The sequence below is a fragment of the Ruditapes philippinarum genome, unplaced genomic scaffold (assembly GCF_026571515.1).
Source record: "Ruditapes philippinarum isolate M1 unplaced genomic scaffold, ASM2657151v2 ctg26_1_1_1_1, whole genome shotgun sequence".
In the NCBI taxonomy this organism is placed as follows: Eukaryota; Metazoa; Mollusca; class Bivalvia; order Venerida; family Veneridae; genus Ruditapes; species Ruditapes philippinarum.
In genome coordinates, this window is record NW_026865626.1 from 136,230 (window position 1) to 280,408 (window position 144,179).

At 32.9% G+C, this 144,179-nt stretch overlaps 7 protein-coding genes and 1 pseudogene across 13 annotated transcripts in view; 2 read left to right on the forward strand and 6 right to left on the reverse strand.

The window, feature by feature from the left end:
• Positions 1-15,167: 15,167 nt before the first annotated feature.
• Positions 15,168-41,180, reverse strand: LOC132729808 (solute carrier organic anion transporter family member 2A1-like). The gene is made up of 13 exons (XM_060715632.1): positions 40,948-41,180; positions 26,162-26,611; positions 24,388-24,571; positions 23,938-24,106; positions 23,176-23,262; positions 22,502-22,714; positions 21,848-22,012; positions 20,362-20,554; positions 19,892-20,006; positions 19,324-19,493; positions 18,249-18,313; positions 15,960-16,067; positions 15,168-15,470 (listed from the first exon to the last, which is right to left on the reverse strand). Exons 1-13 carry the CDS (start codon positions 40,959-40,961, stop codon positions 15,295-15,297), a joined length of 2,109 nt encoding a protein of 702 aa, XP_060571615.1. The 5' UTR covers positions 40,962-41,180; the 3' UTR covers positions 15,168-15,294.
• Positions 41,181-43,983: 2,803 nt separating this feature from the next.
• Positions 43,984-71,565, reverse strand: LOC132729796 (WD repeat-containing protein 48-like; annotated as a pseudogene).
• A 4,589-nt stretch (positions 71,566-76,154) lies between these two features.
• LOC132729800 (quinone reductase-like) lies at positions 76,155-84,770 on the forward strand. Of its 3 annotated transcripts, none has more exons than XM_060715621.1 (6): positions 76,155-76,211; positions 79,466-79,629; positions 80,432-80,517; positions 80,939-81,089; positions 81,452-81,601; positions 82,253-84,770. In XM_060715621.1, the coding sequence occupies exons 2-6, from the start codon at positions 79,488-79,490 to the stop codon at positions 82,333-82,335; spliced, it is 612 nt and encodes a 203-aa protein (XP_060571604.1). In that variant the 5' UTR covers positions 76,155-76,211; positions 79,466-79,487; the 3' UTR covers positions 82,336-84,770. The 3 variants fall into 3 exon arrangements, with proteins under 3 accessions (XP_060571604.1, XP_060571605.1, XP_060571603.1); XM_060715622.1 differs by lacking the exon at positions 76,155-76,211 and adding an exon at positions 76,279-76,300; XM_060715620.1 differs by lacking the exon at positions 76,155-76,211 and adding an exon at positions 77,479-77,601.
• Positions 84,771-85,894: 1,124 nt separating this feature from the next.
• Positions 85,895-102,375, reverse strand: LOC132729804 (uncharacterized). Of its 2 annotated transcripts, none has more exons than XM_060715626.1 (13): positions 102,316-102,375; positions 98,598-98,720; positions 98,043-98,193; positions 95,516-95,584; positions 95,025-95,101; positions 94,521-94,571; positions 93,960-94,033; positions 92,897-93,016; positions 92,418-92,498; positions 90,837-90,978; positions 89,470-89,552; positions 88,661-88,757; positions 85,895-87,503 (listed from the first exon to the last, which is right to left on the reverse strand). In XM_060715626.1, the coding sequence occupies exons 2-13, from the start codon at positions 98,703-98,705 to the stop codon at positions 87,315-87,317; spliced, it is 1,242 nt and encodes a 413-aa protein (XP_060571609.1). In that variant the 5' UTR covers positions 98,706-98,720; positions 102,316-102,375; the 3' UTR covers positions 85,895-87,314. The 2 variants fall into 2 exon arrangements, with proteins under 2 accessions (XP_060571609.1, XP_060571610.1); XM_060715627.1 differs by lacking the exon at positions 102,316-102,375 and adding an exon at positions 100,726-100,750.
• Positions 102,376-105,537: 3,162 nt separating this feature from the next.
• LOC132729816 (uncharacterized) lies at positions 105,538-115,279 on the reverse strand. The gene is made up of 10 exons (XM_060715644.1): positions 114,985-115,279; positions 112,143-114,632; positions 111,112-111,226; positions 110,490-110,594; positions 109,318-109,377; positions 108,547-108,633; positions 107,796-107,954; positions 106,956-107,087; positions 106,055-106,138; positions 105,538-105,671 (listed from the first exon to the last, which is right to left on the reverse strand). Exons 1-10 carry the CDS (start codon positions 115,277-115,279, stop codon positions 105,620-105,622), a joined length of 3,579 nt encoding a protein of 1,192 aa, XP_060571627.1. The 3' UTR covers positions 105,538-105,619.
• LOC132729801 (uncharacterized) lies at positions 115,277-116,494 on the reverse strand. Its single transcript, XM_060715623.1, has 2 exons — positions 116,135-116,494; positions 115,277-115,731 (listed from the first exon to the last, which is right to left on the reverse strand). Exons 1-2 carry the CDS (start codon positions 116,460-116,462, stop codon positions 115,445-115,447), a joined length of 615 nt encoding a protein of 204 aa, XP_060571606.1. The 5' UTR covers positions 116,463-116,494; the 3' UTR covers positions 115,277-115,444.
• Positions 116,495-118,294: 1,800 nt separating this feature from the next.
• LOC132729803 (heat shock 70 kDa protein 12B-like) lies at positions 118,295-126,764 on the forward strand. 2 transcript variants are annotated; one of them, XM_060715625.1, is made up of 5 exons: positions 118,295-118,433; positions 120,154-120,454; positions 120,974-121,195; positions 123,988-124,126; positions 125,439-126,764. In XM_060715625.1, the coding sequence occupies exons 2-5, from the start codon at positions 120,158-120,160 to the stop codon at positions 126,107-126,109; spliced, it is 1,329 nt and encodes a 442-aa protein (XP_060571608.1). In that variant the 5' UTR covers positions 118,295-118,433; positions 120,154-120,157; the 3' UTR covers positions 126,110-126,764. The 2 variants fall into 2 exon arrangements, with proteins under 2 accessions (XP_060571608.1, XP_060571607.1); XM_060715624.1 differs by having other exon boundaries at positions 118,303-118,437.
• A 4,673-nt stretch (positions 126,765-131,437) lies between these two features.
• LOC132729807 (uncharacterized) overlaps positions 131,438-144,179 on the reverse strand; it is a 16,478-nt gene continuing 3,736 nt past the window's right edge. For 2 of the 3 annotated variants that reach the window (XM_060715630.1, XM_060715631.1), the window contains exons 4-6: positions 142,724-142,842; positions 138,112-138,279; positions 131,438-135,553 (exon numbers count right to left, since the gene is read on the reverse strand). In XM_060715630.1, coding sequence (XP_060571613.1) covers positions 135,272-135,553; positions 138,112-138,279; positions 142,724-142,842 — 569 coding nt within the window. In that variant the 3' untranslated portion in view covers positions 131,438-135,271. The remainder of the gene's footprint in view (positions 135,554-138,111; positions 138,280-142,723; positions 142,843-144,179) is intronic. The other variant, XR_009625673.1, reaches the window with a different exon arrangement.

A 144,179-nucleotide genomic window follows, 5' to 3' on the forward strand; every position in this document is an offset into this window, starting at 1 on the left:
TTTCACAATATTATACATTTAAATACATTTTAAATATTTTCATGAAAATTAGCGTGAATCTGGAGGCGTGCTGCTTTGAAAACGTGTCGGCGTGGCTGAGTGGTTAACGCGTCGGACTAGTAATCTAAGGATTGCTGACCGCGTGGGTTCAAACGCTGTCAGGGGCAAGCTGTTGTTTCCTTTAGCAAGAAACTTTAAATACATTTATTGCTTAGTACTGGTTGGTTGCAGGAACGGATTCGAGAGTGTTTCAATAAGCTTATAGCTTCCAACACAATCGAACTAAATAAATTTGTATAAACCAAAACGTGTCCAATATCATTGGTAGACACACAAGTCAATAATTATATATATACAGAATGCATTACAAAATGAGGGGTATTATATATAGCAAGAAACGTAAATTCACCTGTAGAATTTTCACGATTTACGATTTTGAAATCCGGTATAGAACCGTCTGACATCACATTAATGATGGGTACAACAGTTACATTTAGAACAGACTCTGTAAAATACTCTGTAAACAAACTTTTTAAACATCATCATATATCATACATTACAACGACAAATAGCTAAAGCTTATTAAATATAGGCATAAAAAATGCGTAACTCTGTGATAATTGCCTTTATTGGTATATTATCCAATTTACGAAAAGACACTTATCGAAAAGACATTTTATGTATTCTACTTACAAATTTCTGACAAGTTTAACAACAGATAATTTTGTGATTTTGCATAATATTATGCAATGAATTTAAAATGCTATTGCATATATCAATAGGAAATAATCCAATGAAAGGAATAAACATTTAAAATATTCATGATGATCTGAAATATTATCAATTTCCTTATTTACAGGCAAAAAATGTGGACTCACCTCCCGGGCATCTGTTTCTCTTACCAAACACGGAAAAAATATAGTTTGGCCAAACGTCGAAACTTCCAACCGGCCAAGCAGACTTATAACAAAAGTTCATCCTGTACATATATGGTCCAAACATACCAGAAACTTTTGATTCTATTTTCGATTTATAAAAGAAAGCTGTTTCATCTTCTGAGATGTTTGCAGTGAATTGAAAATACCCGATTTCCCATCCGTATTCTGGGGGCTCCGGGCAACCGTTCACCGACATCAGCAACCAGTAAGGTCCATGTGGCCATTGGCTTTGTTTCATTTCTGATAAATAGGAAAATAAAAAAGTACAAAAAGTACTTTTTTAAGACATTATTCATAATTACTTCATTTTAGATAGACAATGGAGCTATCGTTTTAAGGTGTTTTATCTTAAATATTGACCTTTGCCGAGCAAAACTTCACTTATCGAGTGGCAGATACTCGATAAGAAGGAGGGTGACCCCGTATTTAAAACAAGAAGTATCGTTAAGAAAGATACACGGCCGAAGTAAAACTGGTTAACTTTCATATGTTAGTTTTCACTAACTCACTTGAATACTGTTGAATCACCCTTAGGATATGTGGCCTGCTTTTTAAATTTGTCTTTTGACGTCTTATCTGTGATATGCAGGCTTCATAACCTCTGATCCCCTTTCAAAACTCCATTTTATTTAGTTCCGCCCATTGTTTTCTCGTTTAGGGCACACGCATTTTTTTACTTTCAAAATTCAAAATTGTACCGATTCATGTTAAATGTTAAATTCTGCTTAAGCCGGTGCTAGGGGGCGTGGACGGTAGTTTGCACTTGACAGTACCGTCCATGAACAGGCTCAATCAAACCGAGCCTGCAACATTTTCAATTTTGTCGTGTTGGGCTTTCATGAGGGATTCTTATTTACTCTATATTATTTCAGTTATCAATCCGAAGTCGTAAAGAAATGTAAGCATAGCTTACATAACAATGACATAATAAGTTCTTGTAAGGTTATTAATCTTGAAAAACTATATATCGTCAGTTGGCTTATTTATATTTTAACAAAGCGCTGAAACTTATAAAATTACAAAATATCGTTGAAGCATACGAGTTATTTAAAAGTCAAAAATTCTCTTTCATTAGGTCTAAGCAACTTTACATTCATTATGGTCTAATCCATGCAATTTATAAATAGCTTAAGAGCAATTTTTGAAAGAATGATTGATAAAAAGAAAGAAAATGATATTAAATTTAACATTTCTGAAAAAATTTATACTCATTTGTTAACACTGATATCTTTATTTTTGGTTCATTACTTCAAATACATGTGTAATCTTTTAACAATGAAAAAAGGCATAAAAGTAATTATTCGTACCATTTTCCTTGCTAAAATGTAATTACCTTGTTCACAAAACAATCCAGTGAAACCATATGGACAGATACACACACATAAGTTGTTTTCAATGCTTATGGATCCATGATGGTTGCACGTTATCCCAGGACATGCATCTTAAATGGTTAACAAATAACAAAGGAGCATTTACTCTGTAAAATACACTGGTAACAAAAGTAAAATGTTCTAATTACTTTCACGAAATGTCAAACTGTATTTTACACAAAAATTAAATTGAACGCCAAACAGTTCGGAAAAACCATTACACGAACACTGGACATAAGTGATAAACTGTAAATAATATGGATTCTATTTCACTTTTTCTTTGGTTAACAACATTCTTGCCAAATTGTAAAAATACTCTTTAATAATGGCCCAATTTTACAATCTCTAAAAGGATGTGCTTTCCGTTTGTTATCCTGAAAGGCTTCCAAGTTTAAAATCTGACTTGAAAATTCTCAGTTTGTGGACAAATAAATACAAGAGAAAATGCATGATACAATTTACCACGGATATGAAATCATCCCATTAAAGTAAAATCTGTTTTCTTGTTGTTTTAAAATCATTTCCTTGAATAAAGTTCGTTAATCTAACAGTGTTTTTTTTTCAAGAACTGACACATAGTTATTTTGTTGCTAAAACAAACATTATAGTAATAAAACGATAAATATATTATATAAATAACAATGTAAATTTATAGATCATATAAATAAACAAAGTAAATATAACATAAAGATGTAAACTGTTTACTTACTTTCTCCAAGCACCTTAATAACAAGCAAGTCTATCAAGAAAATACCGAGCTTCGCAAATAACATTTTGCTGGTGAACATCACAGAGGCAAAGTATCAGAGGTATTATATATGCAGGCGTTGTTAAATTGCCTTCCGATATTCTATCCAATAGAAAGCGATTAAAGAGTGGCGTTTGAAATGCAAAATAAATTTTGCTTCTTTGAAACCTTAAGATAAAAAAAGTTCATGAATACCTGTTTTAGGAAATTGTCAGGGTGTGGTCATACAATACGCATAATATCTAATATTTATTAAAGGTTAATGTTTAACGATGAAGGCATTGGAAATATTAAGAGGTTATAATACATTAATGAGCACACCAATGAATTCTATTGGACGAGAAAACAGCTGTTAAATCTATATTGGACGAGACGCTAGAGTTATTCCAACAGGATCAGTATTGTTCTAAACACTATATAATGACATCTTTATTCCATAATTATGTACATAATGGCCTCTTTATTCAACAATTATGAACTATATAATGACCTTTTTATTTTACATTTTGACATAATTCTTAAGTACTATAATGAACTGATATTTATGATTTTCACAATGCAAATGAAAATGAGGCTTATTGCAATACCATAGTCATAAATATATATATTTCAGACTTATATTGGTACGATAAACTTGATATGGATTTGTTTGGACTCTGGAAAGGTAAACGAGGATACATCGATAAGATTTGATGCGATTATGCATTTGTATTGGAACATCACGTGGTTCAAACGCTGAAAGTGCCTCTGATATATTTTATAAGATGTGAAATAAGTGAGATTATTATACTATGTTGTGTGTAAACTTGAATTCTATTAGATGACTACACAGCTATCAAACTTGTTTTAGACGAAACCCTACAATAATAACAAGATCACATGGTGCAAACACTTGAAGTCCATTTGTTACATGTTATGAAGTGGTAAATAGATTAAAATAATACGCATTTATCACTTGTTAGATGTTATACACAATTATAAATACCGTAGAAAAATACATGCATGTATATGATTATTTACTACATTAGAAATTTTTGAAAAGGAATTATACCTAAACATATCCCAAATGCATTGTTTGATCTATGAAAATACAATACTTGCAAGACAATATTTTGACCATATAACCGCCGATATTCTTCACTGACTGGAAAGCCATCATACATTTTATACGGATATTAAAGAGTATTAAAGAATTTTAAAACAAAAGGTCTGTCAAGATAATAATTTGGTATAATGACCACAAAGTTTGATTTCACAATGTGAAATAATACCGCCATTGAGACTTAATAATGACTTGTATGTATTTACTGATAAAGAAAAGGCAAATGCGCTCAATGATTATTTTGTCGCTGTATCTTCTATTGATGATTCTAATACTTCTTTACCCATTTTCAATCTTAAAACAAACGAATCTTTGTGTGACATAATAATTAACGAAGAAGAAGTTAAAGACATTCTTTCATGCTTAATAATAAAAAAGGCTAGTGGACCAGATGGGATAAGTCACCGTATGCTTAAAGAAACATCTTCTAGCATTTGTAAACCTCTATGTATACTTTTTAATCGTTCCCTTCAAGAAAATACATATCCCACATGTTGGAAAAACGCAAGTGTTATGCCATTATTTAAAAAAGGGGAGCACGATCTTTGTTCTAATTACAGACCAATTTCTTTAATAAGTTGCATAGGAAAAGTTATGGAAAGAATTATATTCAAATATATTTACAACCATTTACATATGAACAATCTTATTTACAAATATCAATCCGGGTTTATTCCAGGGCATTCTACTGTATATCAATTAATTGACATTTATCATCAAATATGTAAAGCTTTTGATGAAAAGAAATCAACTTGTATAGTGTTCTGTGATATCTCTAAAGCATTTGACCGTGTTTGGCATAAAGGTCTACTGTTTAAACTGCATCAGTACGGCATTACAAATAATTTGAATACTTGGATTGCTAGCTATCTTAAGTCGAGGAACCAAAGCGTTTTTGTTGGTTCTTCTTTTTCTGACACAAAATTCATAAATGCTGGTGTCCCTCAAGGATCTGTGCTTGGTCCTCTTCTTTTTTTGATTTATGTTAATGACATTGCTGAAAACTTACTTAGTTTGACTCGTCTTTTTGCAGATGATAGTTCTTTATCAGTAACAAGCGATGATTCTAAATATATAGAACAGACTCTAAATATTGATCTTAAAACTATTACTGAATGGGCAGACCAATGGCTTGTAACCTTTAATCCTTATAAGACAGAAGTATTAGTTTGTTCTCTTATTAGAAATGAAAGACCTTTTTTGTACTTTAACAATGTTCAAGTTAATTACACTCAACACCACAGGCATTTTGGGTTAACCTTAAGTGATGATGGAACCTGTCATGAACATATTAATAATAAAACTAACTCGGCGTCCAAAATATTAGGTTCTATGCGTTTATTAAAGTTCAAATGAAATAGAACAACATTAAATCAAATTTATATTTCCTATATGAGGCCTTTATTAGAATATGCTAGTGTTATTTGGGATAGTTGTACCTTATATGAAAAAGAAAAAATGAAAAAATGCAATACAAAGCTGCGCGCTTAGTAACTGGTTTGACTCGCTCAGTGTCTATTGAAAGACTTCTGCATGAAATAGGTTTGGTCTCTTTAGCAGATCGTCGTTTAATGCAAAAATTATCAATAATGTATAAAGCTAAAAATGGGGAGCTTCCAAGTTATCTGGACACTTAATTTGTTCCCAAATTTTGTATCAGAAAGCAGCCAATATATTCTTAGAAATAACGATAATTACGTAACAATAGCACGACGAACAGAAATATTTTCTAGATCATTTATACCCTCAGCAATTTCGGCATGGAATAGTCTTGATAAAGAGATACGTGACTCGACTTCTTTAAATGTGTTCAAAACTAAACTCAAGGATAAATTCAAACCCACACTTGTCCCTAAATATTATTTAATTGGAGAAAGGTTAACATCTGTTTACCATGCACGTTTAAGAAATAGATGTAGTAATTTGAATGATGATCTGTATAGAAATCACTTAGCAAACTCCCCTGTTTGTGAGTTTTGCCTTATCGAGGAGGATGCTGAACATTTCTTTTTTAACTGTAAACTTTTTGGCGTTCAAAGACTCCAACTTTTCACTTCCACTCGCCCTTTTCATCCATTAAGTACAAGTACTCTCCTTTATGGAAAAGAAAATTTATCAGTCGATGAAAACTCTTTTTTATTTCATGAGGTTCAAAAATATATAAAAAATACACATAGATTTAAATAATAAGAAATAAATACATGTAAAAATAACAATCGTTGTTCCAATATTAATTCTTCTAATTCCCCTTATAAATGACATATTTTGACAGCCATACAAACCATCACATACTGCAAGTGCAGGAAAATTACTATTATTTTTTTATTTAAAAATTGATAAGCAAATGTTTTTTTGTTGTTGTTTTTTTTTCTCTTAAATTTGATGTCGAATTCTATTCGCTACTTTGTTTTTGTTTCCGCCTTAATATTTGTAATTGCTCATGTGTATAGTGTTTAAACATGTTTTCGTTTCTATATCTTATAATGCTTAAGGGAAGGACAGTTACTAATGTTGCTAGAACTTGTTGTTCAACCCTTTTGCCCTTTGTTAAAAAATGTTGTTTTGTGGAAATAATGTTATAAATTGTATTCAAAGAGCAATAAAATATTATTAAACTAAACAAAGTTTGATATTTTTATCTTAAAAGATGTTGGCCTGATAGTTTCTTTATTGTAATACAACACAGGATACTGTTGGCATTTAAAAAGCAAACGTTGAAAATATCATCTGCAAAATGTTTTCTAAAACCCATTCATATTAATGCTTTTATATAAATAAATCCTGTTCTCTGGATAGGAGAGATCTTTTGAATTATATAATATCGATAATTAGAAATTATTCTGCAAGAATTGTTAAAAGCCAAAGCTCTCAATTTTTATAATCGACCGGCAATAACTTCAGAACTTGACAAAACAAGTTTTGACATGTTACCAATTGTATTTGTAGCTACAATCTACATTTATACTAAGTGTTATGAGAAAGAAATCCAATCAGTCTAGTGAATCCGACACGGTATAAAATTAATAATAGTTTGGATTTAACCTAACAATTATTTTTTAAAAACAATACAATAGCTATATTAGTAATTAACCATATGCAGTATCAGTTGGCCATTGTTAGAAATGTCTTTTGTTCGTTTTAAAATAATATTTTTGACGGTGATGAAGCATTTCAATTGACAATAAGAGTGAAAAATGATTAATGATGAGAGACTTGTTTAATGTAATACTTTAATTCTACAAGAGTAATTAACACGAAACAAGATACGACCAGCTTTACTTGACTCTTAATAAGAAATCGCAAAATTTAGTACATAGTTTAATACATAGTTTGAAGGTTTTTTTTTAATTAACTAAGACATATTCAATTAGAATTTTAATGTATACAATAAAAATATTTTACTTAAAGTTGAGCACAGTATATCTATTAGAACATTCTCCACTACCATAGAATGCACAAGACACTAAGTCAAGAAACGTGGCCGCCAGATTAGTGTTTAAGCCAACTTGTTTGTGCAATCGACATGTTTTCGTAAAGTTAAAAACAGTATTAATTTACAATGTCTCTGCCTTGCCTAATTTTTGAATTATTGCCCTTTGTTTATTTTTACCGTTTGAACTTTGTCCGGGACATAACTCTAAAACTATGAGGGGTATCAACATTAAACTTTGTAGGTAAATAGATCCCATTGAGTAGGTGCGCAGTGCACAAGAACTGTAACTCTGTCTGCCTAATTTTTTTAATTATTGCCCTTTGTTTATTTTTACAATTTGAACTTTGTCTGGAATATAACTCTAAAACTATAAGAGGTATCAACATGACACTTTGTAGGTAGATATATCTCATTGAGTATGTGTGCAATGCACAAGAAGTGTAACTATGTCCTGCCATTTTTTTTTAATTATTGCCCTTTGTTTATTTTTACAGTTTGAACTTTGTCCGGGACATAACTCTAAAACAATAAGAGGTATCAACATGAAAGTTTGTAGGTAGATAGATCTCATTGAGTAGGTGTGCAGTACACAAAAACCGTAACTCTGTCGTGCATAATTTTTGAATAATTGCCCTTTGTTTATTTTTACACTTTGAACTTTGTCCGGGCCATAACTCTAAAAGTATACGAGATTTCAACATGAAACTTTGTAGGTAGATAGATCTTATTGAGTAGAAGTACATTGTTAAAAACCATAACTCTGTCGTGCCTAATGTTGGAGTTATTGCCCTTTGTTCATTTTGGCACTTTGAACTTTGTCCGGGTTATTACTCTAAAATCATAAGAGATATCAACATGACACTTTGTAGGGAGATGGGTCTCATTTGGTAAAAGTGTTGTGCTAAAAAAACCATAACTCTGCATTGCCTTATGTTGAAGTTATTGCCCTTTGTTTACTTTTTGACCTAGTCCGGGGCATACCTCTATAACTATTGGAGATATCAACATGAAACTTTGTAGGTAGATAGATCTCATTCGATAGAACTGCAGTGCTAAAGAACCTAAACACAGCCTTGTCTAATTTTGGAGTTATTGCCCTTTGTTCATTTTTACACTTTCAATTTTACCCGGTCATAACTCTTAAAATATAAGAGATATCATCACGAAACTTTTTAGATAGATAAATCTCATTGAATCGAAGTGCATTGCAAAAAAAAACATTACTCTGCTTTGCCTAATTTTGGAGTTTTTTGTCCTTTGTTCATTTTATTTTATACTTTCCTGTGTCCAAAACCTTCTCGGGGAGCATCACCCGGTTTCAACCGGTTCTTGTAATTTAATGATTTTCTGCACCTAAACAATGAATAATGCACGTTTCCAAACGAAATTTCTGTAAATATTCGTTAGAATTAATCTGTATCTTTCTGTCTATGAATAGAGGGGGGCAGTCTTTGACAGATTTAAGTTTTATTTTAAACATTTCACTATCAACTGTTGGTCAACACAATTTTATATGTCAATCTTTTGAAATATAAAGACAATTCAGCTCAACTTGACTGTAAAGATATGAGCTTAATGTCACTCTTACACCTTAAAAAAAGAAAGCTAAACATTAGACTACAATAACTATTCTAAAGGACCGTGTCAGCGCTGAGTGCATTCTGTGGAATATTGTATTCCACAGGTACTATTCAATGACTGTACAAACAAAACTATTTATAGATGGCATTTGATGAAAGTAAAATATGATTAGCTTGGTTGTTGCTTGTTGTATTGCTGCTGGCTCATAAATGCAGTTGACTTACTTTTTGGTGAAGCTGAGGAGCTTTCTTCTATGACTAGCTTTTATTGTTACTAAATTTGTATGTTCCGAGCAAGAGACATCTGTCGTGATTTCAATTCATAGACAAGTAGCTTTGTTGACAGTCTAAAAAGATTGATTGTGCAAGTTATATTGGTTTAAAAATGTTTCTTAGACGCGTTGTATAGCCAAAACGGACAATGGCTGTTATAAACGCATTGCTAAGACGTAGTTCGTTCCAGCAACGGGCACCCTTAATTCGTTCCATTCTTAATAGAAGAGACAGATACCACAAAACATGATTGTTTCGAAGGCAGGGGGAATAGTGGGGCGGGAAATTGAGAAAATAGAGCAAAACACAAACTTTTAAGCAATATAAACAACGATGCCGCACTTTCAATTCCTCTCATATATTACCAGTACCACTCTGTATAGTTACAATTCAGTCTAAATAACCAATACATTTTATTTATAAGATTCTTTTTTATTTCGACTCTAAAATTATGTCAAAAAAGGCGTTTCTTGAATGACAGCACAAAATATTTAGATGAATGGAAAACGTACCCAATATTTTTTTACATAATCATTATTATCTATATCTGACAAAGTTGTATAAACAATATACATTGATGTGTTTTGAAATATATATCGTTATACATGTTGTGTTGAAATATCAAAACAAATGTTTAAGATAGACTAAGTTTTACGAGAGTTGTTCAATATGAAATGTGTACTGTACGGTATCTCAAAAGCATTCGACAGTCTTCATGGTCTTAATGTATTAAATACGTCAAGGTACAATGATTTAAGTAGACCTCTGAGGCTCTGGGTGATGGCTTAGCCAAAGGTCGTGACTTGTTTTGAAGATCAGATAAGAACTTTTTAAGTTTGTGAGAAGAGAAAAACGTCGCATATATATACTCAAAAACGAAAATTGTTTTTTTTTGAAAATACAGTAGTATGTGACCTCGTGTTAACAAATGACATTTAGTGTATACATGTATAACTCATATCAGATATTAACTACTGAGTATCATTTGTCAAACTCATGAAAAATGTTTGTTGAAAATAAATGTTTTAATATCGAGCAAATGAAGACTCGTATCAGCCATATGCCGTCGTGTAGCGACGAAATACCATGGCCTGGGGGCGACATCGAGGGGTTTTCGCTACAGAAAATGATCGCCGCCCCAGGCCATGATATTTTCACATAACAGTCGCGATCGATATACTTTCACTGTTTATCGCATAATTAACATAAATATATTTTTTGATTAGACATAAAATTAAATATATCCTAGCTAGCTTCCCTTAAAATATTTAATTCCCCACACAGACATTCGGTTACTTATTATGGAATATGTTAATGACTTTTTTTTTCTTATTGTAAACCCCATAACCTAAGAGCCAATCAGAAGTAAAGTGGATGTTCCCGATATGTTTGATGACCATAGACAAGAACATTTCTTGACGCTCCAGTATTACGCTATCCGCCATTTGATAATAACAATTTTAAAACTATCTCAATGAAAACGATTATTGTTGTGTTTTTTTCGGGAACTTGATATTGAAAATATTGCAAACATATCTAATCATGAAAATGTTTATATAGGCAAAAACCTCCTTGCACCAACGAGTGGCGTAGCCACGAGTGAAAATAGAATAGCTGGTGTTCACGAATTAAATATATTTCAATCTTATTTTTAAAAAAAAAATCTTTTTTATTTCATGCCTTTTAAGTGATTTTAAATATTTTTTACTGATTTTGCCGCGTAATGTCGCGCATTCCCCTTGGTGACGTCACCACATCATGATATCACATCATCAATTTTGAAATATAAATAAACATATTTAACGTGATGTATAATGACATCAACTTTCTTTTCCTAAAGAAGCAACATTTACGTACGACGGCATTTATTTCTGCCTGTTATTCCATTTATTTATGGTTTTGTTTTCATCCGCATTCAAATATAGTCCAGCTACAGTGAAAATTATATTTTATAAATTTCACTTGTGGTTTATCAGAATGTAATCATCTGATATATTCCAGTGAAACACTGGAAAGCATGAAATAAAGGGTTAATAAACAAGTACACCAGACAAAACTTTTTTCTAAACATGCCCACAGTACCCCATTATCTTTCCCAATAAGAATATATTCGTTGTTTTTCCAGCCTACATTTCAGTACCGTCCAGTGACCCGTGTGTATTTGTCTACGGTCACGCTAAAGTGTACTTAGGTAACTGTGCTTTATTTGAAATAACGCACACGTTTTACTTAGGTAACTGTGCTTTATTTGAAGTAACGCACACGTTTTTCTAAAGAAGTATGCTTTATTTGAGATATCTACGGAATACCATTAGGTCCATCATGGTTATACGTTAAAATACAGAAGGCAGCAATGCGATAGTGTTACAGTGCGATGACGACAATACGATAGAGCGGTTACGAGAATGAGACAGTGTGATGGCGACAATGCGAGAACGCGATAGTACGATGACGACAGGGCGATAGTGTTTCAATATTACAGTTAGTATTATCACTTCTGTTACAGTCGCCGTATAGTAGTGTTTGCAATGTTACAGTACAGTAGTTTGATAAGATGTTCTCTAATTCCATTATAAAGTGGGCAAATGAAAAAGAAATGGTGTGTAGTTTCAGTAAGACCACAGCTATACATAGTTCTGACTGAGAAATGTTTTTTTTTTTTCTGAAAAGTTGGTGATAAAGTGAACTACATCCGGTGCGAAGCCGTGTGTAGTTTTTTATTCCCAATGTAAAAATAATTTGGACATTTTAGATTATGTTTCAATTTGTATTTGAACGAAGAATTTCGAATTTCAGAGGAAAGTTTATTCCAGTCCCGTATTACGGACGGCAAGAAGGAATTTTCATAAAGCGTTGTTCTTGTGCGTACGGTTTGGATGTCCTCGGCATTACGTAAGTTATATTTGAAGTATTGCCTACGGATGGTGGGACTAGAGGGGAAAGATAATTTTGTGTAAGATCGTGAGTCATTTTGTAAAAAAAAAGGGTTAGCTTGTGATTTTTTCTCCGAGAGTTTCCAAGGGTACTTCCTTTTGAAGTTCATAGAGAGAAACAAGTTTTGTAGCCCAGGAAACGATTCGAACTGCTTCGTTTTGGATTTGGTCTAGTTCTGTTTTTTTTTTTTCATATTGCACGGTGCATATCCATGTCGGTACCCTCTTTGCGAAATCTGCTCAAACGGTACCCTCTTTCCACATGCACAGGTCATTCTCTGTTAAAAACAAACCAGCGATGGATAACAAGCCAGTAAAATTTCATTATAATAAGGAAAGGAGGTATGACACGTGGAAAAGATGTATACCACGGAACACTAGAATATTCTATTTATGTGCTGATTTGTCATGTGCCCGTTTTTCATGTGCAGCAACTCCACAATAAGCTACAAAAAATCGACATGTCTTGCCACGCCCATCACCTCGAAATACTTTTCGGGCTGAAATGAACCTGTGGCTTGATTATATATGCATCATACATATTTAATATGTTCATGTACATATCATCTTCGGACAAATGGCAGTATATTGTCAAAAATAAATGTAAAATTCATAAAAACACCCTACTTTCGGTTTTGCAGCGGCACGGACTACCTCTCTTCATTTGAATTTTTATATCACAGGTACCCTCTCATTTTTTAACACATAGGTACCCTCAATGCACGACATATGCTTTTATTTGCGTTAATCGTTAAGTATGTAATATTTACATAAAAGTAAGAAATATTACATACCTAACGATTAACGCAAATAAAAGCATATGTTGTGCCTTTAGCGAGCTCAAGTAGTTTATTGGAAAACGAACATGCGTAGTTATTGATGTTATTATCTTTAAATTGGTCCCAGTTAAACAGTTTGATTTTATCTCTTAGTAAATTTAAATCTCCTTGGTCATATAGCCATATTTCTCGCTTAAACGCCTTAGCAGATGGTGGAGAAAAATTAAACAATGCATAAATTGGACAATGATAGCACTGGTTCTGATCAAACACCGGTTCTCCTACACCGGAAATGACAACATTATGGCTGCAGGTAACTAAGAAAAGATCAAGAATCGAAGAAGAGTGTTCTGTAAAATGAGTAGGATTGAGGATTTGAATCATTAAAGTTAAAGTCACCCGTCACTATAATATCGGCTATACCCGAATCAAGAGCCAAACTAAGAGAGTCCTCGATTAAATTGGTGTTGTAAACACTAGCGTTTAAATTGCTAAAATAATTCGCTTTGAAGGTGGTCATAAGTTCAATCCATCTGCACTCTAGACCTGGGGGTTCTTAATCAAGTCTTTTACATCAAGAATAACCCCGCCATACGAGTTGGCATTAGAAAGATGCAAACTAATAAAATTAATGGTTTATTACTCATATAACAAAAAGACAAACAAATTATATTCATAGATACGGACTCCTATTAGGGACCTCGCGTCCTCGCCCCGCGCCTTTTTGAAACACCGTAGAAAAAATGCAACGAATTATATTCATAGATACGGAATCGTATTAGGGACCTCGCGTTCTTGTCCCACGCCTTTTTGAAACACCGTAGAAAAAAAAGCAAGACATGTTATACAATACATTATAACGGTATCGTTAAACTTCGGCGATATCCGTGAATTATTGCCCACATTGCCGACATCGATTTTCATCGGAGACATATTTGTGTGGAAAAGTGTGTTTTGTACGTTTTAGAATAAATAACTATTACTTTTTATATAAGTAAAAAATGTTTAGTCTTTTTTGTTGATGTACCTCCGGGAATTCAATATGGTGGTATTTTGGCTACTTTTACCCAGGATGCATCAAATCTCGCAAAATCTCGCAACATATGATAACTTACAGAAACACAAGTCTGCCAATTAGCTCCATGCAAATACTGATAGAACTTGAAGTCAAAAGTTGTGAATCTGAACATCAAAATATCCCTTTATTCAAATTACAGTCTAACTTGCCCATGCGACCACGTGTATTAAGCGACTTTTGTCTTAAACAACCACATTAAATCCCCCCGATCATTTTCTCTCTATATCTTTAATGTATTAAGCGACTTTTGCTCAACGCGACCAGCGACCGCTAATTAGTCACATAATTGAGATCAGTCTTTTCATTAAACAACCGCTTTTACCTGTCATTAGTAATTGTGTTTTTAGAGAACGCCGCCTCGTAATGTCACAAGTGTCAACAGTCAAAACACAACAAATAAATGTGTGAAAAACTCTATTTCCCAAACTGTTTTAGCGTATGCAAAAGAAGTTAAGTATACTCGTGACGTGTATTATCCAATAAAATCGGATAAACAATGCAATGCTCCCCCCTACTGAGATATGGTGTATGCGCTTCGCTTGTTGACATTTAGACTGCATGAAATTGACCTTGAACTTGATCAGCAATTAAATTAATCGTAACAATTAGATATAGTTTGTTTATTTCAAATGAAAAAATGCACTACAGAAAACATTTTCACTAATAGGGTTTTCGTGTTGGAGACAAGGAAAAACAACCAAGAAGTAAAAAAAAATTCTGGAAAAATGTCAAACATGTACGTAATGGATCAAAACTGTTTTGTCAATAAATATCAGAAAGTTATTTTTTACCTAAGTATCCATTTAGATTATCGGAGCATACTAATTATTCAACATTTATATAAATGAAGTTGAAAAAAAACAATCCCACCGCAAAAGAAAAATGTCATTTATAAATTTTGACTTTTATATCATGCTTTGTCTTAAGAGACCATTTCATTAAGCGACCGTTTTGGGTGTTTCCCTTGCGCGGTCGCTTTATACAAGTTTGACTGTATATAACATTTCACTTTTGAATAATCAATATCAACGTTGTTAACGACACATCTATAATAATAAAGTTATTTTGATAGTGAAGGTCTTGGCTGCGGCACTGGGGGCTTCACTTCAACAGATTTCTCCAGACGTCTTTTCTCGTCTGCTTCTTTCTTTCTAGCGAACCCGCACGTGACACACGTGAGAACGAGACCAGCAGCAATAAGACCTACGTTGATGGCGACAAATTTTAATCGCATATCTGAAAAAAAAATCATTTACAAAATGTTTATATTTAAGAATTATGCATTGTTGCAATGTATTCCTCAGTCTTTTTTCATTTGGTTTCCTTAAATTAAAAAAAATCCTCAAATTTGATTTCAATTAAAATAGGTTTATCAAGTTTGAACATTATTACATAACAGACGGATACATGATATGAGCGGATTCCCTAGCTTTGGCGACAGTCGATGTATAAACCCGCAGAATAATCTAGGGAAGTGAAATCACGTAATAATATTGATAATAATGATGGTGATGATGATGATGATGATGATGATGATGATGATGATGATGATAAAGGTAATCACGTTTAACAATATTCAAACGATAATCGACCTCAAACAAAGTTAAACAATATTTTACAGAAATATAAAAATGTGACAACAAACAACGATTGATATTCAAACGTTTCCCTGACATTAACAAGTACAATTCAAAAATATTTAAAAAAAATGAAAGACTGAATTACCTGTAACATCATATAAGAGACACGCCCCATCTCCTGAACAAGTTGATTTCCACAGAAGACACAAAGAGTCAAATACCCCACCATACACTATCGGTGCCGGAAGGAAAACTATAGTTTCGGGAAAAGAAAATGGTTCGATTAATTCATTCTAAAAGATTTTTATTTTTACTATCTAATTAACAGTTATTGTCGTGCATGCAAAAAGGTGGGTTACCATCATTATTTAGTATAAAATCGGCAGACTTTGTCATAATCCATAAATTGTACAATATTTACTGAAGAAACAGCGAGTTGCCAAGCAATTATTGCTGACATTGGTCGCGACATTGTTTTTTATGTTTATGTTTACAGAATGATGAAACAAATGCCGAATTTTCAAGACATAACGATAGGGTTAATTCATAAGCTTGTCAGACATATTGAAACTAAATTGAATAGAAACACAAATTATGTACATGTATAGAGTAATTTATAATTATCAAGGGACAGGACGTGAAGTGGTTGCACACTTGGTTCAAACGAGCGAATTGGTTGCAAACTTGACAAAATGGCGAACACGGCGTGATTTTTTGAAACGGATGAACGAATTTTTGCTAAGCAAGTGGGTTTCTTTGTTATTTTGAAGTTCATTTGTATGTCTATTCCATAATGCATTATATATGCCACACTCGGTTAAAGGTTTCAGCATCCTAGATTCTGTTTTGACGAAGTTATTGAATATATAAACTGATCATGTAGATATTTTGAAATTTGACATGTGACTGTTCTGGTCGGTTTTTCTCCTAATTTATTCGAATTTGTAAGTTTGGAACTGCATTTAACAATAACAAAATATGTTTCTGTAAATGCTGTACAAATGGTTTAGTTGGCAAGTCCGAAGATAACGTTCAATACACAAAAATATCTTGTTCAAGCACATTTTGGTTGCAGACTTATACTTCAAGCATTTTTGGTTGCAAACTTTTGTGTCAATAATGTGGCATACATATTTTTAGCGAGGAATAACTTTTCATTTCTTTAAATAATTAGCAATATTAAGGCAATTATACCCGTTCATCTAATAAGAAATATATATATACAAATTGTGCATGCGTGCAGATATATACTAACACAGGATCTTTCAAATAGCTATATATAATTAAATATATATATTAAATTGAAGTTCAGTTGTGTTTATCTTCATCATTTTTTCTCCTCAATATACTTCTATTCTTTTTACAAAGTCTTAGGACTTTTTTATATCTTGGTATGACTAACTGTAAAGGAAAAGAAGAAAAAAATAGCAGCAAATAGCTTTCATCATTGTTCTTCTTTGTGATTTAAAATAAATTTGATTATATAGTAGATAAAAACTAAACTATTAACCTTGACCCAAGGGCATTACATGTTTCTTTAAATTGTTCCTTATTATTGACCAAGCAAAACATCTTCCAAATTCCCTAACTCGAACAATGACTTTAAATAGTTTTGTCACGTATCAGTCAATGTAAATAACCAATCGTATATCAGTTATATTATGATCTAATAATCAAAATCACCTTTAGAATACCAATTGACAAGTGATGTACATCAAATCCGAAATATTGTAAACAAGCATGACTGTCATTTTAACTTTTGGTTTGTAAAAATATTTTAAGTACATTTATATACATGTACTTTATGTCTAAAGCAACTGCTGATCTTTACATACGAAACAAACAAATTAACATTTCTTGTGGTTTTGATAAACTTTGGAAATTTTGCCGAGTACATCGTATGTGTGCACATGTCCTTATGTTTATGATGAAAATAATTCTCTTAAATACAACAGTACTCTCACATACGTTTGTTTTGTATGTAGTTTTCATTGCATTTTACATATGATGACATTTATTAGAATTGAAATATTAATAAATATTTTTCTATATGCTATCATTTTGTTTGCACGCTTCTACTAATGATTAAAGTATTGAACTGAGAACCATGTAATTTGAAACATAAATTTTGTTATTGTTAAATGCAGTTCAAAACTTACAAATTCGAATAAATTAGGAGAAAAACCGACCAGAATGTCACATGTCAATTTTCAAAATATCTACATGATCAGTTTATATCTTCAATAACTTCGTCAAAACAGAATCTAGGATCTAGGACAAATATTCGTTCACCCGTTTCAAAAAATCACGTCGTGTTCGCCATTTTGTCAAGTTTGCAACCAATTCGCTCGCTTGAACCAAGTGTGCAACCACTTCACGTCCTGCCCCTTGATTATGCTTCTACAAATTCTATTCGAAACTAATAATTGGTTACCTAGTAACGCCAAAAGAAATGATTGTAACCCAACAGCCATCGCTCTGTCTTTCTCAGAAACAGCCCTGTTAATTGTGATATAAAATATAAATGGTATTTTGCCACATGTTTTAATTATTTATAATACATAAAGTTATGTCTTAATAATTTTTCTGAATATCGTGCTAGAGTATAATTTTACCAAATTTATCAGGCAAGATTAATTCATTGGCACACAATATGTCCCTGTAAATCTAATAATAAACAAGGGAGGTGCATTTAACTAACGCAAACACTGTATTATTTTGCTCTTTATAGTAGACACAACAAAGCAATAATTTTATGTGGATAACGTGTATTAGAGATATACTCGTCAAATGCGGCATGAACAATATTTGGGACACACATCTTTTTCCAAATCAAAAATGGTTGACATGGGATAGAACTTAATATGAGAAAATGTACATAATGTAATTCCTCAGTTGGAGATGAATTTCACTACCTTCTAGAATGTAAATAGTTTGATCATCAAATAAAAAAATACTTACGACCCAATTATCATATTAGACGAAACATTTATTCTTTTGATAAACTTATGAATATTATCAACCATAGTAATTTTGAATATAAGAAAATATGTATGTTTATTAAGGATATAGTTGAAAAAATTATATAATGAAAATAAATGCATATAACACGTGTAAATTTTTATACATGCAAATATTTTAGTATGTTAAAAATACCTAAGGTACTCTCCCTTAACATGTATTTTAATTATATGCTTTATGTTTTTTTTGTATGTGTTCTATTGAGCCTCGAAACTTTGTTAATATTTATTTACCTCATGTTGTCAATGTCTTGACCTGAGAGAAATAAAGATATTTGTATTTATATTTATTTGTTACTACTGCAGTTCAACATTTTAAAAGGAGTTGATTTAATTATGCGTACAACAATTCAAACCAGGCGATTAATATTAAATAACACACTTTGTATAATAAGCCGTGAAACCTTAGTTTGTACATAAACAGGAAACACAATATAATCAATTATCTAATCTAAGTCAACAACTAAATCGTAATAATGGTGACTTTACCTTAACATAGTGACGTATGACGGCGAAAGTGTCATTGTTCCAATCAAGGAGCTGCAGGCATTCAATATGATAAAGGGAAGTAAATACGAACATTCACCGCCACAGAAACCTTGAGTTACTGTCCCTGATATAGAATCTTCACTGTAAGCCGCCGTGCAATTTGAATATACCTAATAATATACACATGTTATATCATTTTATAATTTAAATCGCTGACTATTTTATTATTCTAAGACATTTATATGTATTATGAAATGAATTTAGAGGTACAATAGAAACATCCTATTACAAGACGAAAAACATCAAGAAACATATATTACACAGATTCAGTATCATGTTAGGAATGTTGTCCTAATTTCATATTGCATACTTCACAGCCTAGGAACCGCGTGTTCAATCCCTGCAGACTTCATAACTGGCTACAATTCCCTTTAAGTCGGTCTAGTGTTAAGAATATAAAAAAAATTCGTTTAATTGGGCAAAAGCAGAGTTCAAACAAAAAGTTAATGTGTTAATTGTGGTCTTCATGAATTTCTTAAAGTAAAACAAATATACATGTGTATATTACCCCTTGAAGTTCTGTAGTACAACCAGCGTGACATGGTGAAAAATATGACTGCCCATTCGCACACACCGGAAAATACGGGACCATCGTACAAACACAAGCTGGACTTTCTATCCGGCTGAAATATTAAAATTCAATGAAGTCTTTTGACACACAAGACGAATTGCTATTTTATTTATATTTATAAGTGTTTTGTGTAATGCAATCAGCTCAAATTCCCCTTAAAGTGTAGTATTTGTTTCTTTATGGTATTAATACATGTATATACATTTAAACATATACTATATGTGCGGTTCACTGCGAAGCTTACCTATTAAATCTTATAAGGTGCCTATCCTTCGTAAAATTATGTGATCTTTAATCCGAGCAAGAATACAAATACAAAAGCCAATGTCCCAAATATTCCCTGAGCATGTGGGAACAGAAGAGGGGGTGGGGTGGGGGGTAAGTTTACAAAAGTGTCATCTACTGACCTATTTTCTGTGTCAAATCCAATGATTGGCGGGTTATCACACCCTAGAACAAAGTTGGCTATCTGGCAAACAAATGAGAAAGAGCGACACATCAGCAACATTTTAACACACCCATACAATCCAAGGCGGAGCCTCCTTGTAATAACTCCGCCCAGAAACGTTCCAAGAACCGTTGTAACCAGCTTCTCTGCACCTGTAAATACATCCGGGTAAGTAAATGCGTTTATTATAAAACATATACATGTATCGTGTATCGTGGAAACGTTTGGTTGATTATTTACCATGTTTTAACATGAACTAAAGGAAAACAATTTTACATTAAATGCTGTAAAACTATAAAGAACGATATACAGTCAGGACTCAATACATCGGAATCCATTATACTGACAAATTCAAAGAACGACAGTGATTTGGTGGGAACCAAATTTTTTCAACGTTATTATAATCCTTTATAACGGAAAATTCGTATTCCGACTCCGACACTATAAAATTGGAAACCAAACGTGTTATTTTCTATACAATAAGTACCCGTTAAACTGACACTTGGTCAGTCAAGCTCGCGTATCATTGAGCCGTGAACAAAAAATAGGTATTGTAGCTTGGTCAGTTGATTGTTAAACCTTATTACAATACCAACGTGTTGTTGTCTTACACTTGCCAACTTGTGACTTTTTATTATAATTAAATGGCAGAACCTCCAGCTAAACATCAACGGACTAATTTAACTTTTGAACAAAAAAAAAACGAGTTTAGTTTAGTGCACTAATTAATACTTATTTTAATGAAGTTGTTGTATTATGTGTATGATATGTAATGTGTATAATAAAGTGAACACATAAACACAAAAAAAAATCATAATAGACCTAAATACATAAATGTTCAGATACCAGTGAATAAGCATATCATTACATGATGAATGATGAAATTCAATATACTGACAAATTCGATATACTAACATATCATTTGGGAACCAACAGTGTCGTTGTAATGAGTCCTGACTGTACATGTACTTTCCTTTAACTCATACATTTCATGTTTTAACAATACAAGAAAATTGACAATGAAACAAATTTATTGTGTCAATGTAACCGCGCAGATACATATACACACACGACATATAAAAACATAGACATACTTCCAACAAAGAGGAACATGGGCATGGTATTACAATAATAACTTTAACAATAGCAATATAATATACATTCGTAACATTATATAAACACATGCTTACTTCAATTTTTGTCTTTTGGCAAAAAAAAGAGAAAATGTATGACACATAAGTCTATAGTTCTGGCTTCCAAAACTTTATAAGCCGCTAATTAACATTTTTTTTTTCATCTGATGGGTTCACGTCATGTCATAGTATATAAACGGGTACGCTGAGACCTTTAGCTAATAAGTTTAAGACTTCAAGAGTGTTCTATACAGCGACTAATAACTGATTTAAATAAAATGTAAAATAATAATGAAACAATGTTGTCGTTACCTAATATGATATTCGCCTTCCAGGTGGGAACTCTAAACTGATTTTCTATGTACTTTGGACCAAACGAACCAAATGCCATGAATGCAAAAACAAGGAACAGCACGGAGAGTAAATTACACACATACACCGGTTGTTGAAGTACTCGAAATATCGACCGGGGCAAATCTGAAAGAAAATATCAATTTTACTTTAATAATATGCTGTGCATTTAGTGAGAGGAAGAGCATAGTTTTTTTTTTAACTAATTAAGGTTTATGCAGCCCGTTGAGCATGCCTGAAAGCCGACATATTATTTTCTCAAATAATGATCTCACAGAGGGAACCACTCTTTTAAGAGACGAAAATGTCCTAAAAATCCATAAAAGCAGGTGGGAGTGGCTTACAATTTAGTACGATGATACCCGACGTTAGTTGTTATTAACCGATTCATCAACGTTTGTAACTGGTCATGTGGTAGTTTTGCATTTAGCCCTGTACATCATCTTCATTTTCATGCCAATGAAATATCCTTCAATGTATTCTCGTGCTTGGAACATACACACACACACACACACACACACACGCACGCACGCACGCACGCACGCATACATATATACATACATGTTACATTTACAAGCTTAAGTTATTTATAAAAACATGCACACTCTCAGTTACCTTTCAGAGTTTCCGTAAATCTTGGTGATGATTCTATTACAGAACTGTTAGCATATTCTGCTTGTTGTACTTGAGATTTTTCTTCGCTTGCCCGCAATGAAGCCGGAAAAAAGAATATCGGAAATGACATCATGATCGCGCTGGCTCCAAAAACAATAAACCCCAACCACCATGCACCAATCCATCTCGGATCTTCTGGTGTCAAAGATGTCTCTGTAACAGTTGATAAGTGTACGCATTAATCATTTGAGACAACAGTATTTAACAACAATTTGTTCACTTGGTAAAATTAGATTTTAAGTTATCATTGTGGTGCAGTTACTAATGTAATTTTTAAATTGTCTTTATGGTGCACAATTAAATTGACTTTTCAATAGAACTTTTGAATTGTCCTTACTAATGCAGTTTACGGGTGCAACTTTTAAATTGTCGTTACGTAAAACTAGCAACCATTGACACGCTCTTAGGTAAATGTACCCTTCTTATAGCATAAACATCTACAGAAGCTCGAAGGCATATAAAAGGTACATTAGCGCTATTCTTGCACAGACGTATAGGTCTCATTCGGTAACTTTGCGTTTTGTTATTTGGTTGTTCTTTTAAAAAGTCGGTTATCAAATAAATATATGATAATTCAAAAATTTATGTAAAAACAAATTAAACAACCCTCATACCTTTTAAATCAACAGGTAGTTTGTTGAACAGCCCTCCTGCAGTTATAGCAATGAATGGTCCAAATATCGAAAAAGACATAAGAATTCCTGAAGAAGAAAACAACTAAGGAGAGTAAAATATGCTAAACAAAATTTACGCTTTGTATTGATCAGATGTTTTAAATGTTATTTATGTGTAACATATATCTAATTTGATCAATTCTGCTAGTTTAACAGAAACAAATAAATAAATAAACGAATGTAATGAAGTCACGAAGGGAAGAGAAAGGAAGGAAGAAAGACAGAAGAAGCGGGCGAACGAACAAAGAAACAAATAAAAAATAAATAAAAGAAGACACAAAATGACCATACAGGGACACATACAATGTTTACAGCTTTAAAATGTGTCATTTTAAAGTTCTTATTACAAAAACAACAATGATGATGATAACCAAAAAATAATGTTTATTTCAACATTAATAATAATATCATCATCATCATCATCATCATCATCATCATCATCATCACCACCACCACCACCACCACCATCATCATCATCATCATGAAAAACAACAACAACAACAAAAACGATTACTATTATATCGGTGATAATATTGATGATGATGACGACGATGATGGCAACGACGACGACGTTGGTGATGTTGCTCATTTTACATCTTGTTGGGACACTTAGTCCATGCAATCTTTTTACATTTAGAAGCAGAGGAATCAGTCAAAAGCATGCGTACACAGACGATTTTAATTGTTCAAGGGTGCTCATACCTAAATAGAACCCAGTCTTTTCTTTCGTAGAGTTGTTATCAATGTACAAACTGCCGAGAGGAACCCTAGGGGCTTTCGCAACACCCTGTAGTACCATCATAACTGCTATAAGGGCGACAACCCATGTATTACTTTTCACTGAATCTGTTTCCGAGAGCTGTGCGCATGCCTGGAATACAGAATTATGGTTATATGTTTTCGTTTTTTTATTTTTTTTATTTTTATACATATTTTTTGATGAAATGTTAATTATAATGTGCTGTAATAAACGGGAAAACAATAACATAAGTTTTCATTTTACTGGGATCTGTTTACACACCCTCCAAATATGCTATTTAAGTTATAGATATTGAAACTTAAATGCTGTCATTTGGTGACAGGTTTTCTAAATAGTTACGATAAAATCTTAATTCCAAAGATATTTACCATCAAAGTTTCGCGATACCTTACCTGTGACTGTGACACGTTATTGTCAGCTCCTGGGACGCATATATATTCATTCTTTGAGGTGGAGTTTACTAAGGTGACGCCCACGGCCTCCTTTTCGTTAATTATGAAATGCGGTAGGCTGGTCAAAACTCCCGATACACCAAAAACAAAAATACAGAGTGCCAATATTCGTGGAATGTTTCTACTGCAGAAAAGAATAAGAATATTGATCTTAGATGCACTTACTGTAACTTGTAAAATTCATAACTTTCAAAAGACAGGGAGATGAAGGAAAAAGTTGTTTACACGTATATCCTTGCAAATATACATTCTGATTTTGACATGGTTTCTTTTTTATTACAAGGTAAATATTTATTTAAATTCATATACACATAGAGTGAATACATGATCAAATTAATTTTGCTTTTTAATTCTTGCGCTTTAAAAGATATGTTTTATTAGGTGTTTATTTTTTATTTATGGTTTTATGGTTTTTTTTACACTTTCACTACATGTGTTATTTCAGTTCTTACGATAATTGCAATGATCGATGCCTTGGTTGTACAATCAGGAGATAGCAAACCTATCTCCTACTGCACCACACCTGTTAAGTCTAACAAAGCTCCAAATTTCAAATAATTAAAACCCTTCAAACCTAAAATGAGCAGGTCCACATTCAAAGAAGTACAAGTCTAATGAGCAAATTCAGGTTGGTAAGGGTATGAAATGCGTATGTGCGTGCGTTGGTTCGAATGTGTGTGCGTGCGTGTGCGTGTGTGTGTGCGTGCGTTATAACTATCATTTTGAGGTGTCGGCCTTTGCTACATTGTAAGACGTATCATGCTAACGTGTTGACCTTTGCTATATTGTAAGATGTATCATGCAAACGCGTTGACCTTTGCTATATTGTAAGACGTATCATGCTAACACGTTGACCTTTGCTACATTGTAAGACGTACGATGCTAACGCGTTGACCTTTGCTAAATGGTAAGATGTATCATGCTAACGTGTTGACCTTTGCTACATTATAAGATGTATCATGCTAACGTGTTTACCTTTGCTATATTGTAAGGCGTATCATGCTAACGTGTTGACCTATGCTACATTGTAAGATGTATCATGCTAACGTGTTGACCTTTACTTTACAACATTGTAAGATGTATCATGTAAACGTGTTAAGCTTTGCTACATTGTTAGACGTACCATGCTAACGTGTTGACCTTTACCACATTGTAAGATATGTATCATGCTAACGTGTTGACCTTTGCTATATTTAAGATGTATCATGCTAACGTGTTGACCTTTGCTACATTTTAAGACGTACCATGCTAACGTGTTGACCTTTGCTATATTGTAAGGCGTATCATGCTAACGTGTTAAACTTTGCTATATTGTAAGACGTACCATGCTAACGCGTTAACCTTTGCTATATTGTAAGACGTACCATGCTAACGTGTTGACCTTTGCTATATTGTAAGATGTATCATGCTAACGTGTTGACCTTTGCTATATTGTAAGATGTATCATGCAAACGCGTTGACCTTTGCTATATTGTAAGACGTATCATGCTAACGCGTTGACCTTTGCTACATTGTAAGACGTACGATGCTAACGCGTTGACCATTGCTAAATGGTAAGATGTATCATGCTAACGTGTTGACCTTTGCTACATTATAAGATGTATCATGCTAACGTGTTGATCTTTGCTATATTGTAAGCAGATCATGCTAACGTGTTTACCTTTGCTACAATGACAACTATAGATTTTGTACTGCAACGCTGAAAAATACTTACTGTTTCAAAAAATGACTGGCCAATAAAACTGTTACAACAAATCCTATATCATTTGCACTCAATAACAACCCACTTTTTGCACTGCTAAGACCGAACGCTCTTTCCAAAACAGTTATTTGTGATGACAGATAGACGGAAATACTTTGTGAAAACAGGGCTCCCATTCCAAGGACCAAACAAAACGGTACCAAACTTTTAAACTCGCTTTTTGTACCGTCCATATTTCTGTCAAAAGTGTTTTCCTCGTCAGTATTTAGGCTTGCTCGACGGTTGTTTATTTCATTATCCCTATTTTCACAAATGCTTGTTTCAAAAGCATAACCGCTGCATCCGCCATTTATTATTCCAAGTTCCGTTTCCGGTCCGCCATCTTGGTCGCCTGCTGGTTGCGTTATGAAGAGGTGATTCGAATTGTTACTTGCACCATTTCCATCATGAAAAGGTAACACACTGAAAATATATTTAATACAATGCTTGGTAACATTTTAGGTCTTTAGTTTAGGAATGTTAAGTTAGATGTCATGTAAAGTAATCAATCTATAAACAGCAACATTATTGAAGGCCTAAAATTTCACTAAGTCATGGGTCATAAATACTTGGTCATATTTCTGGTTTCTTCTTTCAATAAATGTCGCCTTGTGAACAATGTTGTTTGGGAAAAATGGCCAGTACAAAAATGAAATATGAAAAATAACAAAGGGCAATAACTAAAAAATAATGAGTGCAGAGCAACAGTTTCTGTGCACTGCACATCTTATCAATAATATCTATCATTCTATGATATTTCAAGTCCATAGCTTTCATACTTGAGGAGAAATGACCAGGACAAAAATAAAGTAAGAAAATCAACAAAGGGCAATAACTCAAAAAATAAGAAATGCAGAGTATCAGTTCTTATGCACTGCACTTTTTCTTAATGAGATCTATCATCCTATGAAGTTTCAAGTCCATAGCTTTTATACTTAAGGAAAAATAGCCCGGACAAAATTAAAGTATGAAAATAAACAAAGGGCAATAACTCAAAAAAAAGAAATACAGAGTACCTGTTCTTGTGCACTGCACTTCTTCTTAATGAGACCTATCATCCTATGAAGTTTCAAGTCCATAGCTTTTTTAGTTGAAGAGAAATGGCCCGGACAAAATTAAAGTATGAAAATTAACAAAGGGAAATAACTCAAAAAATAAGAACTGCAGAGTACCGGTCCTTGTGCACTGCACTTCGGGTTATTGAAAGAAGCATGCATACCAAGTTTGAAGTCAATCAGACTTATAGTGACTGAGTTACACTCCGGACAAGCTTTAGGGGACACCGACAACGACGCCGACACAGACGCCGCCGACGACGCCGCCGACAAAAGTAACCCCTATATGGTGCTGATTCAAGTGGTTAGGAGTAAAATATTTCTTTATTTCCACTAAATCAATTTATGTTTAAATCGAGACATTGAACATTATTATAAGCTATGAAATAATGGTCCAATTTAAGTGGGACAAACGCACACACACACGCACCTCCCTATCCTCTAGATCGGCGAATGATTATAGAATCGACGGACCATCTCTGTTGACACGTTTTCACAGCTGTGGAAGTTAACAGATTTTTGTTGTGTTTTTTTTAAGAATGCAGGTGTCATTTTAGAAATGATAGCAGATGCGGAAAATGATCGATCACAAAAGGTCACTACTTACATAGAATAAAAGCAACGACAACAAAAACAACACGACACAATACCTGAACAATTCAATAGATTCCTTATCCAATGATGCGAGGTCATCAAAGTCAGTTATTTTCATAGTTCGGAAATATGTGTTTTCACAAACAAACTTTCTTAAATTTATGTTAAATCATCTTCATTTCTTGAAATAACTGTAAATCCAAGAGTGTGAGATAAATGTGGAAATGTTAGATATGAAGATTTGATTTGATTTTCCCGTTTTCACATTTCAATAAACGTGGTGCACGTATTCTATCTCTTTCTTTCTGCTCCCCATTTCATAACACTGAGCATTGTTTACATGTTAGTAAATACATTCACTAAATGTACATTTTTACATAACCTTTACGTATGAGAATGTGCTAATTAACTTTAAAGTTTTCGAAGTGGCCTTACCTCACCATGGATACCATATTTGATATGCAAAATGTTCGATACAAGGTGAATCTTTAATAAATCATAACTAGATTAAACCGTTATTAAACGCTGATATTGTTTTAAAGAATAGATGCTTGTGTTGAACCAACCAATTACAAGTTCTTTATAAAAACAAATGATGATCATCATCACGTGCTGATGATGATGATGATGATGATGATGATGATCGTCGTCGTCGTTTTTGTCGATGGTGATGTTGTTGTTTTTTTCTTTCAAAATTAGCATCATTTTATTCGGGTACAGGTAAATTTACATAATACTACAACTCATCCCATACCATACATAGAGTCTAAAATGTTTCTTTTAAGTGGTGGGAAAGACACAATTGTATTTATAAGTTGGGTATGACAAAGTTTCTCAAATCCCCTCTAAACTCTGTACAGTAGCGTCCTGTCAGCGACCGTCGGTCTGTCGGATAAATGCTTTCCGGCAGCATCTATCGCATTATCATCACTCTCCTTTTCATAAACATCATCATTATTAATTAACAGTACAAAGATATTGACCCATGACTTTGTAATAATATGAAAAACATGTTGTTTTTTCCTGACATTCCTGTAAAATCTCAACCATCAGTTTTTACTTGCTAATAAATTATCACAAGGTATAGTGTTTTCAGGTACATGTATATAATCAGTTCAATAAAAACAAATGCTTTTCTTTAGCTTTCGACGTTTGGTGTTAACTATACGCTTTACAGAACGTGACGTTGATGCGGAAATAAAAACTTTGTCAAATAAATACAGAATCTTTCATGAATGCAAATACAGCAATACACAATAAATTACACATATAATATGGATCTGCATATGTGATACACAAATTCTCATAATTAATAATAATAAAAAAAACTTGACATGAGAAAAAATATACTACATGTATATGTATACCGGCTCAATAATATGCTTGAAAGATGGCAAAGTTATAGATTGTACAAAACTTTTGCATTCATACCATTAGTTAATACATTGTATATTGTATAGAGGATATTTGTTTACTTCAGTGTAAGATCGGAATATATTTCACCCAGTGAGCACCAAAAGGTATATTTCACGAGTGGCGCAGCCACGAGTGAAATATGAACTTTTGGTGTTCACAAGGTGAAATATATTTCGATCTTACACTAAACTAAACATGCCAAATAATAATACAACGTGACGTCATTTACGACGTAACGTCATTCAGTTGGTACCCAGTACTGTGCACGCTGGTATTTCACTGAAACAACGTGAGGGGCTTAAATTCAAAACAGTCAAAAATTATAAAAGTGGTAATTTCACTGTTTCAAACAGTGAAAGGACCAGTTTTATATCACTGATATATTTCTATAAACCACCGAAAAGCATGTAATAAACATGTATAACATTCAATCAGAATAAATACTGGAAAAAGTACTACATATCTATATACAGGAGAAAATAAATCGCTCTAAAACAAAATACGTGTAGAATCTATTATTTCTGATCATATGCAAGTCCATAATAAATCACTCTATAAACACTTTTATTCAATAAATATTAAATACTTTATAAATATCCAAATAATACATTTCTATAGTTTTTTTGTCAATATTTGAAATACCTAAGAAGAATGTGCCCATTTAACTTAATTTCCGTCAAGAGAAATCTGATGTGACAATTGCTATTATAAAAGCGTTTGGGTAGTGATTTCTGTTGTTAACGCCTTTAACATGTATACAAAAGCTAAACACCCATGCTTGAGTTGTGCTGTTTCCTGTTCAGGTACGAATCTCAGTTGAAATAAGAACGACTGAAACAGCTCTCTGTTTATTACGAAAGACCGGTAGGGCCATTTCAACTTAAAGAATTCTTGAATTCTCATTTTTAGCTTCGTAAATTCACGTTTTCAACATACGACATTCACGTTTGATTTTGCATTATTTATCATTATTTATACTGCGTGACTAATACAGTAAGTGCTATTTAGCATTTTTGACCTCTTTTTTGTAATTTACGTGGATTGTAAGTGCAGTTTAAAATGTGTACTCAATTCACAATATTTTACAAATCCGCATGAATCAGTAGGCACGCTCTTTTAATATTACAGAAATGAACTTAATTACCAAAATCATATATAACATATTAAGAGGTAAGCAATGTAAAAAACTATCTAAAAAAAACGTACTCCAGACCAAGTCATTGACAAGTGTAATGTATTTTTTAATGATCTATCTGATCGTGACATGCCGACAATTTTTTATATAAAAAACACCACTACATGTATATACATGTACACTGATCTATAATTGTGGTTTGTGTATAAATTGTAAGCACAGCTGATTATAATAGTCTTATTTGTGGCTTTCAATCATTGACAAACACAAACATTTTTCGAATTTAAAGGCACATTACGCCTCAGAAATTAACATGTTTTCTTTATGTAGAAAAGACAAATATGCATTCGTAATGTTGCAGTAATGGATTTAGAACGTGTGAAATGTCTATCATCTGAGAAAACAACAACAATAACAACAACAAAAATAACAACGAAAACATATCGCTGAATGTGAAATATTTTGCACTAAAGATATAACAAATGTAAACAAAGTATGATTTTGACTTCCTTGTACAAAAAGAAAAAGATGCCAATGTTTAACTTTTTGGAACAAGTTTGCCAAAAATTGAAAGCTTAAGAAAAATATTTTAAGCACTTTTAAGACCTAATAGGCCTTTAAGTAAAAATAAAATGCACACTTTGATACCATTTGATGGATTTAAAAATGTTTCTATTAAAAGCAAAACGTGTGTACTTATCCGCACCAGTAATTTACTGTTATATAATAATGAAATATATATATGTTTAGTGACATTATTATTGGGCATGATTAATTGTTTTTAATTATGAAGTTATAAGATGGGACGGGAAGAACGCGTCAAAATTTGCGGTTTCAAATTGTCACGTTTATACATGTAGGGTTTTTGAAAATAACGGGAGCACTTATTGTAACAGGGCTTTACTTAACCTTACCCAGTGTTGGGTCACAAGATCGGGAATATTATGTAATTCGCTTCAATGTCTGATACCCAACAATTATCATCCAGTTTGTGCTGTTCATGACTTTATTAAGCTATCGATGCCCTTACAACAATGTCTTTTTTCCTATCTTTTTTTCTCTGGTTGTATTAATATTTTTTTCGGAGCAGCTGTATTTAAACCATTTTTGAACCGGCTGAATAATTATGGAGGGCGATCGTTGCCAAAATTCCAGACATGTAAAGCGTTCAGTTTTAAAATGACTTTTGAAAATGCGAACTTGTATGCCTACCATTTTTTTGTACCCATGCAAAGCACATCAAATGCCTCTTAATTCAATTTTTAATTGAAGGTTCCCGCCTTTATATAACAAGTTTACATATAGATCGTAACAACTGACCTAACATCTAAAACGACAACAAATTTACAAGTTCGTATCTTCCATTACATTCAATACATAGGCCTATGCATGTTTGCACACTTATAGATCTGAAATATGCAAATGAAATTTAAATCTTAAATACAGAAAATTGAGTTAAAGAAAACGTGTTATCAGTTGTAGAACCACAAGAGTACGTTGACACAGTAACAAGTTTAAATTGACAAAAGTAGATTCACAAAGTTAAACTATTTTAAGTCAAGCATAACGCCCTGCCCCTCATCTTCTATTGCGGACAGGTATAAAGCGGCGCCTCTCCCATATTTCGAAATAAAACTGAAGGATAACATACCGCATTTTTCATAACATATATTTGTTACATTTGTTAAAAAAGTTTTGTCACTAGCAACATAACTTGAAAATTGCTGATTTTACCATTTATGATGAAGATAACTTATGCATTAACTTATTATTTACTAGCGTGTTTTCCTGAGAAACATCGGCGACTTTGAAATTTTTAGGGGAAACAATGACCAACTTCAAGGGAGTAATTTAATTGATAATCTAAAAGCCATCAAATATTTTTAATGGTTTCATTGAAAAATGTATTGGCACAAATTTCATTTTCAACAAAACTAGTTTTTGCACCTAGAACTCCGCTTGTCGGATGTGTCGCCTTGTGAACAATATAGTTTAAGAGAAATGGCCAGGTCATAAATAAAATTTGAAAATCAACAAAGGGCAATAAATCAAAAAATAAGAAATGAAGATCAGCAGTTTTTGTGCACTGCACTTCTTATCAATAAGATCTATCTCAAGTCTAAAGCTTTTATAATTTATAATTTATGAGAAATGGCCTGGACAAAAATAAAGTATGAAAATTAACAAAGGGCGATAACTAAAAAAAAAGAGATGTAGAGTACCAGTTTTGGGGCTCTGCACTTCTTCTAAATGAGATCTATCATCCTATGAAGTTTCAGGTCCCTAGCTTTTACACTTTAGGAGAAATGGCCTGGACAAAAATAAAGTATGAAAATTAACAAAGGGCAATAACTAAAAAAAAAAAGAAATGCAGAGTACCAGTTTTTGGACACTGCACTTCTACTTAATGAGATCTATCATCCTATGAAATTTCAGGTCCATAGCTTTTACACTTTAGGAGAAATGGCCTGGACAAAAATAAAGTATGAACATTAACAAAGGGCAATAACTCAAAAAATAAGAAATGCAGATTACCAGTTCTTGTGCACTGCACTTCTTCTTAATGAGATCTATCATCCTATGAAATTTCAAGTCTAAAGCTTTTATAATTTTTGAGAAATGGCCTGGGCAAAAATAAAGTATGAAAAATAACAAAGGGCGATAACTCAAAAAAAAAAAAAAAAATGTAGAGTACCAGTTTTTGGGCTCTGCACTTCTTCTTAATGAGATCTATTATCCTATGAAGTTTCAGGTCCCTAGCTTTTACACTTTAGGAGAAATGACCTGGACAAAAATAAAGTATGAAAATTAACAAAGGGCAATAACTAAAAAAAAAAGAAATGCAGAGTACCAGTTTTTGGGCACTGCACTTCTACTTAATGAGATCTATCATCCTATGAAATTTCAGGTCCATAAATTTTACACTTTAGGAGAAATGACCTGGACAAAAATAAAGTATGAAAATTAACAAAGGGCAATAACTCAAAAAATAAGAAATGCAGAGTACAAGTTCTTGTGCACTGCACTTCTTCTTAATGAGATCTATCATCCTATGAAATTTCAAGTCCATAGCCTTTATACTTTAGGAGAAATTGCCTGGACAAAAATAAAGTATGAAAATAAACAAAACTCAAAAAATTAGAAGTGCAGAGTACCGGTTCTTGTGCACTGCACTTCGGGTCATTATAAGAAGCATGCATACCAAGTTTGAAGTCAATCCGACTTATCGACTTATAATGACTGACTTATGCTCCGGACAAGCTTTAGGGGACGCCGACGCCGACACCGACGCCGACAACGACACCGACAACGACGCCGACGACGACAACGACGCCGCCGACAAAAGTAACCCCTTTTCATGGCGACACAAAAATAGGATTTGAAAGCGGCCATCGATATTTCCTTTCCGAAATCAAGAGAAAACTTATCCGTAGCACATATCTACGATCTTTAATAAGGTATTTGCAGTATAAATAAAAGCTTTTTGCACTTGTTTGTTCATTATCCCTCATATACAGACTCAATCAAACCGAGTCTGCATTTCTTATGTATTTTTGTTGTGATTTTTATAATACACAACAGCAGGTTTCAAGTGCCATGTGGCAGCTGTAAAAGTTGCCTCGTACTTCACTTCACTGTTGTTACATTTCTGGTCCTTGGGTATCATTGATGCCAGCGCTATTAAGTGTTGCGAATTGAGTACCGCTCAGGCCGGTGCAAGGGGGCGTGATGGATGTTACACTTGTTCATTATCCCTCATGTACAGACTCAATCAAACCGAGTTTGCAATTCTTATGTATTTTTGTTGTGATTAATGCTTCCGAGGGATCACTTTGTTTCCAGATTTTTAATATACTTGTTCAAAGCTTATGGTATTAACTTTTATTCAATATTCATTTTCTTTCTTGAAGGAAGCGACGTGATTTTATTGCCGAATATATGAGTGTGGTTAAAGAGAGACAAAATTAACAATGATAAGTTTGAAACAAACATTTTAATACTTCTACGTAATTAATTTTCATGCCATGTTTCTCTTACTGTATTTCAGAGTGTGTTTTGTTTTTTTACTTGGGGACCATATGCCGTTTTTCATGGAATGGCACTTACGTGTCACATTGAAGGTTCCATGATAATGGCCATATTAAGACATCTACGATTTGTTATCAATATAATAACCTTTTCCATGCACGGTAATTTCTCCGTACAGAGAAATAACAAAAACTTGCTTTATCTTAAATCACAAACATTTTTTTCAAATGGTTCAATAAGGGTAAAGGGGTCTCAGTAGTCAAATAAATTGACGTGCCAAAGGTAGATTCTTAGATTTTTTTGTTCTAGGTCTAATACTCGATTAGTCCATACACGAAAATAGCACAATATCTTGTCGCGTAGTACAGTTAGTTGTTCGGAATTTTACAAACATGCAGACAAAAATTGGGTCAATTGACATGCAATCGTGCATCTATCTGGATTTATCAGCTAGCGATCAGTAAGGGTGACATTTATGCCCCTTCTTCGTTTGTTGTCATAGTGGCATGGTTACATACATGTGCTAAATAAATGCGTATTATATTAATAAGAAATATAAACATGTATATAAACATGGATATGAATAATATTTAAAAAAGTTCACATTTCACAAACTGGGGAAACTCACAAGAATTTAATGCATCACTGTGACCTTAATTGGCCCGTATACGAGTTGTTCAAAAAGTAACAGGACTGGAGCTCTACTGTACACATTTTTTTATTAACATACATAATTTTACGAGAAACAAATATCGGAACATGTTCTCTGTATACAGTGAAAAAAATCAAATGTTTACAAATAACAATTCTGTGAAATTTTCAAATGACAAGGGGTACGAAACCCGGCGCACGTTGACAATACAATAATTGACGTTCATGACGTCGTTAACTAAATACAAAATATAACAAGTGTTATCCATCCTGAAAGTATTCTCCCTAGTGCGCTTGGTATCTGAATCATGTGATCATGATCAGATCTCATATGTGGAGATTAAGAGAGAAAGAAGGCAATCACAATTTCGTTCAACTCTCCAAGAAAAATGCCCAATAGCTAGCCATTCTCCACTTTTCTCGAATATTGGAGTAAACTTGGACCTCAACAAGTATAACCTCATATAAAGCTTAAGCAAAACCGATTTTTATTATTAATTTCTACATTTATGTAATCTTATGTTTTTAAAACAATATGATTATGTACAGTAAAATAACGATATCAGTTGAAAAGTATCATTTATTAAAACAAAATTGGGGAAAAAAACTAATATTTACTGATACCGTTAATCGTTATTATATGAAATTATTGAAACCAAGAATATCTAATGAGATACAATGAAAAGTGTTTAATAGAAACGTCTTATAAACAATCCTTTGGAGAGAACTGAATAAGTACACCCAAAGCAGACATAAAAAATGCCGAACGGTCCTCGTATTGTTTACCGTCGATACATTTACAGGGCTTTTGCAATTGACGTCACTAACGTCGCGTCAATTTTCCGCTTTCATCCTCACACATTCCTGTGAGTGATTTTTGCATTCGCCGTTTTTAAATTAATTGTATTAACTAAAAACGAGTGTCCTGATTGCAGGATAGTTTTCCTTTCTTAATGATATCATTTTGTAAGTATCTGGAAGAATATTGCCAATTTGTTGCCGCAATTTAACGATTGCACGAATTTCTGTTTGTAATTAAGTACCGTATTTCTACAGCTGTTCAAAACTACATAATTATGCCATTTCATGTCCGAATGACGTCACATTTAGATATAAGGTCACTTAAATATAATTAAATATGTTGTTGGAATCTATTGACAAACAGTAAATTATTATTATTATTTCTATTATAAATTATGAATAAATCAGAAGTACAACTTAGCTTCAATGACTGCGCCGGGTGCCTGTTACCATAGTTATTCAATATCACAGGAAACGCGCGTTCATCACAATAAATTAATAAACTTATGCATAAATTGTAGAAAACATTTTACGCTCCCTGTACATATGTAAATATTCTTAATTCAATGAAATATGAATATGAAAGACTCTTAATCCAATTACTTTTTGAACAACCTACAGGTAAAGATAGACGTGTACCAGTGACCTTGACGTTATTGACCAAATGACCTCAAAATCGTAAGAGGGCATAGACTAGTCCTTTGCAATATCTCAACTACGTTTACAAAATGTAGCCTAGTGATACATAGGAATAATTTACACTCAGTACCATTGTCGCTTTGATTTTTGACCTGAAGACCTTAAGGACGTTTTCGGGAGTTGTCATATAGATATATAGGCAAAATGAAAACTGTTCAATAGAATTTCTTTAAACTTGGCATGTTGTTAGAATATGATAACAGAAACATTTTAAGCGAAACAAACTTCGTTCAAACACCGTTCTCGTTTTTAAGTTATCTGCCCCTGAATCAGATTTTTCTACTGATCTGAGGTCATTTCAAGGGCAATTCACTTATACATACTTAAATGAATTCTTGTTTTTACTTCTGGATTATGTTTTTTTTCTTGTTGAGAATTATTTTTTTTCAATGAAAATAAAGGTACTTAAAATTCTTAAAAAAAGGCAAGTTTTAAAGAAAAAATGCACGGGTTAAAAGGTGAAAAAAACTATCCACTCTAAATTTGTTATTGAAATTTTGCATATCGACTACAACGAAGGTAAGCTTCATGAAAATAAGAAGAAAAAAACATTGTATTCAATGTTAATTATCTGCCCTTGAACTTAACGCAAAGTCTAATTCAAGGGCAGGTAACTCGAAAAATGAGAACGTTGACCCCAATTTTCTCCGTTTAAAATTTTTCTTTGAATTCTAACAACATGCCAAATTCTATAGAACAGTTTTAATTTTGCCTATATGTCTATATGAAAACTCCAGAAAACGTCCTTAAAATCAATAGGGGCCATCTGCTAGTCATGATCAGCCTACGAAGTCATATGACGTTATCTTTTTATCACGTTATCTTTTTATCGGTCGGACATGCTTTCAGTGTTCAATAAAAATTTCATAAATGACCATGACAATATTGTAAATCTATGATATTGTAAATTTTATCAGAAGTCAAACCGTCTGCGTTCTAAAAAACTTTCTAGAAAATGAAAGTAAGAGTTGTCGTTCTTTCGCGGTGACACGTACAATTAACAAGATTCCGTACATCGCCTGCCCTTAACCAATCAGAACGAAGAATTAATACCACATGATAACAAAATAACGACAAAAGACCTCAAAAAGGGGCGCCTACGGGGCACGCAAACCGCCATTTTATCGGGAATTGAAATACTATGAGAGAAGAAATCATGAGCTCTATTTTTATTGATCAGGCAGAAGTCTATTTCAGGAGAAAAAAATCTATTTTTTTTATTTTTCGAATACTCGGCTGAATAGATTCCTAGAATTTTGGAAATGCAAATATTTGTATCACTGTATGGGCCTTCGATGACGTCAATTCAGTCGGTACATCATGTGAACAACATGATCATTTTTATTGATGAGTACCACAGGTATTACACTACTATATGTTGTTTTATGACCGTTACGTTAGCTGTTGGTGTTGACATTAATTACAACGTTGATTGATGACGTACAATCCTAGATTGTTTGTTCAAATAAACATTGATATAGATATAGATATTATGTCGTGGTTTTCATGCTCAATTAGGCTGTTCTTATACTTTAATGCCATTCTGTTTTTTTACCGACAACATAAAGAAGAAATCACATTATTCTAGTTTCAACTTTAATAATCCTTCATCAGAAATGGAAATCAACAGTATACATGTGTGTAATATAAAGATACGTATTGGTTATACATGTATTACATAGAAATCAAGCTAGCTCATGTGCTTAAAACGTGTATTTCCTATTTACCAGGCTTTTTATTGATAGAACATTTCAATTTCGTGAAAAGTAGAGTTTACAAGAAAGAAAAGTGTTAACGGTTACAGATTTAAATTTCTTGCACATCAGACTGGCGTTTCCGTGAGTTTTACCCATGCCGGAAATTTCATCTGGCATGGGGGGAGGGGGGGGGGGCTCCAGATAAGTCACGTGCTGTACGTACAATGGCACGGTTAAGATGACGTCATTTTACCGTTATGAAAAGTTGTGATTCATACGCTGTTGTAAGAAAGTAGTTACGCTTGTAATTATATAAATTTTCATTAAAAATAAAGATAAAGAAATTGAAATATAATGGAATATGGTAAAATATGCAAGAAAAAATATCTGACATGTTTGCGGTTCGGATCGGAATATCCGTCCCTCGGTCATCCGCCCATGGGCGGGTCACCTCGGCACGGATATTCCATCCGAACCGCAAAATATGACAGATATTATTAATAAGTCAGCAGATTAATTGACCAATGGGCCATTTCTTCTTCTTTTTTTTTCATTATATGAACGAACATTAGTTTAAGTATGTGTATTGATAGGGATGATTTTGATAAATGAGGAACCCACAAAACGCCATATATTCGCAATTTGAATGCATATTCATATTCGCTTTCACGGATAGTTGTTCGTGGAAAATCTTGATCAGTATGATGAACAGCGAATGACGTATATTGTATTTGGGTTTTTTGATTGTTTATATATGTATACCACGCGGGTTATGAAATATATGTGAAAGATAAAAATCACTTCTTGTGTGAATATTTATAAGTTGGTCATGCCTTAGATATAGTCATAATGTGGTAACATATCTTTGTATTGGTTGTCACGAATCAGTTTTTAATTAGTGATTTATTAGTTTCTTTTTAAGAGAAGAAGGTCGTGTGAACAAGGTGGCCACAGAAACGTGCGACTCTAAATATTATATTTTATATCTTATATTTCAATAATAAGCTTTTTTTAAAGACTTATTTATTATTGTACTTGGCAAATTGTCATTAGTACGTAAATTGTCGTCGGGTAAATATGTTCATGGGACATAGCTCGGCTTAAATATTCCGATTAAACTAAAATAAGCGCACATCAAAGTTAGTCCTTAAAGTTTCACTGGAATCCAAACAACAGCTACAGCAACAACAACAAACAACAACAAAAAAGCAACAATAACAACAAACGCACACGCAATTTAGCGCGCTCAAAAGAATAGGTAAAGATTAAGGAAGAAATGAATTTATACACGAACAAACACATTAACAATCAATCAATCAGACAAACAACCAACCAACCAATCAGACAAATAAACAAATGAACAAACAAAAAACGCAGACAAACACACAAACAAGCAATAGATCAAACAAACAAACTTGCAAACAGACACTTTGATTATTATGCATTAACTCGTCACTATTCATATTCATGGCATATGACAAACTTTACTTTAAACTAGACGAAATAATATGATGTCAATCATTATACATTTATTTGTAAAAATCATGACTTCAATCATTCTTTATTTGATAAACAAAAATTAGTAACACAGATTAAATTTCAATTACTTCTATGTAAGATAAATTAAATAATGCAAATTTAAAATACTTGTTAATCAATGTAAAAATGGTGCATGTTATCAAGGTAATACAAATTTCATTGTCACTACCAGCCACTTATAAAATCAACTCGTAATTAAAAATCTATAAGCTCTAAGAGCCTCATATTGTTATACCTCTTTGTAGATGAGCTCGAGGAAAATCAAACCAGAATCAATGTATTTCACCTCACCTCTATCTCCTTCCCAACTTTCCCCCATGAACAGAACACCATTTTGTAAACATAGATTAATGCCAACACGATTTGAAGTAACTAGTAGAAGGAACCAATAGCATAATTCAATAGCAAGTAGTAACCAGTAGAGGGAGCCTATATATAGAAGAATTCAATAGCATGAAGGAACCAGTAGATATAACCAATAGCAGAATTCAATAGCAGGAAGGAACCAGTAAAAGGAACAAACAGCAGAAACAAATAGGAGGAATGAACCAGTAATAGGAAGCAATAGCAGGAACATTAAGCGTTTACCAATGCATTTAAAATTATATTTATTGTTTCTTTATTTGTGATTGTGACAACAAATTTTGTTCTTTGTCATTAAGACGTATACTTTAGGTTTGTGAGCTGAAATTGATTTGCTAAAATAGTTTCACAGTGAGTCTTGCACAAAAAAGGCGAAAACAAGTTAGCAGCAAAACGTAATGTCACTGAAATCTATTACCCTGCTTGGAAACTGTTAATGTTGATTTTTCATGGTTTCTAAAGCATTTTTTTGTCATTCAAGTTGGGGTGTGTGAAGAGAGAGAGAGAGAGAGAGAGAGAGAGAGAGAGAGAGAGAGAGAGAGTGTGTGTGTGTGGGGGGGGGGGCGGTCCCTCCACAATTATACAGTTGCTGTACATTATAATTAATATCTAGGTTAGATCCTGTCTACAAAGCCATGCACCACTTCATAATAAATATTTTAAACAACGGTTTGTCATCACATTTGAATATCTAAATTAGATGATTATTCTATATACACTGTACTTTATCAACAATATACACTATCAGTTTAGATAAATTAAGAAAATAAGTTTCCTAACCGTGATTCAGCCATGCTGCAGGTAACTCCAATAAATTAATATTATTCTATTTTCCCACTGTTTTCAGGTACAACTTAAGTCCATGACAATGATATTACTATCTGCGTTATCAGGTCACCGTGGTAAAGTGAACGTAGAAACACGTTACGTTGACGCGCCGGTAGAATATATGAAGTTAATTCCGCATCGACAGTCAGTGTTTTATTTTGATGTAAATGACTGACTGGTACATTGTGATAAATGGGTCGATGACTGGTACATAACTCATAATCTGTCAACATTACGTTTACATTTTAGATACGTATTTAATGGCTAGAAAAAAGGTGGCAAATTTCTACAGCGCATGACACTGCTGGATTATATGCATGCAGCTTTAACCCAATTTAACCCGGTGGAACAGACAGTAACCAGGGTCCTAGGTTAAAAAAGAAATTTTACCAGTTCAAGCACACATCTCAGGTACATGTATTTGATTGGTTAAAACCGGCACTGAATATGCACTGACCGATGCAAATCCTAAAATCAGACAAATTTCATAAAAAATGATTACCTTGAGGCCAGGATTTATACTATTTTTATCCCTTTTATTGTATCTTGATAATGAAATCCAAACCTTTGAATAGACTGTTTATTTAAAGCAGTATACCTCCTGATTCATGCTAATTTTCATGATTTAAAAAATGTAACTAAAAGGAAAATATTGTATGTCAGGGAAGAAAGTAATATATACAATCAACGTAAATTACAAAAGGAACAGGATAAGCAAAATTAGTCACGTAGTAGAAATACAGTGATATATTTTGATATATACTGCAAAATCAGTCATGAATCGCATAAAAAATCATGTAATTTATTATTTTCCTGAATCCTGAATCTTTTTTCGACCTTGCAGTACGTACATGGTGCCACTAATATGTTGGCTTAGTTCATTGAATACAGATGCACTCGGTGCCTTCATACAAATACAGTCACACCTGTCTTACAAATCACCTCTAAATAAAGATTACCCTACAAAAAAACCAAACTTTTTTTTATAACCCTTTATTGATAATATAAAATGAAGTAACCTCCAAATACAGACCACTTGTGTTATAAAGACCATTATTTGCCTCTCCATTTGTTGGCTTTTGATCACAGGTTTTACTGTACGTATTTCTTTCTATCTGTCTAAAATGCATACTGCCGATTGTCGTGTAATAATTGTCTAATCATTAATTGCGGAAATACATTTATATAATAGAAAACAACATGCCTTAACCATTATGACAACTGCATTATGACCGACTTAGTAACACGCCTACTAAACGGTGGCTCTTTCACATTTTGGTGATCTGTTCAAATGAGAGCAATCGACACTTCCGTTGCAGAACCTTCGATGAAAACAAGGCTGAAAAAGGTAAGAAATTTTAGTAAAAATATCCATTTAAAAAGATCATGCTTGTTTTTTTAAATATCGAAGAATGTCATGCCACGTAGAAATTGATATTTTTACTAAAATTTCTTACCTTTTTTCAGCCTTGTTTTCATCGAGGGCTCTGCAACGGAAGTGTCGATGGCTCTCATTTGAACAGATCACCAAAATGTGAAAGAGCCACCGTTTAGTAGGCGTGTAGTAATATTAGAGAGCATCAAAACACGAGGTTATCTGATTCATACAAGGGGGTGTAGTTCCTCTTTTGTATCATAGGCAAAATAGAATCAGTTTCACTGTCGTCCAGAATAAATGAACCAATGAAGAGCACTCAAATTAATTTTTTCTTTCATTTAATCTGGGACATAAGATAAGTTATCTAATTACCACATTTCAATCTTTGGGATTTAAATAGAGCATGCTCGCTGATTGGCTCATTTTTACTCGGGTTTACATATTGTGACGACAGAGACACGGGGGAGGAACTGTTACACGAGGGATGGAGTTCTTATGATAACTTGTCGAGTTCTTGTGATAACTGTCACGGAGTTCGTCGGAAAACTTTTGTATATACATGTACTCATGGAGCTAAATATAAGATCTGTGATATACTTCAAAAACAGTCGTCAAAAATGGTAATTTTCATCTTTAAAAAGCAAGTTTTAGGTGTTAAATTAAAATTTAATGATTAAGCTTGTCTTACATCTTGTATTATGTGTCAAAAACTAATTCATAGGCAAGTTTTCATCGCCTCTTCTTCAAAGTTTGATAGTTTTGAGTAAAATTTCCAAATTATTTGCCAATTCGCACTTATTAACTGCATATTTGTAACTGAAATAGTGCATGTGTAAAAACATTACTGGTTGTTATTGCTAACGGAAAACTACAGTTCCAAAAGTTGTGTACATATAAGGACAATCAATGACCACCGGACCCGGCCATTTTTATTTGAACAAACTTGATAGGTGCCCATTAGAAGATGTTTCATGCCAAATATCTAAGCTCTAGTTCTTTGGATTTTTTATAAGAATTTTTTTCTAAGTTTTTTTTCTTTTGGTTGCCATGGCAACTAGAGTCTTGCATGGGAACAGTTTTTAATGGTGACTACCAAAGGATTATTCATGTGAAGTTTGGATGAAAGTGGCTTAGCAGTTTATGAGGAGATGTTTAAAGTAAAAGTTACTGAAATACACCGGACAAATGTGACAGGTAAGCTAAAAATATTTCAAACTAGGGTAAGTGTGGGGACAGAGGCAAGTCAAAGACTTCACTCTTCACCTTTGAAATTCCTTAGGGCCGAGAACTATGTGACTAATGACTTGTGCAAAACTTCCACATGAAGACAACAAATTCCATCTTTATCTCAATAAAAACATCTTTATCTCAATAATAACATCTTTATCTCAATAAAAACATCTTTATCTCAATAATAACATCTTTATCTCAATAAAAACATCTTTATCTCAATAAAAACATCTTTATCTCAATAATAACATCTTTATCTCAATAAAAACATCTTTATCTCAATAATAACATCTTTATCTCAATAAAAACATCTTTATCTCAATAAAAACATCTTTATCTCAATAATAACATCTTTATCTCAATAAAAGGCCTAACAAAAGTCATGTTTTCTAGTATTTTATTTTCATATTTTTTCTGTACATATTCAGTGTAAAATATGTGAACAAAATTTCAAAATTACAAATATAAGAACTTAACAATTATAATTTACAATACTCAAATAGTTTTCAAAACAAACCGTTTGCTAAATATCCATGCTAACTTTAAAACATACTTGAACAATTTAAACAACCTTGCTGTCAAATCATGCAAATATCAAAGAAACATACTGTATTCTATTCTTAGCAACAAAACAAAAAGACAAAGAAAGCTAAGTAAATATTTGTAGCCCAAAAAAAAAATCACAAGACAATTCGACCAGTCTGGGTGTATTTTTTGATATCAATCAATTTTTTATGACTGCAAGAGATATATATTTTCCATCAATAAGCAATATGGTTTGGCCATACTTTTAGAATTACAAAGCAGTGCAAATGATTAACTAATTTGAGATTGGATTCACATAAAAATAAAATGATTGTATGTATCAACTTAAAAAAAAAACCAACATGTAAAATGGTTTTATAACCTAAAGTTACAGCAGTGTTATTAACTCAATTTAACTAGTTGGCAGAGATGCAAAAGTAACTCTCTGGTTCTCCAGAAAATGTGGTTTTTCCCACATTAAATCCCAAGTTATAAAAAATCTTTTACAGTCACAATTTTGTTAAAATGCATCATACATTAAGGTTTTCTGGTGTGGACCATGAAAAATAAGAAAAAAAAAAAGATTTTGCCTTCATGTATTAAGGCTTTACTGACATGGACCATGAAAAATAAAAATTGCAGTCATGCATTTGGGCTTGTTCCCTATTCAAAGACCATGATATGAATTCAACCATTTAAGTGCATGAGTAGATAAAATAAGACCAAAAAGTGGCGACATAGCTGTAGTGGTTACGCAATCAAGGACTTTTTAACGACATTAGTTCAACTCTCGCCAGGCCTAAGCTATTGTTTCCTTGAGCATTACATTTTGGATAACTAATTTTCTAAATATACATGATTATTTAACAAAATTATGAATAAAGAGACATAAAAAGATTAAACATAATGTAAAAAAGACACTTTTTGACATATTCAATTTTTAACTATGTTTATGACTTAAGATGATTTATGATGACCAAATACCGTAAAATCAGAAATTATTTCCAAAGGATTTGAGTTTGCTCAGTTTGTGAATTTGAAGTTATTAAAATATGTTGATGTTTATTAAGTATTTACCATATAAATTAATAACAGAAACGATAGATAAAATAATCAAAAATGATTCCGAAACTTTGTTTTTGCTAAAAGTTGGCCTCGCAAAAATATCTTATTTCACAATAATTGCTTTTTGTTTCATACTAAAAAGTTGCTACATGTACTTCTCAACTTGTCTTTTAAAATTTCAATAAATGCAGATTTTGATGACTTTGATGACAAAATAAAATGCTGATGATAATGGTGATGATGATAATGATGATGATGAAAATGGTGGTGATAATAGTAAAGATAATGGTGAAAAATGGCAAAATTAAAAGCTAAAAAATCAAGGACTAAATCATTTTAACAATCAGCTTGTGCCATCAATTACATATTCTATATCAAATGAATGCAGCCATCAGAATACACAAAATCCCTTTACAACACTCCAAGCCTTTAAAAAAAAAAATTATAGGAAATAAAAAAAAAAATTCAAGCCAAAATGCAGGATTCCTACAGGAATTTTTCACATTTGGTGGTACTGCGAATGTAGCAATAAAATTCTTGTCAGATTACTATTATATAACAATTTAATGTGTCTAGACAACCTTTTCTGCAAACAAAATATAGCAAATAATTTTAAAACATAGGGAAATATATAAGAATATAAGAAGTGTTTCAGTAATATATCAATTTATTTTAATTACAGAAAATATTCATGGCATTTGCCTTATCAATGGCAGTGAAATTTGCCTATATAGAGCCAGTCTGACTTGAGAGTTGTTCAAATAATGTTTGTTTGTGTATTTTGTTTTAGCACTCGATTTAAACACAGTTTTGATAATATCCTTGCTAACAAAATCAAGATAATTATGATGTTTTAACATATACAGTTAAACTATTTTAAAGACCATCTGCAATTAAGGATAACCCTGTAAATAAAGACCACTCTTCAACAACCATTCATTATATAGAAGGGAATAACCTCCAAATAAAGACCATTTGTCTATAAAGGTCATGTTTGGTCTCTCCTTTGGGTGGTCTTTGTTCACAGGATTGACTGTATATGGAAACTGACAACAGATGATCAGTGATGTTCTGTGTCACTTAATAATATAAAATACATATAGATATGATAAATAAAATATCTTCATGGTTTTAACAATAAATACAATTCACAGGCAAAGACAGTGTTCACCATAATATATACATGTATACTCCATAAGTATACAATTATGCAATATGCTAATTCCTTTTTTTTGCAGCTGAAATATTGAAGTATTCATGAACAGTTCCAACTATATCACATACACTGTGTTAAAACTATGGCAGGCCACAGATGTCAAATTTTGTTTTCTTTAGTTGAGAACAACACTAACAATAATTGCCGAATATCCTGAGGGAACTTTCAAGTTTTAAGTGGTCTGTAATGTAATGTTAAATCACCGCCTTGTTTCCAGATAAAATGTTTCACTGTTCTCAGATCCATATTGGGGTTCAAAACCTAGGAAAGAAAGGAAAACAGATGCCACATTTATTTAAATGCATTTTAAGCTTTACAATGAATCAAAATATATACACTTCCAGTGAATATTAGAAAGCCCTCTTGCAAAAAAGTTATTTCCAAAATAAATTCTGCATTTAAAAAGGAGAATTCAAGCATAAACTGCTATCAGATATAATCAATATCCCGTTCAAACAGAGATTTGTTATTTTGCTTTTACTCCCCTATTTTTTAACACATTTGTGGTCACATCTTGGTGGTTAACTGTTTATCCAACAAACTGGTTTTCCTTGATAACTAACCAGTACTTTGAGTATTTAACATTTTCTCTGCAAGTGACCCACTACTGATATCACATGATTTCTGGATTAACAGTGAAGTACAAGACAAACACTCCATGTCCTAGATCAATTTTGCTATAAGTAAAGTTATAGTGATTAAGAATGGAAACCAAAATAGTTTACATCGTGCTGCTTTTATGTGCTACTTATATGACAAATCATGTTACATTAAACACTGCTTTAATTATATAGTAAGAATTTAAGACGCTCTATATCAATTATCAAAACATTATAAAAACATAGGTTTGACATTCCTTCAGAGGAAATTTTAATTCATTTCCGTGGAATAATGCAACTTTAAAATCATAAATATACTCTTTTTATATCTGACTATTCAAAAGAAATCTTATTTTATTTGTCACAGTTCAGAACTGTTCACTATTTAGGGGGGAAGATGTGGAAGCGACTGGATAGCTCAGTCGGTAGAGCCACGGAACAGAATTTCCAGGTTCCCGGAGTTCAAGTCCTGGTCAGGCTGCACATTTTTCTCACCATGATTTTCTCACAAACTGATTTTAACTACACTCTTAACTACAAAAAAAAATCATATACAAGATGTAATTTTCTTACCTGTTCATTGCACAGTAGTTCTACCTTTTCCTCAGCAACGGCTGAGCTGTCCTCTAATTCCTCGCTTTTCTCTTGGTTCCCACCATTAGCTGCCTGGGACCCGGCATCAGATCCTTGACCTAAAACCTTTTCGTACACATGTTCTATAACCTTCCGAACTTGAATCATATCACTGGCTGATAACCTGTCTCTGTAATTAAAGTGTACGATTATTGGTAAACCATCACATCACATACTATATACAGGTTTATTTTTCTATTTTTTTTGTTGGGTTTTACATTGCACCAACACAGTATAGGTTATATGGCGACTTTCCAGCTTTACTGGTGGATTAAGACCTCTGGTGCTCTTTACATGCATTATTTCAGGCACAAGCGGGTACCTGAATAAAACCACCAACATTCAGTTAGCTGGCCGGATAGCTTCCTCTCATGAAAGGGTCAATAGTCCCTGCAGGGATTTGAACCCACAACAATGAGGGGCAAATGGTTTGAGGGTCAACAACCTTAACCACTAGGCCAAAGATGCCCAATATATACATGTTATGGTGTACATGTTTATGATGTAGTTATATAATTTATGTAACTGATATTTGGGAGAATATAGCAAGAATAAGTTGGGTTTATGTCACACCAACACTGTAAAGGTCAATAGGTAACATTTCAGCTTTACAGGTTCAAAGCTTTCAGACGTCCCTTAGTGCATTATTACACTGCAACATGGGTAGGGATCTGACCTGAACAGATTGTTCAATAAGCTAGGTGGAGAGCTTCCTAGCATGAACCAATTCACAGTGGCTTGCGGGATTCATTCCTACAGTGATAAGGGGTAAATAATTCGATGATAGGAGACTTTAACCACTAAGCCACAGAGGCCACTGCCTGCCTAATAACTCACCGTTTTACTAGGCAAGTAAACATTAATCTACATCTGATATTTATCATACATCTTATATTTACATGAAAATGGTATGAATAATTTCTTATGTCTAAAAAGCGCAATTACAAAAACAATAAACATACTTCTTCATGACGATTTTCTGTCCCATACTCTGATGAGGTTGTAGAAAGAATGGAATCTTGTTTGATTTTGGTGAGTTACCCTGGTAACAAAAAAGTAAAAAAACATTATTACATAGTTACTGTATCAAAACAACAAGAGATGTCAGCGCTAAACTATTCTCAGTGCATGTGAAATAAGAGCCTGGATAATGTAGAATTTTCTAAGATCAATAAGGGCCATAATTCTGTCAAATTTAGTATGAGAGTTATGGGCATTAAAAAGTAACCTCTAATTGTGCTCACAAAAAAGTGTGTGAAGTTTCAACTCATTCCCTTCACCAGTTTTGGAGATAACAACTTGTACTCAAAAACTTAATCCAAGTATGTCGCTGATGCCATGAGTAAAATAGCGCTCCATATTCTTCGAATAGTCATCATAATAAGCATCTTCAGTATTTTATTTAATCAACATAAAAAAACACAAATCTTTAAGAATTTTTATATTTCAATGAACATGGTATACTTTAGGTAGTAAAAATCCTGTTTGGAGGTATACTTATTTTTTATAATAATTATATATTGCGATTGTTAATTTCAAAGTCTTTAATCAACAAATGAAAAATCATCTTACATGTACAAGAACATCTACCACCCATTGAGGAACTGTTTCATTTAATAACATTTGTTCTGTCTCCCCACCTGCATCTCGACACAGTAATCTGAATAAAGTTTTGCCACGCCCAACCTCACTGTAATCCAAAATAGTATCATAAAAACATACACAAATAGAAACCTTTCAACTCTCAGAGTGGTTCAAATAGCTTTCAATCAAGCTTATATAAATACAGTCAAACATGTTAACAAAGGCCACCTAAATGACTAACATGAACTTCACAGACAAGTGGTTATTTGGGTGTACTTTATCTCAACAAACTGTTGTTGAAAAATGGTCTTTATTCACAGACTGATCTGTAATACAGGTAACACTGTATGCATAAATAGATAGAGCATCTTTGAGGTAAAATCAATACGCCAAACATCTGTTTATTTCTCCCTATGTCTTATGTAAGCTGAGGAAGAAGACACTTCTACCTCAAATTGTTGATATGCACTTCTTTACCAGAATTGAAAACATACATTTTTAGTCAATCCGAAGTAAAAAATTTCAACCTATGCTCCATTAATCATATCTTTCCTTTTTTTTTTTCAGTCAAAGCCACGGCTTTCTATATATTTTATTTGAAGAGATATAAGCGATGAAAGATGACATGTCTATAAAATTTTAATTACTTTATCAACAGCATTATAATTTTTACTATTACAATAAAACTACTTCACTTACCTAAATATAACAGGAGTGTGACCCGGTACCCGGAAATAATTTCCTAACGGTGATTGCACTTCGTTTTCATTTCCATTTATATTTTCTGAAAATAAATGTTATTTTACATCCAGAAAGCTGCTATATAATGAATGCTATACAGGAGAGGGTAATACTTGTACAGAGTATATTTATTTTTTTAATTTCTCTAGCCGCAAACTATCAAATACATGTACCTAGAAGAAATCTAAATATTTATAAATTATTTAGCAATTGTGATTTAAGTGACATCTATCAATGCCTCCATAAAAAATAAAAACAAGATCTGTCTCAATAGCATACTTCACTTTTTGCAGTGCTAGAAAACATAATTAACTAAGGAAAAGTAGAAAAGGGGGAGTAATACTGCAAAAAGCTTGGCAGACTTATAGCTGATGAAAGTGACAAAAATATATAAACTAGGGCAAATAATCAGAAAAGGGGCGAATTATTTAGTATTATTTGTCTATCCAATATCATACATGTATAACTCATTAGACATAAAGATTTACAACAGTTTCGTACCATTTCCTCACAATGTAAAATTAATACAACTCCAATGCAGCTATTTTTTTTCTATATATTGTATCCATGTATAAAATATTGATGATGTTATAGGCTTCCTTACCTTGATTTTCAAATATGTGTGTCTTTGGCCAATTATCTAACAAGGCTTGTAACAGCTGCTGTCCAATATTTACTGGCATAAATACAGGAAAAAAATATTACTATGCATAATGACACTGCTAATTATTGTCAGCAGTAATTTTATATTACTTCAGAAATTAAGTATTGAATCCTTTACCAGCAGGAACCAATTGACGAGCATTTGCAACCAATCTAGTGCCAGGCACATTTTTTATCCAAAAGATACATGCAAATTTATATGTAAAAAGTTTTATATCCAAAATATTTCCAGCTGATACTTTACAAACTTAACATGGGAGTATCAACTTTGCATACCACTGATGATGCTGGCAAAACATGAATACATAGTAGCAATTAAGTTTGTTTCTGATGTATTCAATGTCTTGGATGGACAAATTATCTGTAGCTTTAAGTCTGTGTATTCTAGTGATGATAATAACAGACTGATGCAACTAGTTAAAAGCCAGGTCAGCTTGCATATACATGTAGTCTCAACATAATCCAAACAAATGGTTGCTTAAAAATTTTCTTTCCATCTTTTATAAGCAGAAAAAGACTTCAGATTCATCTGCATTATTTCAGGTACAAAAGAGCACCCAAGTAGAACCACCAACATTCAGTAAGCTAGTTGGAGGTCAGTGGTCACCGATAAAATGTAAAGACCCAGGTTATATTTAAACTCATAAAAGGGTTATGTGGTTTCAACTTTGAAGTCAATGACATTAACCACTTTGCCGTGGACACCCCTCTCATACCCTTATCAAAGACTTAGGAGCTCCAAAACAAAACTTCAACAGACCTGGAGGAAGCAGCAAGAGTTGGTTAAAAAAAATCTGCAAAAAAATTCTTACATTTAGTATCCGGAACATCAGATGGTAAATTTACACCCAATTCCTTTGCTGAAATCCAGGCTGAGAAACAATCGGTCTCGTCTAAATGTATAGTCAACATCTGAAATATATAAGTTTATAATACTTATCTCATTAAAATGTACTGGTACATTATCTCATTTCAAATTTAATTTTATATACATATACTGAATCACAATGAATGTAATGGTATAACAATATATCTCAATGAAAATTCACTGGTTTACATTGAAAATTGCTGGCACATAAGCTAATGTTAAAGACTCATTATGCCTCAGAAATGCTTTTTTTTTATTTTCCATAAGCTTTTTTTTTTTGGTGTACTATTAAGAGTTGCCAAATGTTAATTATTGGTCATTTCCCTGAACCATTATCTGATTTTGTTGTTTTTTGACAACTAGTACAGTTCTAGTGATTTAATTATTTGTATGGAAGTCAAAGTACTATTTTGTTTACGTTTGCTACTCTTTTGACAAATAATTTCCCAGCGCTTCTTTCTTCGTGTGATAAGCATCTAACATGCCTAAAACAATTATTTGAATATCAATCTACAGAACAAAATATTTTTTCGTTTCAAAGGAATAATGTGTCTTTAAAACATATAATGATAATCTTTTCATGATAAATCTGATAAGTGATACAGACCATTTATAAGAATGCCATTTCCAATACAATAATTGAATTCATATGTAATTTTTTTAAACTTAAGTGTGGATCATATGTTGCACATTTTAGATATTTTATAACTAAAAGACTTACCCCAGTTTTAAGATCCACTGAAAACCAATTAGGTACATACACCATTTTAAATCGGTTTTTAATTTCTTCTTCTAAATCAACTTTTCCAAGATCTTCAACTTTTCGGGCCTAAATAAACCAAATGTAAAATATAATATTCTCAATATATTCAAATTTTAAAAGAAAAATGGAATCTCCTCTGTTCTCAGAATCAAAATTATATCAGATAGCTTATATTAGAGGTGGGTTTTTTGTTGGTCTTTATGTTGAACAGACTTTGTTCAGGATCTTATGTGAATTTCCAGCTTAACTATTTAAGGCACAAGCAGGCGCCTGAATAGAAATTAAAATTTCCTAAACTGCCTGGATAGCTTCCTAATATGAAAGAAGTTCTGGACAGGATTCAAACCCACAGCAGTTATCTGAACAATGCAAGTCAGTTACTGTAACCACTCACCGTTGAAGTCTCCTTTATATGAGTTTATACTAGCATATAAGTAATTCACTTGCATACAGTTCACATGACCAATGTTCCAGATACAGAGCCAAAGAAATTTTTTTTTTCTGACAGGAAGGAACTTCTAGCTTTTCCATCTTAATGAAAGGCGGTGAGGTGCAAGTTGTTCAAAATCAAACACAAACAAGATTGCATTTGAGAAAAATGCTATGCCACCGCATTAATACAACACTAAATAGTAGTGTAGGAACAGATTTTTATTGTTTCTTTACAATTTTGAAGATTGTCATAAAGCATAGATCCCTGACCTATCTTATTCTTATTATCAGATAAGTGGTTAAATCTAATGTTATCTCAATAAAAGATCAGAGTAGGAATATATCAATGCACTCGAGTCTAGTGAATTTGGTGGTGAAGGTCATATTTCACACAGCCTAAATTTCATGACTACATCAAAAGGACAACACAGTAAGACACTTTGTCAAAATCTAGGTCAGCTGAAATCAAAGTTCACTTTACATCTTTATCTGTGCACAGGGTTCAAATTTCATAGCTGTACATCAAAGGACAAGAAAGTAGGTCACATCAACAAAATCTAGGTCACCTGATATCAAAGTTCAATTTTACAACTAAAACTGTGCACATGGTCAAAATTTCATTGCTGTACATCAAAGGACAAGAAAGTAGGTCACTGTCCCCTTGGGCAAGGCAAAATGTTGGACCCAAGGGTTTAATTCAAAACAATCTTGATACAGGTCCACCAAACAACATTTCAAGTCAAATATCTAAGCTGTAGCTTTCTCCCATTCAGAAAACATTTGTTTTATTTTCTGTTTTTACTATGTGTACATAATGAGAATCACTGCCCCCGGGCAGGGCCAATTTTGACACCAGGGGAAAAATTTGAACAACTTTAGTAGAGGACCTATAGATGATATTATATAGCAAACATCAAAAATCTATCCCTTGTTCCTTCAGACAAAAATATTTTTTATTTTTTTACTATGTGTACATAGTGAAAATCAATGACCCCTGGGGGTGGGGCCAATTTTGACCCCAGGGCTATAATTTGTACAATCTCGCTAGAGGTTCACTACATAATGTTTCATGTAAAATATCTTAACTCTAGTCTTTGTAAATTTAAAGAAGATGATTTTTTAAGTTTTTACTTTATACATATAAGGAAAAACTATGGCCCCCGGGGCGGGGCTAATTTTGACACTAGAGGCAAAATTTGAACAACTTTGGTAGAGTTCCTATAGATGATATCATTTAACAAATATTAAAGCTCTAAGCCTTGTACCTTCAGACAATAAGATTTTTTACTATATATATATTTAAAATCAATGACACCTGGGGCGGGGCAATTTTGACACCAGGGCTATAATTCAACAACAATCTTGCTAGAAGTTCACTTCACAATGTTTCATGCAAAATATCTAACCTCTAGCATTTGTCAATTGCTAGAAGAAATTTTTTAAAAGTTTTTACTATAAGTTTTTGCTATATACATATAAGGAAAACCAATGACCCCCCGGGCGGGGCCGATTTTGACCCCAGAGCTATAATTTGAATAATCTTGGTAAGGGTCTACCAGACAATGCCTTATGCAAAATATCTAAGCTCTAGGCCTTTTGGGTCTTTACAAGAAGTATTTTAAGTTTTTACTATATGTACATATAGTGAAAATCAATGACACTCGGGACGGGGCCGATTTTGACCCCAGGGCTATAATTTGAACAATCTTGGTAAGGGTCTACCAGACAATGCCTTATGCAAAATATCTAAGCTCTAGTCCTTTTGGGTCTTTACAAGAAGGTATTTTAAGTTTTTACTATATGTACATATAGTGAAAATCAATGACCCCCGGGGCAGGGGCAATTTTGACCTTAGGGCTATAATTTGAACAATCTTGGTAGAGGTCTACCAGACAATGCCTTATGCAAAATATCTAAGCTCTAGGCCTTTTGGGTCTTTACAAGAAGATTTTTTAAATTTATTCTTTTAATTCCTTTTGGTTGCCATGGCAACCAGATTTCTGCATGGAATGAAATTCTTTGAACAACTTTGGAACCCCTTCACCCAAGGATCAATCCTGCCAAGTTTGGTTGAAATTGGACTAGTGGTTTTTCACAAGAAGATTTTTTAAGTTCACTATATAATCTATATAACACACACACACACAAACAAACAAACACACGCACACACACACACACACACACACACACACACACGGGTGAAACGCTATATGCCACCGCATTGCAGATGCTGCGGTGGCATAAAAACCGCTGATTAAAAAGTCAACAAAACTTACACTTAAAACATCCCATAGCGCTACATTTTCTTCTGTATCTTTGGTTAAAATATGTCGCTTGTCATTCAAAACGTAATACTGTCGTATACTTGAACCACCTGAAACATTATCACCTTGTTTATACATTCATCAACATTGTTAACATAATCAAAAAGATAATTTACACATATTCATTTACATATATTTCAAATGATCAAAGACTGTTTATGCATTCATCGAGATATTCTAAATAATCATATTAAATCAACATACTTAACTTAATCTCCAAGATTTAATTATACACATATATTCTTAACATTTTTTTCTTTATAATTGTAAGCCATATTCAGCCATAAACCATGCTTTGGCTCAGAGGGTAGGTTCGGGGTCAAGGACTAAGTAGTATAATAAGTAGTATAATGCCAATCTCCTTTGGACAATGCATTACCCCTTGTCAAAATTCTGTGATCTAATCTGGTAAAATCCTAAATCACCTCCAGTCTACGTATATTATATAGATCATATTCATCAACGCAACTTAATCACATGTTGAAATGATGCCGATAATTATTTGCTACAAAATTTCTTTTTATCAAACTGACGTTAGTATTGACAACAAGAAAACTGCTAGGCCTCAAAAGCACCTTCATGTATTCTTTACAGGCATGAGCAGTCAAGTTGAGCAGAACTGCCTACCATCTACAAGGTAACTAGATAGCCACTCGACATGAATGAATCCAAAACGGTGAAAAGTGCAACATGGGATTCTCACCAACAGCAGTTAGGGGCAAGTTGATATTAGATACTTATCTTAACCAGTCAGCACTGGATGCCCAAAAATCAAGATAAACAACATGTCACAATTGTACACAATTATGTAGTCGGTACATTTTTCAAAGAAATATTAACAATACATTATAAAAGTGTAAAAACAAACCTTTTATTGTAAATTCTGGTTGTGAACACACTGGTGGTAATGAGACATTATCTAACGTAGACATCAACTGTTTATTTACATTCTTTAAAGTCTGAAATATTACAACAAAGAAAAATCATATTTTCATATTTAATTTTTTACTAATTTCCAACATCTTAGAATGTTCTAAAAAATATTGTAAGAGGCAGTGTATTGCTTATGTACTGTAATGGTCAAATGGGATGATTTTAGTAATTTAAATAAACTTAATTTCTTAATTAAGATCTGACAGAATATGTGATACATGAAAGGCTAATAATTTATTTGAAATTATAGTACTTTGATCTGGAACTTTTCCTCAGTATAAAATTAAGCTGAATCAGATTTTATTAAGTAGTAAAACTGTACAATAGTGATGAATAGTTTCTGTAGTAACAATTATTTTTCAAGGTATCTTACATAATTTTTGATACTGGAACTTGTGGTAGAAACCCATAGGGACTGTGGTTCATTATTGGTTAACTCCAACTGAAAATAAAGTAAAAGTAAAAATAATACACTGGTTCTTAGATAAAGAATGCTGTGTAAGTGGGGACACACAGACAAACAAACAGTGTGACTTTAATATGCCGCCCTTTTGGGGGCATAAAACAGTTGTTCAAAAATAGCATTCCATTGCCATGTCCCTTGACAGGTTTATTTGTTTTCAACTGCCTTTATTTGTTTGTTTTATTGTGTTTTACGTCACACTGACACTTGTTTTATTGTGTTTTACATCACACTGACACAGTATGGGTCATATGGCAACGTTCCAGTTTTACTGGTGGTGAAGGACCTCTGGTGCCCTATCCTGCATTATTTCAGGCACGAACGGGTACCCGAGTTGAACCACCGTAGTTCAGTAAGCTAGCAGGATAGCTTCCTCACATGAAATAATTCAAAGTCCCTGTCGGGATCCGGGAACCCACAGCAGTGAGGGGCAAGCGGTTATCAACGAGATTAACACTCGGCCACGGATGCCCCTTTCAACTGCCTTTAACAGGCTTCTTAAATTTATCTAAGCAACTTGAAGACCATTTTGAACAAAGCATGATGATCTTCAATGTATCAATTCCCGCTTTTTTTTCTCTCTCAATAAATCATAACTCATCTCAATTTAAACAAATTTTCCATGTAAATCAAAAGTAGCCATAAATAAAATATTCTTGACCTTGTACACAAAGTCTTTACCGTACATAAACTATCATAAAAACATAAACCATACAGCTACAAAGTACCTTTAAAACTGGTTCTTTTTCTTCACAAACTAAACATCTATAATCGTTATTTCTAACATCAGTTGCCCAGACCCTTTTGTCTCTACCCGCAGAATAAACCATTGAAAAACTATCGTTTGCCTGAAAAACAATGTTGTTGATTTGTTAATATGAATATTTAAGATAATAAGTATTTTCCCTGTTTGATTTACTGTTGCCACATAAATTTAAAAGAAACAACAACATGTTAATTAATTATAATGATGGACACTAAAAAAGGTTAATCTACTGCTCCACAATAAGCATTTTTTTATGTATGACTTAGTGACCATCATCGTCGGATACCCACAGCCGAACCATAAACATTTATCAGCCGTGGGATTTTTTGCCGATATTCAGTCGATTAGAGGTGTGTCAAAGGCAGCTATTTCATTGGCTGCCTCACGATTTCATGAGGCGATTAAAACCAATGAAAACGCACGTTCTGTACGACGTTCGGTATTACAGACACTATTGTGACAACCATAGACGACGTGAAAAGTTGAACATCGAAAAATTAAACGATTTCCAGCAAGAAAGCACAGATAATTTACTTTTACAGCGTGATGTTTTCCTTTCTGGGGCCAGTTTCTCAAAGCTCTGTTAAATTTAACCGTCCGTTAAATCCACTAACAGACGGTTAAATTTAACCTTTGTGTTAAATTTTGTTGCTCAAAATTAACGCTCACTTTAACTGCCACTTTAACAGCTGAATCTGTCTGTTAATTTAATCGAGGTTTGAACCTCTGTTAAAATTTAACAGAGGGATCATAAAGATGATATATGTATATGTGAAATGTATTTTTATGCGTTGGCAGTCGTATTTTAAATGAAACATATGCAAATTATCAAAATAGATATAATGAAAAACAAATCTAAATTCCTTATAGGTCTAGTTCCTTTTGCTGCAATCGAGATTTCTTCTTTTACATGACATTGTTTAAGTTTTTTTCACTTTAGAGAGATCTACCATAAATTATTTGTTGTTAAAAGTTTGAGTATAAGTAACACCTATGTATGTTTTCTCCGTTCAATGTATGAGCTACCTTTCCTTTTTTTCTCTTCTTTTATTTCCCTTGTGAGTTTGTTTGTATGTACATGAGTATATATTACTGTAAAAGTGTGAGGTTTTGTTGCATTGAGTATTTATCAAAACTTCACACTTTTACAATAATATATAGATAGATAGTTTATTCATATAAGACGTGTACAAAATGCACATGGTCACAAAATACATACATTCAAATATAATTAAACATCACGTAATCATCAAAGTTAACATTATTTAGTAGCAAATATATACACATGTACATAATACACACACATACAATGTACCCATGACAAGGGAAATAAAGTTAAAAAAAATATTTGTTTTTGTTCAGCTTTAAAACACATAATGATACATAAATGAATACAGTAAGGGTTTTTCAATTTTAAGTGTCTATCAAAACATTTTTGTGTGGATGTTATTCTTGTAACCACATTGCATTACAATTTTCTTACTAGTGTTAATGGGCTTTCTGACATAGATCTATCGTAAAATAAAATCAATCCAAGCAAAATTCTAATGACAATTGGTTATGACTATTTTTAAATCTCATTCTTCATACATATTTTATTTTTGCTTCTGACACTGATCTCTCAGAATTTAAATTACATTATATTTCCTTAATCAACTCACATGTCAAATGATCACAGGTCAAAGTTCAATGTTAATTATTGTAAAAGAGGTTATGCTGACGTCATTTTGGGTTATTTACGTCATGTCTGAACATCATATGGGTCTAAGCATCCCATTTTTATGCATAATGCACGAATAATGTAAACTGTGTCAGAATTTGAGTTTAACACATCAAAATTTCCATTAACCAATTCCTCAAGAAGAAGTTTTTGTTAATATTGAAATTTGTCGCTCTTATCTTTTAAACATGATTATTTTTAGACAAGATATTTGACTCAGACGCCATTTTGCAAACTACAGAATGAGGAATTATGGGATAGAATGAACCTGTTAACAGCTGGTTAAAATTTAACAGGGGTGTTAATTAACACTCCTGTTAAAAAGTTTTGAGCAACAAGTTTTTAACAGGCTGTTAAGTAACAGTCGGTTAGCTATTTTAACAGACTGTTAATTTAACAGGCAGTTAAATTTAACAGAGCTTTGAGAAACTGGCCCCAGATTGATATCTGCTTGCAGAAGAACTTATTTGGCGATAGTTTTTGCCATTGATTTTAGCAAGACACGTTTAACAGTTTTAACCGTGGGCGCTGCCATTTTGTTTCTTATTGTTTTTTACCTCCGCTGTTGAAGAATATAAATTTGTTAAACGCGATGTCATTGGTAGATATTTTACGCACCTGTTGCTGTATATCGACGCAAATCGATTCATTTTACCCACGGTTGATTGCATGTCATGTAACATGTTTATCAATCGTGGGTATCCGACGATGAGTGACCATAACCTTTTTGATCCAAGGGTAGATACCAACACATCAAATATATAAGATATCAGTTAATAAATTAAAGTTTATGATACACCACTATTTTCAGAAATTGTTATAATGCATAATCAAGCTACATTTTACCACAATTGTAGCAACACTCCTCTCTCTTCTTTAAATGATTCAGTCAAGTTTTAAATGGTTTTACAGACAAAATTTCTTGCATGTGATACCATGCATGTCTAATGTCCCAAGAGGCATTGGGTAGATAGATACATACTACACACACATCATAAAGATTTTTTACTGATTTTCAAATAAGCTAAAAATTTTTAGACCAGTTTACCGACAAAATTTTTACCTGGGTCCTTACAATCTCCTGAGCAGTGAATCTCCCCCTTATCAGTAACAGAGATCTCTGACACCACAAAACATTTTAATCAATATTTTGACATTTTATATTTCTTAGCTTTTGAATTTATTTTCAATTATCTAGTGCACTTTTGATAATTCTTGATTTAACTATAACAAACATAGGTTAAAAAAGTAAAAATAAAACAGAAAGAGAAATATTGAACGTTAGATTTTCTATGTAACGGTCGATATTAACATTTGAAATTTCTTCATGTGACTTTCATCATAATGTGACGTCTGCGAAGTCAGTGATTACAAATCTGCAAACGAAGGAATCACTGTGAGGATTTGGGGTTCTTAGACTGGTAAACAGACAAAAGTTTCTAAACTTGTTTAAAGTTTAAATTATCTGGCATACTTTAGCAATAAAATTTTAAGAACATTTTTTTACCCTGTAATGCCCATACACCCTCATCATGAACCCCGGAAATGTGGCACACACATCTCTGTTGTCCTAGTGACCATAATCTTATCATACCATCAGAACTTCCTGATAAACACTAAAACATAAAATATATTGTCTACATATGCAACACTTGTCTGTAGGAAAATTTCTTCAAATAAGCAAAAGTCTTGATGCAATAAAGAAAAAAAATGCAATCTTTTACTATACATTTGTTTGCAATTTTAGTTTAAGCAATGTTGCTCAAATCATTTGTTACATACTTTAGTACTAAGAAAATAGAGAATGTGAGTCCAAGAAACGTAAAACTGTCTCTGTATGCCCAAGTGGTAAATATTTTTCTGCATCAAAACATCAAACTGGTGATAAATGTCCAATAAACAATGCTCAGACCAACATTATTTTGATTCTAATAAGAAGGGGTTAAAAAGCTTTTCACACATCTCCTACCTGTGTTCCATCTCTATTTAAGAACAAGAGCTTTGACGTTGTCAGTGTGACCTTTAAGTTTCATAAGCTTTAAACATGTCCGAGGGTCCCAGACACGTAAAACTTTCTCTGTTGAGCGGAAACTATCACAGTACCAGCTGGGTTCATTGCCAGGCTGTATATTGAATCTTTGTTCCCATTTAAACTTGATGCTGTAATGAAAGAAATGCATTACAATAGATAACAAGCCTTATATTTATTAGTGATGAAGTATCACCAAAATTGATTCACGAACATCAACATCATGTAAATGGGTATATAAACATGAATAATCAACAACCCTTAATTCAATGAAATTACAAAATGTTGCATTCTGATTTTTTTTTTGCAAATAAATGTAGAATTTTGAACTTTTAGATCTTTATTCAAAATGACAACATTCAATTTTTTTATCTTGCTTGATTTTCACCTAAAACATGACTTTTAACCACCCCTCTTTGCATCATGCATGATTGTGTATATAATTTATAATAAGACAATTACATACTTGTTACTGTGTTATTGGAGGCAGTTAGGGCAGTTAATGTGTTAACATCCCATAAAAAATATAGATCTGTCCAGCCCTGCCGAGGCAACCTGTTCTTTATCTTTAGCATATGCCAGAGCTTTAACATAATCCTGAAAAATATGAAAAGAAATAATAATCCTGAATAACACATTTCTCCCAAGTAAATAAGTATAACCTGTTTCAAGGGGAGAAGTGGCCTACTGGTTAAAATGTTTAATACCGTGGATTCAAGCCCTACTGGGGTCTTGACCTTGTATCCAGTACTGGTGAGTTTCAAGACGCAAAGTTGTTCAATTAAGCTACAAGTTTTCTGCAAAGTTCAGTTTAAAGGAAATTGTTTTTAAACATGAACCCCTTTTTAAAATAAAACATTTTATATATTATTTTTTTTTTTGGGTTTTTGGAGTGAATAATTATGGGGATAATTACCTGCCAAGAAAAAAATATCCCCGGGGCCGTCAGGTGGGTGATATAAAATTTTGCAGGTAATATATCCACATATTATCCAAAACCAAAAATAATAATTTTTTTACCCTTCCCCGCCAATTTAAGAAAATTTTTAAAACAAACTTTGCACTTTTAAAAAAAACGTCAAAATAAGTTTCCCCTTTAGGTACCCTTCACCAAAACATACGACATAAATACATACTATTTTTTTCGAACCTAACAAAGTAAACAAGAAAAAGAGTATCTTTTGAACCCTTTTTTGGAATTTAATACAACTTTCACACGGTCATTTTAATTTTTTTTTAATACTATGAAATTATATTTTTATCATTTTGGTAAATATTTATCTTTGATTTTTAAAAAAAGGGCTTGAAAATCGGAAATTTTACATTGCGTAAAATCAAACCGTACGCGCATCGCTACAGCGCATGTTGTTTACAACGTGGGGTACCCAACGGGGAAATTTAGTGTGTATATTACCCATCTGGCTTGGTAATATCAATTTCTTTTGGGTGATTGATATCCAATCAAAAAGGCGGAAAAGATCTGGAAGGGTAATAAATGATTATATGATCAGATGATCTAAATCATACTTCTATTTCTTTTTTTTTCCTTCAGAACATCTTATACACAAAAGTCATGTGTCTTAGAAATATCAATAAGTTCCAACAAAATTATCAAAGGAATTTTCTTAAAATACAGGAAAAAATAATATACATTGTAATAATCATGGAGGGGGATGGGACCCAATTTTGGCTCCAAAAATTGTAAAATAAGGGCCCTGAGTTATGTTTTTTTCGTTTACAAAAATAAAATAACATTATCCAAGGAAGAAATATTAGGGGCACTCTCTCAGTTATTATCAGTATTATTACCCCTCACTATTTTTGTAATGTAAGCCAATGGGGGTTATTCTTATTGTTAATTCAAGTGTACCATGTGACTAAAAAATTTTGTACAGTTTTATAGGTAACCTTCCTTACCTATAGAAAAAGTGTCTGTATGAAGGATTACTACAGGTAATAAAATAAATTACACAGAGGTTTGGAAGTTACAGTAAAAATATCATCCTTCATAAAATACTGTTACCCTTGGCAAATGACTCAGTTAAAAGTATTTTTCTCAGATGATATTTTTACTGTTTCTCAAAAAAGTATATCATATTTTACTGATTGCACTGGAGTAACTTATAGATGTAGAAGTCTTAATTATGATAACTGTACCTTATGAGTTCTAAGTGTTGACATACAGAATCCTTTGTGGGCATTCCAAACTTTGACAGTTGTGTCAGATGATGCTGATATCACTGTAACACACAAAAGAAATATACATATTAAATTAACATTATAAATTACAATGTTATTAATATCATTTTGGCATGTTATGTGACATTGCATCATTTTTGTCATGTTATATGGCTTGAGGGGGCAATGTTATATGGCATAACATCATTATTATTTTTTTTTGGCATGTAATATGGCTTTACATTGGTGTTGCATGTTATATGGCATTTCATCTTCCTTTTTTAAGGGGGTGTGTTATATGGCATTACATCATTTTGGCATGTTATATGGCATTAGATTTGTATACAAATGATTGTTTGCATATATGTAAGTGTAATATTGCAAACAACTGTTTATATATGGCAATAAAACCTATAAAGAATCTTAAAAGGAATTTATATAATACAGCAAACTTCCGTTATTAAGGGAAAAAAAAAGGAATTACATCATAAAATGACAAATAAATTGGATAATAACACAAATGGATTGCAAAATAAATATTAAAATGACTGGTCTGATTAGCCCCGTAAAGTATGTTGACACCAAGAACTTGTAAAATACATAGATCAATTACCAAACATATTATGCAACAAAGGGTTAGGTTGTTTGTTCACTGAGATTAAGTTTTATTATGTCAACACTACTCTGTAGAGACACCACAAAAATCAAAGGGCTAAGATCTCTTCCCAATTAAGAGAGAAAAACCCCTGCTGAAAAGACTAAAATATTGCTAAAAATAACATCAATGTATAACATCAGCTTTCCAAATTGAGAACAAATAAAAACAAGAGCTGTCGGTAGGACAGCACGCTCGACTATTCTAAGTGCTTGATAGTAAAAGAGCCTTGATAATGTTAATTTTTTTAAGATCACAAAAGGTCTAATTTTTTTTAATAAATTCATGTTATAGGCCTTAGAGAGAGTCTAATTATACAGTATTGGCTTGACTATTCGGAAGGTAATGTCACAAGGTTGTTTTATTGAGTATAATAATACTAATTACCTATGAATACATAAATTTGACAGAAAAGGTACGAAGGCTTCTAATTAAGATGTTTTATCAAGTAAATCACTGCTTTATTATTTTGAATGCATAAAAAAAGGCACAAACCCTTCAGTAGTAATTGAGATAACAGCTTACAAGCAAAACTTTACCATGAATTTCTAAGTTGAAAAAGGGGAGAAAAATCAGCCTAAATGCAAGATAGAATTATGGATCTTTGTCAGTGACCTACAATTATGACCCTAAATGCATATGTGAAGTTTTAAATAAATATCTGTAATAGTTATTGAGATATGTAAAACTTGCATGTAAACATTAACCAAGAGACTAAGTAGAAAAGGGGATATGAATCAGCCTTAATGCAAGATAGAGTTATGGAACTTGGTCAGTGACATACAATTATGACCCTCCAATTATGACCCTTAGTGCATGTGTAAAGTTTCAAGTAAATATCTTTGATAACCTTTAACCTTAAAACAAAATTTCTAAGTTTCAAAGGGGCAAATAATTCTTCAAATTTTGCAGGCAGAGTTATGCAATTTTGCAAACTGATGTACATTGTTACTATAAAAAAGTATTTTAAATTTAAATTGAATATCTCAAGCAATAATTGAGATATTTGACTTTACAAAAAAACTTTAACCAAAATTACAAAGTTCCAAAGGGGCATAATTCTGTCAATATTGTAGGCAGAGTTATCCAACTTGTCAATCTGATGTACCTTGTTACTATAAATAAGTATTGTAAGTTTCAATTGAATATCTCAAGCAATAATTGAGATATTTGACTTTACAAAAAACTTTAACCAAAATTTCTAAGTTAAAAAGGGGCATAATTCTGTCAATATTGTAGGCAGAGTTATCCAACTTGTCAATCTGATGTACCTTGTTACTATAAATAAGTATTGTAAGTTTCAATTGAATATCTCAAGTAATTATTGTGATATTTGACTTTACAAAAAACTTTAACCAAAATTTCTAAGTTAAAAAGGGGCATAATTCTGTCAATATTGTAGGCAGAGTTATCCAACTTGTCAATCTGATGTACCTTGTTACTATAAATAAGTATTGTAAGTTTCAATTGAATATCTCAAGTAATGATTGAGATATTTGACTTTACAAAAAACTTTAACCAACGCAGACGCCGACGCTGACGCCGACGCCGACGCCGACGCCGGGGCGACTACAATAGCTCTCATATTCTTCGAATAGTCGAGCTAATAAAAAATATTTAGATTACTATACTTACATGTTCTTCCCCCACAGCACAATACAATGTCATTTACCCAGTCTGTATGATGCTCCATTGATAAAACATACGGATCCTAGAATAATAATACACAAGTTGCCTTCATTAACAATTCAATTAACAACTAATTTAAAGCTCATCTATTTCCACAACAATGTTCAACATATATATGTATATGTATATGCTTAGGTTATGGAAATCTGATGTAAAATGAATGTAATGTCTCATGAAACGAAACATTTACATTGCAATTTTGCAAAATTTACAAGGCTAGTTTGCAATACATGTATAATTTCAAAGTATTATTTTGTTGTTATATTAAATGAAAAAGTGCTCAAAGACTTTTTAAACCTAAAACCCATGAAAAAGATATACACATCATTCATTTATAATGTATTCAAATTTTGAATATAAGCGTCCCCATGTTTATTTTGAAAATAAACATATCTAATCTCAAATGTTAAAATTACTAAATAAAGAATCTAATAATAATACACAATTTTACATTTATAATTAATTTCATGACCATTTAAATCACAGGTAGACTTAGCTGGAATAAAAAATGTGTATCAACTGATTCCATTATTGCGAACATTTACCTTGCTTGTTGCTTTTGTATTCCATATCCTAATAATAGAATCCCTGCCGGCTGAATAAAGTCTGTTAAGCATAGGGTCATACTGGAGTGCATTAACACCTGACCTGTGATGCCGCTCTATCTCATCACGGATCACAAACGACACCTGTAAGACAAAAGCATATCATTAAAGGGACTTCACTAACATTTACCAAAACAAACGGACTGAAAATATACATCAGTGTTCGAAATTAGCAGTAGTCCTATAACCCCTGACCAGGGGCGTAGCTAGGCCGATATTGATATTACGCACGCTCAGGCGGGGGGTTAAGGGGGCCTTTGGCGGCCCCCTTGCAGGTCCAGGGCAGAGCCCTGGTAGGGGTCCAGGGGGCGAAGCCCCCGGAAGCTCCTTGATTTTCACCATTTAGAGATGTTAAAATTATGCATTTTCATGCCCATTTGAGGTCCATAAAATTACAAATTTTAGTCAGAAGGAATGTAATTTTATCATTAATAACTTTTTTTATTACATGCTTTTCGGTGGTTTATAGAAATATATCAGTGATATAAAACTGGTAAATTCACTGTTTGAAACAGTGAAATTACCAATTTGATAATTTCACTGTTTTGAATTTAAGCCCCTTACGTTGTTGCAGTGAAATACCAGCGTGCACAGTACTGGGTACCAATTTAATGAAGTGACGTCGTAAATGACGTCACGTTGTATTATTATTTTGCGCGCTTTTCTTTCAGTATTAGGTTAAATGTCTTTTTAAAACGTTTCTTTGCATGTAATAAAAAGAAAATTTGTTTAGTTTAGTGTAAGATTGAAATATATTTCACCTAATGAACACCAAAAGTTCATATTTCACTCGTGAAATATTCCTTCTGGTGCTCACTCGGTGAAATATATTCCGATCTTACACTGAACTAAACAAATATCCTCTATATGTTATGCTATGACTTGTGTTAATGTGCGACGTGATTTAGAGAAGGTCTTAAATATAATTGCTAGATCGTATAATAATATTTCAAGGTAATGATCAACGTTATATAAGGAAATAAATTGTATAAACAGACGTAAACAAATGACGTGTGCGATTTCTAGTGAAATAAAAGTGATAAACGGCGATTATTCCGTACAAATTTATCTACAACGTCAGCCTAGATTACTGCAAAAGTCCTAAGCCAGAAAGGTGGTCATCGTTGAACGCAAAAAAGTCTTTAGCCTTTTCATTCTGAATGAAATCAGCACACCTCCAGATTCATGCTAATTTTCATTAAATTTGAAAATGTATTTAACGGTATAATATTGTAAAGTTACCAAGAGAATGCAATTTGGACATTATCAATGCCACTTTCAACCTATGTAAATTACTATGAAGAGGTCAAAATGTGCAAAGATAGCACTTACTGCGTTAGTAACGCAGAAGAAATAATGTTATAGTTATACATACTGAAAAATTCTGTCATTAATAGCACATAACATGTAATTTTTTACTAGAATTTTTAATCTTTATACCTTTCCTAAAATCGTAACTACACTTTTCTCAGGTTTGATTTTATCGAAATATTTTTGCTCATCTTGAGGCGTGTAGCTTTAAAACTTGATCTCGATCATGTTTCTCCTTTTTAAAGAAATAATTTTATATTCATTTTAGAGACATAATGTGCCCCTTTTCTCGACAGAAAAAAACGTGGTTATACCTAGCGAGGTCGTGTGATTTATCTATGATTATATTAAATTATTTTTGTATGGATATCTTTATAATGACGTTGACAATGTTCAACAAATATTTATTTAAGGTATTTAAATGTGTTTTAACGTGAAGAGATATACAAATGCAAAAGTTTAAACGAACACATAAATGAACAATGAAACTCTATAAAGTTTATCTGTTCCTGAGAACATTAGCTATATGCTCCATGGGCGCCGCATCAGTGGCCTCGTCGGCGATACAGCCAAAAAATGGAGTGGCGTTGCAGGTCGATCTCCACAATTGTTTTGCTGTTAATCTCGCCACATACAGAAATTAACTCGTTCTGTTTGTCGGGCGAAGTGTATTTCGAGTGAGCATTACCGTGATCAAGGTGGCCCTTATGCTTTACATAGTTATGTAATAGAAAGAGCACCGAAACACGAGGCTATCTGATTTGTACGAGGGGGCGTAGCCCCAGAGTACTAATCAGATTGCCGAGTGTTTTGGTGTTCTTTCTCTTTTGTATCATAGTCAAACATAAAAGCACGTTCCCTGTTGTCACAATATGAAACCCCGGCAAAAATGAACCAATGAACGAACATCTGAATATGACATTTCTGTCGCTTTTCCTTTCTCTGGCGTCACAATATGTAAACCCCAGCAAAAATGAGCCAATCAATGGGCATGCTCTTCAGTGCGGGTAACTAATACCCGCACTCCAGTTAACGCACTGTGCATGTATATGTATACGATTTAACCCTGACACATTTTCAACAGAAAGGTCCACAAACTATGATACAATTATGGATTAATACTCTTTACGTTATATATTTTTACTGGAACTTATTACCTAAATACTTCGAAGATCTATATTTATATTAGAATCAATGATATAATTATCTAGCTAGATCTATATAAATTTTGGAACCATGCCTCAAAACACTCCAACACCACCCACGACTATACCCTTTAGTTTTCTCACCGTTTTTAGTATATTTGAATTTTCGTTTTCCTGGATCAATGTTACGCACGTGCATAGGTGCGTAACGCTAGCTACGCCCCTGCTGACTACTAAATTTCTCCTCGGGCTAACAACTTTTCACAGTAACAAGCCCGACCGAGTCGAGTAAATTTGCGGGTGGTCGAGTGAAAATTCCAAGCTGGTAGCCCGTCTGGTCGAGGGCATTTTTCGTATCCAAATTAAGAAAATGTTGGAAATATGCAGAGCTCCAGATAGCAATGTTTTGGCTTTATGAAAATACAATATATTTCTGCTGAATTGGATGGAAAACTAAAAATACTATTGTCAACACTGCTGTAAGTTGAAAACGAAAGTAGCAAGAAGTGACATCGAGTACAAAGGGAAGGTAACTCTTGGGAGTTTCTGAAATGAAATTATTGATAAAGTTATATTTGGAGTAATCACTGTAGGACTTAACCTAATATTCAATTTGTTTAGACATATATTATAATGTTTTTGCTACAAAATAAAGAAAAATGTTGTACTTTCTGCCACTTTAGTTATTGGAAAACATATTTCTCCCTTGCCATTTGCAGTTTTGTACTCAATTTTTTCGTACCAAGTTTACAGTTACGGACAATTTCCTCAAAGACTAATACTTTTGTATAAAAGTTTAAAATCTATTATATTTATTTTTCTTTATTTTAATTTCAATTATAAATAATCAAAACCAAAGAACAGACACTAAAATGTAGAAACAGAGTATGAATGAAGCCTCATGCTGACATGATAGCTGATTGTTAAAGAATGTGACACATTTAAACAACAAAAAAAATGTAAACTCTTCTTTTTAAATAATGAAAGGAAGAAAAGTTGATTTGGTGATATGTTTAATGGTATATAAAACATATAGAAAGTGTTATTTCTGTACAAAATGTATGCAAAAAAACACCATTTTGATTCGGGCTAGTTAAAATTTGTTCGGGCTAGTGAAATTTGTAAGCTGCTAGCCCGACTGGGCTAGTGCTGAAAAAAAATTAAGGCGAAGACTGTATTTACACAAATTGGGTTGAGAATAGAACAGCAGCTATGTGACCTTGGTGTTTTAAAGCATATCACAATAAAACATAATGCAAACTGTATTTGATGGCACAGTGACAAGTCACAATGGCACTAGTAAAGGTTACATGGCTACTCTTCAGATGAAATAGATGAGTTAGGCTCTTTTAAGTATTTCATTTTTTTTTTATGTGTCATATCACAATTTATAAAAAGGTACACTGAAGACCTTAAGCTAGACTAGCCTAAGCTTAAGGTCTTCAGCGTACCAGTTTATATACTGTGACATGACGTGAACGCTGAAGACAACCCAGTAGGGAAAGTCCACCAATAATCGTGCTTGGAATCTGACTCGTATTCATTCATCGAACATATCATGAAGTAAAGTGAAGCATACCTTGATAAAACTATATATAATCTGTTGATAAGCCAAGGATGGACAAATAAAAATCTTATTACAAACATAAACTACCTAATAGTTTCCGACAGGTAAAAATTTCAGCACTTGGCCGCCATATTGCCAAAATGTTTGACCACGTGATTAAGAGATTGACCTTTACAAACCCATGTGCTTCCAATATTTTTATTAATTACTTTTTTTTAAGATATTGAAAAGGTGTAACTTTTGTATTCAATAAAATCATATTTAAGTACTAAAAAATTTATGAAAATAAATAAAAACATTATCTTGAATAAAAATATCGAAATCATGTCAGCAATAAGGCCCCCACGGTTACACGTTTAAACGGATTCGTTTCGATTTTCATTCGTAAACGTTTCTGATATTTTTTACCGTTTAATCGAAATGACCATATTGTCTTACAAAATTTCTTAATCATTGCATGTAATCATGGATTATATCAATTCTAGTGGTTTATTCCATAGTAAAAAATGGAAAATGAGTGTGTGTAACCCTCCACACAGCATTACCGCGCAAAATTGCTCGTGACATAATACATTTTTTGGAAAAAAATTGGGATACAATGCAGAAAATGTGTGCTGTCTCAATCGTGATGAGCCCTAGACATTCTATATTTGTACATGCATTAAAAATAGAAAGTCATCATTTGGCGACATATATACATGGTGTATATAGTACTTAGAGGTACCACCGTTTAAACGGTATCGGTTCGGTTCTTAGGAATCGTGTAAACGTTTACAAAAAATTGTAAACGTGAGAGCCTTAGTCAGCAAAGATGTTCTAAATATAGTACACGACTCTATTCTAATCGGTTCCCGCGAATGACGTCATACAAGGTCTCACGTGGCACCTTAATGTCATGGCCGACTGTAGTCTGCATAATTGAATCAATGTTTTATAGTTAAATAGGCAATTTTAATGACGGTATTAATATCTTGATACTTTAATTGGTATAGAACGATATTAAAACAATTGTTTTATCTTAAAATGCACAAGAATTGATAGGGTCAACTAGACTAGCCTATATCGTGCGGTCAGCTTTGAAAACTTCTAGTCCTAATTTCATATATTTGGGACATTGAAGAACAAGAATACAATAACTTACTTCCTAGGAGTATGGGAGTATCTAAATGACAATCTAGTAAGCATAAATCATAATCAATCGTAAGAAAATAATTCATAATTTATTTGTAAGAAAATAATCTTTATTTTCATAATTTTGTGATTTGCACACTAAATTTTGTAACTTTCAACGGCAATTTCTTCTTTTTCTAAGCCAGACACGTGTATATTTCATTTGCTATCTACAGATTAGACTCCAATTGTTAAAGTTACGCGTTTATTGATGGTCTTCTCATTGCATTATACCTGAACTTTCTTTTTTGCCATTCCCCAAGTCCCAGTTGAACTTCGCTGCTGTGAGGCCATTTGCGTATTATTGCATGACGTCATTATTTTATGTGTTGTAAGATAAGATATATACGAATTAAAACATAATCGCTTTCATCACAAGATAAAATGAGTCTGTAATGGAAGATCTGAACTACAATGAATAATTACGTATAATTAAGACATAACAACAAACTATGAAAGAATTATATTTGGATGTTGTTTTCAAGTGCGAGATTAAGCCTACCACGGATTTATATTACATAAATCCGTGGGCCTACTACATATATTTTTATAGATCTAGCAGATAATTAGATATTCTAGAACAAAATATTATTTTTCATCATGTAAATTGTTTCTATACTGATTATTACCAATGGGGTGAAAATTACCAATTGAGTATACGGACAGATGCAATGACAAACAAAAGAAAAAGGAAAAATAGTTTGAAACATATGATAATCAATCTATTTAATCGTCTGAATAAAACAATGCAAAACATTGATCTACAACACATAAAACACATTTTAACTGTTGTATATGAATAGTCTTTTAACGATGTATTGATGAATGATACTTTTTATCACTTTTACTCCGCTTTTTTCTCAATACCCTCGGTTAATTTAAACTTTTCTTCAACAATGCTGGGGAAAAGTTGTTTCTCACAAAAGCTGCGAGGAGAAACATAAATTTAATAAACGTATAAGGAAGTCAACAATAATATTTTACTATATATTCATTTAAATGATGTAATTATACAAATTCGAAGTTAATATAAAACGTATTTATATTGTATTAAAAAATCATGATCAATCATCCCTGGGATGAAAATCTAATCAGTGCACAAATGAAAATATCTATAAATCACTGGCTATTAAACAGTAAAAGAAACACTATTGACCGCTGCTAAAAAAATCAACCTTTTTATACCTACCTGATTAAATAGAATGCATCCTCTTCACAAAGCGGACATTTATATGAACTTAACAGAACTTAACAGAACTTAACAGAACATAACATAGTTAAACTTTGTTACACATAGGTATATATCGTTGTAACAAGCATTTTGAAATACAATTTTAGGTCACATATCTTACACTATAGGAATAAAAAAAACACATAAAGTAAAAAATCAATTGAGCAATGGGATATTAAATAAAAACAATGCAATACATCACATATACTGACAAAATCCATTAATCAATTATATATTTGTATTTATAAATTACTTCTGTAAATGAATAATGAAGAGTACTAAATTTAAGGGGAGAACAAACTATAACTTCGCTTTTAATCGAATTTGTTTGACAAAATACTTATATAATATAAAGAAAGAACGTTACAGTATATATAATCATATACTGATTAATATTATTACAAATGGGTAGAAAATTACCAATTGAGTATACGGACAGATGCAATGACAAACAAAAGAAAAAGAAAAATAGTTTGAAACATATGATAATCAATCTATTTAATCGTCTGAATAAAACAATGCAAAACATTGATCTACAACACATAAAACACATTTTAACTGTTGTATATGAATAGTCTTTTAACGATGTATTGATGAATGATACTTTTTATCACTTTTACTCCGCTTTTTTCTCAATACCCTCGGTTAATTCAAACTTTTCTTCAACAATCCTGGGGAAAAGTTGTTTCTCACAAAAGCTGCGAGGAGAATCATTTAATAAACGTATAAGGAAGTCAACAATAATACTTTACTATATATATTCATTTAAATGATGTAATTATACAAATTCGAAGTTAATATAAAACGTATACTTATATTGTATTAAAAAATCATGATCAATCATCCAAAATCAAAGGAAAATCTAATCAGTGCACAAATGAAAATATCTATAAATCACTGGCTATTAAACAGTAAAAGAAACACTATTGACCGCTGCTAAAAAAATCAACCTTTTTATACCTACCTGATTAAATAGAATGCATCCTCTTCACAAAGCGGACATTTATATGAACTTAACAGAACTTAACAGAACTTAACAGAACATAACATAGTTAAACTTTGTTACACATAGGTATATATCGTTGTAACAAGCATTTTGAAATACAATTTTAGGTCACATATCTTACACTATAGGAATAAAAAAAACACATAAAGTAAAAAATCAATTGAGCAATGGGATATTAAATAAAAACAATGCAATACATCACATATACTGACAAAATCCATTAATCAATTATATATTTGTATTTATAAATTACTTCTGTAAATGAATAATGAAGAGTACTAAATTTAAGGGGAGAACAAACTATAACTTCGCTTTTAATCGAATTTGTTTGACAAAATACTTATATAATATAAAGAAAGAACGTTACAGTATATATAATCATATACTGATTAATATTATTACAAATGGGTAGAAAATTACCAATTGAGTATACGGACAGATGCAATGACAAACAAAGAAAAAGAAAAATAGTTTGAAACATATGATAATCAATCTATTTAATCGTCTGAATAAAACAATGCAAAACATTGATCTACAACACATAAAACACATTTTAACTGTTGTATATGAATAGTCTTTTAACGATGTATTGATGAATGATACTTTTTATCACTTTTACTCCGCTTTTTTCTCAATACCCTCGGTTAATTTAAACTTTTCTTCAACAATGCTGGGGAAAAGTTGTTTCTCACAAAAGCTACGAGGAGAAACATTTAATAAACGTATAAGGAAGTCAACAATATAATACTTTACTATATATTCATTTAAATGATGTAATTATACAAATTCGAAGTTAATATAAAACGTATTTATATTGTATTAAAAAATCATGATCAATCATCCAAAATCAAAGGAAAATCTAATCAGTGCACAAAAGAAAATATCTATAAATCACTGGCTATTAAACAGTAAAAGAAACACTATTGACCGCTGCTAAAAAAATCAACCTTTTTATACCTACCTGATTAAATAGAATGCATCCTCTTCACAAAGCGGACATTTATATGAACTTAACAGAACTTAACAGAACATAACATGGTTAAACTTTGTTACACATAGGTACATCGCTGTAACAAGCATTTTGAAATACAATTTTAGGTCACATATCTTACACTATATGAATAAAAAAAAACACATAAAGTAAAAAATCAATTGAGCAATGGGATATTAAATAAAAACAATGCAATACATCGCATATACTGACAAAATCCATTAATCAATTATATATTTGTATCTATAAATTACATATGTACTTCTGTTAATGAATAATGAAGAGTACTAAATTTAAGGGGAGAACAAACTATAACTTCGCTTTTAATCGAATTTGTTTGACAAAATACTTATATAATATAAAGAAAGAACGTTACAGTATATATAATCAAACAGCATCATAATACTATTGAATACTATTTCTAGAGTTATCATTTCGTCTGATGTTTGGCTTTTTTAAATAATAACATAAGTTTGTAAGTACTTTATGGCTTTTAGATTGCAGTAATTAATAGTCTATAAATTTGGCCATACTAGGCCGAATGTAAAAATAACTCTTAATATATTTACTACGTCGATCTTCATAAGAAACAAAATGATACTCGTCTTTGAGCTCGATAGCATCACAGAATTGACAAGTTTTGTCGTGACGTTCTACACGGCTTTCGGACTCAATTCTAAGTCTGTGAGAGGACACTGGAAGGCGTGTAAGAGCGCTTCTTAAGGATTTACAATTAATCTTGTCTAAGTATAATTCAAAACAGAATTGTTCTTTTTCATAAATATAAATGTATATGAAACATTTTGAAAGGGGATAAAAGCTATGAAGTCTGCACTCCACAGTTAAGATGTCAAAAGACATTCAAGACCAGGCAAGCCAACATATACAGAACAGTATATTTTAAGGGTGATTATATCACAAAGCAAGTGAAAATGTTTTGAAAGTCTCTATTTATAATATTCAGTTCTCGACACACACTGGAACCACATAACTATAGAAAAAAGTTCAAATAAAGATAATAATTATGAACATCACTTTTAAACATAACAATAAAGTCGCCCTAGGATCAGAAATATCTTTGATTGTTCAAAGTCATACAAATATAGATTTCTATACGCGGTGACATCTCCGCACGGCCAACTTTTGGCGCGAATAACCGGAGACGTAATATTACAGAAGCTCCGTGCGAAAACCCACCCGCTATTTTTTCTACTTCACCTAAATATATAGAGGATATTTGTTTAGTTCAGTGTTTACAAGATCGAAATATATTTCACCGAGTGAGCACCAAAAGGTATATTTCATGAGTGGCGCAGCCACGAGTGAAATATGAACTTTTGGTGTTCACTCGGTGAAATATATTTCGATCTTACACTAAACTAAACAAATTTTCTTTTTATTATATGCAAAGAAACGTTTTAAAAAGACATTAAACCTAATACTGAATGAAAAACGCGCCAAATAATAATACAACGTGACGTCATTTACGACGTCACGTCATTAAGTTGGTACCCAGTACTGTGCACGCTGGTATTTCACTGAAACAACGTAAGGGGTTTAAATTCAAAACAATGAAATTATCAAAATGGTAATTTCAAAGTTTCAAACAGTGAAATTACCAGTTTTATATCACTGATATATTTCTATAAACCACCGAAAAGCATGTAATAAAAAACAGTACTGTACATTAGAGTTGCGCCCCTTATTTCATGAAACGACATTTGCCGCTGAAAGTGGTAGGGCTAATTTTCTGTAATTTTCTTCGTACTAGTTCTATCCCTTTAACACACATATCTAACAAAAGTAAAATTACCAAATTGTTTGGGTAGGCAAGTTTGTATTTTTTTTCAGATTTTCCAGGTAAAGACCGTTCCACTTTACAGTTCGAATTCCTGTGACATGTCCTGGTTTTTAACCTTTAATAATTCAAACTATTTCTTGTTTTTAATCCAACAGAAGCCTGTACTGGGATCCTATATATTTACCGGACAATCAGTTTACCGGACAAAAGCTTTTTCTGTCGACTAGTGCTTTATTTTTTGCTCCGATTAAAAAAACATTCAGTCTGAATCGTACACACACTTTCTATTTCAAAGTAAATAACAACATAGCCACTCTCTGGTAAATATTGTTGATTGAGTTCTTTATCTACTAACATGCCCTTTTGCTTACTAGTTATTTCATGACCTGGTCATGCGGGGGAACAATTTGTTCTGCGCAAGCCCGAATATGGAGGCCATAAATGGGTTATTTAAGATAAGTTTTACTTTTAATTCTTCTCAACGTTAACTCAGGAGACAATCGTAACATATTCTAATGATAAAAAGTAATTTGAAATTTAGTCCAAACAGTATCTCGTTTTGTCTTTTACAAAGAAATGCAAATTTTAAAACATATAAGGAAACGGGTTACACCCATGGGAGGTAACTCTACATGAAATGTAAATAAAATAGATTTTATGGCTTTCGTAACATGCTACATGATGACCAAAAGGAAACTGTATGACAAAGAACAGAATTCCATTTGAATATCAAAATGTTTCATACGTTTAAGGATCATGAAGAATCAATACGTTAATTGAGTTAATAGTGTTAATTTCAATTACACCCTATAAATTGGCCTCTTCGTAACAGGCATGGCTGCCGTGTCTATTTCTAGTGATATACTGGGTTTGTCAAATAGCTTAATCTTGCTATTCAATAGTCGTAGTTTCCTTGCTGATTATTTAAAGATTAATTTCAATTCACAACTTCAAAAATTTTGAAACACAATGTCCGGTAAATTGAGTTGTCTACACCATTTTTTTCCTCTTATAATGCCCTACTTGAAAGACACATTTCTACAGTCAAATGTTTAATTTCATGTTAATAAAGGAATGTTTACGTGCATTAAGAACCCAAAATTATTTGGGTAAAATTCCTTCCTTTTTTGTCATTTTAACTAAAAGTTACAAATAAAAAACATCATATTTTGTCCGGTAATATGTAGGACCCCTGTATGGATTTATTGTTCTGAATTTTGAATCTTCCTGTGTTTAGGTAGAATAACTTGCAGTTAAATTAAATAATGATATATTGCATTTATCAAACAATCTTGCTAGAAATATTGCACACTACACATGTATAGGTTTGTACATCTTGTTCTTTGAATTTCTCTCTTTATTTATTATTTAATTTATATAGAATCTATACTGGTTGGGGAGATAACTCCGACACTAAATCACATATTTTTTGCAATATTTTAATTATCTTCCAGTATATTTTAAATATTGAACCACCTAAACAAAGTTCAGTTCAAAGATTTTACATTACACCACAAAAACGCAAGCTAGTCAAATCGGCCCCAAGTCAGATCGGCCCCAAGTCAAATCGGCCCCAAAATAAGCTAAATATAGATTGTATATTATAAGCATCTTACACTGGTTGCAGGTACAAACTGGAATATTTAGCTCTCAGGTAACTTTTTACTGTCGTAACGAGGCTCTGCCGAGTTTCTGCTTGACAGTTACCTGAGAGCTAAATATTCTTGTCTGTACCTACAGCTGGTGTTTGATTCTTTTTCTTGCATATTATGTAGATCAGTTATTTTCAAAACAGATATTACAAAAACTGATATTCTCATTACGCAATTTTTTCTTATAGTAGTGTATGAGCTTACAACTTCATTCATTAAACTTTAAAATGACGTCATTTTAAGAACACAATTCATTCATAAATGGCGCGCAGCAATGACATCATTTAAAGCATGCAACTTGTCTTACATGGGGGGTGTAAGACAGGTTTTTCTAGCACCGGTGTAAACGGTAGAAAATCCTGCAGGGCCAAAACACCATTTTTGGGGAAGGGGCCTCAGCCTTTTTCTTGGGGAAAATATGCGTGATTTTGGCATACTTTGGGAAAAGGGGTCTCAAATTTAACACAAACGTTTAACAAGTTCTTTATAATAGAAAAGCAAAAAGCACTGGGAAATACAAAAAAGGCAGTCAAAATCCTTAAATCAACACCATCATTAATTTTGTTCTAAATTCTATGGGAAATTTCAAAAGACTGGGGAATTTTGAGGACCAAACTGGGGAAAAAAAGAGGCTAGTTTGGTTGGGGAAGTAGCCTATATTCGGCCTCTACAAAGAAGGGTTTTATGGCCCTGTCCTGCCTAATATGCAAGAAATATATATCTGTTAATTTTCATATTTCTTTGAATGTTATGGTAGCAACATTGTAAAGTAGTGGCTATTGCCGTTATTCAGCATTGAGTTAGATAAAATTTTCCTCAAAAACTAAATCTTTTCGAAACTTACATTAAAATCCTTTATTACAAATGTAATATTAATAATATCTGTCATATGTTGCGGTTCGGACCGGAATATCCGTCCCGAGGGCTTTATTTATTGGCCGCCATTGGGTGGGTCCCTGAGGGACGGATATTCCGTTCCGAACTGCAAACATATGTTAGATATTTTTTCTTGCATATTCTGCCATATTATTTCATATTTAAAATGGTTTACATCATTATGATATATGTTCATGGAAATTAAAGTCATTTCATCCATAACTATTTTCTTACAATAGCGTATGAACTTACAACTTAAATAACAACGGCGAAATGACGTCATCCTAAGCACATATTTCCCTTCTAAAACGACGTCATTTTAACGCGGTTCATTCATAAAGTGCGCTAAAATGACGTTGTTGTTTGGCACGCGACTCATCTGGCACCCCCCATGCCAGATGAAATTTCCGGCATGGGTAAAACTCACGGAAACGCCAGTCTGCTATGCAAGAATTTTTTATCTAAGGCAATAAGAATGACATTTATTTTTTCTTTATAATTTCCTCAATGAAATAAAATTATAATTCTTTTAATTCACTCTTTGGAGAGAGAAATCAAATTTCATTGAGTCTCAGCTGTCAACAGTGTTGTGAAAGTTTGGGAATGATCGTGTATTCTATGGCATTTTAGTAAATAAAACACATTTTTTTTTGTTTTACAGGAGCTATAAAAATCAGGCAAAAATGGCAGCACAGAAATTAATGAGTTCACAGAAATTGAAGTTAATTATATTCCTTGGGTCTACACGTGAAGGGAGACTAGGAGAAAGAGTTGGAAAATTTGTTAAAAATTCCCTATCTGAAAAGTATGATATTAAAGTGTTTGGTAAGTACCTTTTACCTACATACAATGATATTCATTAATGTAGAAAGATGTATTGAGGAGAGAGGTGGGGGAGGGGGAAGGTGTCGTCCATGTCCAAGAGGTTAAGGTAGCTGATTTTGAACCATTTGCTTTTTACAATCATCAAAACTGCCGATAACTGAACATTTACAGTATCAATCATTTACAATCAGTCATTTGTTTAAGGCATATTTAACTTTTTTTAGCTCACCTGGGGACTATGTCCGCAAGGTGAGCTTTTGTGATGGCCCATTGTCTGTTGTCCATCGTCCGTCCGTCAACAATTTCTTTCAACAACTTCCTCTAAACCACCTCGCCAAATTGGTTTAAACGTTGTGGGGATGTTCCTTGCATAAGGCTGTACCAAAGTTGTTCAAAGAATTAATTTCAATAAGAATTCAGGGCCCCATGACAACCAAAAGATGTTTTAAATAAAACCGAAAGAGCTAGCTAGAGCTTAGATATTTGGCATTAAACATAATCTAGTGGATGTTTGCTCAAATAAAATCCATAGGGTCAAAATTTGCCCTGCTCCAGGGGGTCATTGATTTTCCTTATATATACATGTATATAGTAAAAACTTAAAAAATCTTTTTGTGACATAAAACATCTAACATTTAATACCATTTATTGTTAATTATCATTGAAAAATGTAAATGTTTTAATATATTTAGGTAACTGACCTAAAATTTCCCACTTTGAAAGGCATGGGTTGCTGCAAAAATACTCAAAATAATGAATGCAATATATGAGGTATTTATCAGAAAGTATCTATTTATTTCAGACCCATCAGTAATGGAGTTTGACCTGTTGAAGAAACCACTTCACTTCTATAAGGATAGATCAGCTGCTCCCAAGATGTTGTTAGATGTAAGTCATATAACAAAGGTTACATTTATTTTTGGTCTACAATGAATACGCTGGCTGAGCAAGTGTTTGCCCCTCACGGCTTTGGGTCCAAATCCTGACGTCTTATATGTTAAGAAGCTATCCATCCATCTTATGGAGTGTTGGTGGTTCTACAAGCCTGCTTGTGCCTGAAATAATGCATAGAGGGGCACCAAAGATGTTGCTCCACAACTAAAAGCTTGAAGTAGCCATATGACCTCTACTGTGTTGGTGCTATGTAAATTTCTCCCCTCCCCAAATTAAAATAAATGAATAAATAATACTGATATTTCACTTGGAGATGTTTTGAATAGTTTTTAGAACATCAGATTCTTTTCATTGCAAGTAAAACATAATTTTATTTACTCTCTTGTTAAGCTTAACCTTTTCATCTATTTTTTAGGCAAATGAAGAGATCAAAAATGCAGATGCATTTTTACTGATATCGTGTGAGTACAACCACTGTATACCTCCAGCACTTGCCAACATGATTGATCATTTCCCAGGAAGTAGTTTCTCCTGGAGACCAAGTGGGATCATTACCTATTCTCCAGGTAAATAAATGTCCCAAGTTGTGTGATATATGTACATGTATACCTCCCTGCTATGATTTTATTGCTATAGCAAGTACTAACGAATATATCATCTTTTATTGTCGAAAAAAATGAGAACATCTATAAAACTCAAATGTTCTAAGTTCTATTTTATATATTTTCTTTCTTAAAATATGATTAAATTTCCGTTCTAAGTGTTTTGAAATCTGAAATTTTTTTATGGTATAGTTTTGATAAGTAGAGTTGTCAAAAAAAAATGTGAAATTTTGTTTTCTTCATTTTGGATGGATTTTTACTACATGTTTATGTGGTGTGATATTTCTTTATTAAATTTCTATGCTAAAATGTTTCCCATTTTATAGGTATATACGGAGGAATGCGTGCCGCAATGCAGTTACGTGCTTTGACAGGTGAAATTGGATGCATCAGTGTTTCTAACATATTTGGTATCCCCAAGGTTCATGAAGCAATTGATGAAGATGGAGTTCCGAAAGATGCCCACATGAAATCAGGTATGTCCATTGTGTCATATATGTAAAAATATTTAATCCTGAATCGATTTTGTTTTTATGCAGGAATTACCTTCTGGCATAATACATCTTTATCCCTAAAACTGCTGCAACCAAAAGTTTTCAGCCTCTGCCACCTGTATAAAGACAGGTCAGTCTGCACATACATGCAGTTTGACCAGGATCTATAGATTCTTTTCACAATTATTACCTCCCCTGACATTTTGCGGGGTCATTTTCAATATAATTATCATATGCTTAAGATGAAATATAAATCTCTCTTAATCCTATCATCTTTATGAAAACTGATAAAAATCTTTTACATATTGATGCTATAATAATATTTTGCTGCATCTGTATTAAATAATTTGACAATTCATGTAAATCAGGAGTTTATACTGTCATAAAGTCTGGAATTAACGTTCATTACATTTTCCTTCAATCAGACAGAATGTTTTCTAAAAAAGTAATATTTGTAGTTATAAGGCTAGTTTGTCAGTTATTATAGACAGCTGAAATAGCTTTTTATTCACTGTTCAAAATAAAAGCTGGTACAAGTATTTAAGAGTGTTTCTTTCTGTATACATGTATTTAGAATATTTTTATTACATATATTATAACATATATAATAACAATATACAAATGTACATGTAGGTCTAGAAAAGCTGATGAAACAGTTAGAATGGACAGCTATAGCCTTCAAGGACATGAGAGAAAAGAATGGAGTACCATCGTAATATGTGTGTGTGGTCCTATATGTTGTACCAAACCCGTGTAAGATTTAGATAAAGACTAACCATTCAACAAAGATTCCCCCTCCATCATAATGATACAAACTTTATAAACTATGCATGATTGACAATCACAGATTGACAGTCTTGTCTCAGTAGCATAGGATGTCTCTTGTATCAAGACAGTATTATAACTGCGTTGAATGTTTCCAAAACAAGCATTTCTTAATATTTTTTTCTTTATATACTTCCATCAATTAGAAATTATTAAATCCTTAACTCCATACCTGCAGAATTTGTGTAACATATTTTCCAAGATTTGAATTTGGTACAGTCCATACAAAGTTTAACAGTTATTTTAAAATCCAAACATACAAGTTGATATACCAACAGTATAGGACCTGATGATAAAAGATTTTGGTTCTAGCAGGTTAAGATTTAAAGGATGTAAAAAACTGTTTATTTATTTTAAAATAATTTAAAGAATATGGAAGATTTTAATCTATTATCAAAAAAGTTTTTAATTCTTTTTTCCTTTTATTCTCGTCACTGATAAGTACTATAATCAAGATAAATCTTTAAAACATGAAAAGCTTGTTTATTTAGGCCATCCATAAAAAATTATTTGTTTGAAGTGCTTGACCGACCCATGAAAATCGTCAAATATAGAATATTAAATAATTTTTGATTTCATTCTGTTTATCAAATGAATTATTAATTTAAGTTTTACTTTTATACTGTTAAATAGAATCAATGTTAAATATTTATTTTTGCATATCATATATTTTATATTTAAGTGTACTAGTTTTCTCGACTTTTATCTGAATTTGCAAAAATACAGATTTCAATCAATCTGAAATTTGTTAATTATAACCTTTTAAATAGATCTGAATTTTGTAATATATACATGTATGTTTGATTTAGTCTTAATTCTTACTAAATTTATGTTTAAATAGATCTGAATTTTGTAAAATATACATGTATATTTGATTTAGTCTTAATTCTTACTAAATTTATGTTTAAATGCATGTAGATCTGAATTTTGTTACAAAAGACTCTCTTGGGTCAGTACATCCCTGTTTCATTATACCATACCAGCACTGGTTAGTACCTGGGAAAAGATTGGAGAGACATTCATAGACATGTTTCTTTAACTTTAGAGAGATATTATATGCAAATTAAGCATATTGTTTGCATAGACTTGTGTCTACAGTGATTCAATAATGTGTATTGATTCAATGAGACTTTTGGATAATTTGGACCTAAATTTTCATTTCTGCAAATATGGCAGCAGAATTACCTCAATTTGTAAAAACATCATAAAAATTGTGTTTATCACTGTAAATGTTGGAAGATCCAATACCATTCAGGTTAGTGTTTGACATTTTTTTTAAAAATGGGACCTAAATTGTTTCGTCTGGAAATGTGATGGAAGAATTACCTCAGTTTCTAAAGAAATCATTTAAATTGTCAATGTAATATCATTTTATAAACACGATTTTAATAATTTATACTTACAAAGCAAAGTATCATTCCGCAATAACATATTGATTTCACATTTTGTAGGCCAATTAAATTCTTAACAAGGAAACAAACTGTGCCTTTTATTAATACCTTAGTGAAATTCATAACTGAGTCAGGAAATATTTTTAATTTGTTGCTTATTTTGGAAATCTACAATATATTTTTATTTGTTTGGGTCGTCAGACCAATAAATAATGGTAGCGAAATTTCAGACCCTGATGTTGTTAATTGCAAATGCCGAAAGTAGTCCACTTTTTGAAGCGGTTACTTCCCTTTATATGTACACTAACGCCGAAAAATTCAGGGGAGATCACTGCGTAAAGATTGTCAAATGACAGGCGCATTAATTTTCAAGCAAAATAGTTCCCGAATGGTAGAAGATTTCTTATATTGTTATATTCTTTATAGATATACATGCTTACAGTAAGCTCCATGATTATTTACATCTGTGTTAAACAACAGGTTTAGCGTCGAAATAATAAGGGTTACAAACCCTAATTTAGAATAATATGGTTTTCTTCAGGCCATTAACTTCACCGTGGCCGAGGGGTTTGCATGCTCGCTTAGGAAGCGAGAGGTCTGGAGTTCAAATCCCAGTTTAGGCAGCTCATTTTTTTTAATTGTTTAAGTCAAATAAACATTGAATTGAATATCAGAGTTGCAATTAGTCGTATATAGCCAATTTACTACAGTTAAAACACTGGAAAGCATTGGTAGCACTATACAAAAACAAATTTGTTTATAATCTCACAACTTTCACCTTTCTGACACTCTGAGACCCAAACAAATTCAGCGCCTTCTGTGCTTTGATTTAGTTTGTATCCTTGTACATGTTTACTTTATAGTTATTAATATATATTATATTTGTTATAGCATTTTCTAGAACTTTATAGCACACAAATAAATCTTGAAATGTCTTTTTCTAGTCTCATTATTTGTATATGTATCCGTCTGTGGCCGAGTGGTTAAGGTTGTTGACTTCAAACCACTTGCCCCTCAACACTGTGGGTTCAAATTCCTACAGGGTCTTTGGATTCTTTCATATGAGGAAATATCCAGCTAGCTTACCAAACATCGGTGGATCTACTCAGGTGCCTGTTTTTGTCTGAAATAATGCATGGATGGGCACCCGAGGTCTTCCTCCACCAGTAAAGCTGGAACGTTGCCATATGACCTATAATGTGTCGGTGTGACATAAAACCCACTTAAACAATGTATCCCTGTGAAAAAATCATAGTCAAGGTCATTCTTAGCCTATGTAACCTTGACTTTGTAAATAACTTCTTTAGTGAGAATTTTGAATGTCAAAGATACTGTCATCTGATTGTTGAACTTACCTAGGATGAAGATTATTGAAATTTTACTTTTATGCCTCCCATACCCTGTGTTTGCTAGTATCAAACTGATTCTACCAGTGCAACAAATGCACCGCTCCCTATTCAGTCCCCCGCCCCCTGACGAACGGGGGGGGGGGGGTTCCACTTTGTCAGTTTTAGAGGGGGGGCTTTTGTCCGTATCCTGTGGGACTAGCCAAAAAGTTTGCATTTTTGAAGTTTTCAGAATTCAAAGGTTTGGAATTATCTGAACAAGAAGAGACATTATACATCATTTGATTAAATAAGACATGATGGAAAATATATAAAGCTGATTAATTCATAAAATGGCAAAATTATAGGACTTTAAAAAAGTTTATGACTCTTTAAAATATTATTATCACCTATAACTGAACTTATTGATACAATAGCATAACATAAATTATCACAATTTATTCTTTTGTTTATTTCATGAAGTACCTGCTAATAACCTAAGGGTAAACATTCATTAATCTTAATCAACATTAATTATTCAAAGTGTTAACAATGTCACTAATTTTATTGTCAGTCAATACATATTAGTAATAAATTAATTATCATGATCAAAGGAACTATGTAAAATCATTAAAGTCACAATATCAAACTTTAGTAAATATTATGTTTTATTCTTTTCTAACAATATCAAATCATATGAATAAGAGTTGTATGGTTTTGTAACAAATAATTAGAAGGTGTGTGGTTATGTCCACTCTATAAAACTGAAGGTGTGGGGTTTTGTCCACTCTATAAAATTCAGGTGTGGGGTTTTGTCCACTATAAAATTTTGAGGTGTGGGGTTTTGACGTGTGGGGTTGTGTCCTACATTTTGAGTCCAAGTATTTAAGACCCTGGCAAGTTCATAGTTGTCTGCAGATATCCAACGGCTTTAATTACAGTAATTAAATGCCATATGATAGACAATGTTACAGTACTTAAAGCCATGAGACAGTTAATAAAGTCCTAAGACAGACTGACTGTTACAGTAATTAAAGCCATTAGACAGACTGTGTTACAGTGAATGTAGGATATCTGCAGACAACTATGAACTTGCCAAAGTCTTTCATACTTGGACTCAATATACATGTACTTCAACATACCTCAAGATGAGCATCATATTGATGCTTGAACCTTAAATGTTCCTGACGTTCATCGTCAATTTACATATACACACAGTATATATATATATATATATATATATATATATATATATATATATATATATATATATATATATATATATATATATATATATATATATATACACAGATATACATTAATCAAACATTTCCAAATCTCTTTTAAAGTTTGACATAAAATTCATTTTTTTATTATTATTCATTATTTGATTAGATAACAATTATCCTTTTTATTCTTCATTTAAAGTAATTTAATTAACAATATTCAATTTAATTACCCAGGAACCTTTGATATAAGCTTCAAGAACTAAAACTGATTCTATTACCTCACAATTCAGCAATTTACCATTCGAGAACCTACATGTTACCATGATCATAACTGACCAATACGGACCTGGAATATGGATTAGTATCCCAGTCAACTCCCAAAAGTTTACAGTCCCGCAAGCCAGCTATCATGGCTCTACTCTGTTCATTACTAAATGTTAGCTATTTGATATTGTAATCCCTTATCATAAAAAATGAGTAGTTCTAAATTGAAAGCTGGAAAAGTCCAATATTTAAATTTAGCTGTGTAAGGGTTAACCTTTAATTTATAATAAAAAGTCAACAAATGATAACAAAACTTATTTTGACACAATTTTCACATTTGATATTCCTTTTTGTCTCCTTCCTTTTTCATTCATATCTTTACCACTCTTACAAGTGACTGATATCAAACTTATAACATGTATTTCATTGGCTAATTTAGTGTCTTATTTCTAATACATCCAATCAAAAGCTATCATCTTCAGGATTCAGAATTTTACCACTAACACTGTAAACCAGTCACAAAACGGGACTTCCTCATTGGTCAATTCATATCTTGCTTCAATTCCAACCAATCAAATGCCAAAGCTTGAATCTGGTCACAAATTTTATAAAACTGTCAAGCCGAGCACAAGTTTTCCTCCACCCATGTTTATCACAGACATCAGCTAGCTTTCGTATTCATTTTATTGTTACTATTTTTAGATCTCCATAATTTAACAGCTTTTCTAATTGGTTCAACAATGGCGTCAGGTTTTTGGTACAATAAATGTCTGTCGCCACCATTCACTACTATATGTTGACTATGAGGATATGTTTTCGATATCAAATTCTGTTCTGATTTAGCCCATGCCTGAAATAAAAACAAAATAAACACATTACAATACAGGCCAATTGAAGTTGTCCTGTCACTTTCTAACTAAATAATCTAGGGGTCATAATATCTCTCCCCTGTCAATCTGTATGAAAATGAATCAAAAATCGTTCTGAGTCCCATGTCAAAGTGATAAAAACCTGCATGTGGATAAACAAGATAATTTTCCTCATATGTGCAGAGACATAGATAACAGAGATAAGCAGCTCCAGGATGAGTATATACTCCATTGAAATATCACTCATGCCTATCAAAAAGTGAAAAATTAGGCACTTTGTAGCAAATAAAACTTAATGGATGTACATTTGATCCTTTAATATTATATACCATTTGAAAGGTAAATCTTTTACCTATTGCTGCATGTTAAAATATTGGTAACTTTCCATGCCTTTGACCCACTGAGCCAGCTTTTTTGTCATATGAATAGTTTTGTGACACAAATTATTAAGAAGTTCTCTTTAAAAATTAATGTATCATTTATGTAAATGGGAACTGTAAATATTCTTACCTGCAGTCATAGACAAATGCACAAGCTTTCAGAAAATGTACTATTTTACTGATTTTGATATCTGGTTAATAAGTTTTACTTGCTACAAGTTTTAAGTTTAGCAGGCACGCATGATATTTTAACTGGCTAGGAAGTTGCCCATCTCTGTAATCTATGTCTCTGATATGTCACACTTATCATCATAAAATACAAATTACTGTTGGTACTCTGGAAAAGAGCAAGCCTGAACAAGGCTCTAAACTGTTGGTAGCCAAATTATTTTTTTTGTATTTTGATAATAAAATCCCTGAAAATTTGAATGAACTGTTCCATATTCAAAGCTGGGCAAATTAATTACAGTCTAACTTGCCCAAGAAACCACATGTATTAACTGACTTTTGTCTTTAGTGACCACTTAAAATTCCCATGAATCTTTATATCTCTATATATCTTTTATGTGTTCTGCAGATTTTGCTCAAAGTGAACAGTGAAAGAATAAATTTTGAATTTATTTATATGTCTTTATGCTTTGTCCTAAGAGACCATTGTATTAAGCAACCATTTTTGTCATTTTTTTAATGGTCTCTTATATTAAGACAGGTATGACAGTACACAAATAAGGCAGGTTAATAGTTAAACATTAGCTGACCTTATTTAAGGGTCCAGGCATCTGTTCATCATAATAATTCCCAGTTATCACTGTCACTGTTATATTTTCTGGAATTTTCCTGATCATCTTTGCCGTCCTGTAAACAAATGAGCCATGTCACGACAAAACCAACATAGTGTTTTTGCGACCAGCATGGATCCAGACCAGCCTGCGCATCTGCGCAGTCTGATCAGGATCCATGCTGTTCGCATTCCAACTCTATTACAAGTAGAGAAACTGATAGCAAACAGCATGGATCCTGATCAGACTGCGCGGATGCGCAGGCTGGTCTGTATCCATGCTGGTCGCAAACGCACTATGTTGGTTTTGTCGTGATGCGGCTCAAATTATTATCACAATAAGTCGTTGTTAAGTTGTGTTTATAAAGTGTAAGTTTAAGCAGTATTTCAGTCATAAGGTACCGATTGTACTAACTGGAAGGGTCATCACTATATAACAACTGCTGTTAGGTTGGGTTTGGGAACTTATAACAAGTAGCTATTACTGCATGCAAGAATGAGTAAAATTACAGACAATGGCTAGAAACTAATGAACACTTGTTTCATGAAAGATTCAGTTAAATTGCAAAAAATGGCTAAAAACTATTGAACACTTGTTGCATGCAAGATTCAGTTAAATTGCAAACATGAAACAATGGCTAAAAATTAAAAGAACACTAGTTACATGGCAAGATTTGCTTAAATTGCAAACAATGGCTAACTTGTTGCATGCAAGGATGAGTTAAATTGCAAACATCTCTATCATTTAAGCAAAACAAGCTTGCAAATTTTACATGACACATTTCTTACCTAAACTGTGAAAATGTCTCGTTAACAAAGTAATGTTCATCAACAACTGAACTCATGTGTCTTGGATAGCACATCAAATATTTCTGAAATAAAAATTAAGTGCAATTTCATTAAAATAAGTGCTTTCCCTGAATACAGTGCACTAAACTATTCTCAGTGGTTGACAGTAAGAAAAGAGGTATAACTTTGTAAATAGGTAATTTGAAGTTATGTAGGGGTGTAACAATACAGCAAAAACCGTATTGCAATATATTGCCATTTTGCTGAAGCGTATTGCAATATATTGCAATACGTATTGTCTTGTATATGTTTTGATATAAAGATGGAGTAACATTTATATATTATTATTATATGTATATATTTTTAGTAGAAACTTAATAAAAATGTAAGGAATAAATAGAAAGTAAAGTGTAACACAATTTGATAAACAAAACTAGTCGCGTGTGACCTTTCACATCTGGGCCGCTTATGTAAATTATGCGGCCGCTTATTGACTTTTAAGTGTACTAGTTGTCGGATACTTTTATCTTACGTTGGCGCCAACAAAATTGGCCAATTAAAGATTTTATGTGAAATTTGTACAAAATTAGAAGGCAATTAATTGAAAATTATGATTTTTATAAAATACCGGTTTTCCAAAAATCGTACCGCGGTACGAAATTTATTTTTTCATATTGCAATATATCGGTATACCGGTAAACCGTTACACCCTTAAAGTTATGGGACCTGTGCCCATCATGGTTGATAATAAATTTCAGAGAACAAGTGTGTGAAGGTTCAACCCATTCCCTTCAGTAGATTTAGAGATACCATCTTGCACACAAAATTTTTCCAAAGAGTGATGCTGATGCTGACACAGTCACACTGATGCCTTGTTGAGTACTATAGCTCTCCCTAAAATTATTAGGTATCTGAGTTGTTTGGCTGGAAGAAGGTAACCAGTATCTGAAAATTATTACATCTGTGCTAATTGATATGCTGCCCAAGTGAGCATATCATTATTATCAAAAATGTAGATATTCAGAAATTTATGTCCTTTTGAGGATAAAGTTTCTGACAGAGCAGAACCATATAAGGGACACCAGTGAGTAATTTGACATAAATCTCACCTGCCATCTTTTGAATTCTTTTGTTTTGTTTGGGTTTAATGTCGACCCAACACTAATGGTTATATGGTGACTTTCCACAGTGTCCTTTTGTACATTATTTCAGTCACAAACGGACATCTGAGTAGAACTACTGACTTTGCATAAGCTAGCTGGATAGCTTCCTCACATGAAAGAATCCAGTCGTTGTTGGGATTTGAACCCACAGCAGTGAGTGTCTGGAAGAACTACTAGCTACTTGTAAATCAAACATCTATCTACCTGTCTTTGAACGATCTGTTCTGATATTTCAGCCGCCATATTCATCGGGTGTTGTAGATATCCGAACATTATAGATAGTCTAGTTATCCCCAGTGCTGCACCTAGTTGTATTGTTTGAAATGATGGTACCATGTGACCAAACCTTGATAAATATTCAAGAAATAAGAGATATATATACAGTGTTTTTTATGCAGATCGCGCATTTTAATGAAGTCAATGCGCGCCAAGTTGCGCATCTGACAATCTTTTCAACCGCTTCATCACTCGTGGTTATGACTAAAATACGTACTTAATCGTGTGTAGCAGCCAGCTGGGTCATGTGGCGTGTGTTTTCTAGTATTCGTCAATATTTTATTTTTTCTACTTCCGTTTTTGAGCGGGCAATAGCTGTCAAAATGCCTCAATGTAAAATAAATGTATTATTTTTGGTACGTTATATTGTAAGGTAAATGTATGTCCCCCACATTTTTTTAAAATCCCCCACATTTTTCAGTTGAGTGGGGGACATTCCCCCATAACTTTGAAATTGTAGATGCAACACTGTATATATATTGTGGCTGATTTGTGCCATTGGTGTTTTCGCCGCGCCCTCCTTAGCGTGTTTTTGTCCCTCGACCCCACAAAGCGAAAAGTCAATAATTAACAAGTTATAATGGCGGTGCGCTGAGTGAAATCACACTTATTAGCAGGGAGCTTATTACTGATTAGCATGTTTTCGCTCCGTGCCCCTGCCGTTTTATTTCTAATTCTCGTCCCCCGCCCCTATGGAGCGAAGTTTCATTTAATAAACTTCGCCCCGTGCCCTCGCTAATTAGCGTGTTTTCACTCTGCACCCCCCATTTTAACTTATAAATTCTTCACTTTTCGCTTTGTGGGGTTGCAGGGCGAAAACATGAATGGCACAAATCAGCAACCATAGATATAACATTATGTAAAAGTTCAGGTATATGATCAATATGGATATACGTGTAAATGAATCTTATTGGCAAAGAGACCTAAAATGATTACTTATTTTGTTGGATTTTAACTTTTAATTAAGAAACACATTCCCTGGTAAGCTATATCAGCTTTAAAGCTTCAATGATTGAACACAATTAGAACCTTAACCTTTTTATTTTTTTGTTTGGTAAAGTTTTACATTGCACTGACACAGTAGAGGTTTTGCAGTGACTTTCCAGCTTTACTGGAGGAGACAGCCTTCAGATGTCTGAAATAAGTGAAATTAGGAACCATTGGGCACCTGAGTAGATCCAACAACCTTCAATAAGCTAGTTGAATAGGTTGCTTACATGACTAATGTCTTTGGCAGGATGCAATCCCACAGCAGTGCGGGATAAATGATTTGAACTCAACGATCTTTAACCACTTGGCAATGGACGCCCTTTTGAACCTAAACAAAGGGTAAGTAATTAAGATTAAGAGGCTACAGAGGCCACCTTGAAATTAATAATCACATCATAATAGTTAATAGATTTCTCAGAATATCATCTACCTCCTTTTTCCTTCCAAGTTAAACATTTCAAACAGAAACGAAAAGCTATTCTACAGAAACTTTAAATAACTAACAACAGGGAAACTTACCAATTATGAAGCCAGATTCCTCTATCTTGTTGGAATAGATCCTCAGATAGAGGGTTGATCAATATCAGTCCCACTACTTCACTGTAATAAATATATGTACATACAAACTACATGTAGTAGAAAATATATGATTTAGTTTATTCTATGCTTTTCAGTGGATTACTGATTTATCAATAAATAAACTATGTTTCATAATTTCATAGTGAAGTGAAAATAATATTAAAATATAATGACTTCCACTCCAACAGCAACATTACAAAAATATCTATAGTAAACATGGTTAAAGGAACTCCACTGAGACAAACCAAATTTATAATTTTTGCATAGATCAATTGCAGTTTAAATGGAATAATCTGTAACGGAAAAACTTTATCAAAGTGTGACTCAAATGACTGGGTGAATACAATAACAAGAACCTGTTTCATGACCAAGCTTAGATATATATTTGTTCAAAATATAATGAAAGATTAAAGGTTTACCTTTCAAACATGTGAGTATAGAACTGTGAAACAAGAGCGCCGAGTTCTGCTCCAACTAACAGGAATGGTTTTGGTTGGTCACTGCTACTAGATATAAGCTGATGTAAATCTTCAACCATTCTAGTAAATGAAATAGACATAATTCTGCCATTGTAAAAGAAACAGACATAATTCAACCATTTTAAATGAAATAGACATAATTCTGCCATTGTAAAAGAAACAGACATAATTCAACCATTTTAAATGAAATAGACATTCATTCTGCAATTTAAAAGAAATGGACATACATATATACTTCAACCAGTTTAAGCAAAATAGACATAATTCTGCAATTCTGAATAAAATAGACATAATGCAACCATACTAAATGAAAAAGACAGAAATGAAATAAGACATCATTAAACAATTGTACAAGAAATAGATATAATTTTTAATGAAACATGACATAATTTGCCTATTTTAAACAAAATTGATTTAATTTAATCATTCTAAGTTTAAAAGATGTAATTCAATTGTTCTTATGAAATACTTGAAAGAAATAATTCTTGCATTTGCAATGAATTAGACCTACATTTGATTTTCTGGTTTTTAAACACATTTTTGGTTATATCTACATGGTCAAACTATGTAACCAGCTTTCCTGGTTAACTAACCACTAATTACAAGTAATTGATTATTACTAACCAAACATGATTTCTGAATTAGCCGTGATAGACAAATAACCAGTAGACTAAATATCTGAGAACAACTGTCACAGAGAAATTTCACCTTTGTCATTTCATTGTAATGAATTAAGTTGTAAATTCATATGCTACAATAAAGGAGTATCTAAAAAGGCATTTTCCATAAAAAGGTTACCTTAGCTTATTAAGGTAAACCATTTGAAAAAATATCCGACATGTTCCATGTATGATTCAGAATATCCCTACCCTGAATACCTGCCAGGTTACTACCCAATATTCCTGATATTCCTGTCAAAACCACAAACATATGACAGGTATCATCATTTCAACACCCTGCTAAAATATGTAGAAACTAAATTTTTGTATGCACTCTAACATACCTTTCTGCAGTAAATGGAAACCATCTGTTTCTATAGTTACTATTACTGTCAGAACCGTCCACTTCTGTTGTGTTCTACAAGACAATCATAATTATGATATATGGCTTAAATCCGATATTAATTCATGAATACATTCAAACCATAGGTCAATTAAATCCAATATTTAATCATGAAATTATTCATATGTCCATTTATAATTGATTATACCTAGATATTAAACCAATAAAGCAATAAAATCAGACACACAAAAAGTGCTCTAGACTCTATAAAGAGTAACTCAGAGTTACGGGACATGTCTTTATCATGTAAGATAATTACAGAGGATAAGTGTGTGAAATTTCAACCTATTCCCTTCTGTAGTTTTGGAGATACCGACTTGCACACAAAAAAACAACAACAAAACAAAAAGTAACGGTGACCTTGACCCTGACTGCTTGGCTCTCCCTATTCTTGTATTAAAATTTTTCCATTGTGATTTAAGTATTTGAGAAAATATTTATACATGCATTACAGCTAGTAAACATGCACTTTATGATCTATGATTGTTAAATTCTAAATTACCTTATAAGGTCTGTCACTGAATCCTAGCCCAGCTCGGTCATACATGCAAACCTGTAATATAAGGAATGAAAATAACTGAATTCTTGTAATACTAAATAAAAATGTCAACATTTACCACATTAAATATTGGACCTTTTCAGAAAATAAATACTTTCAAAAAGATGTGGTTTGCAATAATCAGTATGGCTAAATTGATGCTCACGCTGATATGTATAGATGAATTTTTGTTTGTATTAAGTTGGTTTGGTTTAAAGTCATACTATGGTCACATGGCAATTTTCCAATTTTCCTGGGTGGAAGTTTTCCAGTATTATTTCAGACAAGAGTAGGCATTTCAGTTGAATCAATGACCTTCTGTAAGCTAGCTTAACAGATTCCTCACATGAAAGAATTCAAAGTAAAACCCATAGCAATTAGGGCCCAGTGAGCAAAGGCAGTGACTGAAACTAACTCTGTCAATATGTGTTATACTTAAAATGTAAGTTATGTAACTATTTTACTTACCCTGGTGTATTTGGCAACTTTGTCGAACACCAAAGACCAAGCATCAGAGTTCATGCCTGTTGGAGCATCTAAAACAACTGAAGAAAACAAATAATATATTACCTGCACTATCATAAGATTTGTTATGTTTAGGATAGGAAAATGATTTGTATAAAAGAAAGCAACAAATTGTTGGGAAAATATGAACTGGTTCAGTACTGCCTCAATAAAATAGGTACTAAATAAATCACTTTGTGCCAAGGTAGAATTAAGTATTATGTGATCAGGCTTTTTTCCCCCCCACTTAGTATGTGAAACTGACAAAAAAGTAACAATGAAAGTAAAATAAATTAGCAAAAGTAAGATGTCCCTGCAATCAAGTTCAACTGTCTGAATTGTCATAAATTATGATATCATTCACATGGAATAAAAAATATCATGATATTTCTCTAGAATGAAGACACTTTTCTGTTTATAGGCATTCTAGTACAATAATATATAAGAAAACTAACCAGTTGGTGCTCCTTTTCCTTTACAAGACATAAAAAGCCTCTGACCCCATCCTATATCATACATTTCACCTGAAAATATATTTTTGTTACATGTCTTCCTTCTATCACTGTAATCACTTATAATAGATTGAAGTTATTCTGTAACATTTCCATACAATTCCATGATCATATTATATAAAGAGGATATTTGTTTGTTTTGCATGTAACATTGAAATATATTTCACTGAGTGAACACCAGACGCAATATTTTCACGAGTGAAAATAAAAAAGCTGGTGTTCACAAATGAAATATATATTTCATTCTTATATGTAAAATAAATAAGTTTTATTTTTATTTCATGCTTTTTAAGTACTTTTAAGTATTTTTTCTTGATTTTGCCGCGTAATGTTGCGTATTCTCCTTTGTGACGTCATCACATAATGCGTCACATCATCAATTTTTAAATATAGTTCTGTTATATTTCTCTAATTTTGTTACATTTTAAACTTGATGTATGATGACATCAACCTTCTTTTCCTAAAGAAGCAAAATTTACGTATGACAGCATTTATATTTGCATGTTATTCCATTTAGTTACGATTTTCTTTTCATCAGCATTAAGACGTAGTCTGGCTACAGTGAAAATAATATTTTATAAATTTCACTACTGGTTAATCAGAATAAAATCATTTGATATATAACAGTAAAACACTGGAAAGTATGAAATAAAATGTTATACATCATGATAATTAAATCTACTTAATTTCGAATATGCTTTTATGTTTTAAAGTATTGTCAATGGTTTAATGTGGACATATTAAACAATATTTAACAACAAATAAAAATTGTTTAATATGGAGTAGGACATATTAAATATAACATCATAACAAATAACTTTATCAATTATTCAAACATGACATGCATTTTAGTGTGTGTTATTATGCAACAAGGAACATCGCAATGCGATGCAACCAGGTTTTCAGCAAAATATTTCACAGAAGCTTTGTCATGAAGGGGCATTTGTTTTTAATTGAACTTTTAGGAGGAATTATGGCTTTTTTAATATTCCTCAAACAAAAATGATTGAGAAATTTTATGTTGTCTATTCGCCTTTTTTCCCCAAATATTTTAGAAAGGTAAACAGTACTTTATTTTTGCTTAATTTTTGCATTTTTGTGTCTCTTGTCATTTTCTTTTGTCAACAATATTGGCGTGTGGTGTTTTGTGCGATATCAAGAAAAGTATGTTCACAATTTAAAAAAAATACTTGCATGATGTCTTGAAAGAAACATGGGAATTTAGTGAGCGCCAGGGCACTTGATGACAAAGCTTCTGTGAAAGTTTGGTCAAAATCCATTGAGAAATGTAAGAGAAGTTGCGCACTGTAGAAATTGTTCACTATATATTCTGTATAAGGAAAAAATATACAAAGGGCCATAATTCGGTCAAATATTATCCAATCACAAAACCCCGACAACATGTGCCAGGCACTTGATGACAAAGCTTCTGTGAAAGTTTGGTCAAAATCCATTGAGAAATGTAAGAGAAGTTGCGCACTGTAGAAATTGTTCACTATATATTCTGTATAAGGAAAAAATATACAAAGGGCCATAATTCGGTCAAATATTATCCAATCACAAAACCCCGACAACATGTGCCAGGCACTTGATAACAAAGCTTCTAAGAAAGTTTGGTCAAAATCCGTTGAGAAATGTAGGAGGAGTTGCACACAGAAGAAATTGTTCACTATATATTCTATATAAGGAAAAAAAACAAAGGGCCATAATTAGGTCAAATATATACCAATTGCAAAACCCTGGCAATATGTGACAGGACACTTGATGACAAAGCTTCTGAGAAAGTTTGGTCAAAATCCGTTGAGAAATGTAGGAGGAGTTGCGCACAGAAGAAATTGTTCACTATATATTTTATATAAGGAAAAAAAAACAAAGGGCCATAATTAGGTCAAATATTATCTAATCGCAAAAACCCCGACAATATGCGCCAGGGCACTTGATGACAAAGCTTCTGTGAAAGTTTGGTCAAAATCCGTTGAGAAATGTAGGAGGAGTTGCGCACAGAAGAAATTGTTTACGCCCGCCGCCCGCCCCCGCCCGTCCGCCCGCCCGCCGAACATACCTCAATCTAATAACCAGTTTTTTCCTTCGGAAAACCTGGTTAATAAAATCACAGTTTGATGTTCTATATTTAGACATGTGATGTAATTATTATTCACATGATGTAACCACTAAAATGTGATGTGCTGAAAATAAGTACGGAAACAAATCAGGCGCAATTTAGGTTAATATCAGGTATGGCAGCATTTATGTGTAGATGTCCTGTTAGAATCGAAATAATATATCCAAATCGGTGATTTTATCGCTTGATTACTTCACTGTTTGTCGTTCGGATGCCTATCATTATATCACTCCGGCTATGCCCTTGTGATATATTTCGCATCTGAACTACAAACAGTGATGTTATTGAGCGATAAAATCACTGTTTGGGATATATTATTTCTTAAATAAATACACAAATATACTATACCATCTGGCTGAAGCATACTAGCCTCCCTTTGAAGAGCTGCATAGTTTAGGAAAGGTGGGATGACCATGACAGCTACTAGAAATTTACACATAGTTAGTATATATCTTGTTCCAGTCTTTGACTGATGGTCTTTGAGTCTAGTGATACGAGACTGAAATGTATATCAATATAAGTGGTAAAAAAACACTAAAATTCTACATGTATACATGTGTATGTAAAACTATAACAAAATGGCAAATAAATTCAATAGTCCTCCAATGAAAATGCAGTTTAAACAAGTGTACCAACAGAAAGAGATCCCAAATAACTGGTTTTTGTTGTTTTTATGGTTCTGTTTTATGTTTTAATGGTTAGTTTGTGCTGTTGACCTACTTTAACTCTGTAAAACAAACCCATTCCCAACTTCAAAATTTGCATATTTTCCCTAAAATATCTACCAATATAAAACATTGTTGTGAATTGTTAATTTTTCCATATTTACCTAACTTCAAGAACTTTGATATACACAGGCTTGACTGTAATCAATTATAATCAAGAATGAATTGAAAAAAGAACCTTTGTGATTTTCTTTGATGTTTCCTTGTCCACACCATTTCCATTGCTGACTGTCTCCTCAACTTGAGCTCTCTTCTCTTTACCTTTCCTTTGTCGTGTTTCTGGCATTTTGTTATCTGAATTCTGTAATGTAACAATGCTACATTGACTTTATTTAATTTTAAAAAATGGCCAAGTACATTTGTGTATGAAACAGAATAATTTATATTGAATCCTCAGATATTCAGTTCTCCATAATCATATAATGGCGTTCACGATAGAATAAATATTTATAATTCGCAAGGTTTTTTCATGAGTTTAACGTCATTTGACAAGGAAACCTCCAAGTCAACACTGTGTTTTCAGCTGCTTCAATAATCAAAGCACTGAAGGTGCTGAATTTGTTTGGGTCTCAGAATGTCAGAAAGGTGAAGGTTGTGAGATTATAAACCAATTTGTTTTTGTATAGTGCCACAAGTTAAAACTGTAGTAAATTGGCTATAAGACTAATTGCAACACTGATATTCAATTCAATGTTTATTTGGCTTAAACAATTTGAAAAAAAACTAGAACTATCACTAAATGTGATTAATACCCCTGCAAGACTGCTTCGGAAATGAGGAAGTTACTAGTAACAGAATACCTTGCAAAAGAACTGAAATAGAGTATATGGTTGTGGGCAATTAAAGATAGTTGTAGTTCTTATATGTTGCATTTCCTTTCAATGTGGTTGACCATTGATGAAGTTTTATTGAATTACTCTGTAATAAGTCCAAAAAGGGTTACCCATCTTGAGCACAGCACTTCCTCTCATTGCTTTCAATGTGGTTGACCATTGAATGAAGTTTCATTGAATTCTAAACATATGTTTTTTAGTTATGCACCTGACAAGGAAAAGGAACAAAGGGCATCAATAACTCTACAAATATTGAAGATGAAGTTATGGTTATTGTACACTGAACTTCCTCTCATTGCACTTGACCACTGTATGAAGTTGTATTGAATTCAAACTATTAGTTCTCAAGTTATGCACTGGACAAAAAAAGTAACAAAGGGCAATAACTGTAAATAGTCCAAATAGAGTTAGGGTTCTTGTGCACTGCACTTCATCTCACTGCCCTTGTATGACGTTTCTTTGAATTCCAACCATTAATTTTCAATTTATGCACTGGACAATAAAAAGTAACAAAGGGCAAAAACTCTTAGATGAGTCAAGAAAGAGTTATGGTTTCTGTGCACCGGGCTTTCTCTCAATATACTTGAGCATTGTATGAAATTGTATTGAATTCCAACTAGTAGTTTTCAAGTTATGCTCTGGACAAGAAAAAAGCAATGGAAAAGTAACAAAGAGCAATAACTCTATATTTACTCTGGACAGAGTTATGGTTCTTGTGCACTGCACTTCCTCTTATTGTGCTTGACCATTGTATGAAGTTGTTTTGAATTCCAACCAGTACTTTACAAGTTATGCTCCGGACAAGGAAACATATCAAAGGGCTATAATATTATATAACTCTGTAATGAGTCAAGATGGAGTTATAGTTCTTGTGCACTGCACTTCCTCTCAATGTCCTTGATCATGGTATGAAGTTGTATTGAATTCCAATCATTAGTCTTCAAGTTATGCTCCGAACAAAAAAAGCAATGGAAAAGTAACAAAGGGCAATAACTCTGTAATTACTTTAGATAGAGTTATGGTTCTTGTGCACTGCACTTCCCCTTTAATTATTGTGCTTGACCATTGACATTGTATGAAGTTGTTTTCGATTCCAACAGTAGTTTTCAAGTTATGCTCTGGACAAGGAAACGTTACAAAGGGCAATAACTCTGTAATAAGTCAAGAAGGAGTTATGTTCTTGTGAACTGCACTTCCTCTCAATGTGCTTGACTATTGTATGAAGTTGTATTAAATTCCAACCATTAGTCTTCAAGTTATGCTGAATTCTTGTAATACTAAATAAAAATAGCAAGACATTATGGATTTTATAATAAGATTAGAAAATTTTACTTCAGAGACAATAATTTATCTAACATGCATTGAAGCCATTATGATTAATTTTTATATTTGATTATACAAAAATTACGGTCATTTATCTATGTCCAACATGTATTTTGAAAAACCAGGGAATTTCAAATAAATATTGCATACTTAAAATCTGCATTCTGAGGCCCTGTTATATCAGCAGGAGACCGGTAAAATGAAAACAGTCGCTCTCAGAAAAATACCAATACACAGCATGACTTGAGACTTTCCTCTTCCTTTTCTATAAAAGTATTCTATTTATGGATTATATTTTTAATATTGAAATTGTAAATAAAGTTATCAAATTAATTTTTTTCATGGAAATTTTTTTATTATTTATAAAAAAAAAATGCAAGCATCTTACGGCTGAATACTATAAAAATCTTACACTGGCTGCCGGTACAGACCGGAATATCTAGTTTGAGGGTTACTGTTTAGGCCACTTCTTTTTTTTTTCTTGGTTTACAAATTTTTTTTTCAAAAATGTCCACTGGGTGGTCGGAAAAAAAAAAAAAAAAAAAACCTCAAAAAGGTCCATCGGGTATATTGTAAAAAAAAAAAAAAAATCTTGTATGGTGCACATAAAACACTATTTTGTCAAAAATAGTGTCATTCTTCTATTGACATAAGCAAAAACAGTAATTTAAACATCTTTTTATTGTTGTTTTTCCTTAGTATAGCTTTCATGTTAACTTTCTTGATACAAATGTACCAAAAATATCTGCCATCTTCGACGAAAAGAAAAATACAATTTAACAATATACTAGCAAATATATCGTAAATCAAACCATTAAATCTTCTCGAGGAAGGATACGGCTTATAGCCGTGCCGATGTCCTCATCAACGGCAGCCTTTAAAAAAGCCCGTCTGGTTGGCAAATCTTTAATTCCAACAAAATCAACTTGGAAATAAACAGTGCCGCTCAAGGGCGCCGCCATTGTTGTTTTACCATGAACTGCGGTAGTTATCCGAGGTAGTCCGAATGTTGTGTTATATAGATTCGTACTCAAAAATATTCGAATTTTCATACTCATATTTATCGCGCTTATCGGATAATTTTTTTTGCATCGGGGGAAAAAAAAGGTGGAAATTTCAGTTTTATTTTTTTTCCAATTTACAAATATTTCGGGTCGCCGGTTTTGTAAACCAAGAAATATAAAAGAAGTGGCCTTATGGTGGTAACGAGCCGAGGCTCTTACAAGTTTCAGCTAAACTGTTACCCGAGACTACCCATGTGCACAACTACACATGCTGATCAACATTCCTCTAAAGTTTCATGACTCTAGGCCAAATACTTTTTAAATTATGTGCGACACAAAATGAGAACGGACGGACCGACCGTCAAGGGAAATCTAAATGCCCCCCTCCCCCACATGTATCAGTACCAGTGGGGGCACAAAAAAATGAGTATTTTTTCAACGGGACCACCAAATTTCAGAAATCTTACAGGGCAAGTAAACAATTTCATTATATTACGTTGAAATACCATAAACATGTGGACGTCATAGAGATTTTAGTCAACATATTAAACGGACACTAGTATCCGATTTTTCACTATCCGAAATAGATGCATATCGAGGATCATTTAAAAATCTATGTTTTAGCAGACAAAATCATATGACAGTTATTAGGTAAAAACAAACAAGTGAAATTTTATCTTATGAAATGTATCCATAGATCCTGTAAGATTAATGCAGTTAAAAACAGAAAACAAACCAGTTTAACGTGTATACCGGCTGGCACTTCCGGTCACTAAAATACTTTCGTTCCTAAATTAAATCGTACTTTTTCGCACTCAAGGCGCCGTACCGCGTTAACTCTTAAAAGAAATTGGTGACCATGTTTTTTCCCCAAGAGAACAATATTCCAGCAATATCACGATAATAATTGTGATGATGATTCAGGTTACATATTATGTAATTAAGATCCGTGGTGATGATAATAATGAAACAAAATGATGATGAGGATGATGATGATGATAATAATAATAATAATAATAATAAAATAATGTTGATGACGTTGATTATAACAATATGGCGATATGAGATGTTAATAATATATCATGATTAATTATGATGATATACTATATAATATGTAGTAGGGCAGGTTGTTTCCCTTTGTAAAATAAATGTTCTGATTTTTGACACTTATTGAATTAAGTTCTAAATTGTTATTTCCCTTTTCTTTTTGGTACATGAAATTGTAATTTGTTATATTTTATGAAATAGTTTGTATACAACTTATCGAGTAAATTGTTAGCTATTAAAATTGTCAAGATAAAGAAGGTCTCAGGTATAAAACTTTAATAATTTTGTTTTAAGTAGTTATTCTTAATTTATATTTATGAAGCTAAATGTTAGAAATGATATGTTGATATATTGGTTGATTAGAAATAATAATTACTTTGGTATATAAGGTCAGATTTTATTGGCATCATTGGTAGCAAAGGTTACAAAGCCAAGCTACCGCCCCTTCCCCTATCTAAATTCATTAGGTATCATAAAAGTAAATTATTTAGTATTTCTTTATTAAAGTAAAAGTACAGTATATCTGTTATCCATTACTCTGCATTGAAAGTTCTTTATATTAAATTTGATAGTTGTTATTGAATTTAATGTCTATACTTTGATAAATTGAAGTTTATATGTTTAAATAAAGAACATTGCCGTATAAGTATTTAATTTTGTATTAAAAAATCAGAACTGGAAACTTGGTGTTTTTGTCATTTCTTGCAGCAAATATTCGGGGTAAAGGGACGAAGTGAGTCCAAGCTTCTAAGGCTCTATAAATCAGTAGCAAGTAAAAAGGAGAGGAACTTGCGAAGCCAGGTTGTGACAATTTGCAACCTGTCGCCTCGGAAGTAGTCCTCTCCTGCTACAATATAAAGATGATCATTATAATTATGATGATGACCGTATGTTACATAAATGCAGCATCATCACAAAATAGACTCATGATGCATTTCTGTATGTCGTATTCTGCTCAAGTCACCAGATTTATTCTTTGTTAAGATGAAGACAATACATTTGTTCACATGTACTTGCTTATATATTTGAATAGCATATGTACATATACATTTGTACATTGACCTATATGGTACGAGGTAAATCAAAGAGCAAACAAGCAATCTTCGTACTAATCAGATCATCATAAACCGCGAACAATGAAGAGTCTATATATGAGCAATGCTAACTTAATAATTGTAGATTTTTGTAGTTTTCTTACCGAAAATGTAGCTGCAATCAAACGTGTATCTGTTAAATTCCACATATCGTTACATATCTTAAGTTAATCATATGTTCATGACAGAGAAAATACAAATATATATCCACGTAAATAAGACCAATTTAGTAAACTAATAACACTCAAATATGTACGTATATAGTTCATTTTGCGATAGGCGATATAATGTGTTTTCCTATATCAGAGACATAGATAACAGAGATAAGTAGCTCCTATATATACTCCATTGAAATATCACTCATGCCTATAAAAAAAGTGGAAAATTAGGCATTTTGTAGCAAACAAAACTTAATGGATGTACATATTATCCTTTAATATTATATACCATTTGAAAGGTAAATCTTTCATCTATGGCTGCATGTTAAAATATTGTTAACTTTCCATGCCTTTCACTTAGAAAAAACATGGCAGAACATACCCACTGAGCCAGTTTTTTTATCATATGAATAGTTTTGTAACAAAAAATATTAAGTAGTTCTCTTTAAAAAATGGTACAACATTTATTTAAATGGGAACTGTAAATATTTTTACCTGCAGCCATAGACAAATGCATAAGCTTTCAGAAAATGTATTATTTTACCGATTTTGATATCTGGTTAATGAGTTTTACTTGCTACAAGTTTTAAGTTTAGTAGGCAAGCGTGATATTTTAACTGGCTAGGAAGTAGCCTATCTCTGTTATCTATGTCTCTGCCTATATATACAATTAAGAATGCTTTTACTCATTTCACCGAATGAGTACATGGTATGTTGTAATTAAAGCGTATGATACAAGTTGGATTTATAAGCGTAAAATGTTAATCGATTTCCGAAAAGGAAATTCTGCAAAACAATACGGATCTCAAACACTGTCATTTGAAAACTTAATTCGATGTCTTTCACTGAGTGCTCGAACACCATATATGATGTGTTTAGAATAAAAAAAGTCTTCGTGCAAATTTCGGAAATTAAAAACTGAATTTGAACTTTAAAATTTGCATAAAAATGTACTCTTGTGTCTGTGTCAAGTATCATAATAAAGAATGGGTTTCCAGTGTTACAAAACACTCGACTTTTCAAGACAATCGAATGAAGTTGCCATGCTCTATGCACCTTCTTAACAAAAAAAATGTTTATTAATTATCATTTTAAAGGGACTCCGCTAATTTTTCGAGATAAATGTTCCATTTGATGTAGGTCTATATAAGTAACTTATGTGCATATTTTTAGAAAATTTTCATGATTATTATTCTAGTTGTGAATAATGAGTATATTTCTCAATTATCTTTTGCACATCTTTCTATTTTAAGTGGACCTGTTGTTCTATTTTTTAAAAAAAGAAATATGTTTTAGTCTTGTGTACCTCAGCGGAGTATCTATAATCCTGATTCTAAGAATGGATATGTTGTTACAATTATATGTTACCAATGAGTCCTGCCAAAGTGCTTTCTAAATAAAACATTATTTCCACCACAGAAATTAATGCATCTCAGTAGTCTACTCTCTGTTTACTAAACAATCGCAACTTTTCCGTCCTCTCCCTCAAACTTTGGAAAAAGAACAAATAGTGTTTAACACACTGATAATTTAATACCAACAGCAGCCAAAACATGGCAACAGTCAAGCTGTAGCTGTTTAAATCACTTGAAACAATTCTAGTACATGTGTATATTATTTTATTTATAATCTCTCTTATAAAAAGACAAGAAAAGCCCATATGGTTGTGAATTCATACATGTAGATATTAATTGTTGCCATTTCTTTTAACATATAATTCAAATTATTCAATTTGAGTTTTCTATGCCTCACTTTTGCCGCCACCTGTTCCAGAAATATTGAAAATGGACTTCCTGTAATGAATAAATTATTAGAGTTACAAGGTACATAAACTTATAAACACAAGCCTATCTTTATATTTCATATACATTTGTCTGTATTCTTTTTGAATCAAAGTATACATGCATAATTGCTAAAATAAAGACTCAATGCGCAGACAAATTGGTAACATACAATATATTATATTAATATGCAATGTAGTATTTGTCCCTTATTTTGTTCAATGAGAAGACCTAAAGCTAAATTATCTTCAGTCAGTCACTCTACTTGCTTCTTTAGAGCTGTATAAATCATTATCATAATTATTATAATATTTCATTATCAATGTGCAACAAGTATGGAAATGAGAGTTCTTGTAGAAACCGATTACAAATAATTACATATATATTGTAGTTACCTTTTTCCTGGGGTCCGAAGATGTTGATATTCTTCTTCATTTAAAATGTCATCTAATAATGACTCAAATTCTTCCTGTGTGTGACTGAAAATTTATTGAATATGTTATGCAACAAGAACTGGCAGTAAGAAAGCGTGCTCGACTATTCTCAATGCTTGATAGTAAAATAAGGGCCTGGATAATGTAAAATTTCTAAGCCATAATTCTGTCAAAATCCATGTAAGAGTAATATTGACCCTAGATAGTGACATCTTACTTTGCTCTCAAAATAGTGTGTGAATTTTCAAAATAGAAAGTAATAAATAATCCATAAAAAACATGAAAAACGTACAAAACGGCAAAATTGAAATAGTTTCAGGCTCGATTTGATTGAGCCTGTTCATGAACAGTAATGGAAAGTGCAAGTTACAGTCCACGCCCCCTAGCACCGGCTTACGTAGAATTCAACATAAAAACAACTCATTCCCGTTAGTAGTTTTGGAAATACCGAATTTCGTGCAAAAACTAAACGAAAGCGTGACGGTAGCCTGGGTGTGTATAGTACCTCTTCAAATAGCCAAGCTAAAATGCTCATCTGAACCTCTGAACACACGTTATACTATTGTCAAGTAAACTTTAAAATGCGTCAAATATATGCCAAGTTACACAGTACATGTTTGTCAAGTTGAACAATTTATTAACTAAAGTAAAATTTTATTTTACTGTTAAAGATTAGTCACGCATGAAACATACCAAATCAATGCCAAAAACTAGAAATGGCTTATGATATCTACCCTACATCATCACCTTCAGCCAATGACTTACAATGCCAAATGATTCCACGTCAGCAATAGTTAACACAGGGAGTAAATTATATGATATATGCTTATTGATACAGACTGTTTATTTTCAAATAATAAACCTTTTATATTTCGAAGACAGACTCAGTTCAACAGTTCCATCGCCTCTTCTGTGAAACGGGTTGGTGCTAGACAGCCTGCTTTCTTTCTGATGCATTTTCCCCGCCAAACATTTATTGTCGCAATTTGTCATCCTTTCGACAAAAGATACATATTTTATAAGTTTATAAATCTAAATCACTAATAGCTTCGGATATTGGCATGTTATCTTGAAACGTTTTTAAGTGTTTGAAATTAATATTTTTTCCAATAGGATTGCAGTATTTCAAATGAATCGTAACACATTTACTTTGGTAAATCGGCAAACTGTTAATCAGTCTAGTTAATCGACTGTTTATAAAAATAATTTAAAACACTACGCTGGTTAAAATTTATAAGTACGTATTTGCAAAATTTAATTGACTCCGACAAATTTACTAATATTTGTAAATAAGAGAAAGCACGCTTGGTTGCAAGGCATTTTGTTATGGTAAATTATTATTATATGTTATTGAAAAATCACTACAGAATATTTTGCAATAACATGTATAAATCAGACAATTTCGCACGGTCAGAATTTTGTAGCATTAATTGTATGCCGCCAGGTTCTGGTGATATAAAATTCTGATACTTTACAACACTACATCATTTGTACAAAAATTTTGTCACGGTTCAGAATGTCGCCAAATATCACAGGGTGAGAAAATGTGCAGCCTTACTGGGCCTCGAACACGGGAATACAGTTCCGTGGCACTAGTACTACCGACTGAGCTATCAGGCCGCTTACACATTTTTCTCCCCTAAATAGTGAGCAGTTCTGAACCGTGACATTTACATGTATATGTGCAATTAAATATACTGACCTTCGCGAGATCCCTCCAGGTGATATAACGCCATCTCCACGGGCAATATCAACAACATTCCTATCTTTAACTACGCATCTATTTCTAGGCACGAGACGTCGTATGCTGGTCGGAATGTCCAAGTTGGGTGACTCGACATCATCATAGTTGTCAGACCGTCTGAAATATTAAAATGTTTTGTTTTTGTCTTTAGATAAGTCACATTACAATTTGACAACGCTTCTTATCTTTAAATTAATATAAGAATAAAATTTGGATATCTTTCGAATAGAGAGATAACAATAAAATAGGTATAGTCAATGCTTATGTTAATGATAACTTTCGAGTTATCCTTCATGCCCTATCGGCAAATGGTTACCCTTGATAAGCTAGAAACAGTAACTCTCCAATGAATAATGAAGTTCAATGCAACTTTGACAGCATTTACAAACGCCGTTAAGCTCAATGGCAAACCTTTCTAATAGACAAAGAAATATATATTGAACAAACGAACCAGGCACAAACTTATTTTAGAATAACCTTACCAAAAGTTAATAAGAATTACCGCATTATTTCAATCGAATTGACCCTGAATTACACTTACTGGAACAAACAGCTTATGTTTTGTATTTTGGTATTGCAATCCCTTAAACTTTAATAAAATGAATGCTACATATTCAAAGCAGGGCAAGTCAAAGTAAGAAATTCAGCAGGCTAAAGATCAAAATGAAATGATTTCAATCGAGGTTTAGATAATATGCAAGTGTCTTACGAAGAAGTTGGACTAGTTGAAGCACTACTGCTGCTCGGTGACAACTTCGTTCTAACTTTCCGTGTTGGAATGTTGTAAACGGAGGATCTTCAATGTAGAAAATAGACAATTATTATTGTGTTAAGAGAAAATTGAATTGTATCATTAGTAAGAATTTATAGAATCGTGCAATTTGGTAAGAGATTATGGTGTTTTTATTGCCCACAAAACCATATCGTATATTATTTCACTTTAACAATACCGACGTGCATTATGGTTGTTTTGGCGCTCTTTTACGCCATGTTTTTAGCCAGCATGGGCATTGACGAAATTTGTTTGACGCCGTTTTCTGTTCCCTCGGCGCACAGTAACAAGTAAAGAGGGTAGGTGATTTTTTTTTGTTAGGTTATATGTCGCACCAACAAAATAGAGGTCATACAGCGACTTTCCAACTTTTCTGGTGGAGAAAGAACTCGGGTGCCCTTCCGTACATATTTCAGGCATAAGCGTGCACCTAAGTAGAATAACCGGCCTCACGTGAAAGAAGCCAATGTCTTAGGCGGGATTAGAATCCACAGCGGTGAAAGTTTAGTTGTTGAAATGAACGACCTTAAATCATTCATTTAGTTATGGACTCTCTAACATGATATAAGTATTATTATTTACAATACATTCAACTTATATTAATTTTTAAAAGACAACATGGGTAAACGACGACACAAAATAATATTGATAGCAATTGGAAGAAGGAAAATTTTTCCTTATTATAATTATTCACAATCTGGTATTTACCTAACGTTTTGCTGTCTATCATACAGCTTGCTGGAAACACCACGAGGTTTTAACTCTTGCCTGTAGATAATACAGGAATATAACCATTTCATTTATTATCATTTGTTTTCTAAAATTCACATGCTTATTTGTACTAGTGATATATAAGTGTATGTGTAGCTGAAAAATTCAAAGCATGAACAGATGGATTAAATAAGAGACACATAAGTCAATAGGAAACTTTCCTCTATGAGGCATATTGTTGTACAGCCGAAAAACAGAGAAATTCTATTACGTAACAATAATGCATGTTATTTACTTTTAGAATTGTTTTTTTTTTATTATTTAAAAAGACTGAAAGTTCAAAGAATGTGTGAAATATCAAATATGTTAAAGTTATAAATGTCTAATAGTTTAATAACAGATGTCAAATTAATAATTATGTAACTGGAAGATTAAATGTGTGTTTTCCTCTTTGTCCAATCAATTGTGCTAAAAGTTTTATAAATGTGAATTAAGCTGTCTGTACTTATTAAGATATTAAACCTTATGACTGATAAAATGTCCAGGTGATGATTGTTGTTATAAAGTCCATGTTGCTATGTTACTTTATTTTGTATTGAAACCTGATTGGTAATTTTGTTATTTAAGAAACAAAGATGTTAAAATTCTATTGGTCAGTGTAAAACGAATCCAATTTAGAAATTTAGAAAAGGAAAAAAAATTGGACAGTAAGAATTTAGATTTCCAAGTGATAACATTGTGGCTTTCCATTAGAAATATGTGTTACTGTTTTTAATATATACTTGATAACCTGTGCATATTTTATATATTATTTGTTGTATTCCACTGAGAAAGAAACATTTAATTAAAAAGGGACAGTGTGTTGTGATCCGATCCATCTGCACTAGAACTTTATAAATTAGTGCTGAAAAATACCCCTATTTCCAAGTTGAGTTGTAACTGTAATATAGAATACTTATTCAAGTACATACACATTCTTATATAAAATTCACAACGACATTTTTTAAACATACGAATCATCTCAGATTAGTACATTTTTTTTATGAACATTTACGTCGGTATATGCACATTTATTTTGCAGGCCATATAAAATCAATTAATTTAGTAGCGTTTCCGCTTTTAAACAAAACTATAGAAAGCCAATGTTGCTGTTCAACATGTGACAGTACCTTGTTCTAACATCAGCAGCATTCGTCCTTTCTGAATACAAATCTTTGACGCTTCTAATATTTCTACCCATTGAATGACGTGGAGACGTAATATACAACGTGCCACTGAAATATTGATAATTGTTTTTCATGAACCTTTTTCTCCTGAATATAAAATTATAGTTTGTATATTGCAGATACTCAATACCTTCTTCCATTTAATTAATGCATTCTTGAACTATATTATCTTCTTCAAAGATTCTTAAAGGTTCACGATACATTCAGATGGAACATCCCATATAAAATTTATATGTTAACACAAATGAATTACAAACAAAATATAACATGAATAAAATTATTCAGACATCACTTCTTTTTACATATTTTTTAACCTGTATGTTTCAAAACTTAGAACAAATGTCAATCAACAAAAGAAGTCATTTGTATCACCATATGTATTTGCATTTGCTATCTTTTGCATTACACATGATATGATACAAAAAACTGAATCTGGTCAGTTTGTACAAATGTAAAGGCTGGCCTGGTTCTATACTGGAAGTAAAGGCCACTTAGATATAAACTGTGTAAAGATCAATTTGTCTATATATAGGTTTTAAGTATGACACAAATGCCTTTTTTATACCTTCGATGTCGTTGATAGAGCATAAACACGGCAACAGACACAACCAATATCAGAGCAACGAACAACGCTCCAATTATAACTGATTCCACAGTGATAACGTCACTAACAGTGTCGCCTGGACAGTAGACGGAAATGGTAGCCGGAAGAAAAAAATCACAAAAGATAAATAATATTTAAGAATTATATAAACAAATTTGAAATTGAATATAGATGCAGACAATTAATGCTGAATATATGTTTAACAAAAGTGTAAGGTTTGAAGCAGTTTCTCAGAAAGAAATGGTCGAAAGAGACAGATACTAGTTTGCTTTATATATTTGGATTAAGATATATAGAATATTATAAATTTTACGGAACATAAAGATAATATCATTTAAATCAATCAGGAAAGTTTAAACCGAATAAATTTATTTAAAGGCCTATTATGCCCCAGAATTGTTTATTTTGTATTTCTCAAAAGCTTTTTATTTTTGGTGTCTTGTTATACTTTCCAAAACGTTAGTCATTTGCCAATTACCTAAACTATCTTTTGCTTCTGTTACATTTTGGCAAATAGTAAGTTTATGGTGATTTTGTATGGAAGTCAACATACTACTTTATTTACATTTTGCTTATTTTATGACGAATAATTTACATTCAGTGCTACTTTCTTCAGGTGATAAGCACGCTTTTATGCTTTAAAATCACATTTTATAAAACCAATATTTGCTCTTTCTTAAAAATGAAAAAAAAAACACTTTTCTGAGTAATAATGTATCTTAAATAAAAGCATGCAATCACTTACAGAAGCAAAATAATATTTATCAATCGCGTGCAAGAACATTAAAGATACCGATGCAGCTTATGAGGTCATTGTCCCGCTATATAAGCAATTCAATGATGATATTGTAACCTTCAAGGCGCGGAAAATCAGTTAAAAGTAAAAGAAAAGTCAAATTAAACGGATAAATTGGGTTGCAGTTGCTATATTGTAATGTTCAATTCAACAAATTCATAAAATGATGCCCTAAAAAAAGGCTAAAATAATTCACCTTTTGTAGCCACTGTGGAAGTATTCTCTACGTGGACATAGCCATGGTCAGTTGTGTTATCATTTTCTGTAACAGCATTAGATGAGCCAAGTTTATGACTTTCTTGCGTTGTAGCCACATATGAAAGATGTTTTTGCTGGTCAACAGAAGAAGTAGATTTGGTAACAGATAATTTGTTATAGGTAATTGTGAAAGATCTCAGTGATGTTCCATGGATGTCCATCGTCTGATTGTGTGTAGCACTTGTAACCGGCCTCTTCATGTTCATAACAGTAGAAGTAAGCTTATCATTCAATGTCGTTATTGTTTCATTATGTTTGGTAGGGTTTGGTTTTTCAAAATGTGCTATCGGATTTTTAATGGTAGTTTTCCTGTTTTTGAAACTTGTTTCCGGTATGCTGGTAGGTGTATCTTTTGAAGCATCTAGCTTGGTACTTTTAGTTGTATCAATAGCAGTCGAAGTTATCATTTTGTCAGAATAATTTCCATGGGTATTTTGTATTGTTGGATCTCCGGTTGTTAAAGTTGTAGCGGGTGATATTGATTCTCTATGACTTGATGCTGCAAAATATGCGTGCTTTTGTTCAGTAGATATCTGATACGGAACATTAGATGTAGAAATATCATCAAATTTACCCTGATTCAAAGTACCTGCTGTTTTAAACCAATGGCTTGTTTGCGACACAGGGGATGGTGAGGATGTAATTAACCCGTGTTTTATTAAAGATGCAATCATTGACGGGGTTGTAGATACAGAATACTTTATTGGTGCTGAAGATTGAAGAAAAGCTGAATTTAGCCAGTTTTTTGTTGAACTTGCAATTTTTGGTGAGACTGTTTCTAACCAATTTTTTGTTGGAGATGAGGTATTTGAAAAGTTAGTTTGAAACAACGGGGATGAGGCTGAAGTATTTAAGGAAATTGTATTTAGCCAATGCTTTGTTGACGCAGTTGAATTAGGAAAGCCTGTCTTCAATCTATGTCCATTTGAGGATACTGCCATGGAAGGCGCATATGCACGTGTAGTTTTAAACACATTTAAAACGGAGGGGTTTGTGGTTGTCACTAACCCTAAATGAGTGACAAAAGTGTCTATATATTTACCAGAGGGCCTGGTCGTTTTGAATGTTGTCAAGGTATTACTAGTTCCTGGCACTGGGTCAGTCTTTATGGTCGTTAGATCATTGCCAGTTTTATGTGTGCGATATGTACTTAAACGACTTACAGAAGTAGATGCTTTAATTTCATTTATTGCTTGAACATATCCAGTCGGTGCTTTAGATGATTCAGAAGGTCTATGTTTAGAACCTGAAGATTTAGTGGCATAAACAAACATGGTTGCAGCCATTGTTGAATTTGTATTTCCGTTTGTTTTCGATATCATATTATTGGTGTGTTGTAAAGGTTGCAGACTTGTAAGTTTATGTATTTGATTATGAGACAACTTAGATACGTTCTGATAAAGATTATAGTGCTTGCGTCTGGTAGTTAGTGTGACCGGAATATTTGGATGTCCCTGTATTCTAGTGACTGAAAATGAAGGTAAAATCGATGGCGAAGTAAAGAAGTATCGAAGAGGCGATAGATAAGATTTTGAATATCTACCGGTCTTTGATGTGGTAGTAAAACCGTCTTTGTTCATAGAAATGTTAGTATCCGTGTTGTCAACGCTACATGTATTGTTTTCACAATTAGTCTCGCAATATGTTCCTGTAAAACCACGATAGCAGATACACCGAGGGTAGGAGGAACCATTCACATTGAAACATTTACCGTTACGACATTCTGTTAAACATAGACTTGTTTCATATTCACATCTCGAACCGGTAAATCCACTTTCGCATATGCAGGTAAAACCATTTTTATTGACTGAACAATATCCATGGTAGCATGGGTTGTCGCGGCAAGGATCTGCTACAAGAATTTCACAGTTTTTCCCAGCATATCCTGTCGAACAGTTACAACTGTAACTATTTACGTGGTCTTTACATTTTCCATGCGAACAAGGCGAATCATTACAGTCATTAATATCAGTATCACAGGATAGACCTGTAAATCCTGGGAAACATTGACAGTAGGATCCGGATTCGTTCATCGCGCATGCGCCATAATGACAAATATGGCTGCTACATTCCGCTAGACTTTTGTTGATTTCACAATGTCGGCCAGTGTATGGGTCATTACAAATGCACGTGTAATCATTGATAAGATCTTTACACAAGCCATTGATACAAGGCGAACTGAAACATTCGTTTATATTATATTCACAGTTTGCTCCAGTAAACCCAGCGAAACAAGTGCACTGGTAACCGGATGTGCCTCCTGCAGGAACGCATGTTCCATTTATACACGGTTTTCTGTAACAATCACCCACGTACTCATTACATCTTTTACCACTGGTGCCATTTGGGCATATGCATTCAAAGGAATCTGCAGTTTCGACACAGTGACCGTTGAATAGGCATGGCGCACTTGCACAATTTACTGGTGCTGTGTAAAAACAAAGAATAAAGGTGATGAAAATGTTAAATGCAAGCCTATGTGAAAATGAATATAATATATATATATTTTTAAAAATGGTGTGCCATGTTTTGTCTTCGTTATATTTATTACGTTTTATTTACTAAATTACTATTTTCTATACGCTTGCAATTAAAATCTTACGGAGAGGACTACTAGAATTTTGAAGCTCTTGGTCCAATTCCTTTCTGCTTAAAAGTGTACATATGTAAATGCCTTGAATAAAAATATATTTAAACCAATAAGGGCTTTATTGTGTTATAGCATAAATTCAGATTGTACGTCAGGTTTTCGCTTCTTCTCATCTCAAACAAACACTTACAGAAGTCATATATTAATCTTGTAATCACTATATTTTGTTGCTGTACTATCTTTACGGCGATGCTCTTGTTTGACGGCGTAATTGACGAATGACGCATGTTATCACTTTTTACGCAAAACGATTCTACCATATTTTCAGCACGTTCGTCCCCATCAAATATAAACAACCCATCACTTCCGCTGATTATTTCTTTATTCGTGAAGAAGGCTTTGACATGCATGACAATCTTCATCCCAGGTGGCGCTATTATCTTCAAATGACAGGAAGTGTTGCCATGGTATGCATACGGATACATTTGGGAAGCTATTACACGAGGCTTATATTGCCAATGTAATGTTACGTTGCAAGGCCATCCTAAAAAAGAAATTGATTGTTAACACTTAAAAGACCATTCAATTATTTTAATTTTAGAAAAAAAAGCGAACAAATGCGCTATAAATTTAATAAAACATCAATTAGTTTACTCCATCGGAAAATGGAAACTATAAAATCCAAACTTACGTCCAGAATACTGGTAGAAATCGTAGAAGCTTGTCGTCTTAAAGTGGACGTTCTTACTTGCCACGTGACTACTCAGAGCGCACACGTGCAAGCTTGTGCTATACACAAAGGAATTACACGACAAGTCTGGAGCATTTATACACTCATAGGCACACTTTTCAGCCGAAATATTCGATATAATATTGTTGTACTTGTCTTGGCCGTCAAAAACCACGTGATTCTTCTTCATGTACAAATCTTGTACAGCTTGAAATAAATCAAAATAGACAAACAAAAAGTGTAAATAGCATACATAATATACATGTATATAAATGTACAAAAATATAAGCATTGTTAGCAAATATCGTTTCATTTTTTTTCTGAAATAAACAAAATAGTTGCTTGTTAATATTTGTGGAAGTAACCAAACAACAACGCGATTAAAGACTATATTATAGTGAGAAGTAGTGGACACCTTGTTTAAGCCAAAGCAAACCAGGCATAAGCAAAAGACAACACAATGGTGTGTAGCTAATAGAATTTAGTCCGCAGATGTGTTCATTCGGTACGTATATTACATAAAACTTTCAATGTATTTGCATGTATTTTTTTATACATGTACTCATTTGGGAACGTAGCTTTTGAGAGCTTGATATAAAATACAACTCACATTTTGAAAGCTCAAAATATGTTGTTCCTGAAGCCGTTTTAAGAGACTGGTAACCTTGACTATCTGTGGCCGCAGCTTTCTTCAGTAAAATACAATACCCAGTAGAGACGATATATTCAAAGGCCTTACACGTATCACCTCTGTCTGACCTTGTATTTCTTATTCCTCGTTCACTATTTCGGAGTTTTTCGTTAATGTAAGGGGCAAGATGATTCAATGTGCGGCGTCTAATGGTCACGTGATATGATTTCTTGAAACAGAGCTCTGCGCAAGCGTCGAGAGGAAGGTGACAGGGAGATCCGATTGTATGATTGGTGGAAGGGTACATGACGTCAGTGAATATTGCGAAATGCTGTAACTGACTATCTAGAAATAAAATAAAATATTTAGTGTATTAAGTAAAACAGCAGTATATATTTAATACAATTTACTTTTCTCTAGTCCACTGCTTTTAAGTCAACAAGTTGAGTTTCCAAAATCTTCACAGTGATTTGATTAGCATTGCTAAAATCACTGCCTTCACAAACTTTTCTTTTTAATGACAGAAAATGTTCTTTTCAAATGTCTTCCTCGCTTTTATCTAGTATTGATCTAGTTGCAATGATCACTCGTATTTTTTTCAAAACCTACCAATACAATGGGCGAATCAAGCCATGTAGGTCACATACAAATTTCACGTAATAACCTGAAAACAGCAAGTTATCATGTCAAATCTAGGTTAGTCTAGGTGAATGTGAAAGGAAATATGACAAATAAAACAACAGCGACATGAAGTGGTTGTACACTTGTTTCAAGCCAGCGAAATGGTTGCAAACTTGGCAAAATGGTTACCGAGTCATAACAATTTACATTTTCTCCAGGTAAGCTGGTTTGTATGTTATTTTGATTTTTTAATACATGCATGTATGCCCATGCATTAGACAAATGTTTTTGACACACTCGGTTTTAGGTTCAGCTTTCTAGTTTCTGATTTGACGTTATTAAAGATATAAATTGGTCATGCACATAGATTGACATTTTGGTCGTGTTGTCTACTCATTTATTCACATCTGTAAGTTTTAAAGTTCATCAAGCAAAACAGTTAAGCATATGTTTCTGTCAATACTGTATAAATGTTTTGATCTGCATGTCCCAAATAAAGTTAAATAGTGAATATAAGTAGCATGGAATGCAGAATTATGATTAATAGTGTATTTACCACGGATATGTAAATAAATGTTACAATCAATTAAGACAATAGAATTACTACCTTGAGCAAGCATTCTTGCTGCTTTTGCCGGTGATATGGCGAGTTGATAAAACATCAGTGAAACAAAAATTAAATCCATTGTGCGCGTTTTAATTTCCATCAGTTTTGGTATATTAGATTAGAACTAGATTATAAAATATATCTATCCACACAATAGATGGATTTTTTCATTGTGAACGTATTTTTGCGAGAAGTTATCAATTTTGTTTTCTTTTTCATACTTTCTTAAAGGCAGAATAAATAGATAACAGTTTCAATAATATTTAAATAATGGCAGGTGCATCGATGCTCTATTACGATAACTATAATTCTGTATTGATAAATATACCGATATTTGATATCAAATTTATTCTACACCAAGTCTGAACATTAACTTTAACTTTATAAACATATTACTATTTCGACAGGAACTTTCTTCGCATTTTCATGACACTTTTCATGATTCTAAAAAGAAAAAACGATCAAGGGGTCCATCTATAAAGTATTTTTGTGCTTTTATTCAAAAGTGCGCTACTGGTTAAAACCCCACAAAAAAGTTTGTCAGTGACATTCATAAGGGTCATATAGCCTTTCAATTACGTGTATGCCATAATGAACTATTGAATTCTTAGTGTATATCTTCAGGGTTTAATAATTATTTCTACTGCGTGACTAACGCAGTTACAGCTATTTTTGCATATTTTGACCTCTTTTTTTTCCTTGGATTATTAGTCCCGTTTGCAATATTTAATCTGAACACAGTTTAAAAAATTTCACGAATTTTAGGCATAATTAATGGGACTTCTTAAATTTCGATCACTTAGTCTCTGCCATTGTTTACATGTAATTAGAATAATTTATTTCAAAATGTTTGCGGTAAACGAAAATAAATCAGACGTCATTTTCCACCAATGGCTGTTGATTGGTTATCTCTTTGAAATGAGTAATGTATTTATTTACATACAGTACACATGTAATCTTGTATCATTCATTACATTTAAACGTTGTACATGCGTTACAGTATATTTGATGTAATACATTCGGAAAGGGATTTATATTGAATGATTTCATGTGAGTAAGTTTCATAGATTTATTTATTTCATGTTTTCCAACCATACATGTATGATTAAACGTATATTTCATCGATATTTACAGGAACATACAAGTATATACATTTATTTGTCTACAGATCGATCTATATATCTTCCTATTTTTGTACTCCTATGTAGATCTATGTCTATTTAAAACTAAACACTTAAAATATTTTCATATATCTCCCTTTAAAGAATATAATGTCAACAGTTTTACAGTGACCTAGATTAGTGTGCGTCCTACATTACGACCCGATTACAGATTGGCTAATCAGGGGTGTAGCTGTTTAAAGTGTTGTTTCTGCATTTCATGTTTGTATTAGAAACTGCTGTTAAAATTGTAAAAAAAAGCGTTTTCTAAGGCAAGGGTACAGTATTGATCAGGAGAAAATATAAACGCCTCCCCCTAGTATCACGTGCGCTTTAAATAGAAGGAAATATCGAGAAATACGCACACATTCCATATTCACTTAAACTTTGGATCGATTATTAATAGCATCAACACACGGGGTTATCTGATCTGTGAGAGGGAGCGTAGCCACCTTCAATAATTCAAATTGCTGAGTGTTTTGATGTTCTTTCTCTTTTCGATCACAAGGAAAACATAGAAACACTTTTTCTGTCGTCACAATATGAAACCTCAGAAAAAATGTAACCAATGTTTGAGCATCTAAACGCGACTTTTTCATTATCCCTTTCCCTGTCGTCACAATAATTAATGAAGTAAACGCCATAAAAATGTAGCCAGTCTACAGTCAGTGTGATAACTAAAACCTGCCACCAAGTTAAAGCACTGTGCATTTATTGGTACATACAATCTAACTCTGACACATTTTCAATAGAAAGGTCACCAAACTATATACATTTTGTGTATTACACAACAGATAACTTCCATAATGTTTTAAAGGCAAAATATGCCCCAGAAACGAATAAATGTTTACTTCTTAAGAAAGGGCAAACATTATGCTAATATTGGTTTTAAAGCATGCTACAATGTAGATATGTTTGTAGCCCGAAGAAAGTAGCACTGAGTTTAATATAAAATGATTTGTCTAACAAAAAAAGCAAACTATGTTAAAAAAGTAGTATTTCGACTTCCATACAAGTATGTATCTGTACAAAATGCCAAAAAGGCAACAGATAAAGAAGATGGTTCAGGTAATTGGTCAATGAGTTACTTTTTGGAAAATATAATAGTACACCAAAAATATAAAAGTACACCAAAAATAAAAAGCCCATTTGAGAATTAAAAATTATAAACATTCTGAGGCATAATGGGCCTTTAATTTTTTTTCTAGAACCATTCAATGTATATACGAAAGTTTGTGATGTATAAACATATTAGTAAAGCTTAGTACGATATACATGTAGAAACTGTTATTCCATACGATTATTTCAAGATTTATTATTTTTCATGTAACAACATATCATGCATGTAGGCAGAGAGATCCCAAATGGAAAGTCAATAAATTTAAAATGAGGTGATCAATTAGCCAAACCGTTTGTCTACAAGTTTACCTTTAAAGCCAATGCGTTAATTCTTTCTTAAAAAAAGCTATATAAACTATTACACTAAATAACTGTAAAACTGTTTTTCTTTCAACGACTGAAATCTGGTTTATAAATATAAAAAGCAGTTTGTACCCCTCTAATCACTATTATAAGTTTTATAAAAAAGTGATTTTTTTTTCAAATTTAAGAAAGATGGCCTCCACCTTTTCACCGTATATGGTAGTGGCGGCGTTTGATTTTGGTACAACATACAGCGGATATGCCTTCTCGTATCGCGATATGCCAACCCTTGTCCAGACAAACCAGGCCTGGGGCGACGGTAACACGAACTCGATGAAAACTCCCACATGTGTTCTGCTAACACCGGACCAGGAGTTCGATTCGTTTGGCTATGATGCGGAGAATAAGTATTACAGTCTAGCTGCGGAAAACTCGCACCATGGTTGGCTTTTGTTCCGCAGATTTAAGATGCTGTTACATAATGACGAGGTATACCATTTAATTTTATGTTAACTGGTGAAATATTGGGTCTTGTCTGCAAATAGAATCATTACGACACTCACAGTATAGCACTCGCGGTCACTGTGAGAAAAATCCAGAACATTTTGCTTAGGTGCCCGTTCGTGCCTGAAATTATGCACGAAGGTGCACCTCTGGTCTTCTTCCACCAGAAAAGCTTGAAAGTCGCAATATGACGGTGTTGTGGTGACTTGAAATCCATAAAAAGGTAAAAGAAAGAAAGAAAAAGAGAAAAAAATCTGAACTTGCTGTCCGTCTGCCATGCTTTTATCAACAGGTCATGCACGTAGTGTAGCCAATACTAGGCACAAAATACGGGACCGCATACATGTATATATCTAATGGGCATTTTTTATCTTATTGTAGAAAAAAAATTGTAATCTACCAATATGTAAAATGAATTATCTTTCTTGTAGAACATATATTATTTTTACTGTATTTTTACTTCTACATGTACAAAATTACATAATTTACATTATTTATTATCAGAACATTTCAAGAAAAACACTTGTCACGGACATCAATGGAGTTGCTTTACCTGCTGTAACAATTTTCACCATGGCGATTCGTTTTTTGAAGGACCATCTATTTAAATCTGCGGACCTCTTTACGAGCGGCTTTGTGACGGAGCGTGACGTCAAATATGTGCTTACTGTTCCTGCAATATGGACGGAAAAATCTAAAATGTTTATGCGGGAGGCGGCAGTAGAGGTATAAAGAATGTTTCAAGTCTTTAAATATTTTTGGAAACTCTTTTTTCCCGATTGAATTAGTTAATATATATATATTAAGTTGTTTTAGTTGGATTGTGTTGGAACGTAGCTTAAACACCCTGGAATCAACCAGTATACTAAGCAATAAGTGTAATATGTCTTGCTCACGGAAACAACGGATTGCTCCTGACAATTTTGAATCCACGCACAAGTGCACTCTTTAAATAGATTAATAGTCCTACGCGTTAACCACTGGGCCACCCCAAATGGCTCACGATACTCGCGACTAAGGTTATATACATGTATATAGCAAATAACTGCTGGTGCTCCTTGTACAGTAATTACCCCGATTTATACCAGTACATATAGGACTAAAGATCAGATAAAATATTTATAGGAGCTTTAATGAGGCTGTATACTAGTACACATTATTAGAGATAGAATACCTGGAACTTTTGGAGAATGTTGCAGATAAGATGACCTAAAGGCCCATTATGCCCTGAAATGCTTTTATTTCTCTTTTTATGTACTTTATATATAGTTTTCAAAATGATACTCATTGGCTATTACCCGAATCATCATTTTCGTCTTTTGCTTTTTTTTTGAAATCAGTACAGTTATAGTGATTGTCACTCAATTAGTATGGAAGCCATAATAATACTTTGTTTACTTTTCGCTATTTAAAAAATCACACTTAGCGATTTCTTTAGGTAAGAAAAAAAGAAAAATTGATATTCTGGGAAAGTGCATGTACTCTCCGTCTTGCACTACCGAGTTAAATTAAAGGAACTCCACTGATGTCCAAAAATCATATAAAACATATAATATTAACCCATAGATCAGCTAGGGCACTTAAACAGCAAAATATGCAATAGATTATGAAGAAATATACTCAGAAATAGATCAAAGATGGCATGTTGTGCTATTCTTTGTCCGATTTGAATGAAAAGCATTGCAACGCTTTTCAAATTTAGTGCTATTTTAAACGATTTATATACATGTATATATATTGAATAATTCTTCTGTAAAATCGGAGTAAGCTAATAACCTGAAATTTTGCACTCAAGTTATAAGTCTAGACTTACATCAAATGAAACAGTAATAACTAACAAGAGCTGTCACAGGAGACAGCGAAGCCCGACTAATAAAATACTGGACGCAGTAATGAGGACAAAACTATGAAAGAAAAATCAATTATGTATAATTATGTATTAAGTTATAGTAAAAAAATAACATTTGTTAACATTAATTCCAAGATCAAGGGGAATAATTCTAGAAATAGTCATGCTAGAGTTATGGACCTTGTCACACAACATTTGTGTAATGATAAGAAATATATATTTGAAGTTTGAAGTAGATACCTTAAAAAGTAAAGAAGTTATTATATTTCTTAAAGAAAATCCTAAGTTCAAAGAGAGATAAATCTGTAAATATTGCTTCAAGAGTTATGAACATTGTCACATAAAATGTATTTGATGATTAGGAATAAGTATTTGAAGTTTGAGGTAGATACCTTTAAAAATAAAAAAGTTATAATAAAAAATAACATTTTTCTAGTAAAAAAATCTAAGTTTATGGGGAGATAATTCTTGCAATATTGGTGCTAGAGTTATGAACCTTGTCACATAAGATGTGGATGATGATAACGTAAATATATTTGAAGTATGAAGTTGATCCCTTTAGAAATAAATAAGTAACAGTAAAAAATATAATATTTTTTATGGAAAATTCTAAGTTCAAAGGGAGATAAATCTGAAAATATTGGTGCTAGAGTTATGAACCTTGCTACATAAGATGGGGAGGATGATAACGTAAATATATTTGAAGTATGAGGTTGATCCCTTAAGAAATAAAGAAGAAACAGTAAGAAATAGCATTTTTTAAGAAAATTCTAAGTTCAAGGGGAGATAAATCTGAAAATATTGGTGCTAGAGTTATGAACCTTGCCACATAAGATGGGGAGGATGATAACGTAAATATATTTGAAGTATGAGGTTGATCCCTTAAGAAATAAAGAAGAAACAGTAAGAAATAGCATTTTTTAAGAAAATTCTAAGTTCAAGGGGAGATAAATCTGAAAATATTGGTGCTAGAGTTATGAACCTTGTCACATAAGATGGGGATGATGATAAGGTACATACATTTGAAGTATGAGGTTGATCCCTTATGAAATAAAGAAGTAACAGTAAAAAATAGTATTTTTTAAGGAAAATTCTAAGTTCAAGGGGAGATAAATCTGAAAATATTGGTGCTAGAGTTATGAACCTTGTCACATAAGATGTGGTTGATGATAAGGAACATATATTTGAAGTTTGAAGTTGATACCTTAAGAAATGACAAAGTTATAGTGAAAAATATTTTACTGCACCAAAACTTTAATCTAAAATCTGGACGCGGACGCCGACGCCGGGGCGAGTAGGACAGCTCTCCATATACTTCGTATAGTCGAGCTAAAAATGGTTTCCAGTCCTGTCTTGTAATAAAACCTCAGTGGAGTCCCTTTAAAAAAATAATGCGGTGGTTTTCTTCAAGGGTGCCTAATATGCAGGAGATACATGTCCTACCGCCTTGCAATGACTTGGCGTTTTGTGTTTTAGTGGGGATTTTACCACCTGATTGCTCTAAAGTATGTTCTAGGCCAAAGAAGATCCCGCGTTAAGAATGACTGGACTGTTGCGTTACAGTCATAACTATTATTTTTAGACAGAACTATAATCATTATAATTTACAAGCGTTATTCTTCTGAGGGTAACATATGACTGATGCATTGAATTCAAATATTTTTTTCAGGCAGGACTATCAGATTCACGACTCAGACTTTGCTCTGAACCGGAAGCGGCCTCCATCTATTGGCAGAGTGTAACAACCTTGTTTGCTAGAGCTGACCAGCCACCCGTATTAAAACCTTACATGGTTGTGGATTTAGGAGGTATATTATAAAATCTGGCTATGCTTATTTCTATGTTCCGTTGATTTGATATAGGTCTATATGAAAGTTTCATGATTTTCTATTGTTGACGACAATGGCGATGAATTTAGTAATACTAAGGTCATAATATCAAAAGATGCGAAAGATCTTTGAAAAAGAAGGTTTAATCGTTTGAAAATGTGTACGCTAAAGATAATTATCATTTCCACTGCGGCTCTTGGCCTTATAGTTGTCTGTCAAAAGACAAACCAGTATTGAACATTCTATTTAAAATAAATTTCTCTTCAAAATGATTTTTCAAAATAAATGCACTATCAAGATAAACTTATTTCTTAATACAAGTATATATAACTTACAAATTAGCCATAATCAGATTATTCTAATAATAAAAGTGTAAATTAGAAATTTAGCTATGTTTATATACCATGCCTTCCATATTAGACAACAGTTACAAACAATTCTCGTGTAAATGTACAAAAATGTTTAATTTAAAGTTCTATATATATGTTTTATGCGAATCGAATATCAAGCCCCATGCAAACGTACATAGAAGTTAATTGACACATTGTATTGTACTTCTATGTGTGTAATGTACGAATATTAGCTGTCATGTAATTGTATATAGATGTATTATTGATACATTGCAATTCTTTGTGTATTATATGTATAATAGGTTAAGTAACACGATGATTATAAAGGCTATGAATTTGTAAGTTTCAAATCATACACTGGTCTTACTTGTATCAAGTTTGAAGCATTATATGTGTTCAAAGTATAGTTTAGAAGTAACATTTGTTTTGTTTTGTTTGTATAATTTCGATATTTTGTGCCATATTTCTATTGCAATAAATCAAAACCATATAGCTTAGATTAGTAAATGTAATACAAAGACCAGTGTATGGAAGAGAATTAAAAGTATACTATGTAATAGATGCTGACAATGTCTCTCCCGTGATTGCAAGCCTAATACATACACGAAGTATTTCTTATTATTATATATTTGAATGTAGAATCTCTCAAAAAGTAAATAACTTGTAAATTAAATATATAATCAATGGTAACCATTATAATAATGAAAGATAAGAAATACTTGCAGTCACGTCATCTTGCTATGTAATTAGTTATTTACTAGTACTTATGCATACATGTTATTGTATATATTATGAATGCTTGTACATGACTCTTTTGAGAGTTAATTTGCAAAATAAAGATTCTTCTTCTATAAGTACAAACAATGACTATAGCTGTAATAAATACGTGAGTATCTTAAAGCCATTTATCATCATATAAATTGATTCATCATATTTTGCAGGGGGAACCGCGGACATGTACGTACATGAGAAATTGAGTGATCAAACTATTAAAGAACTGTATAAAGCAAGTGGAGGTCCATGGGGTGGTACCGTTGTCGACAAGAACTATATTGAATGGCTCACACAAATTGTTGGAAAAGACACAATGGAAAGATTTAAAACAGAAAAGATGATGGATTATTTCGATTTATTGAAGGACTTTGAAGCCAAAAAGAGAACCGTTACGCCTGAAAGCGAAGGCAAAATAGCATTTAAGTTTTATTCATCATTAAATCAACTATTTGAAGAGGAAAACGGATGTGGTATAGCAGATAAAATATCTGTGTTAGGTCTGACAAAGATGGTGTCTTTAAATGAGCGCGAAATTAACATAGACGCCTCCATCGTGAAGAGTTGGTTTGATGAACCTATCAAAAACATGATTGATCACGTGTTAAAAATTCTCGCGAGACCTGATATGGAAAGAGTTGGGAGTGTATTGCTTGTTGGTGGTTTTGGTGAAAGTAAAATCGTTCAAGAAGAAATGAGAAGACGAATTGCTGATAAGGAATTAATATTTCCAAATGAACCGAGTATGAGTGTGCTGAAAGGTGCGGTTCGTCTCGGACATCTTCCATCACTGGTGTCAGCAAGGGTAATTAGGGTTCGATCAGAACTTGCCAGTGAATAATTATCAACTTTATTGAAAGTCAGATGTGCATTTTTGTTATGAGTTTTTTAAAAAGGGAATTATGCTTCAGAAACAAATATATTTTTACTTTTTTAGAAAGGGGAAATATAAGTTTTACAACATTTAAATAAAAAATGGTTTTAGAGTATACAATGTAAAAGATGCTTGTTACCTGAAGAAAGTAGCACCTAGTTTGAAATAATTTGTCAGAAATGTAGCAAAATATAAACAAAGTAGTATTTTGACCTCAGTACAAAATTTGACTCTAAAATTGTACTAATTACCAAAAAGTGACAGAAGAAAAAGATGGTTCAGGTAATTGTGATGGCCAATGAGTAACTTTTTGGAAACTATAAAAATACATGTACATCGAAAATTTAAAAAACTCTTGAGAAATAAAAAATAAAAGCATTTCTCTGGCATAATGGGCCTTTTAGTCTTATGTTAGAAACACATTTAAGGTTTTTTATGTTGATTACACAACATTACATGTATACTCCTAAGTAGGGGGAAAAGCCTAGCTAATGATGGTATAACTTTCGGGCCATTCCTTTTGTATGAACATTGTAATTATGCTTAAGATAATACGTTAAATTCTGTTAATACATCATGTACAAATAAACAATAAAATATATATATGGGCTTTTATAAAGTATTTATCAGTGTGGCGCTTTAGTCGTAGACGTAATATTTCTACGAAAATTGTTCGACCAACCCTTCAAAGTATTCCCCTTCGACATGGATGCACTTTTCCAAGTGCCAAATCCAATCGGAAAATACTTTTCGGTAGGCCTCTTTGGGTATAGTGTTTAGACACTGGAAAAGCGCGCTGCCGACGGCGTGCCGAGATTTAAAACGACGACCTCTTATGTAGTTCTTGATGTAAGGATTCAACCAAAAATCGCATGGAGCAAGATCTGGGCTGTATGCAGGGTGTGGTAAAGTCTCAATGCTATTGTCGCTATGATATGACTTTACCACCACTGACTTGTGGGCAGGTGCGTTGTCATGCAGGAGTTTGATTCCGCGTACGCCGGTACGGGGACGGGCTGTAGTATAGTGACTAACAACAGCAGAAGAACTGAATCTCGATAAAAGATTCCGGTAACACTACTGTCTTATGGTATAGGAATTCGAGCCACCATTCCATGGCAATCAAAAAATAATGCATACATAATGCGTTTTGAGGTGCGAGCTCTACGGGCATTTTGGCGCCGTTCGTCATTTTCACCGACCCACACCTTATTTTTTTCTTTACCATCAGGCTCATAAAAATACATGTTTCATCACCAGTCAAAATTTTATACATACGGTTTTGGTCAGCATTTTTGTACCTATCGAGCAGCTGTGACGCAATTCGCACGCGCTCCCATTTTTGGTCCTCAGTGAGATGGTGGGGTATCCACCGGGCGCAAACCTTGCGTAACTTTAACACGCGAGTCAATATTTGGAAAACCGATGACGAATTAATGCCACATAAAACACCTATCTCCTCCACTGTACAGCGGGCATCATCTTCAACAACTTTTTTAACAGCAGCAATATTTTCGTCAGTCATTGTTGTGACTGGACGACCAGGACGGGCCTCATCTTTTGTAGTCTCTCTTCCGGAGGTTAAAAGTCAGACCCATCTTCTAACTGTGGAATACGATAGAGCACTACCCCCATAAACCTTGTCTAAGTCTGATTTAATATCAGGTGCAGCAACACCAAGCCATGCGCGAATTTTACAATACACTCTTTGCTCGTCTTGAAAATTGTTTTTCTGCCGTGTACCTGACCGTGGTCGATTCAAGTGAACATTTCGCTCGCTGCGTAGGTATTTCACGGTTTTCTCGTGCATATAATTGTAGAGGACAGTCTTACCTTTCCATACATGTATAATATGTACCAATTACGCTCAAATTAATGGTAAAAATCCACACTGATTAATACTTTATAAATGCCCCTCGTATAATACCAGTGTTTTAAAATTGAGCGAACAACTGCGGAAAATAACAATTATATACCATTAGACATACAGTATTTTGAAGTTTCATGAGGTTGTTGAAATATAACTGGCACAAGATTTTGTTTAAACTTGTGTAAATTAGCTAGTCTTAGATTTAATTAAGGGTCTTTGAAAGCGTCCTGAAGACATACGACGTTGATTTTCATGACAGAATTTTAACCACCAAGGGATAGGGCTGTTACGACTTAACATAAGCTATAGCCTGGATAGACGGAATAACCTAATATAAATCCACAGACAGTGACCCTCAATTATGACCACAAGACATGATTTATGGCTTAATGAAAAATTTACATCAACAGGATTGTTAACAATTCATTTGCGCAAAACCTTGGCAAAGTGCGATAAACCAGCTATTGTTCAGGGGTTATGGCCCTTGAATTATAAAGCAAAAAACTTGAAAACTCGAGATTTTCAATAAGTATGCTTGTTAAAACTCAGTCGTAAGAAGTTATCATTTTCTGAATATTCTAACATTCTGTTATACCAGTTTGTTGGGGGTAGCCTAGTGGTTAAAGTGATTGGGGCTTCGAGTCACGGCCATGTTCAACAAAATAGATTCAAAGTGGTTCAAATAAGTAGACATTTCTTTTCACACTCGCTTCAAAGTGGAGCTCAAATAAACTAGAACCATCACTAATTGTGCTTATTACCCTTGCAAGACTGCTTCGGAAATGAGGAAGTTACTAGTAAAGAATATCTTGTAAAAGAATTTTAATAGAGTTATGGTTGTTGGCAATTAAAGATAGTTGTGGTTCTTGAACGTTGCATTTCCTTTCACTGTGGTTGACCATTGATAAAGTTTTATTGAATGACTCTGTAATAAGTCCAGATAGAGTTACGGTTCTTGAGCACTGCACTTCCTCTCATTGCGCTTGACCATTGTATGAAGTTGCATTGAATTCCAAACATTAGTTTTTAAGTTATTATGCATCAGACAAGGTAAAGGAACAAAGGGCAATAACTCTGCAAATACTGAAGATGGAGTAAAGATTATTTTACACTGCACTTCCTCTCATTGTGCTTAGCCATTTTATGAACTTGAATTGAATTCCAACTACTAGTTTTCAAGTTATGCACTGGACAAGAAAAAGTAACAAAGGGCATTAACTATGTAATTAGTCCAAATAGAGTTATGGTTCTTGAGCACAGCACTTCATTTAACTACGCTTGACCATTGTATGAAGTTTCATTGAATTCCAACCTTTAATTTTCAAGTTAATGCACTGGACAATAAAAGTAACAAAGGGCAAAACTTTAAAATTAGTCAAGAAAGAGTTATGGTTCCTGTTTACTGTGCTTTCTCTCAATAGACATGACCATTGTACGAACTTGTATTGAATTCCAACCAGTAGATTTCATGTTATACTCTGCGACAAGGAAAAGTAACAAAGGGCAATCACTCTATAATTACTCTGGATAGAGTTATGGTTCTTGTGCACTGCACTTCCTCTTATTATGCTTGAACATTGTAAATCCAACCATTAGTTTTTGTTGTTGTTTTTTTGCACTGGACAAGAAAAAGTAATGAAGGACAATAACTCTGTGATATGTAAAGATGTAGTTATGGTGCACTGCTCTTCTCTCAATGTGCTTGGCCATTGCATGAAGTTTTATTGAATTCCACCTAGTGGTTTTCATGTTATGCTCCTGACAAGGAAAATGCAACGGAAAAGTAACAAAGGGCAATAACTCTATAATTATTTTACATGGATTATGGTTCTTGTGCACTGCTTTTCCTCTTATTGTGCTTGACAGACCATTGTATGGAGTTGTTTTGAATTCTAACCAGTAGTTTTCAAGTTATGCTTCGGACAAGGAAAAAGGTAACAAAGGGCAATAACTCTGTAATTGATCATTATATGAAGTTGTATTGAATTCAGACCATTAGTCCTCAACTTATGCTCCAGATAAGGAAAATGCAACGGATCCCTGACCGACGAGTGTCTCCTTTCAGGGATATAATAATATATAATATACCAAAAATGAAATAAACAAATTTGTTGAATTTATATCCCCCGCCGAGTACTGGTTATTACTAACACAACAACTGAAGACATAAGGCTTTATTTATATATTTATCATGGCATAATATTCTTTGAACTTGATAAATATTCAGGACAATAACAGAGCCATAACTCTGTTTTAAATCGTAATATCTGGAAATGCCAATGAGATGTATGCATACTGCATAACTAATCAAGGGCCATAAATCTGAGTTATAGTGTCTGACCGTAACGAGGCGACTATATGCACATCTCCTCGTATCCCATAAAGTTTCTTTGAATTCCAGCCAGTAGTTACAGAGAAGTAGCACGGAAACAATTATTGCTCCGGTTGTATACTGCATAACTTATCAAGGGCCATAACTCTGAGTTAAAATGTCTGACCCAAACAAGGCAATGATATGCGCATCTTCACTTGGTATTGAAGGTTCCCATAAAGTTTTGTTGAATTCCAGCCAGTAGTTGCAGAGAAGTAGCGCGGAAATGATTTTTGCTCTATATGCATACTGCATAACTAGTCAAGAGCCATAACTCTGAGTTAAAGTGTCTGACCCAAACAAGGTCATGATATGCTCATCTCCTCTTAATATTGAAGGTTCCCATAAAGTTTTGTTGAATTCCAGCCAGTTGTTGCAGAGAAGTAACGCGAAAATGATTTTTGCTCTATATGCATACTGCATAACTAATCAAGGGCCATAACTCTGAGGTTAAGTGTCTGACCGAAACAAGGCGACGATATGCGCATCTCCTTTGATATTGAAGGTTCCCATAAAGTTTTGTTGAATTCCAGCCAGTAGTTGCAGAGAAGTAGCGCAGAATTTTTACTCTATATGCGTACTGCATAACTAATAAAGGGCCTTAACTCTGCGAGTTAAAGTGTCGGACCGGACAAGCTGAGGATATGCTCATCTCCTCTTGGTATTAAAGATTCCCATAAAGTTTTGTTGAGTTCCAGCCAGTAGAAGCAGAGACGTAGGGCGGAAACGATTTTTACTCTATATGCATACTGCATAACTAATCAAGGGCCATAACTCTGAGTTAAAGGGTCTGACTGGAACAAGCTGACGATATGCGCATCTCCTCTTGATATTGATGATTCCCATAAAGTTTCGTTGAATTCCAGCCAGTAGTTGCAGAGAACTAGTCCGGAAACGAAATTCGAACGGACTGATGGACAGACAGACGGATGGACAACGCCAAAACAATATATAATTATAATAAGGATAATAATATTTATACCAAAAATGCCTAAATTTTCAACCTTGGTGTGCTTCCTTTTACTACACACACATATTAAAGAAAGAAAAACAATTCATATGTCAAACGGTTTTATTTTACTCATGCAATTCATTATTGTGTCTATTGCAACATAAATAATTAACACAAAAACACAGAGAACACAACAAATCTTAAAGAGTCCTGTGTGGGTTAGTTTAAATATTGACAGTTGAAATGAAAGCCTTTGACTAAAGCTACATTTTTCCTTTTTAAAAATTTTAAATGAAAAGATTTAGCCAAAATCTTGCATTTCAAAAGGCGACGTTTTAACTGGCCCGAATAGGACACTGTACAAAAACATGATTTTATATAACAGGAATTCCATCTTATTTGGTTCAGACACTTATGACTTAATTAATTGTAGACACCATTTTACATTAAGGGCTCATCTGCTTAATTAATCTCAATAGCACTTCTAAGCACTGCATCACAAAGATGGGACACGCCACAATAACATAAAATTTGTACATTAATGTTGAAAAATTATTTACAAAACATTTCAATGACCTTAATATATTTGATCCATAAACTATCATCAATAAAAACTTGTAATAGATCATTTGTCCTGGATGCCACAGTCAGTTGATAGGTATGTTTTATTTGCTTTGCATATGAACATTTATTTTATACTGGGCATATGAAGCAAAAACCATGTGATGGCCATTATTGTTCTCAGCCTCTACAAATATGTGATCTAATCCTAAACTTACTGTGTTGAGTTGAAACATTATATAATATAAAATACTTTTAGTGTCTGTAAGTTCCTGCATATAATCATGTGCATATGTGCGTTTTATTTGCAATAACTAGATAACGTCCCATGTAATATTACAGGCTTATGATGAGGGAAAAAAGAACTGTGTAAACTAGCTTTACTTTGGGACACTATAAATCTATAACTGCTCTATTGAGAACAAAACAGGCTAGCCTAGTGGCAGGTTTTTTATATGAGGTTCTTAGTACAAGTTTGACAATAATATATATATAGTTTTAAGCATAGCATACACAACATAAATGATTAACATAATTCTGTATATGTATACAAATTACACAAAAAAATTGTCATGGCCATGGCATTACTTGACCTCCAATACACACAAAAACAAGAATGCCATGATGGTCCATTTTTTCTTCGCTCACCTGGAGGAAGATATCAATATATAATTGCCAGTATTCATCTTAGCTCAATTAAGCATCTTTTAAGTGATCTTTTGAGTGTTAACAACCCAATCTGATCAAGTGCCACTAGGGTAAAGTTGTGATCTTTTGAGTGTTAACAACCCAATCTGAGGAAGTGGCCTTTTGAGTGTTAACAAACCAAGGTCATCAGGTGACACTTGGTTAAAGTTATGACATTTCGAATGTTAACGACCCAATGTGAACAGGTGCCACTTGGTTAAAGTTGTGACCTCTGTAGTGTTAACAATCCAATGCAATCAGGTAGCACTTGGTTAAAGTTGTGACCTTTTGAGTGTTAACAACCCAATGTGATCAGGTGGCACTTGGTTATCAGGTGGCACTTAGTGAAAGAGCTGACCTTTTGACCTGAACTGTGGGTAAAAGACAACTGACAGATCCTTACCAGCTCTACATAGCTAAAACAAGTTAAGTTTAAAAATGTCTTTAATGATGATAAAAAAATCAAATCAAACCGGTATTCAAATGAATAATGGCATCTAAAATATCTAAAAGCAGCATCATAAACAAAGGGTATTCACTAAAATCAGCAGTTTATCTTAATTTGTTCCCCCATTTCCCACAAAAATTTATATTAACTTAACATGGTATATTGCTCTGATTGGAGACATGCACCTTTTACAGTCATTGACCCATTTTAAAGCAACATGCCCTAAGATTCCTGCCAATTTCAATGAAAATTCTGGAGTTTTAATTAATACAAATATTGTCAAATAAAACAAGTTACATTTAGCATATACATGTATACATGACATGATAGATCAACTGGGACACTTTAAAGAGAAAAATATGAAAAAAACTGACAATAAAGAAATATTCTCTGTATTAAATTGAGAATCAAATTTAGTGTGATTTTTAGCCTGATATGAATTACAAGAGTTTAACTTCTTTCATTTTTAAATCATCTTACACAATAAAAAAAAATTTTTCTAGAAAAAAAGGTGTCAGCAAATGATTGGAAAATGTTCACACAAGTTATATAGATAGAGACAGATACATGAAATGGTATAAAAATCTAGGAAAAAATTATTTCTAGTCCGAACTATTATCATAATTATGTAAAAGAAAAAAATTCATTGGAGTCCCTGTTTGTCAAAAATAAGATACATGTTTATAGTTTAATCATACATATATAAAGTAATACAATTTTTAACATGATTTAATTAGTTGTATACAGATCTATACTTAAAGAATAAATGATATTACTTTATCATGCAAGGAATACACTGAATATACTATTGTGACAGGTTGTATAGCTCTAGAGGTTGTGTAAAGTTATTATATTCCCATTGAATGAGAAACTTTTACACATAATACAGTGAGTGAAACAATTTATCATAAATAGCACATACCATTGTTTACATGTAGAAAAATCTAACCAACACTCTAAGGAATTAGTTTGCGTTTAGCAAATTGCAAGACACATTGTTAGAGGCGTATGAACAGTTATTAAAGTTGACACATAAAGTACACGTGCACATGAAGCTATGTGCCATTTTTGCTTCGACAGATCTAATAATAGATAACCTACGGGGATAAGTGTTTAAACACAATACTTGTGTTGATGAATTGTTTACACATGCAACTTAAGCACTACATTTAGTGTGAAATACAGAAATATGATTAGGACGAATGTAATTTACCCGTTGATTACAACAGTTATTTCATCTGACAACTAAAAAGGTTTAAAATGATATAAAATAGCCTATCTTAACATTTGCTGAATAAAAGATTTGTTTTCGATATGAATGTTCTTTAACTTAAACTGCACTATAAGTATGTAAGACATTGCATTAGCTACAACAAAAATACCATAGCAGAAATTATCGTATGATTAAAGAGATAATAACCTCCGCTTATAACGGTTCTTACTGAAATGCTTTCCCGTCAAAAACTTTCTAACATCAGCCAATATCAAAATAAATTGTTTATTTCTAGAATGTTTTTTTTTCCTCACAATCTTAGGTATTCAATAACTTACAATGTTTATAGCCGGAATTTAGTATATAGCGATAAAGTATGAGTGATTGTAAATAATCTAATGCCTAAATTTTTTAAAAAATAACGTAAAAAAAATAATCGATTTTCTAGGATATTGGCTGATGTTAGAATTTGTTTTTGGCGGGAAAGCATTTCAGTAAGACTACCTTAACATAGTTATATCTGGATATAGTTTTTTTCCAGAGGCAATCAATTTGAAAACGTGACCTCGGCAACAGCATCGTTATAAGCGGTAAGTAATAATGTTATAAGTGCAGTTTACTGTCGTCAGATAAGACTTTGGGTTGCTCTTCATACAACAAGGCTTTAAAATCATTTCATCAAGTCACAAAACAGCCTGTTAATTTAGCCGGTTAATATGATGTATCAAAATTTTTTCCACAGAAGGAGCTTGGGAATTCTTGCTAGATTTATGGGTCTTGGAAAGCGATTTTCAATTATGATCCTCAGAATAAAGTATCAATAGACTGTTACATGAAAATAAAATAATACTTTTAAAATGGGTTTGTTCTTCTTTGAAAATAAAATATTTCCGTGAATTCCGATTAAAATTTTTACATTTTACCTGTTTCATGTACAATAAATATATGTACTTGATCATTTGTGAATAAGATACTTAGATGAAAGAACGACTTCAAAAAAAAACCCCTAAATACTATAATAGTTTAGTTATTGCTTTTCTGTGTTTTGCTTTTCACGAACATCTTTCGCCAATATTTCCAATGTATCCAAGAATTCTTTGGCAGTTTTGTTAGTTTTATAACGTACTATGCTAGACAAGATTGCTTGATGAACTTCACCTATTTTTTTGTCACCATTGATTGAATTTACTTTCCCTTGTGCACTATAGTACTCCAGAACTGGTTTCGTCTGTTCAAAATAAACACCATTACGGATTCGTAACTCCCCTTCTGTGTCAGCTAAACACGGGAGAAGTTTTTCCCCAGTTACCTAATAGAAAATAAATAAAACATAAATTACTTGTATGTACATTGATAAAATCTATTCTCTTGTATATCATAAACACTCCACAGAGACATTTAACGATACTTTCTATTTAAGCCCTGCAAAACTAGAAGAATAATCACCAATTTATATTCGCTAATTTAGTAGAATTTATGCAAGTGGAGACCACAATGAATGGAACAGTCAGTGCAGTCAACTCGGACTCAAGTCAATCTGGCCCTAAATTAGTCAATCTGGCCCCAAGTCAATCTGACTTCTGGTCAACCCGGCCCAATTTTTATTATAAGTTATTTGGCACTACTTTTTATTCATGAACGTTTTCTACTCAAGAAATAATGTGAATAATTATTATTGCAAGATTCATTATATCTAGAAGCACATTAGCCGTTGTTATTAAAACTAGTTAACTAATGTGCTTTATTAGGAGGGATGTTGCACTTTACATTATCTGTCATGTACAGACTCAATCAAACCGAGTCTGCAGTTCTCTTGTAATTTTGTTGTGATTAATGCTTCTGAGGGATCACTTTGTTTCCAGATTTTTATTGTTTATTAACAACTTGTTTAAAGTAAAGGTGATGAATTATGTAAAAACAAATCTTTAAAGACATTCTCTTGTGCTTTTTATCTTGATAATTATTCACATTATTTCCTGAATAGAAAAAAAGATAATAAGAAAAAGTGAAAAAGTAGAGCTATATTAATAATATTAAAATGTTTCTCCCTTCTCCCGATTACGGGTCTATACCAGTAGACACAGTATTCAGAAGGGCTGACTGTTTCAGACAACTCTTTGAAGCAGTACATGTGAAAAAAGCAAACACATAGATAAAGCATTTTTATATGTTTAGGAAAATATATTATCAAATTTACATAAAAAAAAAGACATGAAATACTGATCAGACAACAAAGTTAAAGGTTTTTTTTCACAATTAATATTTCTTTCTTAATTGATTGCTCTTAACTGTTTGTTTGAATAAATGCATATGTTCACACATAATTAAATTATTTATTGATGTTTATATAATCATTCATTATCACTGTTATGTTATAAAGCCTTAATTGGTGCAATTATATTTACAGACAAATTTAAAGCCTATTGATGTTTTGATAATTTTATGATATGGTTCATAATCTTCAGTAAGTCAAGATGTATATTATAACAGCGATTTTTTCCCTTATATAAGTGGTACCGAATAACGGACCCATTCACAATCATGAACGGTCTTTCACAATTTTCAGAATGGGTCCGACGAACCAGTTCACAATTCTGCCAAAATTCACAATCTACATAAATTTAACTTACAATTTCGTCTTTTTCCTGATATAAGTGATTAAAATCATAATTTGTCTTTGCATTGATGTGTTGTATAAATTAAAAAGTCATCTTAATGCCGATATTCAAACCGAAAGTTCAATTGCTTCCAATTTGATTTGCAGATTTTTTTTTATTACAGTTTAATCGAGTAAATGTCCGAAACGGCAAAAATATATGTTTAAGCAGGGTCTTTCAATTAGATAAAACCCGAATTAAAGGGAATTTTGCAGCAGTATTTTTGATAATTTAAACTATGTGGACAATGACTTTTTCAAAGCTGAATGAAATTAGATTTGTCTTGCAGTCGTACAGTTACCAAGTAATGAAAGGCATTTTTCAGGGAACTGGTCAAATTTTTAGAACATATTCTGATCAAGTTGAACATTGCAAACAAATCAGATATAAATACAAGGTAAACATCCGGTTATAGTGTATCAATCTAAGAGTGGTAAATTCTTTGGAAAACATCTGAAAAAGGTCATTCAGACAATTCTGTGTAGATTTATATGAATTTTCATTTTTAAGAAAAAAATTCACAATTTGGATTTTTTTCCCCCACAATTGTCACAGTACTGGACCCATTTACAATTTAAGGGAAAAAATCGCTGATATATATTTTGAAAATCCTTTATTTTAAATGTGTGTAATAAATTTATCATTTATAGACAAAAGAGAAAAGGAAAGAAGCAAAATATCATCTAAAACATAATAATTCAATTTTATAAAATATTCTCTGAAAATCAATTTTAGGGCCATATTAACTAATTTTGGGGCCGAATTGAACGATTTTGGGGCCAGATTAACCAATTTAGGGGCCGCACTGACCAAATAGAAATAATGTTGGGCAGGATTGACCAATTTTGGGGCCGGATTGACCAAATAGAAATAATGTGAGGCTGGATTGACCAATTTTGGGGCCGGATTGACCAATTTTGAGGCCGGGTAAACTTGGGGCCGGGTTGACTGTAATTCAGACTTACACATAGACAAATAGATTATCAGACAGCCTATCTATAGTTACATCTGTTGCTAACTTTTGTAAAGGACTAAAAAAATAATCTAAACTCACTTGGCCAATTAATTTTTCTAGAATAAGGGTTGTGTAGTACATAGGGATCATTTTGTAATGAGGCAAAAAAAATCCTACTGAATCATTCTCACACATACAGTATTTGCTTAACACCATCAAGGTCAGATACCAGATTTATAGCAGAGCTTCACTTACATTATCTTTGTTGGTTTTGTTAGGTGGTAAAAAGTCTAAATGATATCGTCTTCCACTAGCTGGGTGATCGAGACATCCATCCAGTCGTGCAAGAAGAGAGTAAAAGTTGACCTTCAAATTAATCACTTTATGTAACTTTTGCTTATTTTTTTCTAGCAGCTGGTCTAACTGAAATAAAGAACAAGAGGGCCATGATGGCCCTGAGGTCGCTCACCTGTATATAGCCCCCCCCCCCCCGGCCCAATTTTTACCCAAGGGCTTTTATTTGTTTATTTGAACAGACTTGGTAGACACCCATAAGAAGATGTTTCATGCAAAACATCTAAGTTCTAGCTCATTGGGTTTTTTAAAAGAAGATTTTTTAAGTTTTTACTATACACATATAGTTAAAAACAATGACACCCCTCGGGCAGGGCCAGTTTTGACCCCTGGGCTTTTATTTGAACAAACTTTGTAGATATTTACTTAAAGATGTTTCATGCTTAATATCTAAACTCTAGTTATTTGGGTTTTTTCAAAGAAGATTTTTAAGTTTTTGCTATGTATATAAGGAAAATCAATGACCCCCGGGGCGGGGCCAGTTTTGACCCCAGGGCATTTATTTGAACATACTTGGTAGACACCCATTAGAACATGTCTCATGCTAAATATCTTAGCTCTAGCTCTTTGGGTTCTTTAAAAGAAGATTTTATAAGTTTTTACTATATGCATATAAGGAAAATCAATGACCCCCCGGGGCGGGGCCAATTTGGACCCCAGGGCTTTTATTTGAACAAACTTGGTAGAATTTCACTAGAAGATGTTTCATGCCAAATATCTAAGCTCTAGCTCTTACAGTTCTTTAAAAGAAGATTTTTTAAGTTTTTACTATATGCATAAAGGATAAATCAATGACCCCCCCGGGGCGGGCCAATTTTGACCCCTGGGCTTTTATTTGAACAAATTTGGTAGACACTCACTAGAAGATGTTTTATGCCAAATATCTAAGCTCTAGCTCTTACGGTTCTTTAAAAGAAGATTTTTTAAGTTTTTACTATATGCATATAGGGAAAATCAATTACCCCCCAGGGCGGGGCCAATTTTGACCCCAGGGCTTTTATTTGAACAAACTTGGTAGACATTCACTAGAAGATGTTTCATGCCAAATATCTAAGCTCTAGCTCTTTGGGTTCTTTAAAAGAAGATTTTTTAAGTTTTTACTTTATGCATATAGGGAAAATCAATGACCCCCTGGGGCGGGGCCAATTTTGACCACAGGGCTTTTATTTGAACAAACTTGGTAGACATTCACTAGAAGATGTTTCATGCCAAAAATCTAAGCTCTAGCTCTTACAGTTCTTTAAAAGAAGATTTTTTAAGTGTTTACTATATGCATATAGGGAAAATCAATGACCCCCCCGGGGCGGGGCCAATTTTGACCCCAGGGCTTTTATTTGAACAAACTTGGTAGACACTCACTAGAAGATGTTCTATGCCAAATATCTTAGCTCTAGCTCTTACAGTTCTTTAAAAGAAGATTTTTTAAGTTTTTACTATATGCATATAGGGAAAATCAATGACCCCCCGGGGCGGGGCCAATTTTGACCCCAGGGCTTTTATTTGAACAAACTTGGTAGACACTCATTAGAAGATGTTTCATGCCAAATATCTAAGCTCTAGCTCCTAGGGTTGTTTAAAAGAAGATATTTAAAGATTTTTCTTTCGGTTGCCATGGCAACCAGAGTTCTGCATGGAATTAAATTCTTTGAACAATTTTTAAAGGTGACCACCAAAGGAACATTCCTGTGAAGTTTGGATGAAATTGGCTCAGTGGTTTATGAGGAGATGTCATTTAAAGCAAAAGTTTACGGACGGACGACGGACGGACGACGGACGGACGGACGGACGCCGGACGAAAAGCGATCACAAAAGCTCACCCTGTCACTTTGTGACAGGTGAGCTAAAAAACAGTTGAGTCTTGTTTATTTTTATGGTAAAACACACAGCTGTTAAATACTTCCTGTTTAATTTGTGTCACAGATTGTTCTTATATCCTGTTTTAAATCTTTCAAGCATATAATTAATTTTAGTTTTAAACTATAAGCTTATAAGCACACTGTATCTTGTTTCTGGGACCAACCAGTGATAAGCATTGAGTGTAAAGATTCTTAGATCAAGTAAAGGACAGCTTACCCCTGGCAGGGTTTGACCCACACAATCAGCAATCTTTAGTTTACAAGAACACCACATTTACATGTACCACTCAGACAGACCTCCTACCCCAAATAAGTGTGTAATAGTCACATAACAATAATTATTGTTTTATGTCATTTTCTTCTTCTTCTGATTTCTACACAATTTTTTTTATCATATTTTGGCAGTCTTATCAATACTCTCCTGATTTAGCCAAGAAGGCAAACCCATAACAATTTAATACTGATGACAATTTTTGGGGCCTAATTTGGCTCCATTCCCCTGTCCAATTAAAATATATTTTTCTGCATTTATTAAAAAAAGAAAATCTTTTTTTTTTCTTTTTGTAAATTTTACCTACCTTAAGCAGAAGACCCTTAAGTTCCTAACCAAATCATTTTTTAACATTACACATGTAAGCATTTTTGTCAACAGACACATTTCCACTTTTTCGCCAAAACATTGAAAACAATGTGAAATTCCACAATTTGAGGGTACTAGCCCCAGTACCCTGATAGGTAACTAGGATCCTGGATGATGTACATGTAAGTATTTAAAAACTAACATTCAGGACTATGTGGGACAAAGTGATTAATACATTTATATCCCCCCCATCACCTCCAAATTGTATAAGGTGGGGTTATAACAAGAACTGTCGGAGGACAGTAACGCTCAACTATTTGAAAAAGTTGTCACAAGGGTGTTTCATTTAGTATAATAAGGCTTACCTATATGAATCCATAAAATTGTCCGAAAAGGTACAAAGGCTTGTTTAGTTGTTATTAAGATGTTTTATCGAGTAAATCACTGCTCTATTATTATGAATGCATAAAATTGTCCAAAAAAGGCACAAACCCTTCAGTAGTTATGGAGATACCAGCTTACTAGCAAAACCTTTACCAAGAATTTCTAAGCCGAAAAAAGGGGCATAAACAAATCAAGAGTTATGAGACTTGTGCCAATCATGTAAGATAATCACAGAAAACAAGTGTGTGAAGTTTCAATCCATTCCCTTCAGTAGTTATGGAGATACAAGCTTACATGCAAAAACTTAACCAAGAATTTCTAAGTCGAAAAAGGAGCATAATTATGCAAAAAAGCAAATCAGAGATATGGGACTTGTGCCAATCGTGTTATAAAATCACAGAAAACAAGTGTGTGAAGTTTCAATCCATTCCCTTCAGTAGTTATGGAGATACCAGCTTACACGCAAAAACTTAACCAAGAATTTCTAAGTCGAAAAAGGGGCATAATAATGCAAAACAAGGGTGCCATAGTCACAAAATACGCCCGTTTACGAAAGCTTTAGATGGAGATGGGGGCATTATGGATAAGTGTTATCTAGCAAGCAAGTTTTTATTCTTGGCACTGTGTTGTTAAATGAACCTTAAAACAAATCAGTAGGGAAGATATGCACAGGATGTGTGACCTTGACCTTGGTCGCAGGGACCTGAATTTTATGCACGGCACTCAGCCTCACAATGATGAACATTGTGCCAAATTATATTGAAATCCCTCTATGCATGTAGAAGTTTTGCTCCAGACAAGCGTTTTTCTATGAGCTCTAACTGTGACCTTCACCTTTGACCTAGAGACTTGGTTCATGTGCAGGGCACTTATGTCTCATTGTGGTGAACAATTCTATAAAGTAACATTAAAATTCCTCCATGCATGTAGAAAATATGCTCCGGACAACATCTGGATATTTAATCATCTCCAGTGACCTTGACCTTGCAAATATTAACCTAAATTAAATGTGTCACACCTGTAGTCATGATAGTTACCATTTGTGCTACAATCCATCAATAAATGATGACTAAATGGTCCCTATACACATCTTCAAATTTTTATCTGAACTTTGACCTCTATGTGTAACCTTGACTTTGGTCGCAGGGATCTGAATTTTGCGTGCGACACTCAGCCTCACAATGGTGAACATTTGTGCCAAGTAATATTGAAATCCCTCTATACATGTGGAAGTTTTGCTCCGGACAAGCATTTTTCAATGAGCTCTAAGTGTGACCTTGACCTTTGACCTAGAGACCTGGTTCATGTGCGCGACACTGCTCCTCATAGTGGTGAACATTTCTATGAAGTTTCATTAAAATCCCTCCATACATGTAGGAGATATGCTCCGGACAAAATTGGACGCCGCCCGCCCTCCTGCCCGCCAGGGGTGTTCCCATAATACGTCCCGTTTTTCAAACGGGCGTATAAAAAAGCAAATCAGAGTTATGGGACTTCTGCCAAGCATGTTAGATAATCACAGAGAACAAGTGTGTGAAGTTTCAATTTATTCCCTTCAGTAGTTATGGAGATACATGCTTACACGCAAAAACTTAACCACAGGGCCACTGCCGCTGCCGCCGACAAATGGGTGACTGCATTAGCTCAATTATTCTGTAAATAGTCAAGCTAAAAACAAAAACATCAAACTTACCCCTTCAGCTGATGAAACTTTTAAAGGAAAATCTGTCATTATAAAACCACCTCTGCATTCGTATGAGTTCATTTTTTTCTCTATAAGACCCAGCACAAGGTCATCACTAACATCACCCGCTACAAAAGAAATAACAGTCATATAACATAATAAATTATTTCTAAACTCGACCTCAAAATCCATCCATGTTATCTTCTTGTCATGACAAACATCCACACCAAATCTTTTGACTGCAGTGTAGCTTCTATCATGCAGACAAGGCAAATAAGCCTTCTTTAACCCTGTAAAGGGCCACAACTCTTTCATATATGATGGTATCAGGCCCATTTAAATATTAACCATAATTTATTTGTGATTACAGTTCTGTAAAGTTATGTTTCTAAATTCAAATCAAACATAAAGACCTACATGTATTTTGTTGCAGACAAGGCAAATTTGCCTTCTTTTACCCTGTTACGGGCAACAACTCTTTCATGCATGATGATATCAAGCCGATTTAAATATTAACCAGAATTTTTTAGTGATAAAAGTTCTGTTAAATTTCGGTTCTAAAAATCAAATCAAACATAAAAATCTACATGTACATTTGCCCAGACAAGGCAAATTTTCCTTCAATCGCCCTTTAAAGGGCCACAACTCTGTCTTACATGATGATATCAGGTTGACTAAAGGAATGAACTGTAATCTTCTGGTAATAAAGAACGTTTTGTTAAAAAAACTTCTTTTGTGTAGACAAATAAATTATGGACAGCAGCAATCAATTGCAAAAACTCATAAGAGCACTGTAATTACTGTACTGTTTCCAATCAACGCCCCTTCTCTAATTAACGCCCAAACCATATTTTGTAGGAAAAAACCTCAATAATCCATAATGAAAGAGCAATAAAAAAATCCAAATATTTTTATTTAAAAAGAACAATTTATTACACTCAAGTTGTAAAATCATCAAAACAAATATCATCCTGTTTTATATATTACATCATAATAATGTATAATGATTTTTATAATTGAATTACATCTTTGATAAGCATATTTTAAAGCACATTTTTATAGTTCTTATTAGCACCCCCTCCCTCCTTCTTGAAAACAAGAGGGCCATCATGGCCATAGATTGCTCACCTGACCCATCTTACTCATCCGAAAAATACCAAGACAAGCATTCTGACCAAGTTTCATGACAGGTGAGTCAACAAGAGCTGTCGGTAGGACAGCAACGCTCGACTATTCTTAGTGCTTGATAGTAAAAAAAATGCTTGATACAGTTACCTCCTCCTGTTTACAGGTTGGGGTCATGATGGTGAACAAGTGTGCAAAGTTTCAAAGCCATATGTCAATGGACTCTGAAAATATTTGAACTATTACAAAAACTTTAACGTAAATTCTAAGTCGAAAAAGGGGCATAATTCTGTCAAAATGCTTGATAGAGTTACCTCCTCCTGTCTACAGGTTGGGGTCA

Excerpts from the sequence above, each read along its gene's own strand:
- LOC132729808 (XM_060715632.1), bottom strand. Across the intron at positions 24,572-26,161 it reads GCCAGTCATTTTTTGAAACA|TAGAAACATTCCACGAATAT; the intron begins GTAAGTATTTTT and ends TCTTTTCTGCAG. Across the intron at positions 19,494-19,891 it reads GTACTACAGAACTTCAAGGG|GTATATTCAAATTGCACGGC; the intron begins GTAATATACACA and ends GTATATTATTAG.
- LOC132729800 (XM_060715620.1), top strand. Across the intron at positions 80,518-80,938 it reads CTCCCAAGATGTTGTTAGAT|GCAAATGAAGAGATCAAAAA; the intron begins GTAAGTCATATA and ends TCTATTTTTTAG. Across the intron at positions 81,602-82,252 it reads AGATGCCCACATGAAATCAG|GTCTAGAAAAGCTGATGAAA; the intron begins GTATGTCCATTG and ends ATGTACATGTAG.
- LOC132729804 (XM_060715626.1), bottom strand. The coding sequence starts at position 98,705 with ATGCCAGAAACACGACAAAGGAAAGGTAAAGAGAAGAGAGCTCAAGTT. Across the intron at positions 95,102-95,515 it reads AGGAAAAGGAGCACCAACTG|TTGTTTTAGATGCTCCAACA; the intron begins GTTAGTTTTCTT and ends TGTTTTCTTCAG. Across the intron at positions 90,979-92,417 it reads GGAATCTGGCTTCATAATTG|GTTTGGTCACATGGTACCAT; the intron begins GTAAGTTTCCCT and ends ATATTTATCAAG.
- LOC132729816 (XM_060715644.1), bottom strand. The coding sequence starts at position 115,279 with ATGTATCCGTATGCATACCATGGCAACACTTCCTGTCATTTGAAGATA. Across the intron at positions 110,595-111,111 it reads CTCTATCAACGACATCGAAG|TGGCACGTTGTATATTACGT; the intron begins GTATAAAAAAGG and ends TCAATATTTCAG. Across the intron at positions 107,955-108,546 it reads TCAACTAGTCCAACTTCTTC|ACGGTCTGACAACTATGATG; the intron begins GTAAGACACTTG and ends TTAATATTTCAG.
- LOC132729801 (XM_060715623.1), bottom strand. The coding sequence starts at position 116,462 with ATGTACCCTTCCACCAATCATACAATCGGATCTCCCTGTCACCTTCCT. Across the intron at positions 115,732-116,134 it reads ATATTTTGAGCTTTCAAAAT|CTGTACAAGATTTGTACATG; the intron begins GTGAGTTGTATT and ends ATTTATTTCAAG.
- LOC132729803 (XM_060715624.1), top strand. Across the intron at positions 120,455-120,973 it reads TGCTGTTACATAATGACGAG|AACATTTCAAGAAAAACACT; the intron begins GTATACCATTTA and ends ATTTATTATCAG. Across the intron at positions 121,196-123,987 it reads TGCGGGAGGCGGCAGTAGAG|GCAGGACTATCAGATTCACG; the intron begins GTATAAAGAATG and ends TATTTTTTTCAG.